At 43.4% G+C, this 144179-nt stretch overlaps 1 protein-coding gene across 1 annotated transcript; it reads left to right on the forward strand.

Moving 5' to 3' along the window:
• Positions 1-3793: 3793 nt before the first annotated feature.
• Positions 3794-108403, forward strand: LOC132826114 (broad substrate specificity ATP-binding cassette transporter ABCG2-like). The gene is made up of 14 exons (XM_060841764.1): positions 3794-3843; positions 12977-13091; positions 22512-22664; positions 35858-36015; positions 47818-47969; positions 61695-61811; positions 63415-63668; positions 63765-63847; positions 79575-79664; positions 81822-81946; positions 84429-84583; positions 88566-88655; positions 93812-93930; positions 107905-108403. The coding sequence occupies exons 1-14, from the start codon at positions 3794-3796 to the stop codon at positions 108050-108052; spliced, it is 1809 nt and encodes a 602-aa protein (XP_060697747.1). The 3' UTR covers positions 108053-108403.
• The last annotated feature ends 35776 nt before the right edge of the window (positions 108404-144179 follow it).

A 144179-nucleotide genomic window follows, 5' to 3' on the forward strand; every position in this document is an offset into this window, starting at 1 on the left:
CTGGAATTATAGACGGCCCTTTATCAAATTTGAAATGTTGCAGCTTCCACAGGCAAGGGGAGGACTGGACTTTCCAGACTTTAGGAGGTATCAATTGAGCTCTTTATTATCTTATGTAGCTAATTGGGTCTCTTGTGACCCACAATCAATTTGGTTAGACATTGAGACCACCCAAGCAAGGTGTCCCCTTATCAATCTTTTATTTATGGATAAGATGGGAGCTATTATGGACTGTTGCAAAAACCATATTGTATTAAGTATAATGCGACAAGATGAGGGTAACTTGCAAAAAAAAACCTCCCCTTACATTCCTATAGTGGGAGCATCAGGATTTCAGCCAAGGCTAACAGACGCTCAAATTTAAAACTTGGAAGTCCAGAGGTATCTCTTGCTTGGGGGACCTGTTCAATGGGGAGGTTATGATGTCTTTTGAGCAGTTGCACCAGAGGTTTGGACTGCCTAACAGGGAGCTTTTTATGGTATTTTCAAATACAAGATTATATACAGAAAAAAACCACATTGATAGGCAATCACTAGAAATCAGATAGGGAAAGAAGAGTGCTATGGCCGATGTGGCCGCCCTTGGTCAGTACTATTTATCACTAATCATATAATGAGGTATCGAAAGACATGGAACGATTATTTAAAACATGGAACCAAGAATTGGGGTTAGAAATCTCTTTAGAAATGTGGGAGGACATCTGGGAAAATGCCAGAAAGATCTCTATTTGTAATAGAACTCAGACTATTCAATTAAAGATACTTCACAGGGCTTATATAGCATCTGAACAACTTGCAAAATTTAAGGTAGGAGCATCCCCAATGTGTCCTAAATGCAAAATAGAAGTTGGCTCTCTCACGTATTGTCTATGGACATGCCATAAGATCCGCAGGTATTGGGATAGAGTAGCGAATGCCTTGACAGGGATCTTGGGTACAGAGATTAGATTTGACCAGTGTCTCTACTCTTGGGCTTTTCAGATTTTCCCTCCCTGGACATGCACGGGAGGAAACTATTTTCCATTCTCTCCTTTTGTGCAAGGAAAAATATTTTAGTGAATTGGGCAACTGAAAGCCCCCCAGGACTTTCGAACTGGCACAGATTAATCATGGAATATATCCCCCTTGGACTTACTCACAAATATGGTGCACCGAAAAACTGAATTATTCTATAAAATATGGCAGCCCTTTTGAACTACATCGACACAAATATTTCGGCCATATTGTCATATGTGGTAATGGTTCTGGCTGGTCAGCAGACCCCCAGGAGGAGGAATCCCGTATAACTACGGGTTTCATTATGACTTGGTGTAAATCTATTTTGAGCATATGCTTAGTTATTTAATTATTCTGTTGTTTATCGCTAGTAATGTATGATATCCTATTTTATGTTTTGGTTGTTTGTAGGATAGATCAGTAGTTAGTTGGGTTTTTCTCCTTTTTTCGGTTATTATTTATTTTCTTTTTTCTTATTTATTTAAATTTATATTAGTGTTTATACTTGTTTGTATTACTTTTGTAATTTTGTCAAAAAATCTTCTAAAATTTCCTTTTTTCAATAAAAATACCTATAAAAAAGGGATCTGAGGGGTAACTTTTTCACGCATAGGGTAATTTGTATGTGAAATGAACTGTCAGAGGAAGCAGTAGATTTAGGTACAGTTACAGCATTTAAAAGATATTTGGACAGGTACATGAATAGGAAAGGTTTGGAGGGATATGGGCCAAACGCAGGCAAGTGGGACTAGTTTAGTTTGGGAAACGTGGTCACCATGGTTGAATTGGATTAAAGGGTCTGTTTTTGTGCTGTCTGACTGACTCTATCTGAAGTTAAAAATAGTTCGTCAATCCACTCAATTTGTTGCCATTTTTATTTATCATTTTCTTTTCCTTTCTACATTTGAGGTGATAATGTTGGAGTTCTCAGTGAATTTAAGACAATTGAAGGTTTCCCGCTGCAGGAAATTATATCATCATAATTTGTACTCCTATTTGAGAGATTCACTGACAGTGATTGCTTTTAGTCAGAAATGCTTTGATTTGTGTTACACTGTATATTTTATCTAATATAGATGTCTATGTTGTGAAATAATGTATTGAGAAAGGCGTCCCCACCAGTAATTTTATTAAAGTTATTTTCTCTTTTCATAGTGGTGTTTTAAACCCTGGATTAAATGCTATCCTTGGCCCAACAGGCAGTGGAAAATCTTCGTAAGTTGAAATCTAAGATTTATATTAATATTGCAGCTACATTAATATTGTATATTTTTGTGTGTAATGTGTTAGACACAGCTCTTCAATATTTATATTGATGTTCTGTTGCACAAATGCTAAATGTTAATTATTGTTTCTAATAAATACTAACAATTCAAGTGAGTCACTAACTTAATTTGAGAATTTACACAAACATACAGTAGTTGGATGCTATTTTATGATCATTCCTCACCACTGACCACCTTTTGTATGAGTTGTCTGCACTATTGCTCACTGTGGGCTAGGTTTGCTGCCATCAATCTCTTTTTAGTGTAGGTATCTATACAGGGCCTGCTTAATCTGGTGTGGTAGAGGAAGATTATTTGCTAGTAAGATGAGAAAAAGCTCTTGTTTGAAGCAAGTTGAAGTTTACCATGTGTTGGAATTATGTACAAGTTACAGTTATATGATGCATATTGTTACAGAGACTAAGAGAGGTGTTGATTAGTAGGTCTAACACAAAATCACCCCAAGCTCTTTTTCTTCTTATTATATCTTACATTATGTATCTCATTATATTTACTATTATACCATCTTTCTTCCCACTCTCCAACCCCTCCAAATTTCATGACTTGTGTGAATGTGCATGATGTGAGGGAAAGTCTTACGAGGAAAGGCTGAGGGACTTGAGGCTGTTTTCGTTAGAGAGAAGATTGAGAGGTGACTTAATTGAGACATATAAGATTGGAAAGTGGATACTTTTTCCTCGGATGGCAATGGCTAGCATGAGGGGACTTTAAATTGAGGGGTGATAGATATAGGACAGATGTCAGAGATAATTCTTTACTCAGAGAGTATTAGAGGCATGGAATGCACTGCCTGCAACAGTAATAGACTTGCCATCTTTGAGGGCATTTAGATTGGCCAAGAGTGGAATAGTGTAGTTTAGATGGGCTTCAGATTAGTTCCAAAGGTCGACACAACCTCGAGGGCCAAAGGGCTGTAATGTTTTATGTTCTGCGTTCTATGTTCTAAGACTGCAAGAACCTTTAAACTTGAGGATATTATATGTCACAGAGAATCTCTTTCCTGTTGAAACAGACAACCACTCCATTGCCTCATCTGGAGGACCTTGACCTTTGCCAAGGACAACTATTGCAATGAAGCACATGATTTTGTCTTCTCAGTAATCTGGATCACTGAACCAGGCAATTTCTTATTGACCAAATCTCAGGATAATGATCATCCTTTCTCAGTAGTGGCTTCCCAGAATTGAATGCAAGACATGTTCAATCTGTGTCAGCAGATATTTAATCTTAGTCTGCCTGTAAATCTGTGTTAAAGTGTATAGACTCATTACTTTAACTTGATGATTAACTTAGATGTTTTCATTTGGCCTAAGTGGTGAAAATAGTATTGGTGAAAATGCCATGTTCACTTCCTTAGTTCTCCTATTTAAGGATTTCTTCTTGTTTGACACAATCTCCACCACCGTTATTGAGGATTCTTTCTGGGAAGATAAGGAAATGAAATTCTATGTTGAACTTATGCCTTATTAATCAGGTCAAGTCTGATATCAGAATTAAAGCTATCATGAAATATGTTGCTTCCCGAGTTACCTAAGTTTAAGATTCATCTGTTGAGCCTGAGGTATTTTGCTCATTGGCTTTCATTGCTTATGTTTGTTCACAGTTCTTGCTGACTGAACTCTCCTCAGTATTGATAGCACTGGAAAATATTTTTGTCAATGCAGTATGGTTACAGGTTTCCATCTTGATGACAATGTGGAAAGATGTACCAAAATAGCTATTCTCAATGGATTTTGGCTTTGATTTAGCTCCTGGGATGAGTCTAGGGAGTTTTATCTTCTGTTAGTTGTCCTTTGATTGTTAGACAACTGGCTGTTCCTTAACTGGATGTTAATTTATCCAATATTCCATGACCAGCTGTTCCTAGACCAGTTGTTTCTTGATTTTGACTAGTTTGACTCCTTTCACAATTTTGCTGAAGATTGAGATCAAAATACATGTTCAGATTCAAAAATCACAATTCTTGATTGTGAAGTGCACGTTAGTTATCTATTAACTGATGCTTGTCGAGTTGGATAGTTGCTTCAAGCATACTTTCAATTTTAAGTGCCATACCTCTTTAACCATGTAATTGCACTGTTGTCATCTCTAGACAATTTTCTCATCCATGGTTCATTACCTGATAATATAGAGATAAGTACTTCTGCATTAAGCTTCAAATCAGTGAGATGGTCATTGACATAAATATCCTCTTGCCAAATAGGTCTGAACCACCTATTTCCCCGAAGAACCCATTTGATTCTTCTTCTATTGTGGACTATTCCACCAAATTAACCACTGTGTGAGTAACTATTTGACAGCTTGCTTTCAGTGAGTACGTCCTGCTTTTGCATATTTTTCTGCAAGGACCTATAGGTAATGAATTCCTTCTTAATAATTGGGCATTGCCTGTGCTGTGAGGGTTTCTTGCTCCACAATGCTGGTAAGGACCTTTAATACATTGTGCCTGTCCTACTTACCGTATGATTTTATATGTTAGGAATTGAATGCATTCTGCTGATCTCCTGTGATAAGGTTCATTTTTTCACGAAAAATTGATGTGTGCTGCTTCTGGACTTCAGCTTAACTCACTATCTATTTCATTTTCTCTAGAATCAATCTTCTTTTGACTGTAATAAATCTGACAAAGGCTCATCAGCAATTCCAAGAACTATTCTTTCTGTAATGTACTTATGACTTTTTACACCATTTCTTCTCTAATCTGAGGAGCTAATTAATGAAATTATCTATGATTCCCCTAAGATGCAGAAATCTTTGATCTGTTCTGAGATTAAAGTAGTTGTTAAAGGCTTTCAGTATGTCTTGAAATGTATGTTGTTTTATACCTTGATACCTTCGCATTCTATAATGTCACCAGCTAAGATCTCAATTGGACGTGTTGCACCTGAACTGGAGGGACACCAATATTCTGGGCAGCAGGTTTGCTAGAGCTCTTTGGCAGGGTTTAAACGAGTTTGGCAGGGGGATAGAAACCAGAGATATGGGTCAGAGGACAGAACAGCTAGTTAACAAGAGATATAGCGTGCAAAGAGTCCCTGAAGAAGGGAGAGTTTCGAGGGCAAAGTTACAGTCAGTGTGATGGGGCGAAGTGTATTTTAATGCAAGAAGTGCCAGGAATAAGGGCGATGAACTTACATCATGGATCATTACTTGGAGCTACAATGTTGTGGCCATTATGGAGACTTGGATATCATAGGGGCAGGAATAGTTGTTGGATGTTTTGGGGTTTAGATGTTTCAAAAGGAATAAGGAAGGAGGTAAAAGAGGTAGGTGAGTGGCATTGCTGATCAGGGATAGTATCACAGCTGCAGAAAGGGAGGTCATTGAGGAGGGTTTGTATACTGAATCAGTATGGGTGGGAGTCAGAAACAGGAAAGGAACAGTCACTTCATTTGGAGTTTTCTACAGACACCTCAAATAACAACACAGACATGGAGGAGCAGATTGGGAGGCAGACTTTGGAAAAGTGCAAAAGTAACAGAGTTGTTGTCATGAGTGACTTCAACTTCCCTAATATTGATTAGAACCTCCTTAGTGCAAATTGTTTGGATGGAGCAGATTTTATCAGGTGTGTCCAGGAAGGATTCCTGATATAATATGGAGATAGGCCAACAAGAGGGGAGACCATATTGGATTTTTTACTTGGTAACAAACCAGATGTCAGATCTCTTGATGGGAGAGCATTTCAGTGATAGCGATTACACCTCCCTGACCTTTACTGTAGTCATGAGGAGCGATAGGAGCAGACGGTATGGGAAAGTATTTAATTGGGGGAAGCATTAATACAATGCTATTAGGCAGGAACTGTGGAGCATAAATTGAGAACATATGTTCTCAAGGAAATGCATGACGGAAATGTAGAGGTTGTTTAGGGAGCACTTGCTGCGAGTGCTGGATAGGTTTGTCTTGCTGAGGCAAAGAAGGGATGGTAAGGTGAAGGATCCTGGATGACAAGAGATGTGGAACATCTAGTCAAGGTGAAGTAGGAAGCTTACTTAAGGTTGAGGAAGCAAGGATTAGACAGGGCTTGAGAGGTGACAAGTGGGCGGCATGGTGTCACAGTGGTTAGCACTGCTGCCTCACAGCGCTAGAGACCCGGGTTCATTTCCCGACTCAGGCGACTGACTGTGTGGAATTTGCACATTCTCCCCGTGTCTGCGTGGGTTTCCTCCTGGTGTTCCGGTTTCCTCCCACAGTCCAAAGATGTGCAGGTTAGGTGAATTGGCCATGCGAAATTGCCTGTAGTGTTAGGTAAAGGGGTAAATGTAGGGGAATGGGTGGGTTGCGCTTCATCGGGTCGGTGTGGACTTGTTGGGCCAAAGGGCCTGTTTCCACACTGTAAGTAATCTAATCTAGCCAGGAAGGAACTGAAGAATGGACTTAGGAGGGGGCATGAAAAAGCCTTGGCAGGTAGGATTAAGGAAAATCCCAAGGCGTTCTACACTTGCATGAGGAACAAAAAGATGACCAGAGTGAGGGTAGGGCTGATCAGCCATAATGGAGGGAACTTGGATCTGCAGTTGGAGGAGGCAGGCAAGGTCCTTAATGAAAACTGCTTTAGTATTCACGAGTGAGAGGGACCTTGTCGTTTGTGAGGACAGTGTGAAACATGCTGAAGTGCTCGAACAGGTTGATGCTAGAAATTTTGAAAAATGTGAGGATGGTTAAGTCCCCGGGGCCAGATGGGATATACGCAAGGTTACTACAGGAAGTGAGAGAAGAGATTGCTGCGCCTTTGGCATGACCTTTGCATCCTCATTGTCCGCTAGAGTAGTACTAGATGATTGGAGGGTGGCAGATGTTATTCCCTTGTTCAAGAAAGAGAGTAGGGGTAACCCAGGGAATTACAGACCAGTCAGTCTCATGTTTGTGGTGGGCAAAGTATTGGAGAGGATTCTGAGACAGGATTTCTGATTATTTGATTAGATTCTCTACAGTGTGGAAACAGGCCATTTGGCCAACAAGTTCACAACAACCATTCGAAGAATAACCAACCCAGACCCATTTCCCTCTGACTAATGCACTAACACTATGGGCAATTTAGCGTGGCCAATTCACCTGATCTGCATATCTTTGGACTGTGGTAGGAAACCCATGCAGGCGCAGGGAAAATGTGTAAACTCCACACAGTTTCTTGAGGCTGAATGGGTCCCTGGCACTGTGAGGCAGCAGTGCTAACGACTGATCCACCATGCCGGAAAAGCATAGTTTGATTAGAGGTAGTTAGCATGGCTTTTTTAGGGATAGATCATGCCTCACAAGTCTTTCTGAATTCTTTGAGTGTATGACAAAACACATTGTTGAAGGTAGAGCAGTGGAAGTGGTGAATATAGATTTTAGCAAGGCGTTTTGGTAAGGTTCCCCATGGTAGGCTCACTCAGAAAGTAAGGAGACATGGGATACAGGGAAATTTTGCTGTCTGGAAGACAGAGGGTGACAGTTGATGGAAAGCATTCAGTATGGAGCTCAGTGACCAGTGGTGTTCCGCAGAGATCTGTTCTGGGACCTCTGTTCTGTATGATTTTTATAAATTACTTGAATGGGGGAGTGAAGGGTGGGTTAGTAAGTTTGCCGATGATACAAAAGTTGGTGGAGTTGTGGATAGTGTGAAGGGCTGTTCTAGTTTATAACGGGACATTGACAGGTTGCAGAGCTGGACTGAGAAGTGGCAGATGGAGTTCAATCTGGAAAAGTGTGAAGTGATTCATTTTGGAAGATCGAATTTGAATGCAGAATACAGGGTTAAAGACAGGATTCTTGACAGTGTGGAGGAACAGAGGGATCTTGGGGTCCATGTCCATGTCCTCAAAGTTGCCACCCAAGTTGACAGGGTTGTTAAAAAGGCGGATGGTGTGTTGGCTTTCATTAGCAACAGGAATGATTTTGAGACCTGTGAGTTTATGCTGCAGCTCTGTAAAACCCTGGTTACACCACACATGGAATATTGTGTTTAGTTCTGATCACCTCATTATAGGAAACATGTGGCAGCTTTAGAGAAGGTGTAGGGGAGATTTATCAGGATGCTGCCCAGACTGGAGGGCATGTTTTATGAAGAAAGGTTGAGGGAGCTAGTGCTTTTCTCATTGTAGTGAAGAAGAATGAGAGGTGACTTGATAGAAATGTGCAAGATGTTGAGAGACATAGGTAAATTGAATAGTCAGACTCTTTCCCAAGGCGGAAATGGCTATCACAAGGGGGCATATTTTAAGGTGGTTGGAGGAAGATTTAGGGGAGCTGTCAGAGGTAGGTTCTTTACACAGAAAGTGGTGTGTACGTGGAATGCACTGCCAAGTAGAATCAGATCCATTTGGAATATTTAAGCAACTCTTGGATAGGCTCATGGATGACAGTACAATGAAGGGTATTTAGGTTAGTTTGATCTTAGAGTAGGATAAAAGGTCAGCACAACATCAAGGGCAGAAGGGCCTGTACTATGCTGTACTGTTCTGTGTCTGCAGTACATGATCGAATTCTCTAATACATGCAGGAGGTTGGGTTCTGTAGAGCATGAACATCTGCTGGGTTTAAAAATTGTAGACTTATGTAACCATATTCAGCTTATGACATCGTTTCTAATTTAAAAACTGTTCTGCATCTTTGTTTTCACCAAGCTTTTCAACTGTGTTCTATTTGATTGATCTGTAAAATTAAGTCTTCCTAGCAATGTTATTTCAGATACTATGTCTTATTGATGTGGTAATCATTTATTTTCCTTGCTTCAAAGGCTTTTATTTTCACTAAGAGTAATGTTGCTGCTTTGTGTTGCTTCTTGTGGGTTTTCCTGCATTTTTGTATTAATATAGAGGATTTCTCATCATAGAATCACTGGACTGTGGAAACAGGCCATTTGGCCTATCAAGTCCCATTACCCTACCCTATTAATCTGCATTTCTCTGACAAATGCACCTAATCCACACATCCCTGAACACTATGGGAAATTTTGTTTGGTCAGTTTGCCTAACCTGCACATCTTTGGACTGATGGAGGAAACCGGAGCATGCGGAGGAAACCCACACAGACATGGGGAGAATGTGCAAACTCCACATAGTTGTCTGAAACTGGATCGAACCCTGATGCTGTAAGGCAGCAGTGCTAACCACTGAGCCACTGTGCCACACATTTCTAAGTTCTCATGCCTAAAATTTAAGTCTACCACTTTATGTTGCTAAAATTGAGGATTCCTGCTTTCTTTGGGTAAAATGGAGGACTCTCTCATTTTTGCGGTTTAACTGAATGAATCCCACTATTGTGGCTTAAGTAAACAATTCCTTCCCCTTAATGACTTGACTAAATGAACCCTAGATTCAGAATGGTCAACAGCTCAGAAGAAGGCCCTTTGGGTCCATTGCATCTGCACCAGTCAAACACAACTACCTAACTATTCTAATCCCATTTCTGGCACATTACCTTGTATGCCTTAGCGTCAAAAATGCACATCTAAATAATCCTTAAATGTTATGAAAGTTTCTGCCTCCTGCTGCCGACAGCTTTAATAACCACTTTAATCATCTATTTTTCTGACCATTTTTTTGTTGTCTGCACCTCTAATAATAATTTATGTTTCTTTCATGAATTTTTCAGGAGTGTTTCCCTATGTCTGTGATTTTAATAATGGTAAGACACTTTAGTTTTGGGAAAGAGTAGAGAAAGAGTTTTGGGGAAGGAGCTACAAATCCTCTCAAAACTGGCAAAGTGTAGAGAAGTTTGGACTGTTTTCCATGGGGAGGAGAAGGCCAAGAGGACATTTGGTAGAATTTTTCAAAGTGTTGAAGGGTTTGGATAGAGAGAAATGCTCCCACTTGTAGATGAATTGATAGCCAGCGGGCAGAATTTTAGAATGTTTTGCAAAAGAAGCAAATGCGAGGTGAAATGAAACCTTTTCATGCCAGCAGATAGTTAGGGTGTGGAATACATTGGCTGGAAGTATGGTGGAAGCAGATCCAATTCAGCCATTCAAAACAGATTGGATAATTATTTAAGTAGAAGCAATATACAGGGTTATGGGGAAATGACAGGAGATTGACACTAAGTTAAAATACTCAATTAGCAAGAGTAGAAATGATGGGCTAATAGCCTTCTTCTGCATCTGTGAATTCTCCCTTTGCTTGTTTTAAATGCCATGAGTCATCCCTTGACCTAATTTCCCTTGACTAGCCTTGCTTCAATCTTTTTAATTTTTCTGGGTTATATCCTGACTCTTTTGTACTACCTGACCTAGTGTAATCTCTTTGTAACAAAAGTGGCTTCCTCTGAGTAGCTTCAACCCTTGAAGGTTCTATACCCTTGAAGGACCTCTGAACCTTTCTTTTCTTTCAGCATCTCTTCCAAACTCTGCATGCTTGCTTCACCTTCTCAGCCTCTCTGGACCATCCTTAACTACTTGCCACTAATTCATAAGTACTCAGGATAGTATTCCTAGATATTCAATATATACTGAACATTTGTCATACAGCAGGGAATATATATCTTCGGTTTTCCTGGTCAGTTATTTTGAAGCAATAGGATCCACATCTCCACTGGACACTTAATTGCTTTGCAACATTTTTCAAATGCGATGACATAGGCTTCCGCATCCCTTTCATCGAAGTTCATGCTTAACTGCAAAAACCTCAAACTCAACACTTGGTTGAGAGCTAGATCCAGTCCGTCTCCAGAGGTACCTTTCCTAATGCCAGGAGCTCTGTCCCTATGCATTTCAATTTACTTTAACTTAAATCCCCTCTCTGCTTCTCTCTCTCTCCTCCCCCTCCACCCCCCACCTTTGAAATCCATTGCACCTTTTTGTTCTTTACCTTTCTTGAAATTCTAACTTCGTTGCTCCAGTTCAATTTTTCTAAGGTTGAATGGTATGTTTTGTAACCTCGCTCACACTCCGTTGAAGTTTGCTAGGACCATGTAACTCTTAACCTGATTGCAACCTTAGTTCATACATAGACAAAAGAGCTGAACTCCAGAGTTGAAATTAAATAACTGATGCAGCCTCCTGCCTGTCTATCTTGATATCAAAGCTGCATTTGACAAAGTGTGACATTAAGGAGCCTTAGCAAAACTAGAGCCAATGGGATTCGGGACAACCTCTCCACTGGTTGGAATTATGCCTATCACAAGTGAAGATGGTTTAGGTTAGTCGTCTCAACGACAGGGCACCATTGAAGGAGTTTCTCAGGGTAGTGTTCTCGGCTCAACCATCTTCAGCTGTTTCATCTTTCCTTCCATCTTAATGTCAGATGTTTGCTGATTATTGAATAATGTTTAACACCATTCACAACTTTTCAGATATTGAAGTTGTCCTTGTCCAAGTGCAGCTAGACCTCACAATATCCAGGTGAAAGGTGAGAAGTGGCAAGTAACATTTACAGTATACAAATGCCAGGCATTGACCATCACCAAAAGGAGAGAATTTAACCATCGCCTGTCGATGTCCAATGGTATTACCATCACTGAATCCCTCACTATCAATATCCCCACAGGTTACATTGACTTCGAAACTGACTTGGACTATCCACTTAAATACTGCAATTACAAGAGCAGTTCAGCGACGTGGAATCCCGAAGCAACTAACTCATCTTTTGTGAAATCAGGACAAAATAGCTTGGTTGATCAGTTCCATAAGCTTTCGTTTCGTTCACCATTGATGTACTGTGGTAGTAGTGTGTATCATCAACTGGATGCATTACTGAAATTCACTGAATAGTTTTCAGTTTCTACTTCAAACTTCATTCCCTAATTATTGATTCCATACCTTATCCACACAACTGTCTGACACTAAACTAGGCTGTTTGCAGTCTTGGCCTCATATTTGATCCCAAAGTGAAGTTCCAACCTCAGATTCATTCCATTATTCAGACTGCCATTTCCATTTCCATCTCCATTAAGTGACCTGACATGCCTCTGTCTCAGGTTATCCACACTTTTATTCTGTATGTTACAATGCACACCTTGCTGGTCTCTCACATTTTGCTTTCCCTAAATTCAAAGTTTCAAACACTCTGCTGCACATATTTTAATTACATAATGTTCCACTCACTAATTACGCAAGCATTCACTGACATAGGTTGACTCTTGAGCAGGCAGTATTTTGAATTGTGAAATCCTCATCCTTGTTTTCAAATCCTTGCAATCTCCTCATCATCCGCAACCTCACACATAATTGCTTATGTAAATCTGGTCTCTTGGGCATTTTAATTGCTCCATCACTGGTTGGCATGCTGACAGCTAAGTAAACACTGAAATTCCCACTACACGTCTCTGCCTCTCTACTCTTGCTTTCCTCCTTTAAGACATTCTTTAAAACTATCTTTTTGACTAAATTTTTGGTCATCTGACTTAATATCTCTTTAAGAGGCTTGGATTCATATTTTGTTTTCTACTAGTTCTGTGAAACACCTCAGGAACATTTTATAATTTTTGAATGCTATCTGAATATATGTTGTTGTTGTCACCATCACAGATACTTACATCCATTATTTAAATGAATCTCTAGAATTTGGAGCAATGTCATGGTGAGGAAAAAATGTTAACAGTTTAACTTTCTATGGATATTTTTATTGTTTTATGGGATGTAAGAGTTGTTGAGTCAGCCAGCTTTTATTGCAATCTCTGATAACTTTTGAGATGCTGGTGGTGATCTGTCTTCTTGATGTTGTCTGCAAGTAATGGGCATATGACCGATTTTTAAAAATCATTTACATCAGATTGTTAGATATTCTGGCTGCAAGAAAGGATCGCAGAGGGCTATCTGGGGAAGTCCTGATTGATGGAATTCCACAACCTTCCAATTTCAAATGCATCTCTGGTTATGTTGTTCAGGTAAGTGCATTTATGTTTCTTTAATATCAGCCTCAAAAATTACATTCTGCTCTGTCCTAGACATGGTTGGCACTGTGATGTTTGAACAAAGTTTTCTAGGGTCATATCACCGGACAAGTAATCAAAAGGTCCAAGCTAATGCTCTGAGAACATGGGTTCAAAGTAGCTATGCTGAAAGTATCAGATTGTCAAAATTAGAGGTTTACCAGGATGATATCATGTTTAAGGGACTTCAATTATAGGGAGAAATTGGAGCAGTCAGGATTGTTTCTTAGCATAGAGAAGATGACACCATGTGCTGGAAAATAGAATTAGAAGAGATGGTAATTTGATGACCATACAGACACAGTGGGCTGAAGGGCCTCTTTCTCTGCTGTAATACCTCCATGATTACATGGGTAGTGCATTAAATTTAAAAAGGGGGCAATGTTGGCGCTGCTCTATTGACCTCCTAACATTCAAGGAAAGATGGAACAATAGGTATTTGGGCAAGTTTCAGAGAAGGTGGAAAATAATTCTGTAATCATAGTAGGGGATTTAAACTTTCCCAATATTAACTAGGGTAGTTAAATGGGGTGGTGGGGGTGGGTGCATTGCTGGAGCTAATTTTATCAATGGGGTGTTTCTTGGTGATATTGACCATAATTTAGCAACATTTGAGATAATTATGGTTAAGAACAAAAGTGTACTGGAAAAAACCTTTGAACTGGTGGAAGGTCAGCAATAATATCTAACCAAAAATGGTCTGAAAGCAGCTACTTGCAGGAAAATTTACATCAGAGTAGCGTGAGTCCTTCAAAAGGAAACAGTGAGACTCTAGGCCTGTAAAGGTGAAGGGTGTGATCAACCCTCAGAGAAAACTGGGTATGAAGGACTGTATTAGATGAAGGGATAAAAAGAAACATTCGGGAGGTAGTGGAAGCTTAAAATGCCAGAAAGCCTCAAGGTGTATACAAATTGCAGGGGGGGAGGTCACTTTAAAATTAAATCTGGAAAGCATAGAAGGAGCATGAAACAAAGCACTGACATGTAAAACAAAATAAAATCCAAAGGTTTTAAGAATATGTATATTAGGGGCACGAGGATAACCAGGGAAAGTGTTATGTTCATTTGAGACCAAAGTGAAACTGCATGTGGAGGGGGTTTAAAAGAGTAGTTTGCATCTGTATTCACTATATAGAAAGAGTTTTACATTTACACACAAGAGATTGACTACCAGGTTATAGTCTAGGAATCCTGCAGAGAGTAACTCCTCCTGATTCCAAAGTATGTTCACATTCCAGAAGACACAAGTTAAGAGTCTGATGGATTATTCTTCACTTGCCTGGATGCTCTTGAGAAGGTGGCAAGTTGTAGAACCGTTGATGTAGGTAGATTCTCAATACTGTTAAGGATGGAGTTCCAGGATTTTGACTCGGCAACACTGAAGGAATGATGACGTTTCCAAGTCAGGATGGTGTGTGGTTTGGAGGGGACCTAGTAGTTGATGATGTTCCCGTGTATTTGCTGCCCTTATCCTTCCAACTGTTAATCGTCATATGTTTGGAAGATACTGTTTAAGGAGCCTTGGTGAATTTCTACAGTGCATGTGGTGGAATGTGTATACTGTTGCTACTGAACATCATTGGTGGGGGAAGTAAATGTCTGTGAATATCATGCCAAATAAGCAGGATGCTGTGACCTGGTGGACATGATATGTTGTTAGAGCTGCACTAATTGATGCAAGAGGGGAGCTTATCATCCCATTCCTAATTTGTGGACAGATTTTGGAAAGTCAGGAGATGACTTACTTGCTACAGCATTCCTAGCCTCTGACCTGGTCTTGTAGGCACTTAATTTATAATTAAAGGCTTTTGTCCGAAACGTCGATTTTGCTCTCTTCGGATGCTACCTGAACTGCTATGCTCTTCCAGCACCACTAATCCAAAAACAGTATTTATATGGCTAGTCCAATTCAGTTTCTAATCAAGAATAACCCAGAAGGCTTATATTGGGGGTGGGGAGCATTCGGTGACAATAATGCCATTGAAAGTTAAGGGAAAAAGTTAGATTTTCTCTTGTTCAAGATTAGGTAGTGTTGTAGAATAGAGGGGTCAGGTGTTCAGGTACATAATTCTTTGAAGTGTGCATCACATATAGACAGGGTGGTTAAAAAGGTGTTATCACGCTTGCCTTCATTTCTTAATCCTTTGAATATTGAAATTGGGAAGTAGTGTTGTACAGGACATTGGTGAGGCCTCTTCTGGAGTACTGTGTCCAATTCTGGATGGCTAGTTATATGAGGGATATTTTTAAGCTGGAGAGGGTTCAGAAGAGATTTACCAAAATGTTGCTGTGTATGGCAGGTTGAGTTATAAAGACAGGCTGGAACATTTTTCCCTGGAGCATAGGAGGTTGAGGGACAATTTCATTGAAGTTTATAAAATAAGGAGGGTTATAGATAGAATTAATGGTAGTTCTCTTTCCCTATGGGGGATTTCAAGTTTAGAGGGCACAATTTTAAGGTGTGAGGAGAGAGATGTAAAAGTTTTTTACACAGTGGGTGGTTCACATGTAGACTGAACTTCCTGAAGAAGTGATAGATTTGGGGACAATTACAACTTTTTAAAGACATTTGAATAAGTACTTGAGAGGAAAGATTTGGAGGGATATAGGCCAGGACCAGGCAGGTGCAACAACTTTAGTTTGGGATTATGTTGGACCAAGGAGTCTGTTTCTGTGCTGTATGACTCTATGACAAAGGTAGCCTCTATAGTCATTGCCTTATACTTGTGAGGCATGAATGTTACTAATCACTTTGTCAGCACCAACCTGGATAATGTCCATATCTTGCTTCAAAGGGGTGCAAGTTAGATGGATTTGCCATGCTAAATTGCCTAGAGTGTTCAGCAATGTGCAAGTTAGTTCCATTAGCCATGGGAAATACAGGGATAGGGTAGGGAGATAGGTGTAAGTGGGATGCTAGTCAAAGACTCAGTGTGGACTTGTTGGGCTGAGTAGCCTGTTTCCACACTGGTGATTCTATGGATTTTATGAATTTACCATAAACTGTTTCAGTATCTGAAGAGTTTGTCAGGTTTGTCTCCAACTGGTGGAGAGATTTCATCCAATTCTCATTGACTCTAGATTTGCAAGGGCTCCTTCATGTCACACTCGGTCAAATTGTCCTTGATGTCAAGGGCAGTCACTTTCACCTCAACTCTGAAATCAGCTCTTTTGTTCCATGTTGGGAGTAAAGCTGTAATGAGGTCAGGAGCGATCACCCCTGCCCGTCAGGAGCAGATTATTGCTTAATCGTTACTGCTTGATATTCGTACTGATGCCACTTTCCGTCTTATTACCTGTGATCAAGAGTTGACTAATGGAGTGATGATTGGCTGGATTGTATTCGTCCTGCTGTTTGTGTAGAGAACATGAGGGCAATTTTCCAAATTGTTGGGACAATGCCAGTGTTGTAGCTGTACTGGAACAGCTTGGCTATTGTTGTGGTAAGTTCTAGAGCATGTTTTTATTCCTATTTCCAGAACGTTGTCAGGTCCCAAAGTCTTTGCAGTATCTAATGCTTCCGGCCATTTCTTGATATCGCACAGTGAGATTTGAATTGGCTGAAAGCTGGCAACTTGTAACACTGGAAACTTTTGGAGGAGGCCAAGGTGAATCCCTAAGTATGGACTGTTGCTTGATGAGTCTGTGAGGCATCACTCCTCATTTTGGCAGTTGTTCCACATATTTGTAAGGAGGACTTTGCAGGGTTGTCATTGTCATTGAATTAGGAAGGGTCCCAGAGGACTGGAAAATTGCTAATATGTGACACTCTTGTTTAAAAGGGTAGTAAGGCAAAAGATGAAAAATCTCAGACTGCTTGTTGGTCACCATAGTCTTGCCAGACCATAGCAGCTGCTCTCTTACCAGTGGGCGGCACGGTGGCACAGTGGTTAGCACTGCTGCCTCACAGCGCCAGAGACCCGGGTTCAATTCCCAACTCAGGTGACTGACTGTGTGGAATTTGCACATTCTCCCCGTGTCTGCGTGGGTTTCCTCCGGGTGCCTCCCACAGTCCAAAGATGTGCAGGTCAGGTGAATTGGCCATGCTAAATTGCCCGTAGTGTTAGGTAAAGGGGTAAATGTAGGGGAATGGGTGGGTTGCGCTTTGGCGGGTCGGTGTGGACTTGTTGGGCCGAAGGGCCTGTTTCCACACTGTAAGTAATCTAATCTAATCTTAAGTGACTGGTTGTGATTTAACCTGAGGGTGACCAGACCTCAGACAAGGGAAGAGGTTGAGAAAGAGAGTCCTTCATGGTAACCTCAAGCTGGTGATGGGAATTGAACCCATGCTGTTGGTATGATAGTGCTCTGTACACCAATGATCCAGCCAACTGAGCTAAACTGATTCCCACAGACTGATTAGCCTAACCTCGGTTGTTAGAAGATCCTGGAATCCATTGTGAAGAATGAAATTTCTGAATACTTGCAAGTGCATGGTAAAATAGGGAAAAGTCAGCATGGTTTCATCAAGGGCAGGTGATGCCTGACAAACTTGCTAGAATTCTTTGAAGAAGTAATAAGCATTAATAAGGACAGCCAATGGATGTTATCAACAAGGTCATTGACAAGGTGCGGCACAGGAAGCTACTGAGTAAGATAAGGGCCAATGGCATTAGAGACAACGTGCTGGCATGGATAGAAGCCTGGCTGTCTGGGAGGAAGCAGAGAGTGGGGATAAAAGGGTCTTTCTCAGGATGGTAGCTGGTGGTAGCACACAAGTGGTATTCTGCAAGGCTCAGTGTTGGGACCACAACCTTTCACTTTATACATTTATGATCCAGGTGAAGGAACTGAGGGCATTCTGGCTAAGTGTGCAGACGATACAAAGATAGGTAGAGGGACAGGTAGCATTGAGGAGACGGAGAGGCTGGAGAAAGATTTGGACAGTTTAGGAGAGTGGGCAAAGAAATGGCAGATGGAGTACAACATGGGAAAGTGTGAGGTCAGAAAAATCCATGGAATTAATTGTCACAGAAAAATGTGGATGCCAGATAATTAACTATACTTAAGACTGAGATGTAGAGACTTTTGATTATCAATAGAATCAAGGGTTATGGGGAGAAAGTGGGAGGATGGGGTTGAGAAACTTACTAGCCATGATTAAATGGTGAGCAGATGCCATTGGCTGAATGACCTAATCAGGGCAGTGAAGAAGGTTTTTGGCATACTGGCCTTCATCAGGCAGGGCATTGAGTGTAGAAGTTGTGAAGTTATGTTGCAGTTGTATGTTGATGAGACCACATTTGGAGTATCGTGTTCAGTTTTGGTCATCTTGCTATAGGAAGGATGTTATTAAACTGGAAAGAGTGCCGAAGAAATTTACAAGCATGTTGCCAGGAATCAAGGGTCTGAATTATCGGTGAGGTTGGACAAGCTAAGACTTTTTCCTTAGAATGTAGTAGACTGAGGGGTGATCTTATGGAAGTGTATAAGATCATGAGAGCAATGAATAGGGTGAATGTATTCAATCTTTTTCCCAGGGTCGCAGAATTGAGGACAAGAAGGCATCAGTTAAGGTTAGAGGGGAAAGAATAAATAGGAACCTGAGGGGCAACATTTTTACACAGAGGATGGTATGCATGTGGAATGAGCTGCCAGTGGAAGTGGTTGAGGCGGGTACATTAACAACATTGAAAAGGCATTTGGACAAATACATGGATAGAAAAGGGTTAGAAGGATATGGGCCAAGTGGAGAGTAATGAGGTTAGTGAGGATGGACATTTTGGTGAGCATGGACCAGTTTGGGCTGAAGGGCCTGTCTCTGTGTTGTACAACTCTGTGGCTTATTTAGATATCACCATCTGATGGTGAAATTTGAAACCAGGTCCCCAGAACATTACCTAGGTCTCTGGATTATGAATGCAGTGACAATATCACAATCCTATGATGTGGAAATTGAATCCATGAGCATTAGATCAGACCTCAGGATTTCTAGCCTAATAACGTACTGGGACCTCAATCTATGTTTTAAACTTTATAAAGTGCTAAGGATGCATTGTGCTTTTCCTTTGTATGTGGATTATGCACAATTTTGAGTTAGTCGCTTGTGTAGATAGACAGTTGGCTGAGATTCACTGATAGGATGTTAGCAAACTGATTGTCTTAAGAATACTTGAGATGTACATTGTGGTATGTCTTGCAGGCTAGCTAAATAGTATATATAGTGATTGTAACAAGGTGAGCCACGTGGGCCTCCAAGAATACGAGTTCTTGATTAGGACTGTTACCCTGGTTCAATCAGGGAGCCCTGGTTGATAGATATAAGCAGGAGCGTCAGAGGTTCTATTCCCTCTGTGAGGTGATTCTGAGGAAGCTGGGCCAGTGTCAAGTGCTATGCATGTGTAAATAAAAGGTGATGTGGTGACAGGATACCGTTCTCTATGGAGTCATTTCAGTGGTGACGAGAGAAAAAAAAGACCAGATAGAGAAGGAAGGTTTGGGGGTCATCCTTGATGTGAGAAATGTCCACCCATACCTTAATGGATGTAAATTTGTAATAGTAAAGACCACAAACGCCTGCCAGGGCTACTCAAAGAGGATAAGACCGAGCCACCCACAGCTTCAGATCAGATTCGGCGGTGGGCTTTCATTCTGAATGTGTACAATTCCAAGTTGAAACACTGTCCAGAAGGCCAAGTAGCAAATGTGGATTCCTTGAGCCACATCCTGCTGGCAGATACACCACCTGTTGTTCCGCCACTGGAAGAATCGAGACTGTGTTGCTTGAAAAGCATAGCAGGTCAAGCAGCACCTGAGGAGCAGGACATTCGATGTTTTGGGCATAAGCCCTTCATCAGGAATGAGGCGGTCGATATCATGGCGACAGTTTGAAATGAAGAGGTCAAGGGTGGGTAACAGGCCAGCACAGGACGTCCAGGTGGATGGAGTGTGTTGGAGGCGGGAGAAGTACATGAATGTTAGTTTAACTTGCATTCTTTTATGTCCATGTGGCGGAGAAAAACTGTTAGCTGAGCGCACGAACCTTTCTGAGAATGTAGAAATGCAGAGGTCCATTGGGTCTGGGAAAGTGTGGCTCTGAGCTGGGGTAGGACTGACTGCAGATAGAGTAGATGTTGGCACATGGCTGATAGCGTGGAGCAGCGGATCTGGAAAGAGAGTCGTTGTTAAAGGTTTCTGATTTGTAGTTTGTACTGGGTATCCTGTTCAAGTCCAAACTGGGTTGGTCTGGAGTCCATGTGGGATCAGATGGTTCCGTAGGCAGGCACTGAGGAAGGAGTTGCTGCTGTGGTAGCGAGTCTGCTTGAGGATGTGGCTGAAGAGCGTCAGGGCAGAGGGGAGGACTTGGGGGGTACAGTGAGAGAGGGACTCACTGAGATCTTTGTAGAGAGAGGAAGAGAATTTCTTCAAGGTAGGAATCCTTGCAAGAGGCTTTGCAGTAAGGTTAAAATCAACTAGAAGAACGTGAGGACTGCAGATGCTGAGGATCAGAGTCGAGACTGCGTTGCTGGAAAAGCAGAGCAGGTCAGGCAGCATCTGAGGAGCAGGAGAATCGATGTTTTGGGCATAAGTCCTTCATCAGGAATGAGCACTGGAAGAGTTGGTTCTGGTTTTAAAATTTCTGAATATGCTCCCTGTCATTGCTGAATATATCAGAGACTCTGAACACAAAAAGATCTTGACCTGGCAAAACTAAAACAGATGGGAGAGATGGGGGAAACAAAAGGGCCATCACAACCAGAATTGAAGCCTTTTTCAGACCTGGTGAGACCAGATCATCATAGAGAATAACATTCCATTATGGGAAGCAAGAGTGATTGTCAAAGCTTGCTGCAAGATACTGGCAAAACTCCAGCAGAGGTCATCCAATGTTGTTAAAATGAAGATGTTGGCAAAATGTTATGACTGATGCCCAGGGTTGGATAGCCATGTTGGTGGGGCAGTGCCCAGAATACAAAGGACAAAAGTTACCACCAGCAGCACTCAGGTGGGCTCCCAGAAGTATTGATCACAGACAATGGGCCAACATTTACCAGAATGGAATTCAACTATTTCCTAAAGCCGAATGGCATTTAGCATATAAGGACAGCTCCATATCATCCATTGCCCAATAGTCATGTGAAAACAGCAGTCCAAACATTAAAGGCAGGCTTAAAGAAACAGCCTACAGCTTCACTCAATACCAAATGTCCTAGTTTCTATTTGATTATTGGACCATCCCTCATGCAGCTACAGGGGTAGGTCCAACAGAGTTGCTAATGGGGAGGAGACTCCGCATCAGTTTAAATCTGATCTTTCTGGATCTGTGTGGAGGGTGAAATGGCATCAGGAACGTCATTGCCGGACACAAGACATCTCTAAGCAAGAGAGACAGTTTACTTTGGGGGACAAAGTTTGGTGCCGAAAATGTGCTGCTGGAAAAGTGCAGCAGCTCAGGCAGCATCCAAGGAGTAGGAGAGTCGACGTTTCAGGCATGAGCCTTTCTTCAGGAATGAGGAAAGTGTCCAGCAGGCTAAGGTAAAAGGTAGGGAGGAGGGACTTGGGGGAGGGGTTTTGGAAATGCGATAGGTGGAAGGAGGTCAAGGTGAGGGTGATAGGTCGGAGTGGGGGTGGGGGCGGAGAGATCAGGAAGAAGATTGCAGATTAGGAAGGCGGTGCTGAGTTCGAGGGTTGGGACTGAGACAAGGTGGGGGGAGGGGAAATGAGGAAACTGGAGAAATCTAGGTTCATCCCTTGTGATTGGAGGGTTCCTAGGTGGAAGATGAGGCGCTCTTCCTGCAGCCGTCGTGTTGCTATGGTCTGGCAATGGAGGAGTCCAAGAACCTGCATGTTGTTGGTGGAGTGGGAGGGGGAGTTGAAGTGTTGAGCCACGGGGTGGTTGAGTTGGTTGGTCCGGGTGTCCCAGAGGTGTTCCCTGAAATGTTCCGCAAGTAGGCGGCCTGTCTCCCCATTCCTGAAGAAGGGCTCAAGCCCGAAACGTCGACTCTCCTGCTCCTTGGATGCTGCCTGACCTAGTGCGCTTTTCCAGCAACACATTTTCAGCTCTGATCTCCAGCATCTGCAGTCCTCACTTTCTCCTTGCCGAAAATGTGCAACTGTCGTCCCAATTTATTTCCACAGGATTTGCAAGGACTGGTTAAGAACTCTTTTCTCTTCCCTGTAATTGTCTTTACCATACTTAAGCTTATGTTCACAGCTGTTTAAGAATAATACCTATTGATGGAACTGTTTTGCAGATATAGTCCGCATTTTGATTCAGACACAAAAAAAATCAAAGTCAACACAAAGGCAACACAAGTCAATTGTCTTAAATACTTTAGAAACCCACAGTTAATCCACGAGTAGTATCAACAATTTATTTTATAGAGATGAATAACAGGTGTTAACTTAGTTAAATGTTAAACTGTTGCTTTACAGGATGATATTCTCATGGGAACATTGACTGTGAGAGAAAATTTGCTGTTTTCTGCAGCTTTGCGATTGCCTAGTTCATTTAGGTTCAAGGAGAAAGAAGAAAAGGTGGAGCAAATCATCTCTCAACTTGGACTAACCAAAGTGTCTGACTGCAAGGTATGTCAGAGGCAGTTGATCAATGAACATATTGTACTTTGAGAAGAGTTGAGGAGATCACAGAAAATAACTAAGAGAAAAAATGACTATGATTGAGTCAACTGTTGAAATTTCACTTGGCAAGGTTTCATTCCCTTAAATTTTCAACGTTATAAATTTATCTGTACTTATATTTTCATAAACAATGACCTGTTTGTGTATTTCTAACCTCCTAACCTCCCAGGTACCAGGAATTACAGCAAACTCAGCCTTATTGATTCTGCAAAGTCCTCTGAACTAACATCTGCGGGTTTGTGCTAAAATTGGTCAAGCTGCTCCACCCACTTGACATATTTCTATTTAGAAAATCGTACCTGACAGACAATGTCCAGGAAACATATCACATTGTTTGAATATGTCCTATCACACCAGCAGGATAGATGTTCCAGAGGTGGTGACAAAGTGGCATGCACTCAGGAGGGAGTTTTCTTAAGAGTCAGCAACATTGACTGAGGATCCCATGAAGTCTCATGGCATCAGGTTAAACATGGGTAGTGAAGCCTACTGCTGATTACCACCCACCCACATCACCCTAATTCCCACCATTTGGAGAAAGCACTGAGGGAAAAACCTACTTGACATAGCCATTGCCAATCTTGCTGCTGCAGATGCATTTGTCTATGACAATTTTGATAGATGTGATCACTACACAATACTTAGAGACAAAGTTCTACCTTCACTTTGAGAAGTCTCCATTATCTTGTGTGGCAGTGTCATCGTGCTAAATGAGAAATTTCAAACAGTTCTAGCAATTCAAAACTAGTCATCCACAAGACAATTCAAGTCTTCATCAGCAGCAAAGTTGTATTGAGCCATAATTTTTTTTGTGTATAAGAAGCATCATCAGAAGACAACTGACTTTTGAACAAAGTCCAAGCCTACACTTTTAGCTTTACTTCATTTAACCATACTCAGTAAAACTTGAAAATGATTGCTCACTAGTTACTCATATTTATATCACCAACTCATATACAATTAAATCTTAATTAATATTACCTGTTCCCTTGGTCCGTTAGATCTCAGGCATAGGTGGTAACAGATTTTCTTTTATCTCTTATAAATAGATTGGTATACAAGCAAAATACTTAAAAACACAAAAGAATGACAGTATTCCTATTTTCTTTTCTTTGCACAATAAAGTTTCAAGCATTATTTTCTCAGTATGGCCAACAGTTTCTTGGAGTTTAGAGGTCTACAACACAGAAAAAGCCCTTCCCGATGAAGGGCTTTTGCCTGAAATGTTTTTTTCTTGCTCCTCGATGCTGCTGACCTGCTGTGCTTTTCCAGCACCACACTCTTGACTCTAATCTCCAACATCCGTAGTCCTCACGTTCGCTTAGCACAGAGAAAAGCCCCATTAAGTCTCTACCTGTTAAAATCTAACACTTAGCTTGCTCCTTAATTTGTAAAACAATCAGGTAGCTGTTAGAACATAGAATAGTACAGCGATTTTGTGCTGACCTTTTATCCTACTGTAAGATCAAACTAACCTACGTACCATTCATTTTATGTGCCTATCCAAGAGTTGCTTAAATGTCCCTAATGTATCTGACTCTACAACTGCTGGCAGTGCTTTCCATGCGCCCACCACTCTCTGTGTGAAAAACCTACCAATGACATTCTAGTAAATCTCCTCTGCACCCTCCCTAAAGCTTCCACATCTTTCCTATAATGAGGTGACCAGAACTGAACACAATATTCCAAGTATAGTCCAACCATGGCTTTACAGAGCTGCAGTATAACCTCACAACTCTTAAACTCAACCCCGTGCTAATGAAAACCAGCGTGTGTATGCCTTCCGAACAACCCTATCATTTTTATTGGCAACAAGATCCCTCTGTTTCTCCACACTGCCAAGAATCCTGCCTTTAACCCTGTATTCTGCATTCAAATCACTTCACACTTTTCCAGGTTGAACTTCATCTGCCACTTCTCAGCACAATTCTGCATCCTGTCAATGTCCAATTGCAACCTACAACTATCCACAACTCCACCAACCTTAGTGTCATTGGCAAACTTACTAATTCACCCTTCCACTTCTTCATCCAAGTCATTTATAAAAATCACAAGAGCAGAGGCGCCAGAACAGATCCCTGTGGAACACCATTGGTCACCGAGCTCCAGGCTGAATATTTTCCATCAACTACCACCTTCTACCTTCTATGGACCAGCCATTCTGTATCCAGCTTGCCAAACGGGTGAGCAGCACAGTGGTGCAATGGTTAGCATTGCTGCCTCACAGCGCCAGAGACTTGGGTTCGATTCCAGTGTCGGGTGACTGTCTAAGTGGAGTTTGGATATTGTCAGCGTGGATCACCTCCAGATGCTCCAGTTTCCTCCAAAGATGTGCAGGTTAGGTGAATTGGCACTTCGCTCATATCCCTCTAAACCCTTCCTATTTGTATACCCATTCAGATGCATTTTAAATGTTGTAATTGTACCAGCCTCCACCACTTCCTCTGGCAGCTCATTCCACACACACACTCTGTGAAAATGTTGCCCATTAGGTCCCTTTTATATCTTTCCCCTTTCACTCTAAACCTGTGCCATCTAGTTCTGGACTCCCCCACCTCAGGGAAAAGAGTTTTGTCTATTTATCCTTTCCATGCTCCTCGTGATTTTATGAACTTCTATAAGGTCACTTCTCCACCTCCAACGCTCCAGGGACAATAGCCCCAACTTTATGCCACCTCTCCGCCCACCTCTGCAGCTTATCTATGTCCCTTTGTAACCTGCTACTGCCTGACTTTATTTGTACACTTAACAGCAGTCCCCATGTGCCCTGTTCAGCCTTCAATTGCCGATTCATGAGGTAAGTATTTTATATTCAAATTTACTCCCTGGCTGTCCCCGACTCACGTTCTCTAGACTCCCACCGTTTAAATGGAGACTACTCAGTCATGAGGTAAGTACTTTGTATTCAAACTTACATTCATTGCTGCCTCTGGCTCACGCTCTCTCGACTCTCATGCTGAAATGAAGGCTGCTGATAGATAAGGTTTGGATAAGAAGCTTTGCTAATAATAGCAGGATCCTAATTCGTTCTGATGTAAATTTTAAAATACATGCTCCATTTGTAACCTTTTCAGCATTTTGTTCACCCAAAATTTTGTTCATCTTCCACATTGGGATTTTTCATAGTTGTACTCAACTCTAATACTTCAGAACTGGCATCTAGCCTCAGATTAGTACCCAGTCAATTATGCTGTCCAAATAGACTTTACAATTTCTCCATTTCATTTTCGATGCCGCTGCCTCTTTTTGTGAGCTCCTACTTATTTCCCAAGTAAGATTGCTGATGCAAAGTGATACTTGATTGATTCTGCCTGATTTCCAATCCATTGTACTTAAAAGCCCCAGAAACCTGACTTCCAATTTTAAATTCTGTTTTAAGCTCATTCATGACAATGTTTTCAACTTTATTGTTCCCGCCCCCACAAAAAGTTGCGAATATGCATTAGAAAAAAAGCCTGTAAGATGTCCCTCGGGGTGCCAGTAAAACATGGCAGAATCTGTTCTTAACTGAAGATGATCCAATTTTAATAAATCTTTAATAGAGCTTACTGAGAAGCACTAAACTCTTGACACATTATTTAGGGCATATATATATGTATTTATTTAACTACTGGAGTGTTTCCACAGCATTTGGTTCTTCTTTTTGAAGATAAGAAACGCTTGGTTCTTAAGCTGATCTTCGTGCAGAAATATCAGTTGATCTATATTCCCTAGCATTTGTTTCTAACCCAGCCAAGAAATTTTTCAAAATTACTTTGCCAGCCATTGGTGAATGTATTTTTATGGCTTGGCTTTTCTTCAAAACCTTGTTGCTAGTTTTGCTTTAATCTCATAAATCCCATCAGGTGACACCTTTTTCTGTATATATTCACCTCTGTGATAGGGCTGATTGTATCCTATCTAGCACCTCTAGGTACACCCCAAATTTTCTCCATTTTATAGAGTCTTGTCTTTGACATGTTTTATTAATTTGTCCTCTAGTTTGTTCATGGTCATTAAGATTTCTCAATCATAAAGGCTTCTGCTTATGGTAGTATTTTTGGTTTGTACTTTTTTTTTGCCCTTATTAAACGTTGCTCTGTATCTTATCATCCATCACTTTCTGGATTGCTACTTTTTGACCTCCTACCCTGTTAAGAGGATACCTTTCAACAGTTCATGATCTCTTTCTCATGGCATGTTGCTATCAGGCCAACCATTTGTTCTTACACTGCACTTTCTTGCTTTCCATCTTTATATTTCATGTTCTCAATTCACGGGCCTAATTTTCTGCCCCTGATCCTATACGATCATCTAGGTTTTGTATTATCCACTGTTATGGAACACTGTACAATCTCCTGCTGTACTTACAATAGTTGCATTTCTCCAGTGACTAGCCACTTCTGATAAATATTTGACTTTAGTACCCACTTTTGTTAGTTGCCTTTTGGGACCAATGGGTTCATGTTGACCATCAGAACTGATCTGTTCACCAGCAAACAAACAGTGAATTGTGGCAGTTTGATCCACATAATTGCGTAATGTTTGGATTTGAAAGGTACCTGCCACCTCATTATTTTCTATATGTCTTTCAACACAGCATTTATTCAACAGTGTGTAAAATTGCCTAAATATGTTCTGTCTACAAAAAGCAGGAGAAATTCAACATGGCTTATTATTGCTATATCAGTCTACAGATTCAAGGACAGCTTCTTCCCTGCTATCAGACTTTTGAATGGACCTCTCAAATATAAATTCAGGTCTTGCGCTCTCTGTACCTGCTTTGCAGTTGTAACACAGTATTCTGCGCTGTATTCTGCTACTCTGATGCACTTTGTATGGTATAAGCCGCCTGAATAGCACACAGAACAGTTTTTACTCAATTTCAATATGTGACAACAATACTCAAACTCAAACTCAAGCATCAGCAAAGTAGTGGAAGGGGTCACAATCTTATCAAGTAGCACTCACTAACCAATAAGCTGCTCATTGATTTTCACATTTGTGTTCCACCAAGGCCACTTACTCCTGAGCTCAGTATGGCCATAATCCAAACGTCTACACATGAATTGAATTCCAAAGTGAGGCGAGACTCACTGTCTGTGATATTAAGGCAGCATTTGATGAAGTGTGACATCAAGGAGCTTTTGCAAAACTGAAGCCAGTGAGAATCATGGGAAAACTCTATGCTGGCTGTAATTAAACCTTGCAGAAAAGAAGATGATTGTCAATTTTGAACATCAATCATCTCAGTCCCAGGACATTACTACAGGTCTTCCTCACTGTAATTTCCTAGCTCCCAACATATTCAGCAAGAACAAAACCAGATATTGCTGATAAAGCTCAGCAGGTCTAGCAGCATGTATGAAGAGAAATCAGAGTTAACATTTTGGGTCCAGTGACCCTTCCTCAGAACTGATGGTAGCTAGGAAATGGGTGAAACTGAGGACTGCAGATGCTGGAGAGTCAGAGTCAAAAAAGATGGGACTAGAAAAGCGCAGCAGGTCAGGCAGCTTCTGAGAAGCAGAAGAGTTGACATTTTGGGCTTTGGCCCTCCATTTGGAATGTGGAGGGAGAAAAGGGACGAGAGATTAATGGGAGGGGTGTGGTCTGGGGGAAGGTAGGTGGGAAGGCAGGTGGAGGGTAATTGTGATAGGTCAATGGTGAAGGTGGAATGGATAGGTGAGAAGGAAGATGGACAGGTCTAGAGGGTGGTGCTGAGTTGGAGAGTTGGATCTAGAATGAGGGGGGCACGGAGATATGGAAACTCATGAAGTTGATGTTGATGCCTTGTGGTTGAAGGGTGCCAAGGCAGAAGATGAGGCACTTTTCCTCCAGTTGGGGGGTAGTTTTTATTTGTGGTGGAAAGGCCCAGGACTTGCATGTCCTTGGGGGAGTGGAGGGAGGAATTGAAGTGGTCAGCCACAGCGCACTGAGTGTTTGGTGCCTTTGGCATATAGATGTTCCTTGAAATGCTCCGCAAATTGGCACCCTGTCTCCCCGAGGTAGAGATCACATCAAGAGAAATGGATTTTTATGCAGAAAATAGGGTGGGAGGAGGGGATAAGGAGTGAATGATAGTTGGGGATAGAGCCCAAACAGGGAGAATAATAGTTGAACAAGCAAATGAATAGACAATGATCTGGCTAGGAGGGTGAATAGCTGTTAATAGACACTGTTAGTGGCTAACAATGGGTTGTGTGTAATACAGACTGTGTGATAACAAGGCCTGATGTGTGGGGTTGGGGGCTATGACATAGCAGAATTCAAATTCTTAAGGTATTGAACTCGATATTGAGTCCAGAAGGCTGCAGGGTCCCCAAGCGGAAAATGAGGTACTGTTCTTCCAGCTTATGCTGAGCTTCGCTGGAGCACTGCAGCAAGTCTGAGACACAGATATTGGCCTGGGAACAGGTTGGAGTATTAAAGTGGCAGACAAATGGAAGCTCAGGGTCACTTTTGCAGGCAGAATGTAGATGTTCTGCAAAGCAATCACACAGTCTACGTTTTGTTTCCCCAACATATAGGGGACCACATTGCAAGCTTTGCCAGTAATTTCTGTTTTTGTTTCTGACTTACAGCAGCCGCAGTTCTTTTGGCTTTTACCTTCAGCAAGACCTGGAAAATATTCAGACTTGGGCTGAAATGTGACAATCAGGAATGTATTGAAATACTCCCCACTACCTGAATGAGTGCAAATCCAACAATACTCAAGAAGATTCATACCACCAAGAACAAAACAACTCGATTGGAACCATATCCTCAAACATGCACTGCCTTCACCATCAACACTCAAAAGCAGCAGTGGGTACCATCTATAAAGTCCAGTGTAGAAATTCACCAAGGCTTCTTAGATAGCACTTTCCAATCCCATGACTACTACTTCCTAGAAGGTCAGGGGCATCAGATACATAGGAATGCCACTTGCAAGTTCTATCCAAGCTAATCACTTTTGTGACTTAGAAATATATTGCTGTTCCTTCAGCATCATCGGGTCCAAATCCTGGAATTCCTTCCTTAATGACATTATGAGTCTACCTACAGCACAATGGACTGCAGCAGTTCAAGAAGGCAGCTCACTACCACTTTCTCAAGGGCAACCAGGAATGGACAATAAATGCTGGTTTAGTCAGCAACAGCCTAATTTGTAAATTTAAAAATGAATTGCACATTACTGTTTTAAAATTCCAGCTCCCTCTGTATTTTAGAGTCCTTCAATTTCTCACCAAAAAGTTTTTTTTATATTCTTTCTTCCAAAATGTCAATTTTATATTTTCCCATATTAAGCTTCACATTTCATATCTTTGGCTACTCACCTAAACTACCTGTATCCCTTTGTTGCTTGCTTCTTTCTCACAGCTTACTTTACCTATATTTGTATTATCAGCAAACTTAACTATCATGCCTTCCATCTCTTCATCCAAGTCATTTTGATAAATTATGAAAGTTGAGGGCTCAGCACTGATTCCTATGGTACACGATTTGGCACATCTTGTGAAACAGATAATGATCTGTTTAAGTCTATAGGTGGGCCTCCAATTTATGGATGTCGGACATACAGTTGCTTGTACTTATGAATGTGGTCTCATACAGTGTGTAATTTTAAAGACCCAACATACAAATTTCTGTACTTAAGTTTGATGCTTTATATTGTCCTCTATTGTGTTCTGTCTTGCGTACAAATCAACTTGCAAACGGACTCTGTTCACAACATGGGAACTGCCTATATTGCAATTTTCTGTAGCTAGAGAGTGCTTTATCCATACCAATATGCTACTTCTACACAGTGAGTTTTCATTTGCTGCAACTTGATGTGGCATCTTATCAAATCCTTTTTGGAAATTCATGTACAGCACAAACACCAGTGTCCCTTTATCCACAACGCATTACTTCTCCAAGAACTTCAAAAAACTGGTTAAACATAACTAGCTTTTAACAAATCCCTGTTGACTCCAACTATACAGTTTGAGCTTCTCTAAATACCCTGTGATGATATATTTCATTGTAGCCTCTAACATCTTCACTGTGGCAAATGTCAGGCTAAATAGCCCGCAGTTTCCTGCTTTCTCTCTCCTTTTTTGAATACAGCATAGAACATAGAACATTACAGCACAGTATAGGCCCTTCGCCCCTCGATGTTGCGCTAACCCATGAAACCAATCTGAAGCCCATCTAACCTACACGATTCCATTTTCTCCGTATGTCTATCCAATTACCATTAAAGTTGGCAAGTCTACTACTGTTGCAGGCAGACTGTTCCACGCCCCTACTACTCTCTGAGTAAAGAAACTACCTCTGACATCTGTCCTATATCTATCACCCCTCAATTTAAAGCTATGTCCCCTCTTGGTAGAACACCATTCAATGAAAAAGGCTCTCACTATCCACCCTATCTAACCCTCTGATTATCTTATATGTCTCAATTAAGTTACCTCTCAACCTTCTTCTCTTTAACAAAAACAGCCTCAAGTCCCTCAGCCTTTCGTCGTCAGACCTTTCTTCCATACTAGGTAACATCCTAGTAAATCTTCTCTGAACCCTTTCCAAAGCTTCCACATCCTTCCTATAATGCAGTGACCAGAACTATACGCAATACTCCAAGTGCGACCGCACCAGATGTACAGCTGCAACAAGACCTCATGGCTCTGAAACTCAATCCCTCTACTAATAAATGCTATCAACCTAGGTGGCAATTTTCAGGGATCTATGTACATGGACACCGAAATCTCTCTGTTCATCTACACTACGAAGAGTCCTACCATTAGCCCAGTACTCTTCATTCCTGTTGCTCTTTCCAAAGTGAATCGCCTCACACTTTTCCGCATTAAACTCCATTTGCCACCTCCTAGCCCAGCTCTGCAGTTTATCTATGTCCCTCTGTAACTTACAACATCCTTCGGCACTATACAACTCTACCAACCTTAGTGTCATCCGCAAAGTTACTAACCCACCCTTCTACGCCTGTATTCCTGATGAAGGGCTTTTGCCCCAAACGTCAATTTTGCTGCTCCTCGGATGCTGCCTGAACTGCTGTGCTTTTCCAGCACCACTAATCCAGAATCTGGTTTCCAACATCTGCAGTCATTGTTTTACCTACACTCTCATCCAGGTCATTTGTAAAAATGACAAACAGCAGTGGCCCCAAAACAGATCGTTGCGGTAGCCCACCAGTAACAACTCTAGGATGAAAGTTTCCCATCAGCCACCACATTCCGTCTTCTTTCAGCTAGACAATGTCTGATCCAAACCACTCCATCCCATGCCTCTGTATTTTCTGCAAAAGCCTACCACGGGGCACCTTATCAAACGCTTTACTGAAATCATATACACCACATCAACCGCTTTACCCTCATCCACCTGTTTGGTCAGCTTCTCAAAAAACTCAATAACGTTTGTGAGGCATGACCTACCCATCATAAAACCATGTTGACTATCCCTAATCAAATTATTCCTTTCTAGAAGATCATAAATCCGATCTCTTATAACCTTACTCTAGTCATTCTTTTATTCCTGATATACCTATAGAAAGCCTTAGGGTTTTCCTTGATCCTATCTGCCAATGACTTTTCATATCCACTCCTGGCTCTTCTTAGCTCTCTCTTTAGGTCTTTCCAGGCTAACTTGTAACTCTGAAGCGCCCTAACTGAGCCTTCACGTCTCATCCTAATATAAGCCTTCTTCTTCCTCTTGACAAGACATTCAACGTCTTTAGTAAACCATGACTCCCTTACTCGACCACTTGCTCCCTGCCTGACAGGTACATACTTATCAAGGATCCACAGTAGCTGTTCCTAGAGTGAGCTCCACATTTCAGTTGTGGCCATCGTCTGCACTTTCCTTCCCCTTCCTATGCATCCTAAATCTTGCCTAATCACATCATAGTTGCCTTTCCCCCAGCAATAATTCTTGCTTGCGGTATATACCTATCCCTTTCCATCACTATATTCATTTATATTGTTATTACCAGTTATATTCATTATTTTACAATCTAACGGAACCTTTCCAGAATATTGGGAATTGTTATACCAGTGCATAACAATGGTATGACTAGCCACTTCTTTCAATGTGATTGGATTATGTCCATCAACACGTTGGGATTTGTCAGCCTGCAATTCCAACAAGTTGCCCAGTAACACTTGTAATTTTCTCATGTTTTCCCTTCTTCTATTTCATAATTTGCAGATAATTCTAGGATGTTACTTCTGTCCTCAACATAGAACATAGAACAGTGCAGCACAGGAAGAGGTCCTTCAGTCCATGATACCTGTGCCGACCATGATGATATTCTAAATTAATCTAATCTGCCTGCACTTGATCCATATCCTCCTATTCTCTGCTTTTGGAGGAGCTGTTGATGGACTAGGGAACCTGGTGTTGTGTGATTTTTAACTTTATTTTCTGTTTGTTTATGTGTCTTTCTAAATGCCTATTAAACTTTGTTGACATATCTGTATCTGTTACCTCCCTGGCAGTGTGTTCCAGTCACCTGCTACCGCTGTGTAAAAATCTTTCTTGCACATTTCTTTTAAAATTTCCCCTTCTCACCTTAAACCTATAGATCTAGTGTTTGACGTTTCTACCTGGGAAAAAGAATCTGCCTATCCATGCTTCTCATAATTTTATACCTCTATTAGGTTGCCTTTCGGGCTATGACCTTGTAGTGAAACATTCTGAGTTTGTCCAACCTCTCCTTATACCTAATACACTCCAATCCAGGCAACAGCCTGGTAAACCTCTTCTACACCCTCTCTAATGCATCCTCATCCTTCCTATTGTGTGGTAACCAGAAATGCACATTATACTCCAAATGTGATCTGACCATTGTCTTGTACAGTTACAGCATGACTTGCCAACTTTTATCCTCAACCCCTCAACTGATGAAGGCAAGCATGCCATAGGCCTTATTTAATCACCTTTGTGATAATACTGTCACTTTAACAAGGTTATTTTGCTCTTGGTTCTTCTCAAGAGAGGTGGTAAAGGCAGAAGTGGCAAAATGTCTGGGCAAGAGCCTAGTTTAACAATAACAGGGGAATGGTCAGTTCTCCGAGTTCAGGTTTTTTTTCTAGTAGATTAGATTCCCTACAGGGAACAGGCTCTTTGGCCCAATAATTGCACACCAATCCTCTGAAGAGTAACCCACCCAGAACCACTCCCCTACATTTACCCTGAACACCACGGGCAATTTAGCTTGACCAATCCACCTGACCTGCACATCTTTGAATTGTGGGAGGAAACCAGAGCACAGACACAGGGCAAATGTGCAAGCTCCACACAGACAGCAGACCGAGGCTGGAACCGAACCCAGGTCCCTGGTGCTGTGAGGCAACAGTGCTAACCACTGAGCCACCATGTCACCCATGAGTTTCTTTTAGTTGTAGCAGAGAAACTACCAGTTCCAGGCAGTCAGAAGCTGCTGCAGTGGAGAAAGGTTCTAAACTTCAACAGATGGTTCCTGAATGGCTTTCTCTCTGAAATCTCTCCTTCCTGCAAGAACCTGAGTTTGAATTTGCCTTAAGCCAAGGGGTGTGCTTATGGGATGTCGCTGGAATTGGAACAGCTCTTTATTAAGTTGCTACATCGAGTCAGTTGGGTTTTCAAATAATTAAGTTATTTTAAATTCTGTTTTCTTTTGTTCATGTTTCAACTGTTGAAATAAATTCTGTTTTGCTTAAAGCCAAGTAGTTTGACCAGCTGCATCACTCCACATTGCCTTTAAAATAAGAAAAAGTTAGCGTCTAGTTTATTTTCATATTTATATTCTCCAGTCCATCAATCTTTGGTCAACCAGATATTTAAAATTCCCCAAATCCTCAGGCATACATTTTGCAATATTGTAAGCATCTTTTAATCTAATGCTATCCTTAACTTAAGGCAAGTTATTTACTGTTTGGAGAATTGAGTATAAAAGTAGGGAAATGTTGCTATAGCTGCACAGCTGAGACCACATTTGGAGTACTACATACATTTTTGGTCTCCTAACTTATAAACGGATATAGTCACCTTAGATACCTTACAAGGTTGAGAGTATATGCATTGGAATTTAAAATAATAAGAGATGGCCTGACTGAAACATGTAAAATCCTGGAGGAATTTCACAAGGTGCTTCCAGAGACTATATTTTCACTTGGGGAATCTAGAACTGGGGTATGCAGTTTGAAAATGTTGATCTCCCATTTAAGATAGAGATGAGGATAAATTTTGACTCTCCAGAGAATAGTGGAGCCTAGTCTAGTGATTGTAACAAGATCAGCCAGGTGGAATTCATACAATATGAGTTCTTGATTGGGGCTGTTAATCTGGTTCACTTAGGGAGTCCTAGTTGACAGATAAGAACAGGAGTTTCAGACATCTTGTTCACTCTGAGTGCTGACTCTGAGGGAGCTGGATCAGTGTCAAGGACTGTCACTTGTAAATAAATGGTAACTTGGTGACAGAATATTGGCTTCTGTGGAGTTATTTCATCTGACCAATTGAATATGTTCAAGCTTGAGTTAGATAGGTTTTTGGTTAAGAAGATGAAGAGTTATGAGGAGCAAACAGGTCAGTGGATCTAAGATCCTGTTAGATCAGTCATAATTTTATCAAATGATGGAGCATGTTTGAGGGGCTGAATGGCCTACTCCTGCTCCTAGTTCTTGTGTTAACCTTTCAACTTAGCCACAGCTGGATTTCTTTTCATGTTGACTTTTTATTTCCACAAGGTAATTCATTGATCCTTACCATGAATTCGTTGACTTTGCATTTAAAAACTGAAGCAATTCAAATACGCGTGCATATCTTCACTAAATGGTAACGCTAAGAAAAATTTGTTTATCGCTTCTGTTCTTAAGCTGCCCATTACTGCAGGGAAAAAGGAAACTGCAGTATTCTTTGACACAATATCATTGTTAAAACATTTAAATTCAATGAACAAGACAATCCCACTAATCTAATAAATTTCTACTACTGTTGACATCTGTGTTACAATGAACATTTCAGAGCAGAATTTCACAATTGAAACACGTGATAGCAATTTGTTACTGAATCCAAAACTTAAAAATTGTAATTCCTTCTAAAACTACATACTGGGGTAAATAAATTAATAAAACGATGTGTAAGAATTAAAGAAGATGATGTTTGTACAATGGCAAAATGTTTAAACAGCCTATTTTTTCCAGGTTGGTACAGAATTGATCCGAGGTGTCTCTGGTGGGGAAAGAAAAAGAACACATATTGGTATGGAACTCATAACTGATCCTCCTGTTTTATTTCTGGATGAGCCCACAACAGGTTTGGATTCCAACACTGCAAAATCTGTGTTGACGCTATTGAAAAGGTATGAGTTTTATTATGACACTACAATGCTTTCATTCTAACAATGAATGAAAACTTTTAAACCACCTTAAAAACATTGTCCTAAGATTACAAGACCAGGTTCAAGGCTTACCTATTTTAGAGTGTCATAACATATCTGCTTCAGAGGAAATGTTGATTTAGATAGGAAATTGTAAGTTTACCTCATTACAGCTTTGGTTCAAACGTAGGGAAAGAGCTGAAATCCAGAGGTGACGTAGGAGTGACAGTCCTTGACATCAAGGCTGTTTTCAACTGAGTGCATCATTGAGGAGCCCGAGCAAAACTGGAATAAATGGGAATCAAAGGAAAAAGTCTCTGTTGGTTGGTGTCATATCTGGCAAATAGGAAGATGGTTGTGTTTGTTGATCAGTTACTCTGTTCTAAAGTTCCTCAGGGTAGTGTCCTAGGCCCAACCATCTTCTGATGTTTCATCAATGACCTTCCCCCCCATATAAGGTCAGAAGTGGGCATGTTTGTCAATGGTTACACGACGTCCAGTGCTATTCTTGACTCCTCAGAAACTGAAACAGTTCCTCAGAAACTGAAACAGCAATAGTTCATCTTTAGATTCCCAAATCCAGTGCACCATCTAAAAGGCACAAGTCAAGACTGTGATGGATGCAATCCAACAACACTTAAGAAGCTTGACATCATCCAGGATGAAATAACCCACTTGATTGGCATCACCTCCACAAACAACTACTTCTCACACCACTGAAGATACATAGCAGCAGTGTGTACTATCTAGAATATGCACTGCAAAAATTTGCCAAATATCCTTACACAGCACTTTCCATCTAAACGTCCAAGGGCAGATGATACATGGGAATAACGCCATCTGCAAGCTCTCTTCCAAGCAACTCGTCATTCCAACTTGGAAATATGTTGTCATTCATTGCCTGTTGCTGGGTCAAAATCCTGGCATTCCCTCCCTCACAGCATTGTGGATCTACCTCAGCACACGGACTGCAGCGCTTCAAGAAGGCAGCTCATCACCTTCTCACCTTCTCAAAGGCAAGTAGGGACAGGCAATAAATGTTGGCCAGCTAGCAAGCCCAGGTCCCATAAGAAAATTTAAAATAAAGTTATTTGCCAGTTATTTTATCTGTGTTTCTATCATTTGAAAGACCTCCCTGGGTTTATTAGAGATGAAATTTTAATCTTTACCATATGGTATTAAACCACATGGGCGGCACAGTGGCTCAGTGGTTAGCACTGCTACCTCAAAGGGCCAGGAATTCGTGTTCAATTCCTGCCTCAGGCAACTGTCTGTGTGGAGTTTGCGCATTCTCCCAGTGTCTGCGTGGGTTTCCTCTGGGTGCTCCAATTTCCTCCCACAATCCAATGATGTGCAGATCAGGTGAATTGGCCATGCTAAATTGCTCATAGTTTAAGGTACATTAGTCAGGAGAAATGTAGAGAAATATGGGAATGGATCTGGGTGGGATACTCTTCGGAGAGTCGGTGTGGACTTGCTGTGCCGAAGGGCCTGTTTCCACACTGTAGGGATTCTAAGTTGTAAAAAATGAGGTCTGCAGATGCTGGAGATCACAGCTGAAAATGTGTTGCTGGTTAAAGCACAGCAGGTTAGGCAGCATCCAAGGAACAGGAAATTCGACGTTTCGGGCATAAGCCCTTCATTCCTGATGAAGGGCTTATGCCCGAAATGTCGAATTTCCTGTTCCTTGGAAGCTGCCTAACGTGCTGTGCTTTAACCAGCAACACATTTTCAATTCTAAGTTGTAAACCATGCTGATTGCCAGGTACCATTTCAACCTAAAAATAGAACATAGAACATAGAACAATACAGCACAGAACAGGCCCTTCGGCCCACGATGTTGTGCCGAACATCTATCCTAGATTAAGCACCCATCCATGTACCTATCCAATTGCCGCTTAAAGGTCGCCAATGATTCTGACTCTACCACTCCCACGGGCAGCGCATTCCATGCCCCCACAACTCTCTGGGTAAAGAACCCACCCCTGACATCTCCCCTATACCTTCCACCCTTCACCTTAAATTTATGTCCCCTTGTAACACTCTGTTGTACCCAGGGGAAAAAGTTTCTGACTGTCTACTCTATCTATTCCTCTGATCATCTTATAAACCTCTATCAAGTCACCCCTCATCCTTCGCCGTTCCAACGAGAAAAGGCCGAGAACTCTCAACCTATCCTCGTACGACCTATTCTCCATTCCAGGCAACATCCTGGTAAATCTTCTCTGCACCCTCTCCAAAGCTTCCACATCTTTCCTAAAGTGAGGCGACCAGAACTGCACACAGTACTCCAAATGTGGCCTAACCAAAGTCCTGTACAACTGCAACATCACTTCACGACTCTTGAATTCAATCCCTCTGCTAATGAACGCTAATACACCATAGGCCTTCTTACAAGCTCTATCCACCTGAGTGGCAACTTTCAAAGATCTATGTACATAGACTCCAAGATCCCTCTGTTCCTCCACCTGACTAAGAACCCTACCGTTAACCCTGTATTCCGCATTCTTATTTGTTCTTCCAAAATGGACAACCTCACACTTGGCAGGGTTGAACTCCATCTGCCACTCCTCAGCCCAGCTCTGCATCATATCTAAGTCCCTTTGCAGCCGACAACAGCCCTCCTCACTGTCCACAACTCCACCAATCTTCGTATCATCTGCAAATTTACTGACCCACCCTTCGACTCCCTCATCCAAGTCATTAATAAAAATTACAAACAGCAGAGGACCCAGAACTGATCCCTGCGGAACTCCACTTGTAACTGGGCTCCAGGCTGAATATTTACCATCTACCACCACTCTCTGACTTCGACCGGTTAGCCAGTTTTCTATCCAATTGGCCAAATTTCCCTCTATCCCATGCCTCCTGACTTTCCGCATAAGCCTACCATGGGGAACCTTATCAAATGCCTTACTAAAATCCATGTACACCACATCCACTGCTCTACCCTCATCCACATGCTTGGTCACCTCCTCAAAGAATTCAATATGACTTGTAAGGCAAGACCTACCCTTCACAAATCCGTGCTGGCTGTCCCTAATCAAGCAGTGTCTTTCCAGATACTCATAAATCCTATCCCTCAGTACCCTTTCCATTACTTTGCCTACCACAGAAGTAAGACTAACTGGCCTGTAATTCCCGGGGTTATCCCTATTCCCTTTTTTGAACAGGGGCACAACATTCGCTACTCTCCAATCCCCTGGTACCACCCCCGTTGACAGTGAAGACGAAAAGATCATTGCCAACGGTACTGCAATTTCCTCTCTTGCTTCCCACATAATCCTAGGATATATCCCGTCAGGCCCGGGGGACTTGTCTATCCTCAAGTTGTTCAAAATGTCCAACACATCTTCCTTCCTAACAAGTATCAGTTCTAGCTTACCAGTCCATTTCACACTCTCCTCTTCAACAATACGGTCCCTCTCATTCGTAAATACTGAAGATAAGTACTCATTCAAGACCTCTCCTATCTCTTCCGACTCAATACACAATCTCCCACTACTGTCCTTGATCGGACCTACCCTCGTTCTCGTCATTCTCATGTTTCTCACATATGCATAAAATGCCTTGGGGTTATCCTTGATCCTATCCGCAAGGATTTTTCATGCCCTCTCTTAGCTCTCCTAATCCCTTTCTTCAGGTCCCTTCTGGCTATCCTGTATCCCTCCACTGCTCTGTCTGAACCCTGTTTCCTCAACCTTATGTAAGCCTCCTTCTTCCTGTTTACTAGACATTCAGCCTCCCTCGTCAACCAAGGCTCCCTCACACGACCATTTCTTTCCTGCCTGATAGGTACATACATATCAAGGACACGTCGTATCTGCTCCTTGAAAAAGTTCCACATTTCCACCACATCCTTCCCTGACAGCCTATGCTCCCAACTTATGCTCCTCAAATCCTGTCTTACAGCATCGTAATTTCCCTTCCCCCAATTGTAAAATCTACCCTGTTGTGCGCACCTATCTCTCTCCATAACCAAGGTGAAAGTCACAGAATTGTGGTCACCGTCACCAAAATGTTCACCCACTAACAAGCCCATCACTTGTCCCGGTTCATTACCGATTACCAAATCCAATATGGCCTCCCCTCTGGTTGGACAATCTACATACTGAGTTAGAAAAGCTTCCTGGACACACTGCACAAACACCGCCCCATCCAATCTACTTGATCTAAAGAGTTTCCAATCAATATTTGGGAAGTTGAAGTCGCCCATGACTACGACCCTGTGGCTTCTGCACCTTTCCAAAATCTGTTTCCCAATCTGTTTCTCCACATCTCTGCTGCTATTGGGGGGCCTATAGTAAACACCCAACAAGGTGACTGCACCTTTCCTATTTCTGACTTCAGACCATACTGAATGGCTGAGTTGACATCGCCTTATAGTGATCATCAACAAATTCGACGATCATGTTGAAAAATGTATATTAACTGTTACGACACGGGGTAAATCCCCCTGTTTAATTTAACCCAGCAACGCAGAAAAGATTTATCTCATATGGTAATCTGTGAAAATTCGATAGGCCAAGAACTAGTTAAAGTAAAAGTAAAAACTTTATTTCTTTAAGTATAATAGAGGATTATTAACTAACAATTATTCCTCTAACTCCTTCCTCTAACCTAGCTTTTACTTCCCCTTCTATAATACTAGTCCAATAAAACACCTAATGAAGATTTACAAAAGAAAACTTCTTATCTCAAAACCAGCCAGCTTTCAGTTCTCTGTTTTCCGGTTTTCTTTTCTTCTTGGAGATTCTGCCTCACATGGTCCTGATCGATAAAGGTACCTTTAAAAGAGCTATTTTTCTAGTCATCGCTACATGCTGGCTTGGCAGTTCTCTTCCCAACTGTTCAATTTTCCCTGGTCTTATACCACTAAAGCATTGGATTGTGTCATTGGCGTTTAAAATTGTCAATATACTAAATTCAAACTTGATTGGAATTTGGATTTTTGGGGGTATAATTTAAACTGATTGGCCTAACTCAAATCTGTGTTTGTCTCTAGACAACCAGCTACACTAAATGCCGCAACAAAAGGTTACATTATATCTTTTTTTCAGAACACTTAGTAGTGGCTTGGCTGTCTGGTAGTTCTGTTGCTTTTAACTGTCTTCAAGCTACAGAGCACCCACATCTTCATAACATAACAAACTCCATGTGAAAATCATCCCTCAATAGTTATATATTTTTAAAATGTCTCTAATAAATCAATGCTGTAGTTAGGCATCAGGAATACTAGCAACAGGTCAGAAGGGAGACATTTGGAAAGGTAGCCAAAGATTTGTGTAGACATGGACTTTGAAGCAATTGTTAAAGAAAGAGAAGGAAATAGTGAGGAAGGATGAAGTTTCAGAATGAGGCCAGGCTTTGAAGATGGGGTCATACTCAAATGTCAGGCAGACTGGACTGAGGGAAAGAGGGCTATAGAGCTAGAAGAAAGTACCCAAATAGGGTGGAGTGAGATCATAGAATATAATATTTTAATTTAAATTGTTGAGAAACCAGAAGTGGAAGTAGATCAGCTACTTAGTGTGGAAGAGGATACATAGAGTCATAGAGTCATACAGCATGGAAACAGACCTTTCGTCCCAACTTGTCCTTGCCGACCAGGTTTCCCAAACTAAACTAGTCCTACTTGCCTGCATATTGCCCATATCCATCTAAACCTTTCTGATTTAGCTACCCATCCTGGTTGATCTTCAGGTCCCTTTTAAATCTTGCCCCTCTCATCTTAAACTTGTGCCATGTAGTTTTGGACTCCACTAAATAGAATAAGACTTTTGCTATTCACCTTACGTATGCCCCTTATCATTTTATGAACCTCTATGAAGTCACCCCTCAGCTTCCGACACTCCAAAGAAAAAGGCTCCAGCCTATCCAGCCTCTTCTTACAATTCAAATCTTCCAGTCTTGGCCAAATCCTTGTAAATTTTTTCTGCAACCTTTCTAGTTTAACATCCTTCTTGTAGCAGGGCAACCAGAATTATACACTGTATACTAAAAGTGGCCTACACCATGCAGCAGAGGTTTGCACAGTAGAAGTTTATGAAGGAAAGGGGCTCATATGGAAAGCATTTGAGCAGTTCAGAGTCAAAGGCAAATGTAAAAGTTTTGGTGGCAGAGGGGAGGAAAGAATTGACAGCATAGTGAATTGACCTTTTGTCTCTGGTGCTGAGAGCTTTTGTTTCTCATGTGAACTCTTATACAAATATATCAGGTAAGGCATCAACTGGAATTTTCTTGGCAAAAATTTCAACAAGAAAGAAAGAACTTGCATTCATATCTTTTACATTTCAAGGTGCACTTAGAGTTTATAGAATCCCTACAGTGTGGAAACAGGCCCTTTGGCTCAAAAGGCCCAGACTCTCCAAAGGGAAACCCACCCAGACCAATTCTCCTATATTTATGCCTGACTAATGCATCTAGCCTCTACATCCTTGAATGCTATGGGCTTTTTAGTAGGGCCAATTCGCCTAACCTGCACTTCTTTGGATTGTGAGAGGAAACCGGAACACCTGGAGGAAACCCACGCAGACACGAGAAGAATGTACAAATTCCACACTGACAGTTGCAAGAGGCTGGAATCGAATCTGGTACTTGGCACTGTGAGGCAGCAGTGTTAACCACTGAGCCACTGTGCTGCCCCTTTGCTAGCTTGATGTGTCTGTTTAGAGAAATAGAATGCCTCTCCACTGCAAAATGATAATGTTGCATGTGATAACTGAATTAGAGTCATAGAGTCATAAAGATGTACAGCATGGAAACAGACCCTTCAGCTAACTCGTCCATGCTGACCAGATATCCCAACCCAATCTAGTCCCACTTGCCAGCACATGACCCATATTCCTCCAAACCCTTCCGATTCATATACCCATCCAAATGCCCCTTAAATGTTGCAATTGTACCAGCCTCCACCACTTCCTCTGGCAGCTCATTCCATACACATACCATCCTCTGTGTGAAAAACTTGCCCCGTAGGTCTCTTTTATATCTTTCCCCTCTCACCCTAAATCTATGCCCTCTAGTTCTGGACTCCCCACCCCCAGGGAAAAGACTTTGCCTATTTACCATGCCCCTCATAATTTTGTAAACCTCCATAAGGTCACCCCTCAGCCTCCGACGCTCCAGGGAAAACAGCCCCAGCCTGTTCAGCCTCTCCCAATAGCTCAAATCCTCCAACTCTGGCAGTATCCTTGTAAATCTTTTCTGAACCCTTTCAAGTTTCACAACATCTTTCCGATAGGAAGGAGACAGAATTATACGCAATATTTCAACAGTGGCCTAACCAATGTCCTGTACAGCCGCAACATGACCTCCCAACTCCTGTACTCAATACTCTGACCAATAAAGGAAAGCATACCAAACGCCTTCTTCACTATCCTATCTACCTGTGACTCCACTTTCAAGGAGCTATGAACCTGCACTCCAAGGTCTCTTTGTTCAGCAACACTCCCTAGGACCTTACCATTAAGTGTATAAGTCCTGCTAAGATTTGCTTTCCCAAAATGCAGCACCTCGCATTTATCTGAATTAAACTCCATCTGCCCCTTCTTGGCCCATTGGCCCAACTAGTCAAGATCCTGTTGTAATCTGATGTAACCCTGTTCGCTGCCACTAGACCTCCAAATTTGGTGTCATCTGCAAACCTATTAATTGTACCTCTTATGCTTGCATCCAAATCATTTATGTAAATGACAAAAAGTAGAGGACCCAGCACCAATCCTTGTGGCACTCCACTGGTCACAGGCCTCCAGTCTGAAAAACAACCCTCTACCACCACTCTCTGTTTTCTGCCTTTGAGCCAGTTCTGTATCCAAATGGCTAGTTCTCCCTGTATTCCGTGAGATCTAACCTTGCCAATCAATCTCCCACTTCCTCAAAAAACTCAGTCAAGTTTGTGAGACATGATTTCCCACACACAAAACCATGTTGACTATCCCTAATCAGTCCTTGCCTTTCCAAATACATGTACATCCTGTCCCTCAGGATTCCCTCCAACAACTTGCCCACCACCGATGTCAGGTTCCCTGGCTTGTCCTTACCACCCTTCTTAAACAGTGGCACCACATTAGCCAACCTTCAGTCTTCTGGCACCTCACTTGTGACTATCGATGATACAAATATCTCAGCAAAAGGCCCAGCAACCACTTCTCTAGCTTCCCACAGAGTTTGTGGGTACACCTGATCAGGTCCTGGGGATTTATCCACTTTTATGCGTTTCAAGACATCCAGCACTTCCTCCTCTGTAATCTAGACATTTTGCAAGATGTCACCACCTATTTCCCTACAGTCTATATCCTCCATATCCTTTTCCACAGTAAATACTGATGCAAAATACTCATTTAGTGTCTCTCCCACTTTCTTTTGGTTCCACACAAAGGCCGCCTTGCTGATCTTTGAGGGGCCCTATTCTCTCCCTAGTTACCCTTTTGTCCTTAAAGTATTTGTAAAAACTCTTTGGATTTTCCTTAATTCTATTTGCCAAAGCTATCTCATGTCCTCTTTTTGCCCTCCTGATTTCCCTCGTAAGTATACTCCTACTTCCTTTATACTCTTCTATGAATTAATTTGATCTACCCTGTCTATACCTTACAAAAGCTTCCTTCTTTTTCTTAACCAAACTCAATTTCTTTAGTCATCCAGCATTCCCTTTATCTACCAGCCTTTCTTTTCACCCTAACAGGAATTTACTTTATCTGGATGTAATTGTTTTGACTGTTCGATCATTGCTCTAAATAGTCTGTTAAAATTTCACAAGATTCAATAGTTCTGCCTTTGCCTTTTGAATGGTTTGCAGTATACCAGGCATGTTGAATATGCAGTGATACCCAGATAGGATTATCTGACGAGGAAAGGCCAGATAAGCTGGACCGATTTCCACTGAACTTTGGAAGAATGAGAAGTGATCAAGGCCCTTGATGGGTGAGCACTGAAAGAATATTTCAGCATGGTGGCTCAGTGGTTAGCACTGCTGCCTCACAGTGCCAGGGACCCAGGTTCAATTCCCACCTCGGGCAACTGTCTGTGTAGAATTTGCACATTCTCCCATGTCTGCGTGGGTCTGCTCCGGTTGCCTCCCACAGTCCAAAGATGTGCAGGTCAGGTGAATTGGCCATGGTAAATTGCTCGTAGTGTTAGGTGCATTAGGTAGGGGAATGGGTCTGGTTGGGTTGCTCTTTGGAGTGTCAGTGTGGACTTGTTGGGCCGAAGGGCCTGTTTCCACACTATAGGGAATCTAATCAAACCTTGTGGGAGAGAATGGAACTGGGGGCACAGCACAAAGGTAACACTTAACACAGCATAAAAGTAACATTTAACACTGAGATAATTGAATTTTTGTCTGTCAGAGAGTCTTTGGTACTCTTCTCCTCACAGAGCAGTGGAGGCAGTCATTGAATAATTTTGGGTCAGAGGTAGCTAAGGATATTGACAAAGGAATCAAAGTTTACCTATGATAAGTATTATGCAGGTATGTCAGCTCACTGTGTTGCTGCTCATAATTAAAATTATTACTATTATAGTTTGACTAAGGGCAACTACAGGGCCTGCTTTGTCTAGTACGGTAGAGAAAAACCACTTCCTTGTCCAACTAGAAAGGTCTCTTGTAATTAACAAGATATAGCTAATTGCCAGTTCATTTTGTCTTTGTAAAAAATGTTATATGTCATTAGAGCAAACTAAATAAAAGTTGTCATCTCAGAGATGCAAACATTAATGGAAATAACTTAAAAGGTTTGACTGCTGGACAAAAGCACCCATCATTTGTGGAAGTTCCAAGGATGCTGCAAGTCAAGAGGAACATCTAAGTCATGTAAATATGGAATCTAACTAAAGCAATAGAAATTGAATTGGTTGAGGAGGATTTGGGATGGAAATGGTGCCAGAACACAGCAGGAATTCCCTGCACATCCCATTGGATGCAATGTGTTGGTCACTCAGCTGGTGCAGTACCTTTACCAAATTGATGATTCAATAGATGAGAGGGCAGCTTAAGGTTGAGTTCCAACTGGGTATCATTCAATATTATCTTCCTGGCATGCTGTGCTCTGCACAATTGGAGCTGAGGATGAGGCGATGTGATAGATGCTGAGGGATTAGGAGAACGGGAGCAGATGTCCAAGAAGAATGATAAGGTAATTGAGCTGGAGGAAACTCTCCTTAACAGAACTCGGCTGCATTAGCACAAGGCAGACAGGATCGAATTAACATTTGGTTCCAGTAGATGCCAAATGGGTGAGAAGACCATCACAGACTGTCAAGGTCAAGATGCGAGCATCTGGTTTGCATTGTGAGTATGAACTGCAGCCTGTTTATTTTTGTTGGCTGTCATAAAAGTTCATGTTTGTTCTTACCTGAATAACTTGCTAGTAATTAGCAAGATGTTCTCTTACTGGGCAATGACAAGATGTGGGTTTCCAGTGGGTATTGGAGAAAGAGTAGAGGGGAGTCAGAGAAGGTCTTCAGATGCAATGTATCTAAGAACAGGTGAAGTTTGTAACCTAGTGGTTAAACAGTGACGGGGGTGAGAGACTGGGGTTGTATGTACAAGGGAGTGTCAGCCATGCTGCAGTGTGCCATGGGCAGTGTGGCTGCTATGCCATTATACTGCTGGTTAGGGGACAACACTGGCTTTGCCAACACTGATCCATATGCACAGCACCCTTTTAAAGATGGCGTGGGTGTCAATGATGCTAGTCTTTTGGTGGATGTCTGATAAGTAGTGGGAACATGTGTGGTGAGATTGGAATCGAATCGGATATGAGGGACACCATGAGGGTGGGTTAGGTAGTTAATGAGGCATGCTTGAAAAGATATGTTGAGAAATTCTGTTGGTCTCACAGAGAGAATCCCTCCAAAAAAATTGATGCAACTCACACTCAGCCAAGGGTGCACAACATTCAGCTCTCTGAAACAATCATGATCGAGCTTACATGCACTTAGATGTAATAATAATTTAAGACTAAAAGCTTGCATAACAATTTCATACAGCATGGCCATTTTGAATTGTTAGATGTTTTGGGTTGCACCAGCTGAAGGTTTTTTGTTAACCCTAATTGTACTTTTTGGGGAGTCTTTGGAATTGTTTAATATAATGAGAAGTTCTATTGCAGATGTAATTAAGTTTACTTAAAAGGGGCAATGCATTAATTTTCCTGCCTCACTGCTGGATGAACAGCAGCCATTGCAAATGGAGAATCTGAAAGTGGCAGGTGCAAAGGCCAGTTAATCACAACCATTTTTCCATGATCATGTGAAGACTTTTAGGGATGTTTTGGATAGCAACCAGAAAGCTCCACAGCTGGAAGTTAGCACAGGACTCTTAGTCAGTTCCCCCTTCCATTTCAAGCACCCTGCTCTGTCTCCTACCTTCAAGCCAATTTTGTATCCATATGGCTAGTTCTCCCTGTATTTCCTGTATTAAAGAGACACTTAATGACACTGGTGATAGGAGTTAGACCTTGTCTACTTGTGATGGAAGGTCCATGCTAGTTTAAAGTTTGTGAAGAGAGCTGGTTGGATTTGTTGTTTGTCTATTTGTTGAGCCGGTACGTTTGTTGGCAGACATTCCATCCCCTTTCTAGGTGACATCATCAGTGTTATGTTGCCTCCTGTGAAGCACTACTATAAAGTTCCACTTTGAATTTATGTGGTTCTATTTGGTGAGGCTATTTGGTATGCCCTGCTGAAGTCATAATGATCAATCAAGAGACCTTGTGGAGTTTCTTGTAAGATTTGAAGCATATTTTCAATACACTTCGTGATTTTTTATTTTTTTCATTCTAGCCTATCGAGATATGGTCGAACTATTATATTCTCTATCCACCAGCCTCAATACTTCATATTTAAACTTTTTGATAGCCTGACACTGCTGTTGAATGGAAGAATGGTATATCATGGTCCAGCCAGCACAGCATTACAGTTCTTTTCATCTATTGGTGAGAAACACTTTTTATCAGATGTTAAGTCTTTGGATTATCTGTCCAGAGGAGTGTGGACATTCATTCATTAGAAATGTTCAAAACTGAGATTGACAGATTGGTTCTCATTGGAATTGCAAACAGATATGGGGAAAGTGCAGGATAATTGTATTGAGGTAGAAGATCAAACATGATCTCATTGAACAGCACAACATGTTTGAGGAGCTGAATGGACTCCTCCTGCTCCTATCTCTTTTTGTATTCTTTTCTGTTTTTTCTGCTACAAAAATACTATAACACATCTCTGGGTTTTTTTTAACACTACCAAATCATTCGTGTTACAAATTAAAATAATAATTATCAAGCATCACCCTTGAGGGGCCTGCTTCTATTTCCTATATTCTTAATTGTTTGTTCACTGGATAATATGTTTACAGAGATGTAGAATTATAGAGATGTACAGCACGGAAACAGACCCTTCAGTCCAACTCATCCATGCTGACCAGATATCCTAAATTAATAGAGTCCCATTTTACCCATATCCCTCTGAACACTTCCTCTAAACCCTTACCCATCTATGTGCCTTTTAAATGTTATAATTGTACTTGCTTCCACCACTTTGGGGGCAGTTCATTTCATACTTTCCACCCTCTGTGTGAAAAAATTGCCCCTTAGCTCCCTTTTAAATCTTTTCCCTCTCACTTTAAACCTATGCTCCCTAGTTTTGGACCTTGAGGAAAATGCCTTGACTATTCACCTATCCATGCCCCTCATAATTTATAAACTTCTACAAGGTCACCCCTCAGGCTCCAACACTCCAGGGAAAACAGCCCCAGCCTTTTCAGCCCTCCCTATAGCTCAAACTCTCTAACCCCGGCAACTTCCTTTTCTGAATCCTTTCATGTTTAACAACATCTTTCCTATAGCAGGGAGGCCGGAATTGAATACAGTACTCCAAAGGTGGCCTAACCAATCTCCTGTACAGCTCCAACATGACCTCCCAATTGCGATGCTCAATGCACTGACCAATAAAAGTAAGCATACCAAACATCCACTAAACTTGCGATTCCATTTTCAAGGAACAATAATCCTGCACTCCAAGGTGTCTTTGTTCAGCAACATTTCCCATGCCCTTACCATTAAATGTATATGTCTTCCTCTGATTTGCCCTACCAAAATGTTGTTATTTATCTAGATTAAACTTCATCTGCCACTTCGCACCCCATTGGCCCATGTGATCAAGGTCCCATTCCACTCTCAGGCAATCTTCTTCGCTGACCGTCTTCAAGCTTACTAACCACACATATGTCCACATTCAAATCATTTATATAAATGACAAAAAACAGTGGATCCAGCACTGATCCATGCGGCACACCACTGTCAGAGGCCTTCAGTCCAAGAAACAATCCTCCACCACCCCACTCTGTCTTCTACCTTCAAGCCAATTTTGTATCTGTATGGCTAGTTCTTCCTGTATTCCATATGATTTACTTTTGTTATTGTACGTCAAAGGATATAAAGAGACACTTAATGACACTGGTGATAGGAGTTAGACCTTGTCTACTTGTGATGGAAGGTCCATGCGAGTTTAAAGTTTTGTGAAGAGAGCTGGTTGGATTTGTTGTTTGTCTGTTTGTTGAGTTGGTACATTTGTTGGCAGACATTTCATCCCCTTTCTAGGTGATGTCATCAGTGTTATGTTGCTTTCTGTGAAGCACTACTGTAAAGTTCCGCTTTGAATTTATGTAGTTCTATTTGGTGAGGCTATATTTGTTGTACTGCATGCAGTTCTGGTCACCTGACTATGGAAAGGATATTAAATGAGAAAAAGTGCAGAAAAGACTGAGAAAGATGAAATGTGGACCTGAATATTTGAGTTTTAAGGAGAGCTTGGATAGTCTGGGACTTTTTTCCCTGGAGCATAGGAGACTGAGAGGTGACCTTATAGAGGTCGATAAAATCATGAAGGCATAAATAAGGGAGATAGCCAATAACTTGTCCCCAGGGCTGAGCAGTCTAAAACCACAGGGCCTCAGTTTAAGATGAGATAGGAGAGATATAAAAGGATCCAGAGGGTGTTTATTCACAAGTGGATGGTGAGTACCTAGAATGGCAGCCAAAGGTATCAGCGGAAGTGAATACAATTTCTCATTTAAGAAACATTTAGACTGGTACATGGGTGGGTTGGTATGGAAGAATATGGATCAAATGAAGGCAAATGTGACTAGTTTAATTGTGAAAATTGTGGAGCATGGGCAAGTTGGATCGAAGGGCCTGTTTCCATTCTGGAGACCTCTATGATTCTGTGAATATTGGCTAAATATTGATCACACCATCAAGAAATAGGAAAGGAACTGTCACTTTATTAGGAGTTTTCTACAGACCCCCAAATAGCAACAGAGACATGGAGGAGCAGATATTAGAAACTTGCAGAAGTAACAGAGTTGTTGTCATGGGTGACCTTAACTTTCCTAATATTGATTGGAACCTCCTTAATTCAAACAGTTTGAATGGAGCAGTTTTTGTCAGGTGTGTCCAGGAAAGATTCCTGACTCAGTATATAGATAGGCCGACTCGAGGGGAGGCCTTATTGGATTTGGTGCTTGCCAACGAACCATGCCAGATATCAGATCTCTTGGTGAGAGAGCATGTTGGTGATAGTGATAAAACCTCCGTGACCTTTTATTATAGTCATGGAGAGGGATAGGAGCAGATGGTATGGGAAAGTATTTAATTGGGGGAGGTGCAATTATAATGCTATTAGGCAGGAACTGGGGCACCCAAATTGAGAACAGATGTTCTCAGGGAGAAGCACTAAAGAACTGTGCATTTAGGTTGTTTGGGGAGCGGTTGCTGATAGTGCTGGACAGGTTTGTCCCATTGAGGCAAGGAAGGGATGGTAGGTAACAGGGGATGTGAAGCATCTCGTGAAGAGAAAGAAGGAAGCTTATTTAAGGTTGAGGAGGCAAAGATCAGACAGGGCTTAGAGGATTACAAGGTTGTCGGGAAGGAACTGTAGAAGATTTAGGAGAGCTAGAAGGCGGCATGAGAATGCTTCAACCGGTAGGATTAAGGAAATCTGGAAGGCATTCTATACTTAACATGAGGAACATGAGGTGGCCAGAGTGAGGATAGGGTTTATCAGGCATATTGGACAGAACTTGTGCCTGGAGTTGAAGGAGGTAGGAGAGGTCATAGAGTCATAGAGATGTACAGCATGGAAACAGACCATTCGGTCCAACCCGTCCATGCCGACCAGATATCCCAACCCAATCCAGTCCCACTTGCCAGCACACGGCCCCATATCCCTCCAAACCCTTCCAATTCATATACCCATCCAAATGCCTCTTAAATGTTGCAATTGTACCAGCCTCCACCTCTTCCTCAGGCAGCTCATACACGAAACAACCCACTGTGTGAAAAACTTGCCCCATAGGTCTCTTTTATATCTTTCCCCTCTCACCCTAAATCTATGTCCTCTAGTTCTGGACTCCCCAACCCCAGGGAAAAGACTTTGCCTATTTACCATGCCTCTCATAATTTTGTAAATCTCTATAAGGTCACCCCTCAGCCTCCGATGCTCCAGGGAAAACAGCCCCAGCCTGTTCAGCCTCTCCCAATAGCTCAAATCCTCCAACTCTGGCAATATCCTTGTAAATCTTTTCTGAACCCTTTCAAGTTTCACAACATCTTTCCGATAGGAAGGAGACCAGAATTGCACACAATATTTCAACAGTGGCCTAACCAATGTCCTGTACATCCGCAACATGACCTACCTACTCCTGTACTCAATACTCTGACCAATAAAGGAAAGCATACCAAACGCCTTTTTCACTATCCTATCTACCTGCGACTCCACTTTCAAGGAGCTATGAACCTGCACTCCAAGGTCTCTTTGTTTAGCAACACTCTCTAGGACCTTACCATTAAGTGTACAAGTCCTGTTAAGATTTGCTTTCCCAAAATGCAGCACCTTGCATTTATCTGAATTAAACTCCATCTGCCCCTTCTTGGCCAATTGGCCCAACTGGTCAAGGTCCTGTTGTAATCTGAGGTAACCCCTGTCCAATAGAGCTCCAATTTTGGTGTCATCTGCAAACTTACTAACTGTACCTCTTATGCTTGCATCCAAATCATTTATGTAAATGACAAAAAGTAGACGACCCAGCACCGATCCTTGTGGCACTCCACTAGTTACAGGCCTCCAGTCTGAAAAACAACCCTCCACCACCACCCTCTGTCTTCTATCTTTGAGCCAGTTCTGCATCCAAATGGCTAGTTCTCCCTGTATTCTATGAGATCTAACCTTGCTAATCAGTCTCCCATGGGAACCTTGTCGAACGCCTTACTGAAGTCCATATAGATAACATCTACTGCTCTGCCCTCATCAATCTTCTTTGTTACTTCTTCAAAAAATTCAATCAAGTTTGTGAGGCATGTTTTCCCATGCACAAAACCATGTTGACTATCCCGAATCAGTCCTTGCCTTTCCAAATACATGTACATCCTGTCCCTCAGGATTCCCTCCAACAACTTGCCCACCATTGACGTCAGACTCACTGGTTCCCTGGTTTGTCTTTACTGCCCTTCTTAAACAGTAGCACCACGTTTCCCAACCTCCAGCTTCTGGCACCTCACCTGTGACTATCGATGATGCAAATATCTCAGCAAGAGGCCCAGCAACCACTTCTCTAGCTTCCCACAGAGTTCTCGGGTACATCTGATCAGGTCCTGGGGATTTATCCACCTTTACCCATTTCAAGACATCCAGCACTTCCTCCTCTGTGATCTGGACATTTTGTAAGATGTCACCATCTATTTCCCTACAGTCTATATCTTCCATATCCTTTTCCACAGTAAACACTGATACAAAATACTCATTCAGTATCTCCCCCATTTTCTGCGACTCCACACAAAAGCCGCCTTGCTGATCTTTGAGGGACCCTATTCTCTCCCTAGTTGGCCTTTGTCCTTAATGTATTTGTGAAATCCCTTTGGATTCTTCTTAATTCTATTTGCCAAAGCTATCTATTGTCCCCTTTTTGCCCTCCTGTTTTCCCTCTTAAGTATACTCCTACTTCCTTTATACTCTTCTAAGGATTCACTCGATCTATCCTGTCTATCCTTTACATATGTTTTCTTCTTAATGAGTACTTCAGTATTCACTAGTGGGAGGGACCTTGACATTTCTAAGAACAACGTGGAACAGACAGATATGCTCGAACAGGTTGATGTTAAGAAGGACGAAATGCTCAAAGTTTTGAAAATCATGAGGATAGATAAATACCCTGGGCCAGATGGGATATACCTAACGTTACTATAGGAAACGAGGTAAGAGATTGCTGCGCCTTTGGTGATGATCTTTGCATCCTCACTCTCTACTGGAGTAGTGCCAAATGATTGGAGGACAGCAAATGTTATTTCCCTGTTCAAGAAAGGGAATAGGGATACTCCTGGGAATTATAGACCTGTGAGTTGCACATCAACGCTGAGTAAAGTATTGGAGAGAATTCTGAGAGACAGGATTTATGATTACTTGAAAAACTATAGTTTGATTAGAGGTAGTTCGCATGTATTTGTGAGTGACAGATCATGCCTTGCATACCTTACTGAACTTTTTTGAGGAGGTGACAAAACACATTGATGAAGGTATAGCAGGGGATGTGGTGTACATTGATTTTAGCAAGGTCTTTGATAAGGCTCCCCATGGTAAGCTCATTCAGAAAATAAGGAGGCTTGGGGTACAGGGTAATTTGGCTGTCTGGATACAGAATTGGCTGGCCCATAGAAGACGGAAAGTGTTGGTAGATGTGTTGGTATTCAGCCTGGAGTTTGGTGATCAGTAGTGTTTTTGCAGGGATTGGTTCTGGAACCTCTGCTCTTTGTGGTTTTTATAAATGACTTGGACGAACAAGTGGAAGGGTGGGTTAGTAAGTTTGCCGATGACACTAAGGTTGGTGGAGTTGTGGATTGTGTGGAGGGCTGTTGTAGGTTGCAACTGGACATTGACAGGATGCAGAACTGAGTTGAAAAATTGGCAGATGGAATACAACCTGGAAAAGTGTGAAGTGATTCACTTTGGAAGGTTGGATTTGAATGCAGAATACAGGGTTGAAGGCAGGATTCTTGGCAGTGCGGAGGAACAGAGGAATCTTGGGCTCCATGTGCATAGATCTCTCAAAGTTTCCGCCCAAGTTGATAGGGTTGTCAAGAAGGCATATAGTGTGTTGGCTTTCAGTAGCAAGGAGGATTGAGTTTAAGAGTCATGAGGTTATGCTGCGGCTCTGTAGAGCCCTGGTTAGACTACATTTGGAAGATTGTGTTCAGTTTAGGTCGCGTCATTATAGCTGAAAATGTGTTGCCGGAAAAGCGCAGCAGGCCAGGCAGCATCCAAGGAACAGGAGATTCGACGTTTCGGGCATAAGCCCTTCTCAGGAATCCTGGATGCTACCTGACCTGCTGCGCTTTTCCAGCAACACATTTTCAGCTCTGATCTCTAGCATCTGCAGACCTCACTTTCTCCGTTGCGTCATTATAAGAAGGATGTGGAAGCTTTGAAGAGGTTGCAGCAGAGATTTACCAGGACGCTTCCTGGACTGGAGGGCATGTTTTATGAAGAAAGGTTTAGGGAGCTGGGGTTTTTTTCATTGGAGTGAAGAAGGATGAGTGGTGCCTTGATAGAGGTGTACAAGATGATGAGAGGCATAGATAAAGTGGATGGCCAAAGACTTTTTCCCAGTGCGGAAATGATTATCATGATGGGGAGTAATTTTAAGGTAATTGGAGGAATGTTTAGGGGAGATGTCAAAGGTAGGTTCTTTACACAGAGTGTGGTGAGAACAAAGAACAAAGAAAATTTACAGCACAGGAACAGGCCCTTCGGCCCAACAAGCCTGTGCCAATCCAAATGTATTGTCTAAACCTGTTGGTCAATTGCTAAGCATATGTACTCCTCTACTCCCCACCTACTCATGCATTTATCCAGACGCATCTTAAATGAATCTAACGTGCTTGCCTCAACCAGCTCTGCTGGCAAAGTGTTCCAAACGCTCACTACCCTCTGTGTGATGTACTTGCCGCATGTATCCCCCCTTAAACTTTCCACCTCTCACCTTGAAAGCGTAGCCCCTCATTATTGAATCCTTCACCCTGGGAAAAAGCTTGTCTTTATCCACCCAGTCTATATCTTCATGATTTTATAAACCTCAATCAGGTCCCCCCTCAATCTCCTTTTCTCTAATGAAAATAAACCTAACCTACTCAACCTTCTATACCAGGCAACATCCTCGTAAACCTTCTCTGCACCCTCTCCAAAGCGTCCACATCCTTTTGGTAATGTGGCGACCAGAACTGTACTCAATATTCTAAATGCGGCCGAACCAATGTATTGTACAATGTTAACATGACTTGCCAGCTCTTTTACTCAATATCCCGTCCAATGAAGGCAAGTATACTATATGCCTTCTTGACCACTCTATCCACCTGTGCAGCAACCTTCAGGGTACAATGGGCCTGCACTCCCAGATCTCTCTGTCCATCAACTTTTCCCAATACTCTTCCGTTCATTGTATAATTCGCTCTAGAATTAGTCTTGACTGAATGTATCATCTCACATTTGTGTGGATTGCAAACTTGCTGATCATACCAACAGTGCCCTCTTCCAGATCATTTATGTATATTACAAACAACAGTGACCCCAATACTGACCCCTGTGGAACACCACTGGTCACCTTTCTCCATTTTGAGAAACTTCCTTCAACTACTACTCTCTGTCTCCTGTGTTGCTCAACCAGTTCTTTATCCACCTCGCTAGAACACCCTGCATACCATATGACTGCACTTTTCCATTAGTCTACCATGGGCAATCTTGTCAACCGCTTTACTAAAGTCCATGTATATGACATCAACAGCCCTAACTTCATCTATCAACTTGGTCACTTCCTCAAAGAACTCTATTTCAGCCCCTTAGAGATCAACAAGGTTGTCTACGTGGAGATTGGAGAGATACTAAATGAATATTTTGTGTCAGTTTTTACTGTGGGGAAAGTTATGGAATCTAGGAAACTCAAGGAAATAAATACTGATTTCTTGAAAATGGTCCATATTATGGAAGAGTCAGTGCTGGAGGTCTTAAAAACACACAAGTGGATAAATCTCCGAGACCTGATCAAGTGATAATCCCAGAACATGGTGGGAAATTAGGGAAGAAATTGTGAGGCCCTTAGGAGTGATATTTGTATAAGTGACAGCCAAATGTGTCCTTACTAATGTCTTGTACAACTGCAACAAGACATCCCAACTCCTATGCTCAATGTTCTGACCAATGAAAGTAAGCATGCCGAAAGCCTTCTTCACCGCTCTGACTACCTGTGACTCCACTTTCAAGGAGCTATGAACTGTAACCTAGATATCTTTCTTTTATAACACACCATGTCTATCCAATGACCATTTAAATGCCCTTAAAGTTGGCAATTCTACTACTGTTGCAGGCATTGCATTCCATGTCCCTGCTGCACTCTGAGTAAAGAAACTACCTCTGACATCAGTCCTATATCCAATCTTACATCCAATTTAAAGCTATGTTTCCTTGTGCTAGCCATCGCCATCCGAGAAAAAAGGCTCTAATCTATCTCAATTAAGTCACCTGTCAACCTCCTTCTCTCTAATGAAAACAGCCTCAACAAAAGTAAGGCTCACAGATCTATAATTTCCAGAGTTGTCTCTACTCCCCTTCTTGACAAGGGAACAATATTTGCTATCCTCCAATCTTCTGGCACTCTTCCTGTCGACAATGATGACATAAAGATCAAAGTCGAATGCTCGACAGTCTCCTCCCTGGCTTCCCAGAGAATCCTAGGATAAATCCCATCCGGCCTAGGGGACTTATCTGTTTTCATACTTTCCAGAATTGCTGACACCTCCTAATGCACCTCAATCCCATCTAGTCTAGTAGCCGGTATCCCAATATTCTCCTCAACCACATTGTTTTTTTCTAGAGTGAATACTGATGAAAAATATTCATTTAGCACTTCTCCATTTCCTCTGATTCCATGCACAACTTCCCACTACTATGCTTGATTGACCCTAATTTTACTCTCATCATTCTTTTATTCCTGATGTACCTATAGAAGGCCTTAGGGTTTTCCTTGATCCTATCCACCAGTGACTTCTCATGTCCTGGCTCTTCTTAGCTCTCTCTTTAGGTCTATCCTGGTTAACTTGTAACTCAAATGTCCTAACTGAGCCATCACAGCTCATCCTAACATAAACCTTCTTCTTCTTTTTGGCAAGAGATTCAATTTCCTTAGTAAACCATTGCTCCTGCGCTCGACAACTTCCTCCTTGCCTGGCAGGTACGTACTTATCAAGGACCCAGGGTCGCCTGTCCTTGAATAAGCTCTACATTTCAACTGTGCCCATCCCTTGCAGTTTCCTTCCCCATTCTATGCATCCTAAGTCTTGCCTAACTGCATCGTAATTGCCTTCCCCCCAGCTATAACCTTTGCCCTGTGGTATATACCTATCCATTTCCATTGCTACAATAAACATAACTGAGTTGTGGTGCATACCTACCTCCAAACCTGGCCTGGTTCATTACCCAGTACCAAATCCAATGTGGCCTTGCCCCTTGTTGGCCTGTCTACATAAATGCTCCTGCACACATTCGACAAAAACTGACTCATCTAAAATACTTGAACTATAGTATTCCCAGTCAATATTTGGAAAGTTAAAGCCCCCAGTTCCCCATAACAACTACCCTATCACTCTCGCTCCTATCGAAGATCATCTTTGCTATCCTATCATCTACATCTCTGGAACTATTTGGAGGCCTATAGAAAATTTCAAACAGGGTAACCTTTCCTCTCCTGTTTCTAATCTCAGCCGTACTATCTCAGGAGATAAGTCCTCAAATGTCCTTTCTGCAACTGTAATACTGTCCTTGACTAACAGTGCCACACCACCCCCTCTTTTACCATTTTCTCTGTTCTTATTGAACCATCTAAATCCTGGAACCTGCAATAACCATTCCTGTCCCTGCTGTACCCATGTCTTTGAAATGGCCACGACATCAAAATCTCAGGTACCAACCCATGCTACAAGTCCACCCACCTTATGCTGGATGGTCCTGCCATTGAAGTAGACACACTTCAAACCAACTTCTTGCTTCTTGAAATCTTAGTTCTGACCTCACTACTCACAATCTTCTGGACACTGGAGCTACAATTTTTGTTCCCATTCCCCTGCTGAATTAGTTTAAACCCACCCGAAGAACATTAGCAAATCCGCCCCCCCCCAGGATATTGGAACCCCTCAGGTGAAGACCATCCTGTTTGTAGAGGTTCCACCTACCCCAGAAACAGCCCCAATTTACCAGGAGTCCAAAACCCTCCTGCATCATCCCTGTAGCCATGTGTTCAAATCCTCTCTCTCCTTATTCCTCACCTCGTTAGCATGTGGCATGGGCTACAAACCGAAGACAACAACTCTGTTTGTTCTAGCTCTAAATTAAACTCCATCTTCCATTCGTCAGCCCACTTGCCCAGTTGATCAAGATCTCACTGTATTCCCAGATAGCCCTTTTCACTATACCACCAATCTTCATGTCATCTGCAAACTTACTAACCATACCTCTTAAATTCTCATCCAAATCATTTTTATAAGTGACAAATAACAGTCAACCCAGCACCAATCCCTGTGGCACACTGCTGGTCACAGGCCTCCAGTCTGAAAAACAAACCTCTACCACTACCTTGTACTTTCAAGCAATTTTGCGTCCATTTGGCCAGCTCTCCCTGAATCCCATGAGATTTAACCTTATTCAAGAACCTACATATGGTACCTTGTCAAAGACCTTGCTAAAGTCCATGTACACAATGCCGTTCAATGATTTCCCACACACAAAGCCATACTAAGTATCCAAATGAGTTAGTGAATTTTGAGATTTGTAGCTCAGATTGAGGTTCTGAATGTAGGCTTGCTTGCTGAGTTGGGAGGTTCATTTCCAGATGTTTCATCACCCTATGAGGTAACATCTTCAATGGCCCTCAGGCAAAGCAGTGTACATGATTCCTCCTTTCTATTTATATGTTTGGGTTTCATTGGGTTGGTGATGTCATTTCCTGTGGTGATGTCATTTCCTGTTCTTTTTCTCAGGGGGGTGGTAGATGGGGTCTAACTCGATGTGCTTTTGATAAAGTTCCGGTTGGAATGCCATGTTTTTAGGAATTCTCGTTCATGACTCTGTTTGGCTTGTCCCAAGATGGATGTGTTGCCCCAGTTGACCGGGATAGGAAAGATTCAGAAAAGAATTTCTAGAACATTGTTGGGACTGGAGTGTTTGAATTATAAAGAGAGGCTGGATAGGCTGGGACTTTTTTCACTGGAGCGTAGGAAGTTGATGAGTGGCCTTATAGAGGTTTATAAGATCATGAGGAGCATAAATAAGGTGGATAGCAAAGGTCTTTTCCCTCAGTTGGGGAAAGCTCAAATCTAGAGAGAGTATTTTTAAGCTGAGAAGAGAAAGATTTAAAAGGGACCTGAGGGACAATGTTTCTGTACTCAGGGTGCTTTGTATGTTGAATGAACTGCCAGAGGAAGTGGTAGATGCAGTTACAGTTACAATATTTTAAATACGTGTTTAGACAGCTACATGAACAGAAGAGTTTGAGAGGGATAGGGACCAAATGCAGGCAAGTGGACTAGTTTTGATTGGGGAAACTTGGTTGGCATGGAGGGATTGAACTGACCGTTCTGTTTCCATGCTGTATGACTCTATGATTCTAAAGCTGTACATAATACTCTAGCTGTGCCCTAACCAACATTTTTAATGGTTCCAGCTTAACCTCCTTGCTCCTAAACTCTATGCCTTGACTAATAAAGGCAAGTATACCATATGCCATCTGAACCATTTCATCCAACTGTCCTGATACCTTAAGAGACCGATGTATATACTCAACCAAGATGCCTCTGATCCTTGATGCATCCAATATCTGATGAATGGTAGGACCATGGGATGCAGCGAGGATCACAGGCGTCTTGGTGAGCATGTACATTGGTGTCTTGAGGTATTAGGACAGGTGAATGAAATGGCATACGGTATAATTTTGTATCATCTGTGAACCTACTTCCTACAATCAAGTTTAAATCACTTAGAGTATAGAGATGAATCATCCTTTGGTCCAATTTGTCCATGCCAACCAGATATCCTAAATTAATCTAGTTCTAGTTGCCAGCATTTGGTCCTTTGCCCTTTAAATCTTTTCTATCATACACCCATCCAGATGCCTTTAAAATGTTCTAATTGTACCAGTCTCCACCATAACCTCTGGCAGTTCATTCCATACATGCACCACTCTCTGCATGAAAATGTTGCCCCTGAGATCCCTTTTAAATCTTTTCCCTCTCACCTTAATCCAATGCCCTCTCATTTTGGACTCCCCTACCCAGGGACAAAGACCTTGACTATTTACCCTATCCATGCTCTTCATGATTTTATAAACTTCTATAAGATCATCTTTTATCCTCCGACATTCTAGGGAAAACAGACTCAATCTATTTAGCCTCTCCAGCAACTTCAAATCCTCCAATCATGGCAACATCTTGTAAATCTTTTCTGAACCCTTTTAAGTTTAACAACTTCTTTCCTATAGCAGGCAGATGAGAATTGAATGCAGTATTCCAATGCAGTAAACCCCAAACAGCAAGAGCACTAACACTGATTCATAGGGGACCCGCAGTTGGAAAAACACTCCTCAACTGTCACCCTCTGCTTCCTGCTACTCAGCCAATTGTGGATCCAATTTGTTAAATTTCCTTGGATCCACAATTGGCTTTGCTATTGGTCTCCCATTCAGCCTTGCTGAAATCCCAGTGGTCTACATCAAAAGCATTGTACCCATCTACCTGCCAAACATCTTCGAAAAATTTAAGTTGGTAAGCCATGACCACCCTTTAGCAAAACCATGCTAAACTTCTTGATTAATCCCTTCTACTTCAAATGCAAATTAACTTTGTCCTGCAGAATTGCTTCCAATAGTTTCCTCATATTGAAACCCTGTTATCCCATTGACCTTCTGACGAACACTGACAAGGCAGCAGCTGTAGAGAAAGGCTTTGCCAACTTAGCTTTCAAGAACTGAGAAGCTTAATAACAAACTTTACAGCATGGTTTCAGAGCTTCAGGTTCTCCTGTAAGGAAATTAGACCCCTGATATAACAGCCATAAATGCATGTCTATGTAACCTGATGAACAGCATTCTCTTCAATGAAATCTGCAATTATTTTGGATACTCAACCCCAGCTACTATCCCAAATCCAAGTCAGGAGTGGGAAAGACTTCCTCCTTCACTGGATTATCAAGAATCCATGAACTGATAACTACACTGTCAGTTTCATACTTGTAGAAGAGCACTATCTTAATGTGCTCAATTTGACTGATGCAGTATTAGATCTTTCAGGATGAGTATATATTTGTCTAAACCCACAAAATGTTTGCTGCTGCTGGTCCATATAAAGTGACTAACAGAGGTTTAGAAACAGACACCTTTTCAAAACTAAACCAGTGATTGCAGATAGAGAGGAAGGCAATTAGGGGTTTGAGTTTGTCTCTCCTCCTTTGTCTGTAACAGTAGGAAAGGCCTGTAAAGGGGAATATAAATTAATTGATTTCATTAAAATTCCCAGGTACTTGATTTTGCAAGGTATTCCAGTTTATAAGCATTGATGTTGTGTCTTTTGTTTTAGGCTATGAGTGCGAAACCTTCAACAATCCAGCGGATTTCTTTTTAGATGTTATGAATGGAGACTTTAATAGTAAAGAAAATCATCAGCTGGCAGCAGGTTTGGACAATGAAAGTTCAGGTATTTATGATGATATTTCAGATATTTGAGTTCATTATTCCTCTTAAAACTAATGATTTTTGATTTACAGAGAAATGAAGCATATTGTGGGTAACATTTTGAACATACAACTGAAGAAAGAAAATGACAAGTTTCGTTATGTGTGTCCTAATGCAGGAGTTCAAATTACTGGACTGTTAGGATGGGAGTTTGGCCAGATGATTAGATTAGATTAGATTCCTTACAGTGTGGAAACAGGCCCTTCGGCCCAACAAGTCTACACCAACCCCTCCAAAGAGTAACCTATCCCCCTCTGACTAATGCACCTAACACTATGAACAATTTAGCATGGCCTATTCACCTGACTTGCACATCTTTAGATTGTGGGAGGAAACCGGAGCATCCGGAGAAAATTGTTAAATACTATGCACTCTTGTACTGAACTCTATTTAAGTTCAGGAAGAAGATTGCAGAAGATCTGCAATCTTCTTCCTGACCTCTCCGCCCCCACTCCACTCTGGCCTATCACCCTCACCTTGACCTCCTTCCACCTATCGCATCTCCAACGCCCCTCCCCCAAGTCCCTCCTCCCTACCTTTTATCTTAGCCTTCTGGACACACTTTCCTCATTCCTGAAGAAGGACTTATGCCCGAAACGTCAAATCTCCTGTTCCTTGGATGCTGCCTGACCTGCTGCGCTTTTCCAGCAATACATTTTTCAGCTCTGATCTCCAGCATCTGCAGTCTTCACTTTCTCCTCTATTCAAGTTCCCAAAGTACATGTCCTGATTCAGAGCTGCCATGAACACAAACTTGTAAACTGTATTCTTTGGATCTCTTTTGAATAACTAATACCGCAACAACTGGCAGAATAACTGATACCACCAAATAACTTCAGTTTTTCTAAGTAAACTGGAACCCCAAAATTTTCTTTAAGTATTATTTTAGACAGGTATGGCCAAATGAATGACAAGGAAGAAAAGTTCAGGGGCACATGGAGTGGGCAGCAGATAAAAAAAGAATTGGTTGTTGGACCAGTTCTTCAAGTTTTATGGGCGGCATGGTTAGCACTGCTGCCTTACAGCATCAGAGACTCCAGTTCAATTCCGGCTTCAGGTGACTGACTGCGTGGAGTTTGCACATTCTCCATGTGTCTTCCTCCGGGTGCTCTGGTTTCCTCCCACAGTCCAAAAATGTGCAGGTTAGGTGAATTGGCCATGCTAAATTGCCCGTAGTGTTAGGTGTAGGAGAATGGGTCTGGGTGGGTTGCGCTTTGGCGGATTGTTGTGGACTTGTTGGGCTTGTTTCCACACTGTAAGTAATCTAAACTTAAGGATTTGTGAGTATCTTTACTTATTACTAGGTCACATTTCCCTTACCATTAAAAGAGAGAACCTGAGGATGCTCTTTAATATTAAAAGTACTATGTAATTGAAAATTTTCATGATTAATTATTATTACCACAACAAAATACTGAAAGTGTCAAATTCTTAAACTAAACAGTCAAACTCCGCAGGTCAGGCAGCACTTTTGCAGAGAAATGTGGTTAATGTTTCAGGTCTATGACCTTTCAAGGTGAAATGCTGGTATTTTTATCGATTTGTTTATTTTTTTTCAGTTGCAGGAAAATCAACGTCAGACATGAAACAGGAAAAAACTTTTGCAGAGAAGCTGGCTGAATCCTATATGAAATCAAGCCAGTATCAAGAGACAGTGGAAATACTTATGCAGATAGAAGGAAACAGAGGTGATAAAGAAATAAAAGAAATGCAAATGCAGTCAATTACATATACAACAAGCTTCTTACATCAACTTTTCTGGGTTAGTAATCGGATATTTAAGAATTTTATTCGAAACCCACAGTCATCTATTGCCGAGGTGAGAGGAATCTTATTTAAGCACTAGTTTAAATATGTGTGAATTTTGTGCATGTCTGCTGAAGTGACTTAACATTATTCTACAATCTCAATGCAGGTTTTTCTTAATAGTCTTCTGGGATTCTTTCTTGGTGCAATCTATTTTGGAGTAAAACTTGATTCAAGTGGAATTCAAAACAGGTACATAGATAATTCATGTGGAAAAGGGTTTGTTAACTTCTTGCAGTTTACCAATTTGTTTGGCTCCTGAAAGTGGTCAGGACATCAAAAAAAATCAAGGGCTATGATCCTGGAATTTCTGAGCTAATGAGAGGGACTAGTAGATGACTGTGCAACTGACATGTGGCCTGCCATTTGCAGGGGGCAGGGGGTATCTGCTCAGGTCACATTGGATCTCCCAGGTCACTGGATCTTTGTAATGGATCTCTCAGCATAATTTTGACACTTCCTTCAACTGTGAACTTAGATGACTAACAGTTTAAGGAGCAGGACCTTGCAAGATCAAATGGAAAATCTAAGAATTTGCAGGAACTCAATATAACCTTCTACCTATTACTTTGTAATGAATTCAGCCAGGTTTGTATGGTCTGATAGCAGGAATTTAGTAGAATCTACCAATTCATCCAATCACTGTATCCATTGATTGTATATTATAAATAATTAATCTACGTAGATTTCTTCCTGCCTTTGACTATTATATGTTGCTATCGCTATCTTTATAATGGAAATCAACTTTATAAGCATTTCATGTCTTTTTGCGAATGTAAGCTTTACAGTAGCATCACAGGTATGGTTATTTTAGCAGTTCCCATTATAAAATAATTTATAGTGGGTATATAAAAAGATTATCTATGGTGTAACCCTAAATACCAGGATGTTGCCAGGTATGGAGGGAAGGTCTTAAGAAGAAAAGAAGAAGGACTTGAGACTGGTTTCGTTAGAGAGAAGGAGTTTGAGAGGTGACTTAATTAAGACATATAAGATGATCAGAAGATTAGATAGGGTTGACAGTGAGAGTGTTTTTCCTAGCATGATGATGGTTAACATAAGGGGACATATCTTTAAATTAAGGGGTGATAGATATAGGATAGATGTCAGAGGTAGGTTCTTTACTCAGAAAGTAGTAAGGACGTGGAATGTTCTGCCTGCAACAGTAGTAGACTTGCCAACTTTAAGGCCATTTAAATGGTCATTGGATAAACATATGGATGAAAGTGGAATAGTGTAGGTTAGATGGACTTCAGATTGGTTTCACAGATCGGCGAAATATCGAAGGCTGAAGAGTCTGTACTGCGCTGTAATATTCTGTGTTCTAATCCCACTTAAAAACTAGAGGAGTGCAGATATCATGAAGAAATATGAGCTGGAGGGAGACGTGAGTTTGTATGGAGGGTTCTGAAAATTAGATATTTAGGTCCATTAGAGTTGTTGTCAAAGTAGGAGTCAATGCAGTTGAGCAAACACAAATGGAGCAATCTAGAATGAGAAATCATAGTTTTAGGATAAGGGATAGCAGATTTAAAACAGAGGTGACAATAAATTATTTCTCTGAAATTTGCAGAATTCACTACCTCAGAATGCAATGGATTCTTAGATATTGAGTAAAGTTAAGGAGGAGAAAGAGGAGTTGAGACCAAGATCACATCAGCTATTGTTGTACCAAATGGCAGAACAGACTCAAGGAGCTGAAATGCCTACTCCAACCCCTATTTACTATGTTCTAAAGCTGATAAGTGAAAAGTCCTTCATGCAATAATCTAATCTAATCTAAAAAAGTTAGGGTGCGGGCAGCAACGCTTTGAATGAATTCAAATGTATACAATGTGGAAAGTGGAAAGCAGGATGTTTGTCACATTTCATTTTGAAAGCCACAATTATATTTGCCTTCACCACCCTTTCTATAAGTGTATTCTAGATCATAACCACACACATAGTCTGGGGGTTAAAATAGATAGATAGATAGAGAGAGAGAGACAGGGGATGGGAGACAGAAGAAGACTGAGAGGTGGGGTTGAGAAAGAAAAAAAGACTAGGTGTGGTGGGGAAGAAAGAATTGGGGTGGAGAGTGGTTGGTGAAGGGATAAGGGGAGCCAGGATTGGTTTGGAGGAAGTCAGGAGGAGAGTAGTAGTCTCATAGAGGATTGAGGAAAGGGGTTTGAGGAGACAGATGGCAAGATGACAAGGCTGAAGGTGGAGTAAGAACCATCTTGAGCAACCTAGGCTTTCTCTCAACTTCCTCAAGCATCTGAAGCTCTTACTGCTTGACGCAGTCACCTGGTTCTGGTGCTGCTGCGGTCTGCTCCAACTAATTAAGGATGTGAGTGACTAAGTCAGTGGCTGAGTGGCAGCAAGCCTGTAATCCTTTGGTCAAGATTGCCAGCCACCACTAAATGATAGCCAGTATATTTTGTTTAATATTTCAGGCCCAGACTTACTCAAGAATAAGTTATTCCCTCTCGTGCAGGTAAAAAAACAGGCTAAAGACCAATTAATACAATAGACAATATAAATGCTATCAATTGTTTTTTCCTTCCAAGAAGGTTATTTCTCAAGTTGGCTTTGACTCTTTGCTTTTAATCTACATCATCTGTCTCTTAACCCTTCTTCCAGAGAAGAGTGTCTTTCTATCTACTCTAAGTCCGTAGGATTTTGAATATCTGTATCATGTCTGCACTCAATTCCAGCTTCTCTACTTCAACACATTGTTAAAGTCTCTCAACCGTGGAAACATTCTTTTGAATCTTTTCTGTATTTGATGTAAAGTCTTCCTAAAATGTAATGTTCAAAATTGAATGCTGTACTCTACTTGTCACCAAACCAGTGATTTTTAAAGGTTCTTTAATTCCTGACTTTGCACTCTGTGCCTTTCTTTGTAAAGCTCAGGATCAAGCATGTCTTTTTAACCACATACAGTGATTTGTGCAAGTATAACCCAGCTCTCTCAGTTCCTACAAATGAAGTTCATCATAGATAAATGTGCTACTGTACATTTTGGTACAAAGCAAACAGCTGTCAGGTGTTGCACAGTGTCTGGAGCATACACAGTGAAAGTACGCATGAACAAAGATGCTTTTCTTTCTTATCTGCAGGCGGTGAGGATACAGGACCACAGAGGGAGTGCGTGAGTTGCTGGAGGGATGGGGAGGGTTTATGAACACATATCAAAGTTCTCAAACATCGATGAACAACGAACAAGTCCCAGATTCATGTCTCTGGAACCTTTACCTGGGTTGCAAGATGGTGGTGGTGGAGTAGACAGTGTTCAGGCTTGTACTCTTTGTCCCCTTTTTTCTTTTCCTTTTTCCACTTTTTTTTCTCATATTTACCAGACAAAGAGAGCTGATCGGTGTGAAGATGGCTTTGATGGGCTCCGGAGCAGTGGCAGCATCTTCAGCGGCAGTGTGGCTACAGAGTCAGTCAGTTGGCCTATGACGTCTGCGACAGAACTCTCGCTTCTGCGTGGAGTGGGCCCCTGGCAGCAGCATGGTGTGGGCTGGGAAGGCCAGAGCAGTACTCTGGTGGCAGCATGACATAGTCTTGGAAACCCGCAGTGGAGAAAGAAAAGTTGCTCTCTCTTTAAGTTATCTTTTTTAAAAAATTTATTCTAAGTTAATATGAGTGGCGCTTACATAAACAATTTTCATTGTATTTTATATTGAATACAAGTGACAATAATTGATTCAATTCAGTTCAGAATGTGCAAGTCTAGGTAGGATATTGGAGCAAAGGGATCTTTGAGTACAAATACAGTTCACTAAAAGTCACGCCATAAGTTAACAAAGTCATTAAAAACAAAGCAAAAGGATAAAATTGAATAGCGAGGAAGTTCTGCTAAACCTGCATCGAACCACTGTTAGAACATATTGTGTGGGTCATCAGTTTTTAAAAGATTATTAGACTGGATCTCTTTTCCCTTCAAAAAAGAAGTGGTAACCTGATAGAGGAACTTTAACGAGTTTTGAGAAGATTTGTGACTCAGATTGAGGTTCTGGGCGTAAGTGTGCTCGCTGAGCTGGAAGGTTCATTTTCAGACGTTTTGTCATCATACCAGGTAACATTATCAGTGAGCCTCCGGTGAAGCACTGGTGGTATGGCCTGCTTTTTATATATGTATTTATGTTTTCTTGGGTTGGTGATGTCATTTCCTTTGGTGATGTCATTTCTTGTGGACAAAACCTACAGACAAACCAATGGAACACCCTTGGGATCTCCAATATCAGGGTTCTTAGCAGAGGCAGTAATGCAGAGACTCGAACAAATAGCTCTGCCAAACATCCAACCAAACTTTGTGTCTGCTACGTGGATGACACCTTTGTCATCACTAAGAAAAACTTAGAGGAAACCTTCAAGACCATCATTTTATGCCAGTAAGTTCCCTTATTGGCATAAAATTCATTAAAGAGGAGGAAAACAACAACAAACAGCCATTCCTAGATGTCGCAGTAGAGCAAACTGCCATGGGGAACTTCAAACCAGTGTCTACAGGAAAACAACACACCGACCAAATACTGAACTACAGAAGCAACCATCCCAAAACCCACAAACAGCGCTGCATTAGAACATTATTTCCACAAGCCACCACACACTGCAGCACAGAGGCACTATGAAGAACAGAGGAAAATCATCTATACAGTGTATTCAAAAAGAATGGGTACCCAATTAACACAGTCCACTGATTTCTCAGCATCAAACCCAAACAAGCAGACAAAACACGTCCAGAAACCATAGCCACTCTCCCCAACATCAAAGACATCTCCGAAATGACTGCCAGACTACTCAGACCTCTTGGCATCACGGTAACCCACAAACCCACCAACACACTAAAACAGCAGCTAATTAACTTGAAAGATCCTATACATACAGCAAGCAAAACTAATGTCATTTACAAAATACCTTGCTAGAAATGTAACAAACGCTACATTGGACAAACAGGCAGAAAACTAGCCACCAGGATACATGAACATCAACTAGCCACAAAAAGACATGACCCACTCTCACTAGTATGTTTACATACAGATGAGGAAGGACACCACTTTGACTGAGACAACACATCCATCCTAGGACAAGCCAAACAGAGGACATGCATGAGAATTCCTAGAAGCATAGCACTCCAACTGGAACTCTATCAACAAACACATTGATTGGATCACATTTACCACCCCCCTGAGAAAAAGAACAGGAAATGACATCACCACAAGAAATGACATCGCCAACCCAAGGAAACCTGAACACATAAATAAAAGATAGGCCAAGCCACCAGTGCTTCACCGGAGGCTTACTGATGATGTTACTTAGTATGGTGATGAAACATCTAAAAACGAACTTTCTAGCTTATTTCCTCATAGAGGAGTCTACTAATATAAGATAGTCACTGAGGAATCTCATAGAAATTTCAGAAGAAATTTCTTTACACAGGTGGTGAAAATGTGGTACTCAGTACCACAGTAGTGGTTTAAGCACATAGTGTAAATGTAGTTCAAGGAAAGCTAGACAAGCAAATGAGAGAGAAGGGAAAAGGTGGTTATATTGGTTCATTTAGATGTTAAAAAAATTGAGTGACAGAGTGGTTAGACAGGACACTAGGATAACTCCCTGCTCTTCTTTGAAATAGTGCTTTAGGATATTTTACATTAATCTGAACAGTTTTATGTTTCAATCAATGGTGCAATGCCCCCTAAATATTGTACTGCAATGCCAGCTTTGATTTTGGGGCCCATGTTCTACAGGGGAACTGTAATGTTGTTGTAGAGATTGAGGCTTTTGTCATATAGAGGAGGCGGCAAGGATAGATCTTTACAGGACTTCAGAAATACTTTTAATTAGACCACAAGAGAAGGATCCAAGAAAGGGCAGTGAGAACAAGCAGAACAATGGAAAAAGATTTTGGGAAAGAATACTGATTTTGACTATAAAAAGGTTGCACTGAAGTATTAGTAGGGAAAAAGGGGTAGTACCTAATTGCTGCAAGTGTCACTGGTGACTCTACTATTTTATTGCTGTGGTAGTGGCATAGGCTTGATTGAAGATATTCAAAAGGGAATTGCTGTAAAGGTGGCATCAAGTTGGGAAGCTCAAATATTTTGGTTAGCAAAAGCAACTGATAATGATTGTTGTCCTTCCAGATCAAAAAACTTAATGTACAGACTCATCAACAGTGAACACAGATAGTTATATAGCCCCAGTCTGTGTGCACTGTATCAGAGACAGAAGGGGCATTGGAACTCATATGTCAACATGGTTAAATGCTGCTCTATGACAGTGTTCATGGACTGCAAGGAGTCATTGGCATGATTCTTTTTAAAAATGACAAAAACTCTGGGTCAGAGCTCTCCAGCTGATATTTCCAGCTCATTGGTCTTGTGGTCACACCACTTTGAAATTCCTTTAAACTTGTCTTTGTTGTTTATCATACAGTAACTATGTCAGAATGTAATGATCCTCCCTTCTAATTGCTTGCCCTAGCCAGTGCAATAATTCTTTCAGGAGCATCTCCTCAATATGTGTTGTTTGAACTTAGTCTAAGATCTTGAGTATTGTAATCTGTCAACAGATCCTGAGGATAAAGTGAAGACCATACATGTGAAGTTGTTCCAACTTCTTTAAGTTGTAATAGAGTACAAGGCTCAGAAGCATAGAGAAGTAATTGCACAAACATTATACAACTTGATCTTGGTAGTCAGTTTAATGTGATAGTTTAGTACTCTGATTTGAGACCTTTCAAGCAACTGGCTCAGTTTGCTAATCTTAGTTTATAATCCTTTATCAAGCAAACTATTGTTGGAGATAATGATTCCTCAGTGTACAAAGCTATCAACATTTTGCACCTTTGTATCATTGTAAATGTCTTATTGAACAGCACTGAAATTTGATAAGGGCTGATAAGACTGATGATCAATACAAATAGTTTTGGAGCCTGTGAAAATCTGTCAATGACAATCTGAAAATCTCTTGCTGAATGAGCCACTGGGGTACAGTTATCAGCAAAATTGACTTCCTGGATGTGTTCCAAAGGCATTTTGGTCTTTGCACAAAAACACCACAGGTCAAAGAGTGAGCTATCAAGATGATATTGGAAATGCACTCTCTTTTCGAGATTCTTAACAGCATGGTGAAGGTCACTGGTGAAGAACAAGATAAAAGGATTGATGACCATAGACCTGCTTCATTCCATTCAAGTTCTGAAAGGAGGCTAATGATATTCTACTTAAAAGGACTTGGCTTGTCATTCCAACATGGAACAGCTGTATGAATATGACTAATTCTTTTTTGCAACTATGTTGGTTCAGGATTGCCAGAGGATTACCTGATTGAGTGTGTCAAAGGCCTTTGTGTGGTCAGTGAAAAAGTGCCACGTTCTGTTTGAGGCATTTTTCCTGAATTTGTTTGATAAACATCATGTCAATAATGTTGAGACCTGGGCAAAAATTACACTCAGCCTCAGATAGATTTGTTTCTGCCAGAATGATAAGTCTGTTTAGGATAAAGTGAGCAAAAACTTTCCAGCTTTGGACAGAATTGAGATTCCTCTGCTTGCCACAGTGCACTTTGCTGCCTTTTTTTTGTACAGAGCAATAATCATAGCATTGCAACAAGCCATTTATGTATTCTTCATTCCAAATGCATAAGACGACATCATAGGAGACCCCTATTGCGTCATGGTTTGCCATTTTAAAACTTTCTGCTGGAATTTAATCACTTCCTAAAGCCTTGTCTGAGTTAATCTGTTTAATTACTTGCTTGATCTCAAGAAAGAAGGAGGCAAATCAGCCTCATTAAGGAAAAGTCACTGAGGAATCTGATCTAGGGCTGTGGAGTTGGCAGTAAGCGTTCCAAGTACTGCTTTATTGGAGCATTATCTCTGGGGCTGAAAAATATTTTTTTCTGGTATCAGTTTGCAAAATATGTCTGCCATAAAATTCAATGGATTCAATGAAAGTGGCACTTCACCACATATCTATAAGTTTATCATGTGGGAAGTGACAGTGGGCAGCTTACAGTAGAACCTGAATGGCATTAAACAACTGGAATGATTCACATAGGTATGGCCCTGACATATGATTGAAGGCATTGAAATGATGAAAGCATAACATTTAGTAAAGTTGCCTCACAGATGCACAGGCAACACATTTCTTATTCACTTCTAAAGCAATAAATGTTCGCAAACATGAACAGCCTTGGTCTGGTGCTATTCATAGGGCCAGTCAGCAAGCTGCAGCTGCATGCCTTCGAGTTATTTGTGCTCTAGCAAAGTTGGTGGAAGCAGTGTGGATAAACTGAAGGAGTTGAAGATTGCTGCTGAATAAAAAAGGCGAAGACAATTACGAAGGGTCATGCCCAGTTCAGATATGCCATACTGTATTATGTATGTTCACTCTACACATGCTTTAAAAATGGAGGTCACAAATCATGTGATTATTGTCATGGCAAAACACAAGAAATCATTCATAGATGGTGAAAGAAGTAATGACCGCGGCCACTTATTTTTTATTCAAAGAATGTAAGAATGAAGAATAAATAATAAGAGCAATCCACAGTGTGTCACTTGGTCCATCCACAATAGTAAGACAAGTGGAAGCTTTGTCATATTTCAGTAAATGAAACAGGGCCTGAAGATCTGTGAATGCTTCTCATTGCAGTTCTATGAGTCCATTGTTATGACTAACATAGTCTAGCTGCTTGTTTTTGTTTGCATGGTTTTCAAGGACATAACAATTAAAAAAGACCTTTTCACCTTTGCGCTTCTTAAAAAGAAGAACAAGGGTGACGATCTGCAACTTGTCCAAAAGGTACTTGCTTGAGAAAAATATTCCAGTCAAGAAGTTGGTTTCTGTCATAAGTGATGGTGTATCTGCTATGCATATTGCCAATGCAGGCTTTGTTACATTTTGCAGGAATGATCCTAGTTTCTCTTGTGAGTTGCAATTGTACTGGCAAGCTTTGGCAAGTAGATGGGCTCTTTTCATGTTATGAAATTTGTTATTAAGAATGTAAATTCAATTTGAGCTAGAGTCCTTTAGCACTGCTTGTTTCAATCCTTACTCACTGAATTCAATGCTGCCTATGGAGAACTACTCTTCCATACTCTTGTGAGGTGAATAAGTTCAGGGAAGGTCCTGCAAAGATTTTTAGATTTGATGCCTGAAATCGTCACTTCCTTTAAATCAAAAATCAAGTCAGCAGCGAGTGGACTTCAGGTTCCTTACAGACATGCTAAAACTGAATGAGCTGAACTGCAAATTGTAGAGAATTCACTGAGACGTAGCACATATGATCAATGTTGAGAATGCTTTGAAATTGAAATTAAGTCTATGGTCTTCTCAGTTAAAAAATAAAATGCTGAAACATTTCCTGAGTTTGGAGAAAATGTTATAAAAACAAATCAAAGAAGAAATCTACCCTGAAAACCTCAATGCACATCCAAGTAAATTAGCAGAAGAATGTAACGAATATTTCAGGAATTAGATGTGATAGAACAAATCATTATGTTTGTTTCAAATCCATTCTTCCCAAGTAGATATTGGTAGGTTAGTTACCAAATTCCACCAGCTGTTTGACTTAAGAAGCAGTGGACTTGATATTGCCTCCTTCTTTCTTGATAATGATTATTCTACAAAATTATATTGAGATGAAAATCAGAGGAAGGAGCAGTGATCTTTGATGACGTAAACAGAGAAAAATAAGTAATTTCAAAGCAAAAGCTTACTTTGGCTTCATATTCCTCTATGGGATATCATTCTCCCAACTAAAGCTAATCAAGTTAAAGTATTGCACCCACCACACAGACAACCATTTGATTGATTGTAGAAAACAGCTGTCTCAAACAATAATCCAGATTTCAAGGCACTGGCAGATAATATGCAGTCACACGTCACACTGAGACTTGGTGAGTTGAAGACAAAATGAATAATTACATATAGAATTGTATTTTAAAAATAAGCAATTTATTCTGTATTTTCTCTGGATTAGATTTTGGATTGCACTTAAATTCAAAAAGTGATCTTGTGATTCAAGTTTGGAGACCACTGATCAAGTCATTTATATAAATTATAAATGTTTATACTCAAGTTCCCACCACCAATTCTTGTGGCACACTACTCATTACATGTTGCTACTGTGAAAAAGAACCACCTATGCCTTCATTCTGCTTCCTGTTAGCCAACCAACCTTCTATCCATGATTTGGAGATGCCGGTGTTGGACTGGGGTGTACAAAGTTAAAAATCACACAACACCAGGTTATAGTCCAACAGGTTTAATTGGAAGCTTTTGGAGCGACGGCTCCTTCATCAGGTGATTATGGAGGCCTCGATCGTAATACAGAATTTATAGCAAAAATTTGCAGTGTGATGTAACTGAAATTATACATTGAAAAATTGATTGTCTGTTAAGCCTTTCATCTGTTAGGATACAGTGATAGTTTCACTTCTTTCATGTGTAAATCACAAAACCCTTCTTTTTAAAGTTGCATTCTCGGGTTAGCTGCTAACAATGGTGATAGCTAGACAATATGTTGAAGGTGTTACCCCCTGTGTTCTCTGTCTAATCTAATAAGTGAGATAACAGAGTTTTACATAAATTCCTGCACTTTTTGAGCTCAGAGTTCTACATGAATATATGCAGTTTTTGAGCAAAGTGCAGTGTAACTCTGCAATACAAATTCACCACACAAAATAAATGTGTGCATGTGGGTCTTTATCTGTCTGCGTGTGTCTGTCTGGGGCGGGGGTTGTGAGTGTGTGTGTGTGTGTGTGTGTGTGTGTGTGTGTAGTGGGTGCAGAGTGTCTTAAGTCTGCGAGGGGGTGCACGTGTGAGCATGGGAGTGTGTGTGTCTATAAGGGTGTGTGTGGGTGTCTCTGTGTGCGTGTCTGTGTGTACCTGTGTCCATGTGTATGTGAGAGTGTGCGTGTGTAGGAATATCTGTGTGTGTGTGTGTAGTGCAATGGTGATCACCTGTAATGTGACATGAACCCAAGGTCCCGGTTGAGGCCCTCCCTATGGGTACCGAACTTAGCTATCAGCATCTGCTCGGCCACTTTCCTCTGCTGCCTGTCCCAAAGTCCACCATGAGCTTCTATTTTTCACAATCATCTTTGATGTGGCACCTTATCAAATGCCTTCTGGAAATCTTAGTACTAAACATTCACTTGTTCCTGTTTATTCACAGCTCATATTATGCTCTCATAGAACTCCCACAGCTTGGTCAATGATTACATAAAATCATATTAATTCTGCCTGATGACTTTGAACTTATCTAACTGCCCTGTCATATCTTGGAGTCATCAAGTTGTACAGCACAGAAACAGACCTTTCAGTCCAACTCATCCATGCTGACCAGATATCCTCAATTAGTCTAGTCCCATTTGCCAGCATTTGACCCATATCCCCCTAAGCTCTTCTTATTCATGTATCCATCCTGATGCCTTTTAAATGTTGTAACCATCTCCTCTGTGACCATCTCCTCTGGTCACTCATTATACATGCAACGCCCTCTGCATGAAAAAGTTGCCCCTTAGGTCCTTTTCAAATCTTTCACCTCTTACCTTAAACCTAAACCCTAGGTATCCCCGACCCTTGGAAAAAGACCTTGGCTATTCACCCTAACATGACCCATTTGATTTTATAAACCTCTATAATATCACCCCTCAGCCTCCAACGTTCCAGGAGAAACAGCCCCAGCCTATTCAGCTTCTCCCTATAGCTCAAACTCTTCAACCCTTCAAAAACATCCTTGTAAATCTTTGCACCCTTTCAAGTTTCACAACATCTTTTTAAGCAGAGAGACTAGAATTGAATGCAGTATTCCAAACGTGGCCTAGCCAATGTCCTGTACAGCCGCAACTGACCAATAAAGACAAGCATAAAGATCAATAAAGACAAATGCTGTTTTCACTACCCTATCTACCTGTGACTCCACCCTCAGAAAACTATGAACCTGCACCTAAGGTGTCTTTGTTTGGCAACAAGGTTGCCATTAAGAGTATAAGTCCTGCCCCCAAAAATGCAACACCTCACATTTATCTGAAATAAACTCCACATGCCCATTGGCCCATCTCATCAAGTAGGTAAAAACAATGACTGATGATGCTGGAAACCAGATTCTAGAATTGAATTGCTGTGCTTTTCCAGCACCACTAATCCACCATCTGATCAAGTTCCTGTCGCACTCTGAGATAACCTTCTTCACTGTCTACTCCACACCAATTTTGGTGTCATCTGAAAACTTACTAACCATTCCTCCTACATTCACATCCAAATTATTTATATAAGTAACCAAAAGTAGTGGACCCAGCACCTATCCTTGTGGTACACTGCTAGTCATAAGCCTCCACTCCAAAAAAAAGCCCTCCATCATCACTCTCTGTCTCATATCTTCAAGCCAATTTTGTATCCAAATGGCTAGCTCTTTCTGGATTCTATGTGATCTAACTTACTAACCAGTCAACCATGTAGAACCAATTTTTTAAATAATGGTTTCTAACATTTTTCCTGTGAAAGATATTAAGCTAACTGAGCTGTAATTTTCAACTTTTCTTTTGGAATATAAGAAATATATTCATTATCTTCAAATCTAATGGAACAGTTTCCAAATGAAGAGAATTTGGAAAATGAAAAGCAATGCATCAACTATCTCAGTGGTCCTTTAAGATCCGTGGACGAAGACCATTTGGAGCCAGGGAATTTTCAGCCTGTGGCACCAGCAATTTACACAGTAACACTTCTCTGGTGATTATGATTTTCCTGAGTTCCTCCTTCCCTTCTATTTCTTGACTTCCTGGTGTTTCTGGGATGTTGCATGCATGCTTTATAGTGAAGAACAATACAAAATACCTGTTCAATTTCTCTCCATTTTCTTATTTTCCATTATTAATGTTCCAGTCTGACTTTCTATAGAACCAAATGCTTATTTTGTTAATTTTTAATTTACAGAAATTTACAGAAATTGTCACTATTCGTTTTTACATTTCTGGCGAATTTTCTCTCAGGCTCTATCTTTACTTACATACATTTTGTTTATATGATTTTTAATGTTTTTATTTAACCACAGATGACAGGTCTGTCATTTCAAATTTCTCTTATTTACTGGAATGTGTCTGTACTGTATATTCTGAAATATCCTCGTAAATGTTTTTCACTCCATCTCTATTAAACTATCCTTTAACCTCATTTGCCAATTCACTTTAGCCAGCTCTGCTGTCATGCCTTCATAATTTATCTTTTTATGAGCCCTGAATCTATTAATCTCGCCCCAAAACTGAATGTAAAATTTAATCTGAATGTAACAATTGCTGCTACGGAAGGGAAACTGGAGTCCTTCCTCAGGACATTTCATTTTACTAAGGTTATGATGATGGAATTCTATCATCCCCTTAACTGAGACCTGAAGCCTTCAAAAAGGCGTAGTCAGTCTTTCAAATGCCAAAGAAGATTGCCATTGCCTTTTCTTTCTTTGCAACTTTTCAAGTGCCAGCTTAGTACTGTGTCACCACTCACCAGCCACAGAAGAGCCCACAAGATGATAGAGGACTTCATTCTCTTCTCTGAGGAAGGAAGAGCAGGATGAAAAGACATCTAAATTTCCCAGGATTGTTGGTCTGCTGATGTTACAGGGCATAATCAACCAGACACAAATGGCAGTGTGGATCTCCTGGTCAGCGGAATATGATAACACAACCACAAGAGTTGCCACACAATAAAAATATAGTTGATTGACATTCAGTTTTAGTGAATGCTTGTCTACTTGGAATAATGCATGATGCTTTTGCCAGGCTGAACCACCCAAAAGGCCAGACTTTTGGTTTGCACATAGCTCATGGCCCCTTTCCACTATCCACAACCCACAATCTGAGGGTGTTCATGAGAATCATGCATTTAAATGTATATGGGGCAAACCCATCCATCAGCTAAAACAAATTTCATTGCTTAGATTGATTGGTGTGATTGAATTGGTATGTACAATACACACTTGATAAGTGTTTGTGATAATGTGTAGTGCCCTTGGTACTATGAAGGTATTATAAAGGTTCAGACACCACCACCTGAGAGGCAGAGGTCATCTGAGAAGGTGGAAGAGAAAGAGAGGAAACCGCATACAATGGCACGGTGGGGGGTGTGAGGTACAATGGTTAGAGGTAAGGGAAGGAGAGAGTGGAGAGCAAATCAGCAAGTCTCCAATTTAGCTGAAATTCTCATTTAATGGCATCATTCAAGTTATAAGGTAAGAATTGGTAGAGAAAATGGATAAGTATAAAGGTCGGTGTGGAGAATCAAGTCCTCGAGTGGAGGCCAGTGAGGGGAAACAGTCCTGGAGCAGAGGCCAGTGCGGTGAATTGAGTTGCAGAGAAAACTCACCTTGGAGCAGCTGAGAGCTGGTGTAGAGCGAACTGGAGGCTTGGGGAAGTGGAGCAGGGATGGTTGTTAGAATGGGATCTGGCGCGGATGGTCAGACTACATGTGGAAGCACTTATGCTGAGCTACTGCACTGTAATTTGTTTGTCTACTGTCTATCCTTTTAACTATGTAATATTTCTAACTTACACTATGAATAACTAAAATAATGCAATTACTTTTCTTTTTCATCCCTTTTATTTATATCAAAGATTTGTACCTAGGTACTTTGTATCTAAGATAGTGCAAGCAGAGGCGACGTTGTAAACTTTTCACTGTACTACTGTACTTGAGAACATGTGACAATAAAGGATATTCTATTCTATTCTATTTGATTCTTGCAAAGGAGAGCACAGAATGTGAATCAATATCAATGGGTGATACTTGTCACAGCTGAATAATTAGAGATATACCAAGGCATTGTGAGATGTGAGTGTTGAAGCTGTGTATGGGCAAAGCATAGAAGTATGGGTGAATCACAAATGTTTGGGTCTGGTAATTGTTCAATTAGGTGATGGGAGTTTTGTGGAGCAGGCACTATGAGCAATGGGCGTACATGGGTATTAGATATGGAGTATTATGCTGCCACATTCTTGGCTTTGATAGCCTTATCAGATGCTCCCATTTAATTCTTAGAGTTACTTCCCCATTGGAAACGTGCCATCCTTTCTTCAACCTCTTAATAGAATGTGTCCAGGGCAGTGCCATTAAGTCAAAAAACCTCTCCCTTACTATGGGATGGATTCTTTGTCATTGGTCAAAATAATTATCTGGTAGCCGGTAGGCATCACTACAACTTCCCTTTATCAGAATGCCAGAGTGGCTTATTTTCTTCATTCTGCTTCTGGGCTCCCTGGAAGTTGAAAGGGGCACCTGCACTGAACTGAACACAATAAGTGCAACCTTCTATTACACAGTATTGGAAATGAGCAAGTTAGAGCAATTTTTCTGTCTTACCAACCCAGTTTCCAATAAGGCGAGGCAGCAGTCCCAACCCCCAGATTCAGCACTGCCCTCTTGACCTGCAATCTTCTTCCCGACCTCTCCACCCCCACCCCCTCTCCGGCCTATCACCTTCACCCTCTCCTCCTTCCACCTATTGTATTCCCAGCGCCCACCCCCCCACCTTTTATCTCAGCCCGTTTGGCACACCAGCCTCATTCCTGAAGAAGGGCTTATGCCCGAAACATCAATTCTCCTACTCCTCGGATGCTGCCTGACCTGCTGCGCTTTTCCAGCACCACACTTTTCAACTCTGGTCTCCAGCATCTGCAGTCCTTACTTTCCTCCAGTTTCCAATAAGTTCAGCATGCTGATCCACAATCCCCTGCATCTTTTTTTTGTGCATAATGTCCAGCTAAGTGAGGAATATTTCGAAATGTTTACCACAATAAAGTCAGATAGTGCAATATTAGGAAAGTGGAGCAGACTAATATGTAGTACCGACCAAAAAGCATACATTTGTGATGTTTATTGCACACTTTAAATGAACTTTGTTAATTGTTGTATTTCTTACATTGTAGAGTCGGTTCTTTCCATTTCCTTGCTTCCTACGAATGCTTTAGTAGTGTGTCTGCTGTGGCATTGTTCATCCAAGCCAGGAAAATCTTCATGTAAGCATACAGTTGTTGTAACTATAAACTATAAATGGTTGTTTATGAATTTTTTAGCTGTTCTGATTATTGACATAACACAGCATATCTACAGAATCATTTTTTTTATAATTGACTTTGGAAAACACTCAATGTTGCTTAGTACTATTTCAACCAAAATTAGCCATTGTCATTCTGTGATTCTCAAGCCTTTGCAGGATGGGTCTAACCATCTTAAATACTATTGAGCTACAATTCACATTGAAACGTTTTGGCTGGGCTCCACCATCTCAAGTCTTTTGGAATGCTGGTGCTGGTAGCTTGGGAAAATTCAACTACTTTAGGCTACTTTGCCTACATAAAAATACAGAGGAAGTGTCTGGAGTTTAGCAGAAACCTACTAACTGTGAAGCTCTAAAGAAATATTGATGGTATGATAAGTCACAAATATAGATATTTTAGGGATATAACTGATATTTTTTGAAATTTGCAAAAAGTTTAAGGTCACGTAAACTGGGACCAGCATCACTATTCTTCTAATCTTCAGGCTGCAGAAGACATGTTTTTCTGATCGTTTCAGGAGAAATCACTGATTTCTGAGGAACAAATGTTCATTCTGCTGTTTACTTTGATTACAAATATCCTCTTATCAGGAAGGGACAAGATGGGAATTTTAGTATGGAGACGTGTGGAGGAGTACACTCAGGTGTGATCGAGAGTTATACTTGGCAAAAATGTAATCATATCTAAATATTGGCTCCAATATGCCTAATTTTAGGGCCTGAATTTGCAGCCTTATAAATATTGGATCTAGTACTGTTTCTGTTAAAGAAAAGGCCATTCCCAGTTCTAATATTGTTCACCGGGGAGCAGGGAAACGATTTGCCTTCCAGATGAAATTAAGTGAGAGAATCAGAGGTGTCATTTTAGACATTTTTAATCAATTCATTCAGATGTGCTGACACACCTCTGGAGCAAGTGGGACTTGAGTTCAGACCTCCTGGCTGACACTGCCATTGTACCTCGAGAGCCCTCACCATTTTCCTTCCAATTGAAGCTAATTAAATTCTGTTTAAAAAACTCCTTTAACACATTGCATCAGCTGAATATAGAAATGTTTGGAATTGATGTATAGATTTCTCATACCTTCAGAAGCAAAGTAACTGAAAAGGGATAGTGAAGAGTGGAAAGCAAATCATAGCAGTCCAGGGCCTCACCCTGGCTAGTCAAAGGTTACTGTGAAAGTCCATAGTGTAGGGGGTAAGATTGGCTAGCTAACATAAACAGAGATTAGACATAAACGAACTATTTTCTGGTTGACAAGGTGTAATGGGTGATGTACCACAGGGATCACTTCTGGGCCTCAACATTTTAAAATTTAGTCTTGGATGAAAGGGCCAAATGCATGGTTACCAAATTTACTGATGTTGAAAAGAAAGGTAACAAAGTATGTCGTACATAAGACATAATGAATATTTTCATTTATGTGAGGAGAATGAAATACAAACATGGTGAAGTTCAGTTATACCCGACACCAGTGAGACAAAACCTGGAAAACTGTACGTAGTATTAGTGTCCTTCTTTAAGGATGTAAATACATTAAAGCCAGTTCAGCGAAGTTTTACTAGACTAACACGTGGCGTGCGGTGAGGGGTAGTGGGGAGCCAATGGCCCAGTGGTATTATTGCAGCTCTGTTAATCCAGAGACACAGGTAATGTTCTGATGACTCAGGTTCAAATCCCACCATAGCAGATAGTATAATTTGAATTCAATAAACTCTGGAAGTAAGAGTCTAGTGATGCTCATGAATCCATTGTCGATTGGTGAAAAAACCCATCTGGTTCACTAATGTCCTTTAGGGAAGGAAACTGCCACCCTTACCTGGTCTGGCCTACATGTGACAGCAATGTGGTTGACTCTTAACTACCCTCTGGGCAAGTAGGGATGGGCAATAAACGCTGGTCTAGCCAGATACACCCTCATCTTGGGAATGAATAAAAACAAGTATAAATTGTGCAAAGCAGACTTTAAGTAGACGACTAAATATATGTTGTTAACAATGTAAAACTTTAAGTCACATGGTTAATCCAATATGGTAGAAAAGACAACAAAAATTTTAACAATCTCTTTAAAAATTGTTATTTTTATTTTATTAATGCAATTATTTTCTTTCTTAGACATGAATATATCAGTGGATATTACAGGATTTCAGCATACTTCTTAGCAACAATAATAGGGGATTTATTACCCATACGAACTCTGCCTGCCATTGTATTTTCATGCATAACCTATTGGATGGTTGGTAAATATATATCATTCACATGGTTTTAAAGTCATTTTTAGAATGCATGTATAATTGACACTTATGATGCTTTTCCAAATCTGGATGCATAGATGTTCGGAGATCTTGCACACCTAATAAACTGTAATACTTGACATAAGTAAAGGTACGATAAAATCACCATAATCCCAGAAGACCATGGAGCTGCTCTCTCATTAGAGAGAGAGAGAGAGTTGCTGGTGAATTTAACCTGAAGGTCACCACACCTTAGGTAAGGGTGAGTCACAGTAACCATAGCCAGTAAAGGAATAAACTCATACTATTATTGTCACTATGAATTGTAAATCAGCCATTCAGCCAACTGAGCTAACCAACACCTGAATCCAATGTTAATTCTACACAGATAAGAAAATGACTTTGTCTACAGAATATATCCACTTTGAAACTTTACAAGATTATTTAAATATTGTTTCATTCCTAACTATCATTATGATTATTTTGATAATTGCTTGTGTATCTGTATTCCCTTAGATTTGTTATATCATCCATCTCAAAAATAGTTACAAACTGACCTGTTTCCAGTCCCATTGGAAGGGTTTTCCTTAAACCTCATAGTGACTATTAACATTCAGTCTCTGGTCTGAATATATAGATTCAATTCTTCAAGGTTGCAGGTGGGGATGTTGGAAGACTGCACTGACATGCCAGGGATCTAGAAGCCCTACTAACCTTATGTTTGCAGTCAGGAGCACACATGTGGTAACTGTGCCTGGCTGTAAGTGGCTTTGTAATGCCTCAACAATTCCATTTAGAATTAGATAGATAAATAAATCTCCAGTTCTATCAGTGGAATCCAGAAAGTGTATCACGATATTAGTGATTACAATGAGATTGGTTAGATAGCCTTTATGTGATCTAAGAGATTAAAATCTGATTGAAGATTTGTAGCTCGGGTATCCGTTGTTGTGGTTCTGCTCGCCGGGCTGGAAGTTTTTGCTGCAAACGTTTCGTTCCCTGGCTAGGGAACATCATCAGTGCTGTTGGAGCCTCGTGTGAAGCGCTGCTTTGATGTTTCTTCCGGTATTTATATTGGTTTGTTCTTGCCGCTTCCGGGTGTCAGTTTCAGCTGCAGTGATTTGTATGTGGGGTCCAGGTCGATGTGTCTGTTGATGGATGTTCTTGCCGTTTCCGGGTGTCAGTTTCAGCTGTAGTGGTTTGTATGTGGTGTCCAGGTCAATGTGTCTGTTGATGGAGTTTGGGGATGAATGCCATGACCTGGACACCATATACAAACCACTACAGCTGAAACTGACACCCGGAAACGGCAAGAACATCCATCAACAGACACATCGACCTGGACCCCACATACAAATCACTGCAGCTGAAACTGACACCCGGAAGCGGCAAGAACAAACCAATATAAATACCGGAAGAAACATCAAAGCAGCGCTTCACACGAGGCTCCAACAGCACTGATGATGTTCCCTAGCCAGGGAATGAAACGTTTGCAGCAAAAACTTCCAGCTCGGCGAGCAGAACCACAACGATCTAAGAGATGGTAAACTGGGTTGTAAATTCACTGAATAGTGGAAGAATCTAGGGCCAGAATAACTCAAGGATGTTCCATGGAGCATTCTTTCTTGGTCCTTGAGAAGTTCAAAGAGAAGCTTTTCAAACTTACCTTGGTCCTATTGTCACTCATCTATTAAAACATATACAAGTTTTGACACAGCAAGGAATCGGGGCATATGAAGTTGCCAACCATCCTTTGAATGTGTCTTTTAAATGGTTCCCAAATTTAAATCATGGTTTCCCCATTGTTTCAAATCTGTGCTGATGTGGAATGCAATCAACTGAGAGCAACCCAACTCCATAAAAATGTGGAAGGTCTGAAATATCCACTACTGCAACTTCGAGACCAGCAATTTTGGGACAATTGGATGCAGGATTGGAACTCAGCACCTTTCCCTCACCAATGAAAATTTCCAGTGCACAATCTTGAAATTAGTTGCAAGCTGCTACTTTCAAAGCCCACAGATGCAATGAACACGAAGTTGGGTCAGGAAAATCCAGCCTATAGTCTGTTTCTGTGGTGCTGGAACTCTGTAAGTCTGTCTAGATGGACTTTAGAATAAATTAACAAACTCTTGTTTGAATAGTTCCAGGGAATTATCAATTATGCAATAATTAAAGTCTCTTAGCCTTTAATTTTATATTTATCTAGTGTACTCATCTCTAATACACCTTGATTCAGTAGGCCTTGGCTCTTCACTTTGGCTTCTCAAAGAGTCACACTTACGGTGCAGAATATACAAAATAAAAACAAGCCAGATATAAAGGCAAATGGAATAGTGGTAGTTTCCTTTTCTATGAGCCAGTAGGCCCAAATTGAGGTCCTATCTGCCCCAGCTTAATAACATCGCCAAGAATGTTGTTTAGAAAATATCTATCAGGTTGCTTGTGCACTTAGCGAAATAATCATGAATTGTTTTTCTTTTTGCAGGTTATCAGAGGAATCTTGCCAATTTTTTATTCTTTATGCTAATTCTGTTACTGACATCATATGCAGCTACATCCTTGGCTATGGCTGTTAGTGCTGGATTAGATACAATGACTACTGCAGGTGTGGTAATCAATGGTATTTTCGTTTTTGCAATGGTAAGTTAGATATTCTATGGCGTGAGGGCATTGCTCATTTGCATACTGCCTCTTTCAATATCGTTTCTTAGTCACTGTCATCACACCATTTTACCTGCTACCATTGTTATAGAGTAGTATAGATGAATCTTAATCTTGAATAATGCAGCTTGTGGTAGAATCACGAAAAGTCTAGCAAGGCTCATTTCCACACTGGGGACATCTTGTTGCAACTTTTATGTTTTTGACAAATGGTGTGGCAAGTTTCTCACTCGACAACAATGATTTGCTGATAAAGGGGGAATATTGCTCATTAAATGCCTTATTAGTGAGCCACCTTGTCTCATTTTAGTTTTCTGTCCTACTAAATGAGTCAACCAAGATAGACATTGAGAAATTTGACATTGAGACCAGAGAGGGGCACCTGCTCCAAAGGATCTCTATGTTGCTTACAACCAAACTAGTCGCAGGGTATGATCCACAGAAACCACCTGCTCGTCCAAGGACATTGGCATCTGACATTTGTCAACCCCTTATGGCGATCACTTCTGGTATACTGTCATGGCCCTCTGGAAACAAGGATGTGCATTGCAAAGTGCACAGGTAGCTAGCACTGAAATGCTGCAGCAGGGACACTTTATAAGCACAGACAGATACCCAGCCCACAGCTTGGACTAGACTTCATTTCAGAGCTGTTGTCTTGATTTCATACATCTTGCTCACATTGCACCTATTTGCATGTTTGCACAATTATGCTTCTGCGTGCCAATGCATGCAGTCACAACCAGGGAGTTTGTCTTGCTGACCAGTGGTCCTCAGTCAAGGGGATGCACATCTTGCTGTAAGGCAGTGGGCTACATCAATCTCACAACTACATCATTTGCCAGTAGCTTATGCACAAACTCATGACATGTGCAACAGGCATCTCTGAAAGTTTCAGGGGAGTAATCCTCACTAAAATCATGATGCAGCTGTCAATTAGAACGTTTTAGTACATTCAGTCATGGGTAGCCTCCCATAGCAATCCAGGGAATTGACCATGGTCGGGCATCTCCTTGGAGAAATCACAGTGAGTGGCTTCCTAGCTCTGCAGTATAGGGGGGTTAGATAACAGTTAATCCTGGGACTCCATAATACCAATCCAGGTAGTAGTTGTAACATTGGCAGAGGACTTTTTAACCATCAGTCAGGGGTCTGAGTACTTCTCAGACAAGTCTGGTTAGGTTACTTTAGGGATGGGCCATAGTCCGTCAACTCCATCTGCAGCAACTAAGGGAAAAGGGGTGGTTAGGCATGGACAACTGCTAGCATGGAAAGGAGGCTTGCCAAGTTAATCTTTGGGACTGGGACTTGCAATTGTAAATGACAATTGTGAAGGGAGAATACAGTATCTGTAGGTTGGGGTACAGCAAAATGTGAACTGGAAAGGGGTCATACAAGATGGAGGGTTCATCCACAGTCATGAGCATCCTGGCTTCAAGATTGTGGGAGAGGTACGGTTACTTCATATGCATACACATTAAGTTGGAGGAGGAAAGCCATGGCCAAGAAGTGCCTTCCATTGTGCTGGAGATTGAAAGTTGTAATGGGGAAGAAAATGACGCAACCACACTTGGAATGGGTGAGGTAAGTGACTTAATCTTTGAGGGAGGATGATGCAGGACCCATGGACGTTAGAACTTTTAAAGGGAAAGAACATTGTACACAGGCCCAGTGCTGTACAGGACACATAACAGCAGAATCCCTATTATCTGGTCATCCAAATACATTGCCCTACTGTTTGTGTTGAACATTCCTGCCCCAGACATTGCTGACCAACTTATTCACGCCAATACATTAGGACAGTGGGGCTGCAAAAGAATAGGTATGTGCAAGGAGGGCGTTGTACAAGGTATTAGCAGCACCCTTAGCTCTATATAGGCCTTGTTTCTTTTATTTCCAGACTCTCCATGCAACAGACTCTCAGCACATATCTCCATCCTTTGTGGCCATGAAGTACATCTCATCCTATAACAATGATAATAATAGCTACACAGAGAGCTGAACAACCAAGCATAAGGAGAAGTCAATCTCAATTATTAAAAAAGTGCAAAATAACATTTAGCAAATTGTCTTCCTTGCCACTATATCTTACTGTATTCCAGTTTCCCCAATGGGGTGGGGAGCTGGGTGTTTCACCATGGAGGTGGTGTATGTGCTAGAAGCATTTCCAACACACAAGAAAGAGAAGGTATTGCGGCCAGTGTGTGGATGCAATGTGCAATGTATGAGTGACAGTAAAGTTAAGGTGAGTGTTGCAATGGAATGAAGATTGCACTGATTCAGTTGATAGAGTTAAAAATCAGACAACACCAGGTTACAGTCCAACAGGTTTTTTGGAAGCACTAGCTTTTGGAGCACTGCTCCTTCATCAGCTGAAAGGACACAGATATCTTGGCATTCCTGCAAGAGAGGTCCTGGTCTTCTGCTAGAAAGGCTAAGATTCTCTCCTGGGGATGAGGAAAGAAATCAAATATCTGGCACTCGTCCATCTGTACAGGTTCTCTGTGCCCTGTTATAAGCTGAATTCTCCTAGGATTAAAGAAAGAAAGGAACTGAGTGGAATTACAGTAAATACTCCTGATGCAGGTTTGTGAAAGGTGGTGAGGTGTTTTGAGATAGTGAGGAAGCAGTGCAGAGGCTCTGTAGGCTAAGTAGTGTGGGAGGTTGGAGAGTTGGTTAGAGTGTGAGTGAGTGAGGGACGATATTGCAGGCAATAATGTGGGTGGCAATGCATGAGACTTGGTGGGATGTGGGTGAAGTAGGAGAAATGGAGTGAGTGTGAGGAGGCAAAGAGCCTGACATTACCCTGGCAGAGCTGAACAGTTACTTGACCTTCTTATAGTACTTCTAGCCCTTCCTCCGGACTGTGGAGACCACACTGATCTGGGTGGTGACGTCAGGTCAAGTTCTGATGACATGGCCTTCTCTGCTGGTCCTTCAGGAAGAGGGTGGCCCTTCTCTGCTTCATTCCATCCATTAGGTTAGGATTAGGGATTTTAAGAAGAAAAACATTTGAATGCAAGAAAGAACCAAAGTCTACCCAATTGGCTACTGAACTAAAGATTGACCATCTCCCTGGGACAACACTGTCTTCATTGCTAAAAATACAAAAAGACTGTGAGAATTAACTCATCCCACCCTTGTGGTCTTGTATCTGAGCAGAAGAATGTATTTTTCTCTGACTATATTTTGCTACCTATGCGATTTTGTTGTACTTTGTGTTTTTGTTTGTCTTATTCATGAATGAATGTAAATGTATTGGGTGTTTTAAAGTGGTTTAGTATAGTAAGTTAGCAATCCATTTTTGCTATTTGTTAAATGCTATATTTTTCACAGTTGATAACATTATTATTCTGTTAATGATAAAAATTGGTGTGAAATTTTCTCTATTCTGAATAGCAGTCAGTCAGGTAAATTGATTGCCTTCATGTTTTAATTAGGTAGTTGCTATTTGCATGGGTTGTGGAGATGTGCAGCCCAATTATTCGCGTATTCTTCCCAATTTCATTGCGACAATTGGCAAGGGCATGCCTAACTGTTCTTGAATCACTGTAGACTAAATATGTTTGACCCAGTGACGGATTTGTTTCCTTTTCCCTGCCCCTTTCTCTTTCTTTTTTCACTTTCCTTTTTTTTTATTTTCTTCCTCTTTCCTTTTTCTATTCCTTCCCTTTCTTGTCAGCTTGTTGTCTTATTTAGCAGTGGTTGCTGCCCATGTGTGTGCTGTCCTTGGTTACCTACTGGTAACAGTTCAAGGGAAAGTGTTATTAAAGAAACCTTGTCTGCTGCAAGCATGCTTTTTGCAGATTGAAAATACTGTAGCCAGAGTACATCAGAAACGGAAGGAGAATACGTCTAAGATGGTGAAAAATGTGATGCAATAATTACTTTAATATGAGTAATTAACAAATAACATAAAGCACTACACATTTATAATTACATGAATACTTTTTATCCTCAGACCTTTTCTGGCCTTCTTGTGAACTTGCCAAGTATTTCAAAGGGGCTGAACTGGTTGCAATATTTCAGTATTCCTAGGTACAGCTTTGCGGTAAGTTATTGCTTATCTTCATGTTACATTAACAAGAGCAGAACAGTTTGTGTTTGGTTTCCACAAATGTCAAACCCCAAAGCCTACATTTTGAAGTTAAAACTGTTTGTGACAAGGAGGTATTAAGATAGACATGAGTGGCTTTTATACATCTGTTAAAAATCACACAACACCAAGTTATAGTCTAACAGGTTTATTTAGTTAAAAATCACACAACACCAGGTTATAGTCCAACAGGTTTAATTGGAAGCACACTAGCTTTTGGAGCGACGCTCCTTCATTAGGTGATAATGGAGGGCTCGATCGTAACACAGAATTTATAGCAAAAATTTGCAGTATGATGTAACTGAAATTATACATTGAAAAATTGATGTATAATTTCAGTTACATCATACTGCAAATTTTTGCTATAAATTCTGTGTTACGATCGAGCCCTCCACAATCACCTGATGAAGGAGCGTCGCTCCAAAAGCTAGTGTGCTTCCAATTAAACCTGTTGGACTATAACCTGGTGTTGTGTGATTTTTAACTTTGTACACCCCAGTCCATCAGGTTTATTTAGAAGCACTAACTTTTGAAGCATTATTCCTTCATCAGGAACATAAACATGTAGGCATAATTTAGTGTTGAGCTTCATTGAATTGGTCCTTGAGTTGGAAAATTGGCCCTGTTGTATTAAAGACTTTTCACTGTCTCATGCTGCTGTTCATCAAGACTCTGTAGTGGTAATTTAGTTCATTAAATGACTCATTGGAAATGCAATTTTTCACAGTTAATTTCACTCCAACTCTATGCATTGTGTATCTTAAATAGGCAACAAATAAAGCAACAGCAATATATGCACTTGTATATCACTATTAGTGCTTCACAAGAGCATTACCATAATTGGATATCGAGCCAAAGGAGTAGAAATTAAATTAACTTGGTAAAAATAGTGTAATTGTGGTGACACCTTCAAGGGAGTAGAGAGGTTGAGAGGTTTATTGAGGGAATTAAGCACTTGAAGCCTGAGGGCATAGATACCAATGGTGGGTGGTGGAAGTTGAGAATGCACAACAGGCTAAAGTTGGAAGAATTTTCAGACAATTTTAATGCTAGACAAAGTTACAGAAGAAGGGCTATGCCATTGTTAGAATTCAGCAGATGGACGAGAAGTTTAAAACAGAGCCATTGTTAGTCTTGGAGGCCAAACCTAGATCAATGAGCACAGAGATGATGAGTGCATGGGAATTGCTGTGAATGTGCACATAAATACCAGAGTTCTGGATGAGCCTACATTTATAAATAGCGGAAGTTGACTGAGAGACCATTAGAAGTGAGTGCATAGGATTTGATACACTTTGAGATCTTTTATATGTTTGCCCACATAATGTATAACACAGAGGGCTGTGTTTTTGTCTTGTTTACAGCATTAATTAGGAGAAAGAAACTATAAACCGACCGACTCCCACAGCTACCTAGACTACACTTCCTCCCACCTTGCCCCCTGTAAAAACGCCATTCCATATTCCCAACTCCTTCGTCTCCGCCACATCTGCTCCCAGGAGGACCAGTTCCAATACTGAACAACCCAGATGGCCTCTTTCTTCAAAGACCTCAATTTCCCCCCAGACGTGGTCGACGATGCTCTCCACCGTATCTCCTCCACTTCCCGCTCCTCCGCCCTTGAGCCCCGCCCCTCCAATCGCCACCAGGACAGAACCCCACTGGTCCTCACCTACCACCCCACCAACCTCCATATACATCGTATCATCCGTCGTCATTTCCGCCACCTCCAAACGGACCCCACCACCAAGGATATATTTCCTTCCCCTCCCCTATCAGCGTTCCAAAGAGTCCACTCCCTCGGTGACTTCCTCGTGAAGTCCACACCCCCCACCAACCCAACCTCCATTTCCGGCACCTTCCCCTGCAACCGCAAGAAATGCAAAACATGCGCCCACACCTCCCCCCTTACTTCCCTCCAAGGCCCCAAGGGATCCTTCCATATCCGCCACAAATTCACCTGCATCTCCACACACATCATTTACTGCATCCGCTGCACCCGATGTGGCCTCCTTATACTGGGGAGACAGGCTGCCTATTTGCGGAACGTTTCAGAGAACATCTCTGGGACACCCGGACCAACCAACCCAACTACCCCGTGGCTGAACACTTCAACTCCCCTTCCCACTCCACCAAGGACATGCAGGTTCCTGGACTCCTCCATTGCCAGGCCATAGCAACACGATGGCCGGAGGAAGAGCACCTCGTCTTCCACCTAGGAACCCTCCAACCACAAGGGATGAACTCAGATTTCTCCAGTTTCCTCATTTCCCCACCCCCCACCTTGTCTCAGTCCCAGCCCTCGAACTCAGCACCACCTTCCTAACCTGCAATCTTCTTCCTGACCTCTCTGCGCCCACCCCCACTCCGGCCTATCACCCTCACCTTATCACCTTCAGCTTGACCTCTTTCCACCTATCGCATTTCCAATGCCCCTCCCCCAAGTCCCTCCTCCCTACCTTTTATCTTAGCCTGCTTGGTACACTTTCCTCATTCCTGAAGAAGGGCTCATGCTCAAGTTGTCGATTCTCCTGCTTCTTGGATGCTGCCTGACCTGCTGCGCTTTTCCAGCAACACATTTTCAGCTACAGCATTAATCAATTAATTACATGGCTACAACGTCACAGGTCTACATACTTTGCCTGGGTTTTGTGCTTGATGATTTCCATTTACATTATGCACACATTTGTACCTGATCAACTGAGCAGATAGCATAGCTATTTGAAAATCTTCAATCATTTTACATTTAATTATCATGGATTTTACTGTATGGACAGTGCTTTCTGCAAGACCATTCAACTGAGAATATTGAGGAGGGGAACACCCAAAACATTGAACGCCCATTTCTTGGAAGGGTGAGGTATAACAAACATAATAACGACCGTGGTCAATGTGGAAATAACTGTGGCATCTTTGATTTGTCTCATAAGAGAGAATTTAGTGAAATAGTCAGTCACCAGAATGTAACTGTGTCTGTGGATGTGGAAAATATCAGGAGCATGGAGATAGTGAGGACTGCAGATGTTGGAAAGTCAGAGTCGATAAAATGTGGAGCTGAGAAAAGCACAGCAGGTCAAGCAGCATCAAAACAGCAGAAGAGTTGACATTTCGGACAGGACCCTTCCTGAGGACTGGGGAGGGGGATGGGGGTTGAGAAATAAATAGCAGGAGGGGAATGGGCTGGAGGAAGGTTGGTGGGATGGTGATAGGTGGATGCAGGTAGGAGGTGACTGAGATTGGTCAGTGGGAGGATGGAGTGGACAGGTGGGAAGGAAGGTGGACAGATTAGGTCAGGTCAAGGGGGTGGCACAGAGAGGGAGAGCTGGACCTGGGCTGAGGTGGGGCAGTGGGGAGCAGGGAGATTCAGAAGCTGGTGAATTCTATGTTGAGGCCAATTCTATGTTAAGCTCCCAAGGAGAAAGATGAGGTGTTCTTCCTCCAGTTGGCCTGTGGTCTTACTTTGACAGTGAAGGAGACCCAAGATGGACATGCTGCTGGGGAAGTGGAAGGGTGAGTTGAAATGCCTGGCTACCAGGAGGTGGGGCTGATTGGAGTGTGCAGATCATAGATGTTCCCAACTGGTCCCCAAATTTGTGCTAGGTTTCTCCGATGTAGAGGAAACCATATCGGGAGCAATGGATGCAGGAAATATCAATCTTACATCATACCTCAATCCTCTGTATCACTCACCCCTTACCACAGCTCATGCTTTACCACTCACACTATTACTTGCAAAATCTTACTTCAGTTGCTCTCACCCACCCAACCCCCCCCCCCAACACCATGAAGTCAGCCTCCCCAAGTCCCAAGGCTGGTATCTGAGGCTGCCCTTGATGTGCTGTGCCAAAACCCCCTGACAGACCTCCTGACTCCGTGATGGCCTGTCACCCCTGTGTTGACTGAGGACAACTGACAACTATGACAGGCAAACATGGCATCTCTGGCTGAGGGGGAAAACCACAAAAAGACGAGACAAAGTAGTGCAAGACAGGTGTAGACTCTGAGTGGGTGCTATGACAGTGAGTGAAGAGCGAGGAGTTGCAGCCTTGCCCAGTCCATAAGCTGGCTATGTGTCCCTGAGTACATAGTGTCATTGCTGTAGCATTACAATATAGTTGCTAATGGAGCATTGGAGTCTAGAAGAATCATGTAAGTAAGTTGGAGTTGTGCCCTGAGCATTCTTAGAGGCTGACACACAGCAGTTGCCAGTTAATGTTTTCGGTTCCATGGTGTTTGCCCTAAGATGTTGGTGCCTGATGTCCAACATAATGTTTCTGTGGAGTAAACAAAGGAACTGAATTCAGCAGATACTTGCTCTGGTTTCCATCTTGACTTGATACAATGTATAACTTGGTTGGCACATTAAGTAAGATAGAAAGCTGATATTAATGAGGTGAGTTGGCTTTCAACAAGGCATTTAACAAACAATAATCCCCCTTAATTGGCAATTCATCACTGCCTAGTGAGAAACTCACTATGCTACTGGTCAAAAGCATAAAAGATGGAGCAATGGACTCTTGTGCTGCAGTAGTAATGTCCCTCCTTCTGAGCCAGGAGACCCAGGATTAAGTCCTACCTCCTCCAGAGATGTGTAATGACATCTATGAACAGGTTGATGAGGAAATATCTAAAAGATGGTGCAAAACACTCCAAAGTCAAATTTGATTCTGCCACAAATATCACTATAGCCCACACTGTTCAGACTAATAAGATTCCACCCATAATCTGGATTCTGTGCTTACTGATGTTACTCTATATGCTCATCTAACTGAATGTACTGCACTGACTCCATTCAACAAATAGAATAATTGAGTGTAAGGAGGCTACCTTTTTAACCAACTATTGCATGCCGTGATGTCATGTAGCTTTCCTGCTCTCAGTGGTCTGGAATCAATTTCACAATACACCATGGTTTGAAGTTCAGTTCAGCATCGTATAGGACGCTGTGTACCATTTTTGCTCTTCCCCTGTGGCTAAGCAATCCAGCAACACATTGCTAATGAAAGGGTCAAGAAATACAATTGTGAGGTCGATTGGCTATCTTCAGCATTCACATGGAACCAGACATACTTTTTGACGATAAATTTAAGCAATTCTTGATTTGTTTTAAGGCACTGCAGGTGAATGAATTCAGAAACCTGTACTTCTGTAATCACGAACAAAGGAATGACACAATACTATCACAGGCAGTAGCCAATTGCTCTGGGAACCTGTCACCAAGTAAAGGAATGTAAGTGTCCATTTGTTATGTATGCACAAGAGAAAGTTTAAATTTATTATCTTTATTAGAAATGTCTGATTGACCTCAACAAAATAGTTGAAAGGATTGCTTCCATCTTCTCTGAGCTTTTGACATTTACATTGCTAGATCATTTTGATCTCATGGCACTTTGTAGAGAAGTTAGGTTGTATTGGGAAGATTACAAATATGCAGTTTCTTCCGGTCTTCCCGAACCGATATCATTGCTTTATGATTCCTCTTCAGACATTGTTTAATCCAAATATTTTAAAAGAATTGCCTAACACACCTGTATTAAAAACATTCTGTGCACAAATCCTGTCATCCTTTTACATTACAAACATTTGCCATAGTAACTCTAACCTGGCATTGTTGAAGTTATTACTCTATAAATGGTGGAAAGGTATAGTTACAACATGAGCAATTTCCATTAAAAGTGTTGAAATAGAAATTATTAATGTAAATATAAAAATCCAGACAGGATGTATGATTTAAAATGAGAACTGAGTTACATTATTTTGTCCTAGACCAGTTATTCTCACTGCTTGAGCCCATTTCAGTTGAAAATTAAACAATGACCAGGTTTGTATCTTGTGTAATAAGTAAAACAAAAAACTATGGATGCTGGAAACCTGAATAAAAACAGAAATTACTGGAGAAACTCAGCAGGTCTGGCAGTATCTGTGGAGAGAAAGCAGAGTTAATGTTTTGGATGCAGTGATCCTTCATGTCTCAAATTCTGTACGTCCAATGAAAATGGGTTTGCAGGTGGTTAAAGCCCACAGAACTGCCACTGTGTTTCCATCATTAGCTATCTTCGTCATGCAACTTTCTAACTCAACTAAGTTATTGCTTGAAATAGGCAGGAATATCCTAAAATGTAAATCTAGGTTCTGTGGTGTACTTCAAATTCCAACATCATTTTAATAGTAGCTAACAGTTGAATTTACCAGTTGCAATCTACCAGGAAAACCCATCAGTTGAATTTACCATGTGGTCATAGAAAATAGTTAATGGAGAGATGGGCAGTAGTCTCTCAAAGCCACTAAAATAGTATTTAAAGGGATAGTGACACACAAATAAATGGATCTGTTTGCTATTTGTATTCCCAAGAATGTTTACAGCTTCCAGGCTTTTTTTTCTGATACAATGTATCTTACTTGTCCTCAGTAAACTATACTAGTTTATCATATATGCTAATTTATTCAAAACAAACAGCAGCTGGAGGGAGGGGCAAGACAGTAACAACAGTCCTTCCTAACAATAACATGATCAAATGCCCACAAACAAAAATTAATGGACTGGATTTCACCTTATTTTTGTATTCAAATTTAATGGTCATATTCAAAAGCACTATGAATTACTTTGAATGAAGCAAAGTCAGATCTTATTTTATTCCAAGGCTGTTTACTAATAATACATGGTGAATGCTTAGCTGCAATTATGATGACTGTGAGCTCACATGTAAGTTCTTTTTATTTGTTCATTGGTTCATTTGTTTATTGCTGAATCTTAATGCTTTGGAGAAGGCACTGTTGGACTGCCGTCTTGAAATGCTGTGGTTTTAGTTTATAGAAACAACCACAATTGCATTAGGAAGGGCGTTCAGGATTTTGAACCAGAGGCAGTGAAGGATTAATCATATTATTCCTAGTTAGGGTGATATGTGGCTTGCACAGGAACATGCATATGATAGTGTTCCCATGCATCTGTCCTTGTTTTTCTAAGTAGCAGAGGTTGCAGATTTAGAAAATGCTGTTGGAGAAGCTTTGGTGAGTTACCCCAGTGCACTTTATAAATGGTTCACACTACTACCACTGTGCATTTGTGGTAAAGGGATTGAATGTTAAATGTAGTAGATGGACAGCTTTATTCCAGATTATGTCAACCCTCTTGAGTGCTGTTGGAGCTGTAATCTTCCAGGCAAGTGGACAGCATTCCTTCATAGACCTGATCTGTGCAGTGTAATTGTGGACAGGCACTGGGGAAACGAGAGATGAATTACTCATGGTAGGAATTGTCGCCTCTGACTTGCTCTGGTAACGACAATATTTATATGGCTTGTTGAGTTTGGTTTCTAGTCAATGGTAACCCCCACAGTGTTGATAGTGGAGGATTCAGTGATGGCTATGTCATTGAATGTCAAGAGGCAATGGTATGATTTTCTCTTTTTGGAGATGACAGTTGCCTGGCATTAGGTGACATGAATGCTACTTGCAATTTATCAGTCCAAACTTGTTCTCTAGGTCTTGCAGAATATGAACACAGCCTGCTTCAGAATCTGAGGAATCGTGAATGGTGCTGAATATCATAACTCCATTAGATTCAAGATTGTAGCAATTATAACTCTAATGGATTCAATATTGTTTGGAAAAGGATAATGGTTAGCCTAAAGTTAATGATCTAAAATGGAAAGGCCAGCTTTACTAAGGTCAGATATGATTTGGCCAGAGTGGACTGGGAGCACATAATCTCAGGTAAATCTATCTGAGAATAGTGGGATGCATTCTAGAACGAATTATGGAGAATACAGAGGAGGCATATTCCAATTAAAAAAAAGGGTGGGTCTATCAAATCCTGTGAACCCTGAATATTAAGGGATATACAGTATTGGACTAAGACAAAAAGGAAGGGATATGACAAATAGAAAGGGCTCAAAACAACAGAAGCCCAAGAGGAATGTGCAAAAGAGAACAGAAAAGGGAGATTTGGAGATCTAAAAGGGGATTATGAAAGGATACTGGCAGATAAAAATAAAGGCAAATTCTATAAATATATTAAGGTTAAAAGGATAATGAGGGAATGAGTCGGACCCCAAAAGGTACATAGAATCAGATGATATAGGTCGGATTCGAAATGCATACTTTGCATCGTTGTTCAACAGTGAGAGGTGTGTTATGGCTATAGAAATCAGGGAGAAAGTTTGTGATACAATTTAAAAATAGACTGAGGTGAGGTTTTGAGCAGTCTGGCAGACTTAAAAGTAGATGAAATGTGTCCCAGTTTGTTGAGTGAGGCAAGGGTGGAAATAGCAGGGACACTTGCAAAGAGTTTTTATTCCTCTCTGGCCACAGGAGAGGTGCTGGAGGAGTGGAGGACAGCCCATAAGATACCGTTATTCAAGAAAGGAGTACGGAATAATCGGGAAACTACATGTTACTCAGTCTAATCTCAATGGTGGGGAAACTAATGGAAGTAATTCTGAGAGACAGAATTAGTCTTCATTTGGAGAGGCAGGGATTATTCAAGAATAGTCAATGTGATTTTGTTAAGGGGAGGTCATGTTGACTGACTTGATTAAATTTTTTGAAGAGGTGACCAGATGTGTAGATGATGGAATTGCTTTTGATGGAATATACTTGGACTTCAGCAAGATTTTTGATAAGTCGAGTCTGGTAGATTCCATGGAATTCAAAGAAATTTCGCAAATTAGATCCACAATTGGCTGAGTGGCAGGCAGCAGACAGTGATGGTTATGGGGTGTTATTCTGAATGGTAAACTGTCCAGTGATGTCTCATAGGGGTTAGTGTTGGAGCTTGCTGTTTGTGGTTTACACAAATGATCTAGACTTTAATGTAGGAGAATTGATCAATAAGTTTGCAGACAATATAAAAGTTTGTGGGGCAGTAAATAGTGAGGTGGATGATCTTAGTTTACTAAAGGATATATGGGCTAATCAGTGGCAAATGGAATTCAATCCAGATAATTGCATTTGGGGAAGGCAAACAAGGCATACAAATACATAGTGAATGGTAGGACCCTGGGAAACACTGAAGATGACAGGGACCTTAATGTACATATATACTTCAGGTATCAGGATAAGTGCAAAAGTGGTTAAGAGGGCATGTGATGTACTTGCCTTTATTAGATAAGGCACAGAGTTTTGGAGCTAGGAGATTATGCTGCAACTGTCTATGACATTGGTGAGGCTACAGCTAGGTAATTGTGTGCAGTTCTGGAATTCCCATTAAAGGAGGGATGTGATAGCACTGGAGAGGATGCAAAGGAGACTTAGCAGAGCGCTGCCTGGGCTGGAGAGTTTAGTAATGAAGAGAGACTGGATAGACTGGAGTTGTTTTCCTTAGAGCAGAGAAGATTGAGATGTACAAAGTTATGAGGGTTATATATAGGATAGACAGGAAGAAACTTTTCCCCTTGATGGATGGATCATTGATCAGAGGCCATAGATTTAAGATAAGGAACAGAATATTTAGAAGAGATATGAGGGAAAATGTTTTGACCAAGAGGATGGTGAGAATCTGGAAACAACTGCCTGTAAAGGTGGTAGTAGCAGTAACTATCATCACATTTAAGAAATATTTAGGTATACACTTACGATTTAAGGTATACAAGGACTTGGGCTAAGTGGTGGAAAATAGGATGAGAACAGTCAGGTGTTTGTTTTTCACAGGCGTGGATGCAACGAGCCAAGGAGTCTTTTTTGTGCTGTTGATCTCTTGTTTTAATTAGCGAACATCTCCACTTCTGATCTTAAGAAGGACAATATGTCATTGATGAAGCAGCTAAAAATGGGTCCAGAACACTACCCTGAAGAACTCCTGCAGAGATACCCTAGGGCTGAAAAGATTAATCTCCAACTGCTACAACTATCTTACTTTGTGATAGGTATGATCCCAAGCAGTGGACAGTTTTTGCCTCAGATTCCCATTGACTTCAGTTTTTCTTGATGTCATTCTTGGTCAAACGCTGCTTGATATCAATGTACATGCCTCATCTCCACTCTGGAGTTTAGTTCCTTTGTCTGTCTTTGAACTAAGGCTCTAATGAGTTCAGGAGGTGAGTGGCTGAGACCATCTCAAACTGAGCTTCATTAAGCAGCTTATTCCTTTGAAAGTGTTGCTTGGTAGCATTGTCAGAGACCCCTTTCCTGATAATCGAGAGTAGACCATTAGGACAGTAATTAACCTGGTTTGTATTATCCTGCACAGGGCATAGCCAAGGAATTTTTCGCATTGTTGGATAGATGTCAATGTTGTAGCTGTACTTAAACAGCTTGGCTATGAGCGTGTCTAGTTCTGGAGTACTAATGGTGGGATGTATCAGAGCCCATTGCCTTTGAAGTATCCTATGCTTTCAGCTGTTTCTTGATGTTACGTGGAGTGATCAGATTGGCATCTAAGATTAACTCAGTTAGCTGGACGGCTGATTTAGATTTTTTTTAGCTTTTGTTGTCATGTGTACTTAAGTACAGAAGTATAGTGAAAAGTGTATAATATGGTACCATCTTAGGTACCAAGTACCTAGGTACAAAAAAAACCTTAGGTACAAAGGAGTAAGAGAAATGAGAGTTAAAAAGTTAAGCATAACTTCATATAATACATTAAAAACAGTAATAAGGTAATAGTTAACATTAACGTCTTTCATAGTATAAACTAGAAAAATGAAGAATTAAGTAAAAGCTCAATCGTCTTTGATGAGTCTTCCACTTATCTCACTCCCGGGAAGCCTCAGCTGCATGTTTTCAATGCTCCTACCACAGATACGGTCACTGCTGCTCAAACTGCCACTTTTTTGATTTCCCCGGTGCCTTGGGAACATGCCAAGCAGGATCCACTTACACGCCAAGCCAAGACACTGCCATGAGTCACCAACAGACTGGCCGACATACCATCAAGAGACCAAGCCGGGATCCACCACAAGCCACTGAGAGACCAAGCTGGTTAGCAATGCAAAGTGACACCAACAGCGTGGTTTCAATTCCTCACACCAGCTTAGGCTACCATAAAAGACTCTCTTTCTCAACCTCTCCCTTCGTCTGAGGTGTGGTGACCACCACAATTGTCTCTCCAATAAGAGAGCAGCCCTCTAATCTTCTGGGACTTTACCTTTATCTTTGCCTTATGAGTCACTGCCTGCCATTTGGAAAAAGACCTGTTTATTTATGTCTTTGTTTCTTGTCTGCCAACAGTTTTCTATCTATCTAAATACACTCGTCCCAATCCCATTTGATTTGATTTTATTCTCTAATGTCTTCTGTGAGACTTTGTTGAAAGTATTCAAATGTTCAAATAAACCATATCCACTGGCTGTCCTCATCAACCCTGAATTACATTCTTGAAGAATTCCAATAGATTTTTCAAGCATGATTTCCCATTAATAAATCCATGCTAATTCTGTATGACCCCTCCCTCCCAAGTACTCAGCTGTTAAGTTTTTTCAGAATGGACTCCAGCATTTTCCCCAATGACCAAATCAGGCTGATAGGTCTAATTTCCAGGTTTCCCTCTTTAAAAAGAGCTACATTCCAATCTGTAGGAATTGCTCCAGTATCTCTTGAATCTTGGAATCTTTACACAAATGCCTCCAAATGCTTTTTGTTCCACATTGTTAAAGTTAGGATCCTTCCTCACTATTGTGTAACTTCCTCTTTTACCAACAATGCAAGTCCACTGCCTTTTCCTTTTTATCTGACTTTCCTTGGTGATGGGAAACTAGCCTCTGAAGTTAATTCAATGCCCACCTCATTAACTACCTGGGTTTTCTGTGTGTCTGAAGTTTAAAGTGACTTAGGTACTTCAGTGTTCATAGTGATTTCTTTCAAAATAGTTTTTGAGGCCTGGGAGTACAATGAATGGGCTTTTGTGCATGGATTGTTTTATTGTTTTTTTTATTGCTTGGTTCATTCTATTTTATCTTTATTTCTTTTGTTCATAAACTTCTGTTTATTATTAAAACAATGTATGCAGTATTGCATGCTCATGTTTCAGTGAGAGACCACTTATTAAAATCAGTAAGATACCAGAATTTCAATAGATACAGGGAACAAAGCTCCATTCAGTAGCCATCATGAAAGGAGGCACTGGGGAAGCTAAAGGCCTCAAGATGATAAATAATTCGGACCAGATGGACTACATCCTAAAGTTCTGAAGAGGGTAGCTGAGGAGATTGTGGAGGTATTGATGGTGATCTTTCAAAAATCACTGGAATCAGAGAAGGATCCAGAGGACTGGAAATAGCTAATGGAGCACCCCTGTTTAAGCAGGAGGGAGGCAGAATATAGGAAATTGTAAGCCTATTATTGGTAAGATTATAGAATCCATTATTAAAGATAAGATTACAGAGTACTTGCAAGTACATGGTAAAATAGGGCTGAGTCAGCATGTTTTCATCAAGGGGAGGTCATGCCTGACAAATCTGGTAGAATTCTTTGAGAAGATAATGAGCAAGTTACACAAAGGAGAGCCAGTGGACATGATCTATTCAGATTTCCAAATAGACACAGGAGACCATTGAAGAAAATAAAATTAGACAACAGGAGGCTGGAAAAATACAGCAAACCAGGCAGCATCAGGAGGTGGAGAATTTGACTTTTTGGGTTGCCATCCTTAATCAGTCCTAGTGAAGGGTCTTGACCCTAAACATTGACTTCTCCAACTCCTGATGCTACCTGGCTTGCTGTGTTCTTCCAGCCTCCTACTTGTCTACTTTGGATTCCAGCATCTGCAGTTTTTTTTCTCTCTAAATAAAATAGAGTATTTGGTACCATGGCTAGGTAATAGAATGGATAGAGGATTGACTATCTGCTAAATAAGGTAACACTGTTAGGTACCATGGCTAAGAACCGGTATGGGTAGAGCACTGGCTAACTGGCAGGATGCAGAAAGTGGGGATAAAGGGATCTTTGTCAGGATGGCAGCTGGTGACTAGTGGAGTTCTGCAAGAGTCAGTGTTGGGACTATAACTATTCACATTATACGTTAATGTGAATGAAGGAACTTAGGGCATTGTTGCTAAGTTTGTAGAAACAGGTAGTATTGAAGAGAAGTGTGCAGAAGGACTTGGACAGGCAAGAAGAGTGGGCAAAGAAATGGCAGATGGAATACTACGTGGAAAAGTGTGAGGTTATGCACGTTGTAGGAAAAGCGCAGCAGTTCAGGCAGCATCCAAGGAGCAGGAGAATCGACGTTTCGGGCATAATCCCTTCTTCAGGAATCTGGCTTTCAGGCTTATGCCCAAAACGTCGATTCTCTTGTTCCTTGGATGCTGCCTGACCTGCTGCGCTTTTCCAGCAACACATTTTTCAGCTCTGATCCCCAGCATCTGTAGTCCTCACTTTCTCCACGTTGTAGGAAAATACTGGTATAGATTATTTTAAATGAGGAACAACTTTGGAATTCTGAAGCACCAAAGAGACTAGTGAGTCCTAGTTCAGGATTCTCTTTATGTTAACATACAGATTGAGTTGGCAGTTGGGAAGGTAAATGTACTATTAATATTCATTTCAAGAGGGCGAGAATACAAGAGTGGCGATGTACTGCTGAGCCTATATACTGCTGTGTTCAGACCACATTTGGAATATTCTGAACAATTTTGACTCCATATCCAAGGATGGATGTTCTGGTGTAGCACGGGATCAAAAATAATGATTCAAATGAATGATCCTGGGGATGAAGGGCTTGTCATATGAGAAGCAGTTGTGGATCCTGGGTCTGTACACAATGGTGTTTTGAAGAATGAGGGGATATCACATTGAAACTTACAGAATATTGAGAGACCTGGATAGAGTGGAGGTGGAGAGGATGTTTCCATTAGTAGGAGAGACCAGAACCTGAGAACTCAGCCTCAGAGTGAAGAGATGACCTTTTAGAACTGGAATGAGGGGGAATTTCTTAAGCAGAGGGTGGTTAATCTGTGGAACTCAATTCTACAGAAGATTGTGGAGGCCAAGTCATTTATTGTATTTTAAATAGAGGTAAATACTTTCTTGACTAATAAGGGGATCAAAGATTATGGGGATAAGGCTGGAGAATAAGGTTGAGAAACATATCTGAAATGATCAAATGGTGGAGCAGTCTTGATGGCTACAGGGATGGTGCAGGTGGGAGGGTTTTGGATTCCTGATAAATTGGGGCTTTTTCTGGGGTAGATGGGACCTCTACAAACTGGATGGTCTTCGCCTAAACCAGACAGGTAGCAATATCCTGGGGGAGAAACTTGCTAATACTTTTTGGGTGGGTTTAAACTAATTCAGCAGGGTGATGAGAACTGAAATTGTAGTTTGAATATACAGGAGGTTGAGAGTAGTGAGGTCAGAACTAAGGTTTCAAGATTGTGAGAAGGCACCAGCAAGCAAGAAGCTGGTTTGAAGTGTGCCTACTTCAACACCAGGACATCCAGAATATGGTGGGTGAACTTGCAGCATGGGTTGGTACCTGGGATTTCAATGTTCTGGCCATTTCAGAAACATGGGTAGAGCAGGGATAGGAATAGTTATTGCAGGTTCTGGAAGTTAGATGTTTCAGTAAAAACAGAGAAAATGGTAAAAGAGGGGCTGGTGTGGCATTGCGAGTCAGGGACAGTATTACGGTTGTAGAAAGGACTTTTGAGGACTCGTCAACTGAGGTAGTATGGGCTGAGATTAGAAAAGGAAAAGAAGAAGTTACCCAGTTGGGAGTTTTCTATAGGCCTCAAAATAGTTCCAGATATGTAGAGGAAAGGATAACAAAAATGATCCTCAATGGAAGCGAGATTGACAGGTTAGTTGTTATGGGAGACTGGGGTCTTTAACTTTCCAAATATTGACTGGGAATACGATAATTCAAATACGTTAGATGGATCAGTTCTTGTCCAATTTGTGCAAGAGGGTTTCCTGACACAGTATGTAGACAGACCAACAAGGGGCGAGGCCACATGGGATTTGGTACTGGTAATGAACCCAACCCAGTATTAGATTTGGAGATAGGTGAGCACTTTGATGATAGTGATCACAATTCAATTATATTTTTTTTAATGATGGAAAGGGATAGGTATATATTGAGGGCAAGAGTTATAGCTGGGGGAAAGGCAATTACGATGCAATTAGGCGAGATTTAGGATGCATAGGATGGGGAAGGAATCTGCAGGGGATGGGCACAATTGAAATGTGGAACTTATTCAAGGACCAGCTACTGCATGTTCTTGCTAAGTGTGTACCTGTCATGTAGGGAGGAAGTTGTCGAGCATTGGACCTGTGGTTTACTAAGGAAGTTGAATCTCTTGTCAAGAGGAAGAGGAAGGCTTATGTTAGGATAAGATGTGATAACTCAAGGCATTTGAGAGTTACAAGTTAGCTGGGAAAGATCTAAACAGAGAGCTAAGAACAGCTAGGAGGGGTCATGAGATTCAGACCAATCAAGGATAGTAGTGGGAAGTTGTGCGTGAGGTCAGAAGAGATGGTCAGTATTCAGACTTGAAAAAGACAATCTGGTCAAGGAGAATACTGAGATACAGGCTACTAGACCAAATGGGATTGAAGTTCACAAGGAGGAGATGATAGCAAATCTGGAAAATGTAAAAATAGATACATTCACTGGGCTGGATGGGATTTATCCTAGGATTCTCTGGGAAGCCAGGGAGGAGATGACTGAGCCTTTGGCTTTGATCTTTATGTCATCGTTGTCTACAGGAATAGTGCCAGAAGACTGGAGGATAGCAAATGTTATTTCCTTGTTCAAGAAGGGGAGTAGATACAACCCTTAAAATTATAGACCAGTGAGCTTTATTTCAGTTGTGGGTAAATTGTTGGAAAAGGTTATAAAAGAAAGGATTTATAATCATCTAGAAAGGAGTAACTTGATTAGGGATAGTCAACACAGTTTTATGAAGGGTAGGTTGTGCCTCACAAACCTTATTGAGTTCTTTGAGAAGGTGACCAAACAGATGGATGAGGGTAAAGTGGTTGATGTGGTGTATGTGGATTTCAGTTAGGCATTTGATCAGGTTCTCCATGGTAGACTACTGCACAAAATACAGAGGCATGGGATTGAGGGTGACTTAGTGGTTTTGATCAGAAATTGGCTAGCTGAAAGAAGACAAAAGGTGGTGGTTGATGAAAAATATTCATCCTGGAGTTCAGTTACTAGTGGTGTACGCAAGAATCTGTTTTGAGTCCACTGTTGTTTATCATTTTTATAAATGACCTGGATGAGGGCATAGAAGGATGGGTTAGTAAATTTGTGGACAACACTAAGGTTGGTAGAGTTGTGGATAGTGCTGAAGGATGGTGTAGGTTACAGAGGGATATGGATACACTGCAGAGTTGGGCTGAGAGGTGGCAAATAGAGTTTAATGCAGAAAAGTGTGAGATGATTCACTTTGGAAGGAGTAACAGGAATGGAGATTACTGGACTAATGGTGAAATTCTTGGTAATGTAGATGAGCAGAAAGATCTCGGTATCCAGGTATATAGATCCTTGAAAGTTGCCATTCAGGTTGATAGGATCATTAAGAAGGCATACGGTGTGTTAGCTTTGATTGGTAGAGGGACTGAGTTTCAGAACCATGAGGTCATGCTGCAGCTGTACAAAACTCTGATGCGGTCGCAATTGGAGGATTGCGTACAGTTCTGGTCACTGCACAATAGGAAGGATGTGGAAGCTTTGGAAAGGGTTCAGGGGAGATTTACTAGGATGTTGCCTGGTATGGAGGGAAGGTCTTACGAGGAAAGTCTGAAGGACTTGAGACTGTTTTCGTTAGAGAGAAAAAGATTGAGAGGTGACTTAATTGAGATATATAAGGTAATCATAGGGTTAGATAAGTTGGACGTGCTAGCCATCGCTATCTTTTTCCTCAGATGGTGATAGCTAGCATGAGGAGACATAGCTTTAAATTGAGGGGTGATAGATATAGGACAGATGTCAGAGGTTTCTTTACTCAGAGAGTAGTAGGGGCGTCGAATGTACTACCTATAACAGCAGTAGACTCACCAACTTTAAGGGCATTTAAATGGTCATTGGATAGGCATACAGATGACAATGAATAGTGTAGGTTACATGGGCTTCAGATTGGTTTCACAGGTCGGCACAACATCGAGGGCTGAAAGGCCTGTACTGTGCTATAATGTTCTATGTTCTATGAATGGTATAAAACAAATTAAAATATGATCTGTTACCAGGTTTCTATCTAGCATTTGATTGATTTGTTAATAGACCCAGCTGAGATCATAACACTTTCTTTTAAAATTGCTATTTCAACAACTTCATAAGAATGTTAATCAACCAAAGTAACAGAAGCTACTAGCTCTTGACACCTCCTTATCTTGTCTAAGTAAGGAGTGACAAAATAAATCCCAGCAAATATAAATATATAAATATAAACATGTATAAATACCAGAATAGGTTAGGATATCTGGTCAGCATAGATGATTTGGACCGAAGGGTCTGTTTCTATGCTGTACATCTCAATGACTCTATGTACCCACCCTAGAAAGAAGTTTCCTTCACTTTGCTTGAGATAGTCAAAACATTTCCCAACTTTGTGTACCTACCTCAGGCCCAAAAAGCTGGCTGAGTTATTTATCTGTCATTGCAATTGAGCTACATTCAGTATTGAGTATAGGAGTTGGGAGGCACCCTGTCTCTATTCCTGGTGAAGGGCTTTTGTCTGAAACGTCGATTTTCCTGCTCCTTGGATGCTGCCTGACCTGCTGTGCTTTTCCAGCACCACTCTAATTAGATTACTTAGAGTGTGGAAACAGGCCCTTCGGCCCAACAAGTCTACACCAACCTGCCGAAGCGCAACCCACCCAGACCCATTCCCCTACATTTACCCCTTCACCTAACACTACGGGCAATTTAGCATGGCCAATTCACCTAATCTAGACTCTGGTTTCCAGCATCTGCAGTCCTTGTTTTTACCTCGTTGATTTTAACCCTACTGCAAATCTCTTGCAAGGATGCCTGCCTTGAAGAAGTTTTCCTGCTCTCTCTACAAGAATCTCAGTGAGTCTCTCTCTCACTGTAACCCCCAGGTCATTCTCTATGCTACTTTCTGCGCCCCCCCCCCCACCTCTCTCATTTATCTCTTCACTCTGCAGGCACTCTGCCTCTATTCCTGATGAAGGGCTTTTGCCCGAAACGTCGATTTTCCTGCTGCCTGACCTGCTATGCTTTTCCAGCACCACTCTAATCTATAGGAGTTGAGAGGTCATGTTGCGGTTGAACATGACATTGGAAAGACCACTTTTGGAATATTGTGTGCAATTCTGGTCTCCTTCCTTTCAGAAGGATGTTGTGAAACTTGAAAGGGTTCAGAAAAGATTTACAAGGATGTTGCCAGGGTTGGAGGATTTGAGCTATAGGGAGAGGCTGAATAGGTTAGGGCTGTTTTCTCTGGAGCATTGGAGGCTGAGGGGTGATCTTATAGAGATATATATAATCATGAGGGTATGAATAGGATAAATAGGTATTTTCCTTGGGGTGAGGGAGTCCAGGACTAGAGGGCATAGGTTTAGGGTGAGAGAGGAGAGATGAAAAGGGACCTAAGGGGCAAAATTTTCACACAGAGGATGGTGCGTGTGTGGAATGAGCTGCCAGAGGAACTGGTGAAGGCTGGTAAAATTACAACACTTAAAAGGCATCTGTCATTGTAAGGGTTTATCGGGATATGGGCCAAGTGCTGAAAACTGGGACTAGATTAGATTAAGATATCTGGTCAGATGGATGAGTTGGACCAAAGGGTCTGTTTCTGTGCTGTACATCTCTATGACTCTAAGTAAAGATTGTAAATCTACCAATAACACAATGTTTTCCCTCTATGTTTCACTAATGTGACTTTGTTACCAGATCCACTGAGTTTCACCAACAATTTCTGTTTTGTTGTATTATTCATGCTTGACTGACAACTTCTGCACATGTGTATATTTTGGGATATCCTCAGAGTCCCAAGGTGCATCAGTGACTGAAGTCAAGTTATTTGCTGCTGCCATACCAGACGATTTGACTATTGCGCTGGTTTGTTTCAAAGGCTTGATTTTCCAAAGTTGTCTTCTCAATGGAAAGCCTTACCCAATGGGAACATGGCTAGAGAATGATTTATGTTTGAGTTGTGGCTATCTCACTCATGGATTGATTTTCTAATAATTAGATTTCAGCATTGCCAAATTTATATCTTACATGTGTTCATGATATAAGATATGATTTGTACTTTTCCAATGCATCTAAAATTGAATTTTGTTTTTCTTTTAGATGTTATGGTGAAGAGTACTTGTGTGGGCAAGGAAGTGGATTTGATTTGTGGGCCATATGGAAGAATGTTATTGCACTTGCTTGCATAACAATAATTTTTCTGATTGTAGCATATGTCAATCTTAGGTGTATGAGGAAATTCACATAACCCTCTTAAAATTAAATTCATATTTTATAATCTAGTTAAATATAAACTATTTCTCCATTGTTACAATGGATAATCATAACTGAGATAAGGTGTCAGGCTTGGCAAACTAGCAACCCTCTAATTTGTGGGACAAAAAAACTCATTCCTAAAATTTCAGCACATAATGTAAATTGAGAGCATTATGCGGTACTTGAGGGAGTGTATCACTGTCAGAAGTATTATCTTTTGATATAATACTCAATTTGATGCCTTAACATTTCTTCAAGTTGATGTGAAAAATCCCATAGCACTATTTAAAAAGAATAGGGCATCTGGTTGAGCCAACATTTATCTTTCAGCTGGTATAATCGTTTCTTTCATAGCTATTTGTGGAACTGTGCACTGTTTGACTATGTTACATCAGTGATAACACCTGAACAGTACTTCATTGACTTTTCAGCACTGTGATATCATGAAAGGTGCTGTATAAGCAAGAACACTTCCTTATATTTATCCTTTTTAAAGTGAAGAAAATTACTCAAGATTCTGGTCTTTTGAATTTTTATAACAGTGATAAGTTATGCGTAAGTTTGTATTAAAAATATTAAGTTTGGAAAAAGGCACGTTCTGCAACTAAGAATGAATGCTGTACTTTTGCATAAGCACTTTAATGGATGTCTTTGTTTATTAATTAAAACTGATTAAGCTAAACAGTTTTGTGAATATTTTAGTGCACTAGATAAAATTTCTGAGTTATACTTTTACCTAACAATTCAAAACTGGCATTCTGTGAGATGCAGTGGGCCACTGACAGCAGCATTATTATATTCAACCAGAATCTATAACCTCGTCACCTGGCATACTCCCTGTCCATTGTTCCTGTCAAGCCGAAGGTCAACCCTGCTGCAATAGAGAAAGTGGAAACAGCAGCATGCACATTTTAAATTGAAACTGTCAACCTGGTGGAGCGACAACACAGAAATAATAAGGCATAGTCAAGTCAGAGAAGAACAGTTTTGAAGATGGGTCATAGACTCATGGAGTAACACAGCATGGAAACAGGCCCTTTGCCCAAACTGGTCAATGCTGATCATGGTGCCCATTCAGCTAGTTCCAATTGCTCGCATTTGGTCCATATCCTTGTGTGTGCCAATCAAATTTTTTTTATAAATGTTGCTATTGTACCTGCATCAACCATTTTCTCTGCAGCCCATTCCATATGCGCACCACTCTCTGTGTGAAGAAGTTACCCCTCAGGTCCTTCTTAATTCTTTCTCCTCTCATCTTCTCCTCTCGTTTTCAATTTCCCATTCCTGCATTCTTGCATTCATCCTATCTATGCCGTTCATGATTTATACACCTCAATATGGTCACTGGACTTGAAAGATTGACTCTACTTTCTCTACACTGATGCTGCCAGTTTCTCCAGCAATTTCTGTTTTTGTTCTTGACACGGATGTTGTAGTTGTAGTTGTTGGAGATTAATCATCTCCACCGTTACTGCATGAGTTCCTCAGGCCTCAAACTAGTATCGGGCCTATTATCCTTAACTAAACCATCTTCAACTGCTTCAACAAAACCTTCATTCATGATTGGGTAAGAAGTGGGAATATTTACGGATGATTGCAAAATGTTTAGCACTATTAATATTAGATAATGAATCATGTCCACATGCAGAAATAACTGAACAGTTTTCAGGCTTTACTTGATTAATGGAATGTAGCATTTATACTACACAAGTGCCAGGCAATGACTATTTCCAACACCACCTTCAAAATTCAGTACTTCCACCTTTAACACACAGTGTCAGCATTATGTGCCATTTCTAAGATGTATTACAGCAACTCAACCAGAGGTCTTCAAGAGCACCTTCCATGCCCCCAATTTCTGCAATCTAGAAGAATAGGGCAGCAGAAGCACGGAAACACCACCAACTGCAAATTCTTCTACAAGCCACACACCACACTGACTTGGAATCTCACCACCATTTCTTCACTGTTGCTGGGTTAAAAGCCTGGAACTCACTTCCTAACAGCTCTGTGGATGAACATATACAACATGTATTACAGTTCAAGAGGCAGTCCAATATTACCTTCTCATGAGCAGTTGGGAATGAGCATTAAATGCTGGACTTGACAGAAATGCCTACATCCCATGAAAAGAACAAAGTTTCAGGAATGGCCTTGCCCATGTGGAGCACAAATTTAAAAAAAATGTGTATTGCTAACCCTATTTTCCTGAATAAGTGTCTTGACTAGAATCCATGTTTATAAAATTGGTTTAATTGTCTTGTGACTTTGAGAACATCACTCAAGCACAAATGAGAAAGGCAGAGCAGTAAGTTTTACATTTCAGTTGGGCATTTCATAGCTCAACAATACCATGTGACAGGATTGAAAGGACTAAGTTACACAGAAGAGAAGGCTGCAGAAGTACATTAAGAGCAAGACAGCAACCAGAAAGAGTAGGGCCCCTTAAAGGTCAAAGAGGTCACCTTTGTCATAGAGTCATATAACACAGAAACAGACCCTTCGGTCCAACCAATCCCAAACATAATCCCAAACTAAACTAGTCCACCTGCCTGCTCCTGGACCATATCTCTCCAAATCTTTCCTATTCATGTATCTATCCAAATGTATTTTAAATGTTGTAATAGTACCCACATCCATCACTTTCTCAGGAAGATCATTCCACATGCAAACCACCCTCTGTGTAAAATGTTTACCCCTTATGGCTTTTTTAAAACGCCCTCCTCTCCCTTAATAATGTGCCTATTAGTCTTAAAATCCCCTATCCTAAGGAAAAGGCAACTATCAATAATTCTATTTATAGCTCTCATTATTTTATAAATGTCTATCAGATGACCTCTCAACCTCCTGTGCTCCAGTGAAAGAAGTCCCAGCCTATCCAGCCTTTCTTTATAACTCAAAGCTTCCATACCTGGTAACATCTTGGTAAATCTTTTCTGAACCCTCTCCAGCTTGGTAATATCCTTCCTATAACTGGGTGACCAGAAGGTTGAACGTCAGGAGATATTAAATGAATATTTCACATCAGTTTTTAATGTTTAGAAAGAATGAGTCCAGAGAACTCAATGAAATAAATATTAATGTTTTGAAAACAGTTCACATTACAGAAGAGCAAGTGTTGGAGTCTTGAGCGAATATAAAGGTGGATAAATCTCTGGGACCTGATCTAGTGTATCCCAGGATTTATGGGAAGTTAGGAAGGAAATTGTGGGTCCCCTTGCATCTATAACTACGGGTGAGGTGCAGGCCGGATGACTGGTTAATGTTGTGTCTTTGTTTAAGAAGGGATGTAAGGAGAGGTCTGGGAACCTGTGGGTCTGACTTCGTGGTGGGTAAATTGTTGGAAGTGATTCTGAAAGATAGGACTTATATGCATCTGGAGAGGCAATGAGTCATTAGGGATAGTCAGCATGATTTTGTGTAAGGAAAATTGTGTCTCACAAACTTGATTGAGTTTAGATTACTTACAGTGTGGAAACAGGCCCTTCGGCCCAACAAGTCCACACCGACCCGCCGAAGCACAACCTACCCATGCCCCTACATTTACCTGTTGCCTAACACTACGGGCAATTTAGCATGGCCAATTCACCTGACCCGCACATCTTTGGACTGTGGGAGGAAACCAGAGCACCTGGAGGAAACCCACGCGGACACGGGGAGAACGTGCAAACTCCACACAGTCAGTCGCCTGAGGCGGGAATTGAACCCAGGTCTCTGGTGCTGTGAGGCAGCAGTGCTAACCACTGTGCCACTGTGCCGCCCACAAAGTTATTTGAGGAAGTAACTAAGAAAATTGAGGACGCAGTGGTAGACATTGTTTACTTGGGACTTTACTAAAGCATTTGACAAGGTTCTGCATGGTGGAGTCATTAGTAGAGTTAGATCACATGAGATTCAGAGCGAACTTATCAATTGGATACAAAATTGGCTTTATGGATGGAGACAGGGAATGATGGTGAAGGGTTGATTTTTGGACTTGAGGCCTGTGACCAGCAGAGGTCCATAGAGATTGATGCTTGATCCATTTTTATTTACCATTTAAAAGTTTATAAAAAAGTGAGAGATATAGATATAGTTGACGTGGTCATCTTTTCCCTGTGATGGGGAATTTCAAGACTAGAAAGCATATTTTTAAGGTGAGAGGAGAGAGATTTGAAAAAGATTAGGCAATTTTTTTTTACACAGAGGGTGGTTCGAGTGTGCAATGAACTTCCTGAAGAAGTGGTGGATGCAGGTACAATTACAACGTTTAAAAGACATTTGAATGGATACATGAATAGCAAAGGTTTGGAGGGACATAGGCCAGGAGCAGGCAGGTGGGATTAGTTTAGTTTGAGATTACGTTTGGCATGGACTTGTTGGGCCAAAGGGTCTGTATCTGTGCTATATGACTCTGACTCTAAATAGTTTTGATGAGAATACAGAAGGCATGGTTAGTTAGTTTGTGGGTGACAGTAAGAGTTGATTGTACATAGGGCAGTGAAGGTTATTTAAGATTACAAAGAGATCTTGATCAATTGGGTCAATGGGCTGAATAGTGGCAGATGGAGTCTAATTTGGATAAATATGAGGTATTGCATTTTGGTAAAACCAATAAAGACAAGACTTATAGAATTAAAAGTAGGGCCCTGGGTAGTGTTGTAGGACACAGACCTGTTCAGGTACATAATTCTTTGAAGTTTGCATCACATATAGAGAGGGTGGTTCAGAAGGCATTTAGCATGCTTGCCTTCATTGCTCAGACCTTTGAATATAGGAGTTGGGACATTATGTTGAGATTGTACAGAGTGTTGGTGTCACCTCTTCTGGAGTACTGTGGCTTATTCTGGTCGCCCAATTTTCGGAAGGACAATATTAATCTGGAGAGGGTTCAGAAAAGATTTACCAGGATGTTGCTGCGAATGGATGATTTGAGTTATGGAAGAGGCTGGATAGGCTGGGACTTTTTTTCATGAGTATATAGGAAGTTAAGAGGTAATCTTATAGAGGTTTATAATATTATGAGGCATATAAATAAGATGAATGGCAGATGGTGGGGCAGTTCAAGACAAGGGGGCATATTTTTAAGATAAGAGAAGCAAGATTTAAAAAGGACATGAAGCAGTGTTTTTACTCAGAGAATGGTTCATGTGTGCAATGAACTTCCTGAATAAGTGGCGCATGCGGGTTCAGTAACAACATTTAAAAGACGTTTAGATAAATACATGACTAAGAAATGTTTGGAGGCATATGGGCCAAGTGCAGACAGGTGGGATTAATTTAGTTTGGATTATTGGTTGGCATCAACTAGTTGGACCAGAGGGTCAGTTTCTGTGCTGCCTGACTCTGTGACTCTAATTGTCTTGTTAACCCTCGCAACAATCACTAAAAATTTCTCTGACTGTAGTCATGCATTTCTTCATATTGTTCTGGATTCTTGTTAGCTATATCAAAGCAGTCTTGTTTCTGTCTCATTGGATCTGAGTTGACATTGGTAGCAGAGGATGATCACCTAAAGATGAAGATTGGAAACATATGAGTGTTTTTTAGGATAATAATTTTAATTTGAGTTTTGTTTGGGAAGAATGAGTGTAACCTAGCCTAAAGTGTCAGGATAGTATAATTTCTAATGGATGTCCTGTCAAGCTGCAATGTATGATGATGAAAAAGTGAAGTGAGAAATCATAATACAGCTTTGACACTGTCATTTCTATCTGGAAGTAAGATCAGATGTGAAGTATTCTCAGAGTGAGAGGCTCAGAATTAAATACCGAGGAAGATTTGGATAATCTATCAACATTTATGGACTGAATTTACTAAAAAAAAGTTAAGGAATTTGTGTTTGCTACCACACTGTAAGTAATCTAATCACGATTACAAGGCTGGCAACCTCCTCCACTGATGGCAGAAGTTGTTTTAATATCACCACCATTTTGAAAGCCTGTGCCACTGCCATCACCTCAAGTCCTGCGCAGGAGGGCCCACCAGCAAAGTTGCTATGCTCTGACATTATCTCTCGCTGCTAGGCCCACATTCACTGCTGTTGCAAGCTCTCTGAGGGCTCGCTCTCCCTGAGGAACCATGTCCTGCCACAACTGCCACAGATGTTCGAGAGGCCAGGCCCACTCTTGTATACTGAAGGTGCCAAAAAGGATTCATAGAAGAAAGAGAAAGAAAAAAAGAGAGCAAAACAAAAGAATTTAAGTAAAAGTAAAAAGGAAAAAAAGAGAAACTAGATAGAAGCAGATGAGCCCTGGGCCAGGAGCTCGAATGCAGTATTGTCACTTTGCCATCATGTTGGAGTGAGAGCTTCTTCTGTGTCCAGGCTCACACTTTGATCTGTCACTGGAAGTAACCTGCTGTTTCCTCACTTCCTTGAGCTCTGATCTCTACATTGCATTCTATTTATGATCAGCCATGATCATATTGAATGGTGGTGCAGGCTCGAAGGGCAGAATGGCCTACTCCTGCACCTATTGTCTATTGTCTATTTCAAACAAATCTCTTCCACTCACTGAGTAACTGCTCCTCAATTACAGAGGAGACTGTCAGACTGGAACAGATAGAAAGATTTAAGTAGAAAGCTGAGAATTTAATTAGGGGCACAAGAATCCAATGCAGGTCAGTCAAAATGATCTTAATTGATAAATAGGGAAATGGTGACATGATGGGGTAGTATCACTTTATAATAATCCAGAGGCACAGGCTAATGTCATCCCAAACTAATAGCTGGTGGAATTTAAATTCATTTAACTACTGGAATTGAAGGGTAGTCTCAACAATGATGACCATGACAACTATACTATCAAAAACTCCAACCTTCTTTCATTACATTTGCGAGGGAAGAAAATTTGCCATCCTTACCTGGTCTAACATACACATAATTCCAGACTCAACAATGTAAAATGCCCATAAAATAGCTGGAGCAAGCTGCTTTATCAGTAAATGTTTACTGCCAACTGAAATACCTGTACTGTCGAAAAAGGCTTAAATAAAACTGGATAGGGATAAAACAAGACAATTACTTTTGGAAAGTCAGCGGACTTTTTATCCTATTCAGACTCTTCATTGTCCTCTGAAATGGCCAAGTGAAACCACTCAATTCAAAGTCAAGTAGGGAAGGGAACCAATGTTCACATCCCATGACTGAATAAACAACGCTGAAATATGCTGAACAGATTTTGTATGAGCTGAACTTTAATCAAAGGTGAAGGTGTGTAACTCAATTTCCTTTTTGTAATGACAATGTAAATACATTGACAACAGATGAATGGGCACCACACAATAATCAACAGACAGGAGGGTTCCCTCCCAGTTGGGGAACACTTCAGTGGTCCAGGACATTCAGCCTTGGACCTTCAGGTGACCATCCTCCAAAATGGACTTCGGGACAGACAGCAGAGGAAAGTGGCCGAGCAGAGGCGGATAGCTAAGTTCGGTACCCATAGGGAGGGCCTCAACCGGGACCTTGGGTTCATGTCACATTACAGGTGATCACCATTGCACTACACACACACAGATATTCCTACACACACACACTCTCACATACACACAGACACAGGTACACACAGACACCCACACACACCCTTATAGACACACACACACTTTCTCACACTCACAACCTCCACCCCAGACAGACAAAGACCCACATGCACACATATTTTGTGTGGGGTGAATTTGTATTGCAGAGTTACATTGCACTTTGCTCAAAAACTGCATATATTCATGTAGAACTCTGAGCTCAAAAACTGCAGGAATTTGTGTAAAACACTGTTATCTCATTTATTAGATTAGAATCAATCTGAACGTCAGGTCATAGACAGAGAACACAGGGGGGTAACACCTTCAATATATTGTGTAGCTATCACCATTGTTAGCAGCTAACCCAAGAATGCAACTTTAAAAAGAAGGGTTTTGTGATTTACACATGAAAGCAGTGAAACTATCACTGTATTCTAACAGATGAAAGGCTTAACAGACAATCAATTTTTCAATGTATAATTTCAGTTACATCACACTGTAAATTTTTGCTATAAATTCTGTGTTACAATCAAGCCCTCCACTATCACCTGATGAAAGCTAGTACGCTTCCAATTAAACCTGTTGGACTATAACCTGGTGTTGTGTGATTTTTAACTTAATACATTTTATGTATTACTGTTTAAATGGAACAGTAATGCACTATACTCATGACATAGTATGCCAGTAGAATACAGGCAGAATGTGCGACTGTTTATAATGCTACAGTCAATTCTTTTTATTGAGAAAAGTGTTGAAACTTCAAAGGGTTTACAGAAAAGATTTACAAGGATGTTTCCAGGGTTGGAGGATTTGAGCTATAGGGAGAGGCTGAACAGGCTGGGGCTGTTTTCCCTGGAGCATCAGAGGCTGAGGGGTGACCTTATTGAGGTTTACAAAATCATGAGGGGTATGGATAGGGTAAATAGGCAAAGTCTTTTCCCTGGGATGGGGGAGTCCAGAACTAGAGGGCATAGATTTAGAGTGAGAGGGGAAAGATATAAAAGAGACCTAAGGGGCAACTTTTTCACACAGAGGATGGTACGGGTGTGGAATAAGATGCCAGAGGAAGTGGTAGAGGCTGGTACAATTGCAACATTTAAGAGGCATTTGGATGGGTATATAAATAGGAAGGGTTTGGAGGGATATGGGCTGGGTGCTGGCAGGTGGAACTAGATTGGTTGGGATATTTGGTTGGCATGCACAGGTTGGACCAAAGGGTCTTTTTCCATGCTGTACATGTCTATGACTTAAAGGAACAATAAGTGAATTGTACGTACATAGCATATTTTACAACCTTGAGACATCCAAGAGCTTTTCAACCAATGAGGCATTTTAGAAGTGTAGTCATTGTTGTAACATAGAAAATGCATCCACTTTGCACAAAGCATTAATGACCAGCTTATGTACTTTTTGACATTAGCTGAGGAATAAACAGCAAGGCAGACATTTCATTTTTCTTTGAAATAGTGTCATGGAACTTTTTATACCTGCCTAAAGAGGACAGATGAAGACACAGATTAAAATCTCATCCAAAAGATGCCGTCGCTAACAATGCAGCGCTCTCTCAATATTGCACCAACCGCCAGCCTAAAATCGATCAAACGTCTAGAGCGGGACTTGAACCAACAGCACCAGAGGAAAAGTACTATCAGACCTAAATTGGCTTTCCATTTTCAAGGAGAGTATGGAAAGTTACAAAACAGGTATCCTAGTGAGTTGGTCTGTGGCTAGGATACCTATCACCAAGAATGATATCAAATTCATCTAGTACTGCCATATAAAAATGACCAAAATTCACAAAGTTGTTCAAATTGATACATTTATACCAGGGGAAAGAGAGAGCACATCAATAACAACTAATTAAAAGTAGTAACATAAATTAACAAAGCACTTCTAAAGGAGCACAATTTATGTTAAACTTGGATCTAATCTTGTACAGGGCAGCACAGTGGCTCAGTGGTTAGCACTGTTGCCTCACCAAGCCAGAGACCCAGGCTTGATTCCAGCCTTGGGTGGAGTTTGCACATTCTCCCCCTGTCTGCATGGGTCTCCTACAGGTGCTCCGGTTTCCTCTCACAGTCTAAACATGTGCAGGTCAGGAGAGTTGGCCATTCCAAATTGCCCATAGTGTTAGGTACATTAGTCAGAGGGAAATGTGGCTGGGTGGTTTACACTTCGGAGGGTCAGTGTGGACTTGTTGGGCCAAAGGGCCTTTCCACACTGTAGGGAATCTAATCTAAATCTAGGTCCTTCGGCCCACAATGTTGTGCTGAGCATTTATCTTAATCTAAGGTCAGTCTAATCTACACACCCCTTAATTTACTGCCATCCGTGTGTTTGTCCAGCAGTCGCTTAAATGTTCCTAATGTATCTGACTCCAGTACCACTTCTGGCAGTGCACTCCACGCATTCACCGCTCTGTGTAAAGAACCTACCCCTCACATCTCCCCTATACCTTTCTCCAATCACCTTAAAATTATGACCCATCATGACAGCCATTTCTACCCTGGGGAAAAGTCTCTGCTATCTGCTCTATTTATGTCTCTCATTACCTTGTCCCCCTCTATCAAGTCACTTCTTTCTTGCCTGTCTCCTGTGTGAAATGCCCTAGCTCCCTCAACCTTTCTTTATGAGACAACCCTCCAATCCAGGCAGCATCCTGGTAAATCTCCTCTGCATCCTCTCTAAGCATCTACATTGCGACCAGAACTGAACACAATATTCTAATATATAGCAGTTATTTTTTTCCCCAAGTTACATAAAAACTGGACCCACAATATTGTCAGTTCACGTTAACAGCTATCAACTCGCCAAGATTTCCTTATTTTCCAGGGTCACTGTTGTGAAATTGTCAGAAGGATGAATGAATAACACACCGCAAATACATCACATGGAAGGCTCTGGAACATGTACACCTGAATTTAAACCAGACGGGGTGTTTTTTTTCAGACAGAATGAGGCGGGTTGGACAGCTGCGTAGAGAGCATCTCTCCGTTCCCACGCCAAATTCAAACCGGCAGGCGGTTAGAGAATGGCCGCGTGCTGCCACACGAGCTGGCCGTGTAAGGCTCACTGCAGGCCACACACACCAACAAGAAAACTGCAAGACCAAAGCAGAGCCAAGCAGGATAAAGGAAATGAGTTAGGGTTTATTTTCTGCAGCTATGAACATCCTATGCCAAATCACCGTACCTCAGGTAATCACTGTGTAGAATGTGCAATCCTCCTGTGGAAGCACAAAATGCAGAATATAGAGATTGCTGTCAAAAGGAACTTCGATTCTTAGACAGCAGAAGATTCTGGACAACTTTGCTAAATGGGATTGGAACAGTTTGGTGATTGTTTTTGATTGTCGTAGATTTGATGGAGTGAAGGTTCTTCTTCTGTTTTGTAGGCCAATGTGACTCTCATACATTTAATGCTATCAGTCGGGCATCAATTATGACCCCTCTGCAAAAGAAACTGTCACCACAGGGTTTTGCTAACTTGCATTAGCTGTCAAATCCTGAATATGGCACAGATGAAGAGGCTTCAAATTCAGATTCTGGTAATTAAATTGTAACCTTTTGCTTGATCACTGCCTAAGTCAATATTTATTGTCCATTCCTAATTGCCCTTGAAGAGTAATCTTAAATCTTGCTTTTCAGCCTGGAAGCTTGTGACCAGCAGTGTGCCTCAAAAATCGGTGCTGGGTTCACTGCTTTTTGTCGTTTATATAAATGACTTGGATATAGAAGGTAAGGTAAATGTCAGAAGTCAAATGAGACCAGGTTATAGTTCAACCGGTTTATTTGAAATCACAAGCTTTCAAAGGACTATAACCTGGTGTCATCTGACTTCTGACCTTGTCCACCTGAGTACCTCCATATCAGAAAGATGCATAGTACATTTGCAGTTGACAACAAAATTGGTGGGCCACGGACTGAGGAGTGGCAGGTGCTGCATTTTTAAAAAAAAATTAGGGCTTATACACTTAATAGTATGGCACCTTGGAGTGCAGGTTCATAGTTCCTTAAAGTGGAGTCCCAGTTAGACCGGACAGTGAAGAAGCCGTTGGTATGCTTGCCTTTATTGGTCAGTGCATTGAGTATAGGTTTTGGGAGATCATGTTGCGGCTGTATAGGACATTGGTTAGGCCACGTTTGGAATACTTTGTGCACTTCTGGTCTCCCTGCTATAGGAAGGACGTTGTGAAACTTGAAAGGGTTCAGAAGAGATTTACAAGGATGTTGCCAGGATTGGAGCATTTGAGCTACAGGGAGAGGCTGACTAGATTGGGGCTATTTTCCTTTTTTTCTTAGAGAGGTTTATAAAATCAGAGGGGCATAGATAGGGTGAAGAGCCAAGGCCTTTTCCGTGGGGTGGGAGAGTCTAAAACTAGAGGGCATAGGTCTGAGGCAAGAGGGGAAAGATTCAAAAGGGACCTAAGGGGCAACGTTTTCACACAGAGGGTGAGGCCAGTGGAAATGGTGGAACTAGTGAATGGATACATGACAAGGAAAGGTTCTGAGGGATATAGGCCAAATGCTGACAAATCTGACTAGAGTAGGTTAGGATATCTGGTTGGCAGGGATGAGTTGGATTAAAGGGTCTGTTTCCATGCTACATAAATCTATGACTCTTATTCTATGGCTTTGCAGTCCTTGGGGTGGAGTGACATCCATAGTTTTGGTGGGAAAGGAGTTCATGGATTTTGACCAGATTTTGATGGAATGGCAGTGTTTCAAATCAAGATAGTGTGTCTTTTGGAGGGGAATATGCAAGTGCTGATGTTTTTATGCTTCTGCTGCTCTTATCCTTCTGGGGGTTGCAAGTTTGGAAGATTCAATGTAAAGAGTCTAGATAAATAGTTGCAGTGTATCATTTAGATGATACATATTGGTGCCACTACACATCAGGGATAAAGGGTGTCCATGTTGAAGGTGTTAGACAGGGTGCCATCAAGCATACTGTTTTGTCTTGGGTGCTGTCAAGCTTCATGAATGCTGCTGTACTCCTCCATGCAAATGGGGAGTATTCCATCACACTGCTAATTTTCACATTGTAGATATGCAGTGGGAAGCTAGGAGGTGAGTTATTCATTATACCGTTCCTAGGCTTTGATCTGCTTTTGTAAGCACCATTCTTGTATTGATTGTTTCAATTCAGCTTCTGTTGAATAGTAACCCCAGGATGTTCAGAGTGGGGGATTCAGCAATGGTAATGCCATTGAACATCAAGAAATAGTGGTTGGACTCTCTGTTTTGGAGATGGTCATTACCTGGCACTTGTGTGCAGACTGAATGTTCTCTAGGTCTTGATTGCTTCGGAAATGTATTACTTTAGAACATGAGGCATGCTGATTGATGCTGAACATTCCCATCTTTGACCTTATGATGGAGAAAATGTCATTGATAAAGCAGCTGGAAGGATCTGCAGATTGATACTCAACCTGTGTAGTTGTTTTATGAACACACCTTCATTGGCTATCATGTCCTAGGGTAAGACTTGAACCTGGAACTTCTGGCTTTGAATATCCCAGGATCTTTCCATTGAAAAAGACATGGCAGTAACATCATGGGAAACTATAATCTTCAAACCTATGTCAGCATAACCTATATCACATTCATTTTCATTTTTACTTGACATAACATACAAGCAAACAAGATTAAATATCACTCTCCAAATGCTTCTGATACATGACAATATTAGGCAGTAAGAGTGGGAGAAATTCTTGGTGAGCCAGATAATGGAAGGGACATTATAGTCTGTGCCATCACTAATCATACCTCCAGTTTCTGGGCAGCAGAAATAACGATCAACATTTCAGTAATAGAATAACAGATGTCATAGTGCGGTTGCACACAAGCTACAACACCTCCTCTACTGTGATATAGAATGTCCCCAAGATATGACAACTAACTTCCCCAAATTCCTGTGTCTTCATGTCTTTCTCCATGGTAATTTTTTGTGGTTCTGTATATACATGTTCACATTGGTCCTTGAGGGGTGGTAGTCTCTCTCTAGTTATTCTTTGTTCTCTAATATACTTAAAGAACTTCTTTGGATTCATTTTAATCTTCTCAGCCAAGGCTATCTCATGCCCCCTTTTCACCCTCCTGATTTCCTTCTTGGGAATCACTTGTTCCCAGCGGACTGCATGTGAACCATACTTCCTTTTTTTCTTTCAAAGCCTCAATATCTCTTGACATCCAGGGTTCCCTATTCCTGTCAACCTTGTCTTTCAGGCTCCCATGAACATAAAGACCTTGAACTCTAGTTACCTCACTTTTAAAGGCCTCCCACTTGCCCAAGGTTGCTTTGCCTGCAAACAAATTACTCCAGTCCAACCCTGCAAGCTCCTGTCTAATTCCATCAAAGTTCACCTTGCCCCAATTTAGAACTTGAACCTGTGGACCAGTTTTGTGCCTCTCCATAACTATTTTAAAATTAATAGAACTATGGTCATTAGTCCTAAAGTGCTCCCCCACTGTCACCTCCGTTAGCTGTCCTGCTCTAGTTGCCAAGAGTAGGTTGTGTTTTGACCCTTCTCCTTGACCCTCTGTACACTGCTTGAGGAAACTTTCCCGAACACACTTAACAAATTCTACCCCATCTAAACCCTTAACACTCTGGCAGTCCCAGTCTATGTCAGGAAAATTAAAATCCCTGACTATGACAACCCTGTTGCTCCTGCAAGTCTTCTCAATTTCCCTGCATATTTGTTTCTCTAATTCCCGCTGACTATTTGGGGACCTATAGTACAACCCCAATACTGTCACCATCCCTTTGGTATTTCTTACTCCACCCACAAAGCCTCACTGGTGTTCCTTCAGTTATTTCGTCTCTGATTATTGCTGTGATACTCGCCTTAGTCAAAAATGCGACTCCCCCTTCCCTCTTTCCAGTGCCTCTGTCCAGCTTAAGGCACCTGTACCCTGATACATTAAGCTGCAGTCCTGTCCCTCCTTAGCCATGATTCTGTAATGGCTATAATATTCCACTCTCACATACCTATCAATACCTTGATGTTCATCAGCCTTATCTGTCAGTCCTTTTTCATTAAATAGATGCAATTTAATCCAACAGGCAATCCTTGATCCCTATCATGTTCAAGCCTGACCTGTCTCTTTACTATTTCTAATTACTGTATCTCCTTCAAGCCTCACAATTTCCTCTCTGCTCTTGAGGATTCCAATCCCCTGCCAAGCTAGTTTAAACCCTCATGTATAGCATTAGCAAACCTGGCTGCCAAGATATTGGTCCCAATCCAGTTCAAATGTAACTCGTCCCTCTTGAACAGGCCACTTCTGCCCCAGAAAATATACCAATGATCGAAAAATCTGAATCCCTGCCCCCTGCACCAATTCTTTAGCCATGCATTCATCCGTCATATCCTCCTGTTCTTATCATCAGTAGCACGTGGCACTGAAAGTAATCTGGCAAATACCACTGACGAGGTCCTGGTTTGTAACTTTCTCCTCACTATCTATAATCACTTTGCAGGACCTCATCCCTATTTCTACCAAAGTCATTTGTGCCAATGTGCACAATAACTTCTGGCTGCTCACCCTCTCACTTGAAAACATTCTGCAGCCACTCCAAGACATTCTACACCTTGGTATCGGGGAGGCAACACACCACCTGGATACCTGTTTGCGGCCACAGTATCTGTTGTCTTGTCCCCCTAACTATCGGGTTTCCTGTCACTAAGGTCCTGTTTACCTTTACGCTTTCCCACTATGCTCCAGAGCCAGTCATAGTGCCATCGACCAGGCTACTGCTGCTTTCCCCTAAGCATTCATCCCTCGCAACAGTATACTTGTTTTCGTAGGGAATGGCCACAGGGGATTCCTGCACTCTCTGCCTACTCCCTCTTCCTTTCCTAGTGGTCACCCAGCTACTCTCTGGCTGCACCTTAAGTGTGATCACCTCAATAAAACTCTTATCTATGAAGCGCTTAACATCTCGGGTGATCCTGAGTGCATCCAGCTCCAGCTCCCTAACATAGTCTCCCAGGAGCTGCAGCTGGGTGCACTTCCCACAGGTATAGTCATCAGGGACGATGGAAGTCTTTCTGAGCTCCCACATCCTGCAGGAGGAACATGCGACTGCTCTAGCTGCCATCTCAACTGCTGCAAGACTAAAGGGGAAAGTTAAAAGGACTTTTACCTGAGCTTACCTGTACTTGTTGCTGGGTTGGGTGTTTGTGCCAATGTGACTGAACCTTGAGCACCCACTACAGGAGAGGCAGACAACATAGTGCTGGATGACTGAGGGGTTGCTGGTAGACATTCGCAAAAGTATAGTATACCAGTCTGATTAGTTCCATTTGAAAGAACTCCAACCGGAAAACGTTGGGATTGCAGAACTCTCAGGCAAATTTCCAGCCTGAGACATCCTGATGGGCATTGCTTCTACAGGTTCTACAAATAGCACTGTAAGATTGGTGAGGCAGCCAAGGGAAAGCTCTGCCCCTTTTTTTCACTTGATCTCTGGAACCATTTTCATGTCCTGAGTTTTTCAAAGGCAAATTGTTACTTGGAGGAATTTTCTTTACAGAACAGGTAGTTAGGAACAAATTGTTAGTAAATATGGTTTGACATATAGTTGCATTGTCATATTTAATAAACCTCCTCAGTTAAATGAAGGAAATTTTGTTGGTCCATTTAATTGATTGAACACAAAGAAGAAGAAGGACAATGGGAGACAGCCTTAGACTGATAAAGTAAGGATTGGCCAAACACCCTTCAGGCACTCTGACTGTATTCCTGAAGGGCTTTTGCCTGAAACGTTGATTTTACTGTTCTTTGGATGCTGCCTGAACTGCTGTGCTTTTCCAGCGCCACTAATCCAGAATCTGGTTTCCAGCATCAGCAGTCATTGTTTTTATCAAACACAGATTATCCATTTTCAAAATCAGCAGGCTGTGTAGTGGAGAAAGGCATTTGGAAAGCAATTGAAAACTGAGACCAAGACCCAACATCACATAATTGCTGAGATTAGGTTATATTTGAAATTAATTTGTTTCAGGGCACCTTTTAAATTAAAAGGAAGGCAGATACAGCAAAAAAATCAATCAGCAGGAAAGGAATTAATTTGCTCTGTATTATCAGCACAAATGCTGAATCAAAATTAAATTTACCAGCATATTGAAGATATGAGGTTTATTAATTAGTGATGATACTAATAATGTCACAGTACATCCGTTAAGGAATGAGATCAACACAGACACTTAAAAAGTGGCCATTTGACAGCTCTGTGCCTCAGTATCCCAAATTGAGCCTGAGATTTTATCTGACCCCATTCATTTTTACTTTTTGTTTCAAATATTTATCCATATTTCCTCTAAAATGAACAGTTTTCCTTTCCTCAACTGAAATAACTCCTTAGAGGCTGATATCCCATCATCAAATCATCCTTTATATTCACATGGAGAGTTCTTGACACAGCTCTCTGAATGAGCAGAACCTCTGATACGGCAGGTCAGGCAGCATCCGAGGAGCAGGAAAATCAACGTTTTGGTCAAAAGCCTTGGATGCTTCTCGGATGCTGCCTGACCTGCTGTGCTTTTCCAGCACCACTCTGATCTAACCACTGGTTTCCAGCATCTGAAGTCCTCTCTCTTTTGCCTAGAACTTCTGACACTCCTATCCTTTTTTTTAAATATTTTACACAATTAATGTAAGGTATTAATGTACAATTAATGTATTTGTACATTAAGGTATGTACAAATAAAGTGACAAAATACCAGTTTCAGGAGTTCATTTTATGGCCTTACACATTTCTGTATGAAATATTGTATTAGTGGAACAAGATTTGTATGATGTCTATGTAATAGGGCACTGCAGTTTTACCACCAGAAAACCAAATGCCTTAGTAATGGCTATTACCAAATGACATATTTTGTCTTTCATCTTTACAAATTCTTCCAAGAGGTTCAGAAAATGATAATTGTGTGAGACACTCCTATTCTTTTATTTTTCCTTTCTTTTTTTTAAACACCCAAGCGGTCCAGTGACAAGCAGTGCCCTTCACCTCAAAGGGCAATGCTGTGTGATCAAACAGTGAAGGGGAGGGAGCACTCCTCTTTTTTTTGTAAATTAACCCCCACACTACCACCTAACTGCGGTAGCGTTTATTTTTTCCCCAGCACCCATGGTGTGTGCGTGCAAGTGTGAGACACAGTGAGTGAGACAAAGCGCACGAATCTTTATTCACTTTCCACCACCAGGAAGATAGGAAAACACCCGGGTGGCCAGTGACAAGCAGTGCCCTTCACATTAAAGGGCAATGCTGTGTGATCAAAACAGTGAAGGGGAGGGCAGGGACTAAATCAAAATAGAGTTGGAGGGGGAAATGATGCACTCCACTCCCTGCAGCATCCACTTCTCCCTGAACAACTGCAGGGTGTTGGTGGATACCGCGTGCTCCCTCTCCAAGGACACCCGGGCTCGAACATAACCACGGAAGACAGGCAGGCAGTCGGGCCTAACGACCCCCTCCATGGCCCGCTGCCTGGACCTGTTTATGGCCAGTTTGGCCAGGCCCAGGAGCAGACCCACGAGGAGATCTTCAGACCTACCCTCCCTCTTCCGCACCGGGTGCCCGAAGATCCGGAGCGTGGGACTGAAGTGCAACCAAAAGCAGAGGAGAAGGTTTTTGAGGAAATCAAAGAGGGTGTGCAAACGCCCACACCCAATATACACATGGTCCACGGACTCCACAGCATCACAAAACAAGCAATTGGGCTGGGAGTCCGTGAACCACCGCAATCTGCGGTTGCAGGGGACTGCTGCATGCAGCACCCTCCACTCCAGATCCCCGAGAGAAAGGGGGAGGACTCCTGCGTAGAGGGCCCTCCACTGGGGATCCCCACCGCCTGGTGGCAAATGAGCACGCCAGGGCGTGTCCGGGCGGTGGATGAGGGAGAAGAGGTGGACGGTGTGCAGCAGCAGTCGATACAAGGCCCACCTTTTCACCTCCTGAAAAGAAACAAAATTAAAATTTCGGAGGCGGCTCAGGTTGTGGGGCACAGGCTCCCGCGGGAAGTACGGGACCTTGGGGCCAATGTGAAATTCCGTCCGGGCTGGGGTGAGTGCGGACGGGATCCCACCGCACACCTGAGCGTCCTCCAACTGGTGCACTACGTCGGGTCTGAGCACCGCCGTTTTAAGGCGTCGGATGCCGGTGGCCACGTACCGGACGTCTACCGCTGCCCTGCTCGCTATGTCTTGCGGCAACGTCCAGCCCAGGCCCCCGGCACCCAGCACGTCCCCGACCCTGGTCGCCCTCGCCGCCACGGCCCTCCCCTCCGACAGCCACTCGAACTCACGAGCACGGAGGTGTGGATTCCTGAGCAACGGCTCCCTGACGACAGCCGCTACTCCTGCCGGAGGGTAGGCGCGACGCGATTCGACCATGTTCCAGACAGTGATCAGGTCCTGGTAAAAGACCGGCAGCATTTTGAGGGCGACCTCCAAATCGTCACGGTCGACGAACAGGAGCTGCGTGTCGTAGTTGAGGTTACGCACCTGGCGGAAAAAATACGTCGCCAGGGCGCACCACCGAGGAGGAGGCTCGACGTAAAGGTATCGCTGCAAGGTCTGAAGGCGGAAGGTCGCGACCTGGGTGCGGACGCACACCAGCGACTGACCGCCCTCCTCAATAGGGAGACTCAGCACCTGCGCAGCAACCCAGTGCATCTTTTTGTCCCAGAAGAAGTCGACCAACGTTCTCTGGATGTCAGCGACAAAGCCAGGAGGAGGGACCAAAGTGACTAGCCGGTACCACAGCATGGCGGCCACCAGCTGGTTTATGACCAGCACTTGGCTCCTGTAAGATAGCACTCGGAGCAGTCCTGTCCAGTGGCCTAGGCGAGCTGAGACTTTGGCCTCCAGCTCCTGCCAGTTGGCCAGCCAGGATTCCTCGGTCGGGCTGAGGTAGACCCCCAGGTAGAGGAGATGGGTGGAACCCCCGAAACTCCTCCGGCAGAGAGTCCACCCGCCACGGACCCACCAGTAGCCCGGAACATTTGGCCCAGTTGATCCTGGCGGAAGACGCTGCCGAGTACACGAGTAAAAAATGAGGTCTGCAGATGCTGGAGATCACAGCTGCAAATGTGTTGCTGGTCAAAGCACAGCAGGCCAGGCAGCATCTCAGGAATAGGGAATTCGACGTTTCGAGCATAAGCCCTTCATCAGGAATGAGAGAGAGAGTAGCCAAGCAGGCTAAGATAAAAGGTAGGGAGGAGGGACTTGGGGGAGGGGCGATGGAGGTGGGATAGGTGGAAGGAGGTCAAGGTGAGGGTGATAGGCCGGAGTGGGGTGGGGGCGGAGAGGTCAGGAAGGAGATTGCAGGTTAGGAGGGCGGTGCTGAGTTGAGGGAACCAACTGAGACAAGGTGGGGGGAGGGGAAATGAGGAAACTGGAGAAATCTGAATTCATACCTTGTGGTTGGAGGGTTCCCAGGCGGAAGATGAGGCGCTCCTCCTCCAGCCGTCGTGTTGTTATGTTCTGCCGGTGGAGGAGTCCAAGGACCTGCATGTCCTCGGTGGAGTGGGAGGGAGAGTTAAAGTGTTGGGCCCGTGGTGGTTGGGTTGGTTGGTCCGGGCGGCCCAGAGATGTTCTCTCAAGCGTTCCGCAAGTAAGCGGCCTGTCTCCCCAATATAGAGGAGGCCACATCGGGTGCAGCGGATGCAATAGATGATGTGTGTGGAGGTACAGGTGAACTTGTGGCGGATATGGAAGGATCCCTTGGGGCCTTGGAGGAAGAGAGTGTGAAGGTGTGGGCGCAAGTTTTACATTTCCTGCGGTCGCAGGGGAAAGTTCCGGGGGTGGAGGTTGGGTTGGTGGGGGGTGTGGATCTGACGAGGGAGTCACCAAGGGAGTGGTCCTTGCGGAACGCTGATAGGGGAGGGGAGGGAAATATATCCTTGGTGGTGGGGTCCGTTTGGAGGTGACGGAAATGACGGCGGATGATACGTTGTATGCGGAGGTTGGTGGGGTGGTAGGTGAGATGTCCTCCTTCTTCAAGGAAAAAACTCTATCTCGGGCGACCGACTCAACACAGACATCTACTATAAACCGACTGACTCCCACAGCTACCTGGACTACACCTCCTCCCACCCTGCCCCCTGCAAAAACTCCATCCCATATTCCCAATTCCTTCGTCTCCGCCGCATCTGCTCCCAGGAGGACCAGTTCCAACACCGCACAGCCCAGATGGCCTCCTTCTTCAAGGATCGCAGATTCCCCCCAGACGTGATCGACGATGCCCTCCACCGCATCTCCTCCACTTCCCGCTCCTCCGCCCTTGAGCCCCGCTCCTCCAACCGCCACCAAGACAGAACCCCACTGGTTCTCACCTACCACCCCACCAACCTCCGCATACAACGTATCATCCGCAGTCATTTCCGCCACCTCCAAACGGACCCCACCACCAAGGATATATTTCCCTCCCCTCCCCTATCAGCATTCCGCAAGGATCACTCCCTTCGTGACTCCCTCGTCAGATCCACACCCCCCACCAACCCAACCTCCACCCCCGGAACTTTCCCCTGCGACCGCAGGAAATGTAAAACTTGCGCCCACACCTCCACACTCACTTCCCTCCAAGGCCCCAAGGGATCCTTCCATATCCGCCACAAGTTCACCTGTACCTCTACACACATCATCTATTGCATCCGCTGCACCCGATGTGGCCTCCTCTATATTGGGGAGACAGGCCGCTTACTTGCGGAACGCTTCAGAGAACACCTCTGGGCCGCCCGGACCAACCAACCCAACCACCCCGTGGCTCAACACTAACTCCCCCTCCCACTCCACCGAGGACATGCAGGTCCTTGGACTCCTCCACCGGCAGAACATAACAACACGACGGCTGGAGGAGGAGCACCTCATCTTCCGCCTGGGAACCCTCCAACCACAAGGTATGAATTCAGATTTCTCCAGTTTCCTCATTTCCCCTCCCCCCCACCTTGTCTCAGTCGGTTCCCTCAACTCAGCACCGCCCTCCTAACCTGCAATCTCCTTCCTGACCTCTCCGCCCCCACCCCACTCCGGCCTATCACCCTCACCTTGACCTCCTTCCACCTATCCCACCTCCATCGCCCCTCCCCCAAGTCCCTCCTCCCTACCTTTTATCTTAGCCTGCTTGGCTCTCTCTCTCTTATTCCTGATGAAGGGCTTATGCCCGAAACGTTGAATTCCCTATTCCTGAGATGCTGCCTGGCCTGCTGTGCTTTGACCAGCAACACATTTTCAGCTGCCGAGTACACGGCCTGGCACTCGCGCATCCTCCCCAGGTCAGCCGGGTCGGTGAAAGTGAGGAGCACGTCGTCGGCGTAGGCCGAAAGGACAACCCCCGTGCCTGCGCCGTGTAGAACCAGCCCCGACAACTTCCTCCGCAAGAGGCGCAGGAAAGGCTCCACGCACAGGGAATACAGCTGGCCGGACAGGGGGCAGCCTTGACGCACTCCTCTCCCGAAGCGAAGGGGCGCCATCAGGGACCCGTTAACTTTAACCAGACACTCTGCGACGGCGTACAAAAGTCGGATCCGGGCGACGAACTGCCTCCTGAACCCGAATGCCCGCAGAGTCCCGAGCAGGTACTCGTGATCGACCCTGTCGAACGCCTTCTCCTGGTCGAGAGACAGGAAGGCACTCGGCAGACCAGCCCGTCGACAGAAATGGATCAGGTCCCGGACCAGGTGGACGTTGTCGTGTATCCTCCGGCCCGGGTCCGTATAGGACTGGTCCGGGTGAATCATGTGGGCCAGCATGGAAGCCAGGCGAGAAGACAACACCCTGGCGAAGATTTTGTAGTCCGTGCTGAGCAGGGAGACCGGGCGCCAGTTCTTAAAAGAACGAAGGTCCCCCTTCTTTGGCAGCAGGACGATGACCGCCCTGCGCCAAGAAAGGGGCAGCTGTCTGGCATTTAGACACTCCCCCAGGACCTGTGCGTAGCCGTTCCCCAGGACGTCCCAGAACGCCCTGAAGAACCCCACAGTCAGCCCGTCCAGCCCCAGGGATTTGCCCCTCGAGAGCCGGTCGAGGGCGCCGGTCAGCTCCTCAAAGGTGACGGGAGCGTCGAGCCTTCCGGCGTCCTCTGGGCTGAGCTGCGGCAGGTCCTCCCACAAAACTCTGCGAGCATCCTCGCTGGACGGATCCAGAGAGAACAGAGCCGTGTACTAGTATCGGATGTGGGCCCTGATACCCGCCGGATCCGAGACGAGGGACCCGTCGTTGGCCAGCAGCACAAGGAGCTGCTGACGGGTGCCACGCCTTTTTTCCAGCGAGTAGAAGAAGGGGGAACCGCGGTCCAGGTCCTGGAGGAGCTGGAGCCGCGACCTCACGTACGCGCCCCGAGCCCCGACGAGCTGCAGCTCCCGGAGCGCAGCCTTCTTCTCTTCGTACACCCCGCGCAGGGCCGGGTCCGCGTCGGGCTGACCGAGGCGTGACTCCAGGTCGAGCATCTCCCTCTCCATCTCCCCGATCCTGGATTTCTGCCTCTTTGTCAACCCCCTCGCGTACTCCTGACAGAAGACGCGGATGTGAGCCTTGCCCATGTCCCACCATAGCCTCAGGGAGGGGAAGCTTCCCCGCTTCCTTCTCCAGCCGGCCCAGAAACGACGAAACGAGTCCTGGAACCGCTCGTCCTCCAGCAGCAGGTTGTTAAAGTGCTAATACACGGAGCCCAGCCTGGTGCCGAACGGAAGGAGTTCCGCCCACACCAGGTGATGGCCTGTGCACGACACCTGCCGCGTGGAGGCCTTCGGAAAACAGGAGGCGTACGCCCGCGAAACGTACAGGCGGTCAATTCTGAACGGTCCGACCCCAGGCCTCACGAAGGTGAAGGCGATGGAGTCAGGATGGAGATTCCGCCAGACGTCCACCAGGTCGAAGGACTTGACCAAGTCCCATAAACCTCCTCCCCGACGCCGAACTTGTGCGGGCACCGCCGTGGTCCCTGTCCTCGAGGACGCAGTTAAAATCTCTCCCGAGGACGACGCACTGGTTCTTGTCGATGGAATCAAGGTGAGCGGACACTTCTTCGAAGAAGCTCGCTTGCCTCGGCCCGGCCAGGGGAGCGTAGACGTTCACCAAGTGAAGCACCGCGCCCCCCAGCTGAACCGTCAGGTGAAGCAAACGGCCTGGCATTGGCTCCCTGACCCCCAAGATCTCCGGCTGAAAATGCTGGGCCAACAAGATAGCCAACCCGCCAGATCTGTGGGTGAGGTGACTCATGTAGACCCCCCCCTCACCACTCCAGGAGCCAGGTAGCTTCGTCTCCCGGGATAGTGTGGGTTTCTTGCAGGAAGCACACCGCATACCGCCTGTCCCGAAGGACCGAGAGGGTCTGGAATCTGCGCTGTGACTCCCTGCTGCCGTTGATGTTGAGGTTGGCTATAGTTGTCTCCATGTCGGAAGTATAGTGCAGCCACCACCAGTAAACAGTTAACAAAAACTATATACATATTTACTTGGAGGACGAGAGAGAGGCACAGAAGTCCCTCGCCCTCACCAGGAGTGCTCCCAGGAAGTTCCTGACTCACTTTCGCTCGTTCACATCTAGCCCAGGCGCCTGGCGCGCAGCGTGGGCCGACCAGTAGACTCTTTCAAACGAGCTCCAGCGGTCGAGCACCAGTTGGGCTCTATCCTGGTGACTCCCAGTTTCCTCGACAAATTCCCAGAGTTCCTCGAGGGGGATGAGGGGGAGATCGGTGGGGGGGCACCTGGGACTCAAAAATGTCACTGGAGACGGACTCCGCGTCGTCCCCGGTGTCCGCCACCGATCCAGAAGCGTCCTCCGGGAGGTCGCCCTCGGTCACCGACCCCTCCCCCACCGAGAGGATGGGGGCTGGACCGGCACTGCCAACAGGCCTCAAACCTCCAGTGCCCCCACCCCCAGGGTCACTAGCGGTACCTTCCTCGGCGCACCCCTTTCCGGAAAGCCCAGAGTTCGGGTCATCGGGCGGCAGAGGCTCGGGGCCCCGCTCCTCTCCCGACACCTGGACGCCTGGCTCTTCAGGGAAAAGGTCCTCCCCCAGGGCCAAGGCCCCCAGAAAACAGTCTGGGAGGGAGGAGCGAGGATAACACCTTCCTCCCCTCCACCGCTCGACGACCCAGCAGTGAATAAAAGACTGTCATCCGCACCATGGCCCGTGTTGTTATTAAAATCCTCCCCAGGGGCTAGAGGAGTTATGGCAGTGGAAGACCTGGCTGTCACCCCTGGGGGTTTGGGCAGGTTGGGCCACATGCAGGACAGTGGGGAGGCACCGTCAGCTCATCCCCTGAAGAGAGGCAGCGCCACCAGTGCACTGATAGGATATCTTCTCCCTCCAAGGACCGGCACCTCTTCCCCAGAAGAGCCAGGGGGGAATTTATGGGTCTTCCCCTCTCCGCCCGCCTTGGTGGTCATGGGGCCCGAGGTCCCCCCCCCCCAGCCTTTCCTGGAATACGATTGGCTGGGGGAAGGCAGGGGGCGTGGCCAGGGTGGGGAGGGTCAGCCATGTCACTTCCTGCCCTGCCCCTGGTTTATCATGTGATGGCGGGCAGGGCAGGAGCCCAGTTCCCTCTCCAGGGCCTAGAGAAGCAGTCGCTGAAGGAGGTAGGGCAGCAGTGGTTCCCCCCAGGTTAGTGCCAGGGGGTGGCTGGGTGGGGTGGGTCTTGGGTTCCAGGGCAGATGATGAGGCCCCAGGGGTTTCTGTAACAGGGTGGGGGATGGGACTGAGGTCAGTGGGGCCAGGATCAGGTACTGGTTCGGGGGTCAGGGTTCCCACGCCAGGGCGACGCTGGCACGGCCGCAGGGGCATTGTCGTGCCGGGGCAGGGTGGGTCGTGGGCTACATGAAGGGGATGGGGATGGGGATAGGGTGATATCCCCGTGGGCGGGCATGACGCGTTGCGTCTTCCTGGGTGCCTTCTGTCTGGTCGGACGCTCACCCCCCTCCCTGCCAGAGGCTGAGGCATTGGGAGCCTCCGGCTTAGCCCCCAGTGCCAGGGCTTGTGGTGTTGACTTTGGGGGAGGGGGAGTGGGTGCAACGGCGCCACCCGCAGCCGTTGGTGTGGGCTGGGCAGCCTTCTGGGTGGGGCCGTTCCTCCTAATATGCCCCACCTCACGGCACAGGTGGCACTGCACGCCATCCAGAAGGCGCGGTAGGCTGCGCCCTCATGGAGGATAGTGAACGAGCCCTCGGTGACCTCCTCCCGGGCCAGGCAAATAAACACCTGGCGTCGGAAGGAGTACACGTGGCGGAGGGCGGGGTCCGTAAGACCGAGCAGGAGCGGTTGAACACCTGACCGGATCTCCCCCAATGTGTTGAGGTAGGGAAGAAGGAGCTCACTGGCAATGAAGGGCGGGACGTTGGAGATCACGACTCTCTGGGCCGTGACCTCCAAAGGGTCGACTGGCAAATGTGTCCCGCCCACAGTGAGCCCCCTCTCCACGGCCAGGTGGACCGCCTGCTCGGTCTTCAGGAAGAACACGGCCTTCCCGTACATGCGAGCCGCAGTGACGATGGCCAGTGGGCCGACCACACCAGCCATGACCTTACTGAAGGCCTCGACTGTCACGTTGGGATGGGGATAGGCCTTTACCCCTAGCGTTTGGTCAGGTGCCTGAAGGGGGTTGCGGTTGCGGCCGGGGTTGGGACAGCCGAGCCTAAGGCAGCGGCTACCCCGGCATAGGTGCGGCTGGGCCCCGCAACCTTTGGGCTCGCCATACTCTGCTGCTCGAGGTGGGCCTTTGGCAGCAGCAGTGGTGGAAGTCCTGGGGATGTGCCCAAGGCCAGTCACCCGAGGAGAGTCCCAGGCAGCGACGGTGGAAACCGGCCTCCGGCAACTGCAGCGGCAGAGGCAGGCCTCGGGCGAGTCCCAGGTAGGCCCTTGGTTACCGGTGGGGGCGGGCCTGTTGGGGAGGGTCCCCAAGACAAGTCCCAGGCAGCCCCAAAATTGAGTCCAGGGCAGCAACGGTGGAGGTGGGCCTCAGGTCGCAGCAGTGATGGAGGTTGTGGAGAGTGACCTCAGGCGAGTCCCAGGCTGCGGTGGTGGAGGCAGGCCTCAGGCGACTGCAGCAGTTGAGGCAGGCTCTGGCAAGTCCCAGGCAGGCCCTCGGTCTCAGCAGTGGAGGCACACCTGTTGGGGAGGGACTCCCAGGCAAGTCCCAGGCTGCGGCGGTGGAAGTGGGCCGCAGGTCGCAGCAGTGGTGGAGGTTGTGGGAAGGGGCCTCAGGCGAGTCCCAGGTAGGGCTGGTGGAGGCAGGCCCGGGCGGGGTCCCAGAGACCAGCAGTGGGAGTGGGCCCCAGGTCAGCTCAAACACTGACTTGACCTGGGCGAGGCCCAGGCTGCAGCTCCAAAACTAGGCCCAGGACTCCAAGCTCTCACCTCCTTCCACAGCCTCCTCCTTCTTCTTGCACAGCTACACACTAACACTGAACCAGCCCAAGTGATAGGGAAAACACCCAAGTGGTCCAGTGACAAGCAGTGCCCTTCACCTCAAAGTGCAATGCTGTGTGATCAAACAGACACTCCTATTTATTTTTTTTATTAACCACCACACTACCGCCTAACTGCGGTAGTGCTTATTTTTTTCACGAGCACCCATGGTGTGTGTGTGCAGGTGTGAGACGCAGTGAGAGACAGAGTGTACAAATCTTTATTCAATTTCCACCACCAGAAAAATAGGAAAACACCCGAGTGGCCTGTGACAAGCACTGCCCTTCACATCGAAGGGCAATGCTGTGTGATCAAAACAGCGAAGGGAAGGGCAGGAACAAAATCAAAATAGAGTTGGAGGGGGAAATGATGCACTCCACTCCCTGCACAACTCCAGGGTGTTGGTGGACACCACATGCTCCTTCTCCAAGGACACACGGGCTCTAACGTAACCACGGAAGAGAGACAGGCAGTCGGCCCTCATGACCCCCTCCACAGCCTGCTGCCTGGACCTGTTTATGGCCAGTTTGGCCAGGCCCAGGAGCAGACCCACAAGGATGTCTTCAGACCTGCCCTCCCTCCTCTGTACCCGGTGCCCGAAGATCCGGAGCGTGGGACTGAAGTGCAACCAAAAGCAGAGGAGGACGTTTTTGAGGAAATCAAAGAGGGAGTGCAAACGCCCACACCCAATAACACATGGTCCACGGACTCCACAGAACAAGCAGTTGGGCTGGGAGTCCGTGAACCACCGCAATCTGCGGTTGCAGGGGACTGCTGCGTGCAGCACCCTCCACTCCAGATCCCCGAGAGAAAGGGGGAGGACTCCTGCGTAGAGGGCCCTCCACTGGGGATCCCCATCGCCCGGTGGCAAATGGGCACGCCAGGGCGTGTCCGGGCGGTGGATAAGGGAGAAGAGGTGGACGATGTGCAGCAGCAGTCGATACAAGGCCCACCTTTTCACCTCCTGAAAAGAAACAAAATTAAAATTTCGGAGGCGGCTCAGGTTGTGGGGCACAGGCTCCCGCGGGAAGTACGGGACCTTGGGGCCAATGTGAAATTCCGTCTGGGCTGGGGACTCCTGGTTATCTTTCTTTTTTTTTCCTATTTTTTTTAAAAACCCCCACACTACCGACTAACTGCGGTAGTGCTTATTTTTCCCCAGCACCCGTGGTGTGTGTGTGTGCAGGTGTGGGACACAGTGAGAGACACAAGGTGTAAGAATCTTTATTCAATTTCCACCATCAGGAAGATAGGAAACACCTGAGTGGCCTGTGCCAAGCAGTGCCCTTCACATCAAAGAGGCAATGCTGTGTGATAAAACAGTGAAGGGGAGGGCAGGAACGAAATCAAAATAGAGTTGGAGGGGGAAATGATGCACTCCACTCCCTGCGGCACCCACCTCTCCTTGAACAACTCCAGGGTGTTGGTGGAGACCGCGTGCTCCTTCTCCAAGGACACCCGGGCCCTAGCATAACCGCGGAAGAGGGGCAGGCAGTTGGCCCTAACGACCCCCTCCATGGCCCGCTGCCTGGACCTGTTTATGGCCAGTTTGGCCAGGGCCAGGAGCAGACCCACAAGGAGGTCTTCAGACCTGCCCTCCCTCCTCCGCACCGGATGCCCGAAGATCAGGAGCGTGGGACTGAAGTGCAACCAAAAGCAGAGGAGAAGGTTTTTCAGAAAATCAGAGGGAGTGCAAACTCCCACACCCAATATACACATGGTCCACGGACTCCACAGCACCACAGAACAAGCAGTTGGGCTGGGAGTCCGTGAACCACTGCAATCTGCGGTTGCAGGGGACTGCTGCGTGCAGCACCCTCCATCCCAGATCCCCGAGAGAAAGGGGGAGAACTCCTGCGTAGAGGGCCCTCCACTGGGGATCCCCATCGCCCGGTGGCAAATGGGCACGCCAAGGCGTGTCCGGAGGGTGGATGAGGGAGAAGAGGTGGATGGTGTGCAGCAGCAGTCTATACAGAGCCCACCTTTTAACGTCCTTAAAATGGGACAAAATTAAAATTTCGGAGGCGGCTCAGGTTGTGGGGCACAGGCTCCCGCGGGAAGTACGAGACCCTGGGGCCAATGTGAAATTCCGTCCGGGCTGGGGTGAGCACGGACGGGATCCCACCGCACACCTGAGCGTCCTCCAACTGGTGCACTACGTCGGGTCCGAGCACCGCCGTTTTAAGGCGTCGGATGGTGGTGGCCACGTACCGGACGTCTACCGCTGCCCTGCTCGCTATGTCTTGCGGCAACGTCCAGCCCAGGCCCCCGGCACTCAACACGTCCCCGACCCTGGTCGCCCTCGCCGCCATGGCCCTCCCCTCCGACAGCCACTTGAACCCGCGAGCACAGAGGTGCGGATTCATGAGCAACGGCTCCCTGACGACAGCCGCTACTCCTGCCGGAGGGTAGGCGCGACGCGATTCGACCATGTTCCAGACAGTGATCAGGTCCTGGTAAAAGACAGGCAGCACGTTGAGGGCGACCTCCAAACCGTCACGGTCGACGAACAGGAGCTGCATGTTGTAGTTGAGGTTACGTACCTGGCGGAAAAAATACGTCGCCAGGGCGCACCACCTAGGAGGAGGCTCGACGTAATGGTATCGCTGCAAGGTCTGAAGGCGGAAGGTTGCGACCTGGTTGCGGACGCACACCAGCGACTGACCGCCCTCCTCAATAGGGAGACTCAGCACCTGCGCAGCGACCCAGTGCATCTTTTTGTCCCAGAAGAAGTCGACCAACGTTCTCTGGATGTCAGCGACAAAGCCAGGAGGAGGGACCAAAGTGACCAGCCGGTACCACAGCATGGCGGTTTATGACCAGCACTCGGCTCCTGTAAGATAGCACTCGGAGCAGTCCTGTCCAGCGGCCTAGGCGAGCCGAGACTTTGGCCTCCAGCTCCTGCCAGTTGGCCAGCCAGGATTCCTCAGCCGGGCTGAGGTAGACCCCCAGGTAGAGGAGATGGGTGGTTCTCCAGCTGAACCCCCGAAACTCCTCCGGCAGGGAGTCCACCCGCCACGGACCCACCAGTAGCCCGGAACATTGGGCCCAGTTGATCCTGGCAGATGACGCTGCCGGGTACACGGCCTGGCACTCACGCATCCTCACCAGGTCAGCCGGGTCGGTGAAAGTGAGGAGCACGTCGTCGGTGTAGGCCGAGAGGACCACCCCCGTGCCCGCGCCGCGCAGAACCAGCCCCGACAACCTCCTCCGCAAGAGGCGCAGGAAAGGCACCACGCACAGGGAATACAGCTGGCCGGACAGGGGGCAGCCTTGACGCACTCCTCTCCCGAAGCGAAGGGGCGCCGTCAGGGACCCGTTAACTTTAACCAGACACTCTGCGGCGGCGTACAAAAGTCGGATCCGGGCGACGAACTGCGTCCCGAACCCGAATGCCCGCAGAGTCCCGAGCAGGTACTCGTGATCGACCCTGTCGAATGCCTTCTCCTGATCGAGAGACAGGAAGGCACTCGGCAGACCAGCCCGTCGACAGAAATGGATCAGGTCCCGGACCAGATGGACGTTGTCGTGTATCCTCCGGCCCGGGACCCTGTAGGACTGGTCCGGATGAATCATGTGGGCCAGCACGGAAGCCAGGCGAGAAGACAACACCCTGGCGAAGATTTTGTAGTCCGTGCTGAGGAAGGAGACCGGACGCCAGTTCTTCAAAGAACGAAGGTCCCCCTTCTTTGGCAGCAGGACGATGACCGCCCTGCGCCAAGAAAGGGGCAGCTCTCCGGCATTTAGACACTCCCCCAGGACCTGTGCGTAGTCGCTCCCCAGGACGTCCCAGAACGCCCTGAAGAACTCCACAGTCAGCCCGTCCAGCCCCAGGGATTTGCCCCTCGAGAGCCGGTCGAGGGCGCCGGTCAGCTCCTCTAAGGTGACGGGAGCGTCGAGCCTTCCGGCGTCCTCCGGGCTGAGCTGCGGCAGGTCCTCCCACAGGACTCTGCGAGCATCCTCGCTGGACGGATCCGGAGAGAACAGGGCCATGTAATAGGATCAGACGTGGGCCCTGATACCCTCCGGATCCGAGACAAGGGACCCGTCGTCGGCCAGCAGCACAAGGAGCTGCTGACGGGTGCCACGCCTTTTTTTCCAGCGAGTAGAAGAAGGGGGAACCGCGGTCCAGGTCCTGGAGGAGCTGGAGCCGCGATCTCTCGTACGCGCCCCGAGCCCCGACGAGCTGCAGCTCCCGGAACGCGGCCGCCTTCTCTTCGTACACCCCGCGCAGGGCCGGGTCCGTGTCGGGCTGACCGAGGCGTGACTCCAGGTCGAGCATCTCCCTCTCCAACTCCCCGATCCTGGATTTCCGTCTCTTTGTCGACCCCCTTGCGTACTCCTGACAGAAGACGCGGACGTGAGCCTTGCTCACGTCCCACCATAGCCTCATGGAGGGGAAGCTTCCCCGCTTCCTTCTCCAGCCGGCCTGGTAAAGCAGTAGATGTTGTGTATATGGATTTTAGTAAGGCGTTCGATAAGGTTCCCCATGGTAGGCTAATGCTAAAACTTCGGAGGTATGGCATTGAGGATACATTAGAGGTTTGGATTAGGAATTGGCTGGCTGGAAGGAGACAGAGGGTAGTAGTTGATGGATTATGTTCATCTTGGAGCGCAGTTACTAGCGGTGTACCACAAGGATCTGTTTTGGGACCATTGCTTTTTGTTATCTTTATAAATGATCTAGAGGAAGGACTTGAAAGCTGGGTAAGCAAGTTTGCGGATGACACAAAAGTCGGTGGAGTTGTGGATAGTGAGGAAGGAAGTGGTAGGTTACAGCGGGACATAGATAAGTTGCAGAGCTGGGCGGAAATGTGGCAAATGGAATTCAATGTAGCTAAGTGCGAAGTCGTTCACTTTGGTAGGAATAACAAGATGATGGATTACTGGGCTAATGGTAGGCTACTTGGTAGTGTGGATGAGCAGAGGGATCTTGGTGTCCATGTACACAGATCTCTGAAAGTTGCCACCCAGGTAAATAGTGCTGTGAAGAAGGCATATGGTGTACTGGGCTTTATTGGCAGAGGAATTGAGTTCCGGAGTCCTGAGGTCATGTTGCAGTTGTATAAGACTCTGGTGCGGCCTCATCTGGAGTATTGTGTGCAGTTTTGGTCGCCATACTATAGGAAGGATGTGGAAGCTTTAGAACGAGTGCAGAGGAGGTTTACCAGGATGTTGCCTGGAATGGTAGGAAAATCTTATGAGGAAAGGCTGAGGCACTTGGGGCTGTTCTCATTGGAGAAGAGAAGGTTTAGGGGAGATCTGATAGAAGTGTATAAGATGATTAGGGGTTTAGATAGGGTAGATACTAAGAACCTTTTACCGCTAATGGAGTCAGGTGTTTCTAGGGGACATAGCTTTAAATTAAGGGGTGGTAGGTATAGGACAGATGTTAGGGGTAGATTCTTCACACAGCGGGTTGTGAGTTCATGGAATGCCCTGCCCGTATCAGTGGTGAACTCTCCTTCTTTATGGTCATTTAAGCGGGCATTGGATAGGCATTTGGAAGTTATTGGGCTAGTATAGGTTAGGTAGGATTCGGTCGGCGCAACATCGAGGGCCGAAGGGCCTGTACTGCGCTGTATCCTTCTATGTTCTAAACGACGAAACAAGTCCCGGAACCGCTCGTCCTCCAGCAGCAGGTTGTTAAAGTGCCAGTACGCGGAGCCCAGCCTGGCACAGAACGGAAGGAGTTCCACCCACACCAGGTGATGGTCCGTGCACGACACCTGCCGCGTGGAGGCCTTCGGAAAACAGGAGGCGTACGCCCGCGAAACGTACAGGCGGTCGATTCTGGACGCTCCGACCCCAGGCCTCACGAAGGTGAAGGCGATGGAGTCAGGATGGAGATTCCGCCAGACGTCCACCAGGTCCAAGGACTTGACCAAGTCCCCCAACCTCCTCCCCGACGCCGAACTTGTGCGGGCACCACCGTGGTCCCCGTCGAGGACGCAGTTAAAATCTCCCCCGAGGACGACGCACTGGTTCTCGTCGATGGAATCAAGGTGAGCGGACACTTCTTCGAAGAAGCTCGCTTGCCTCGGCCCGGCCAGGGGAGCGTAGACGTTCACCAAGTGAAGCACCGCGCCCCCCAGCCGAACTGTCAGGTGCAGCAAACGGCCTGGCATTGGCTCCCTGACCCCCAAGATCTCCGGCTGAAAATGCGGGGCCAACAAGATAGCCACCAGATCTGTGGGTGAGGTGACTCATGTAGACCCCCCCTCACCACTCCAGGAGCCAGGTGGCTTCATCTCCCGGGGTAGTGTGGGTTTCTTGCAGGAAGCACACCGCATACCTCCTGTCCCGAAGGACCGAGGGGGTCTGGAATCTGCGCTGTGACTCCCTGCTGCCGTTGATGTTGAGGCTGGCTATAGTTATCTCCATGTCGGAAGTATAGTGCAACCACCACCAGTAAACAGTTAACAAAAACTATATACATATTTACTTGGAGGACGAGAGAGGGGCACAGAAGTCCCTCGCCCTCACCAGGAGTGCTCCCAGGAAGTTCCTGACTCACTTTCGCTTGTCCACGTCTAGCCCGGGCGCCTGGCGCGCAGCATGGGCCAACCAGTAGACTCTTTCAAACGAGCTCCAGCGGTCGAGCACCAGTTGGGCTCTATCCCGGCGACTCCGCGTTTCCTCGACAAATTCCCGGAGTTCCTTGAGGGGGATGAGGGGGAGATCGTTGGGGGGGCACCTGGGACTCAAATGTCACTGGAGACGGACTCCGCGTTGTTCCTGGTGTCCTCCACCGATCCAGAACCCTCCTTCGGAAGGTCGCCCTTGGTCACCGACCCCTCCCCCACCGAGAGGATGGGGGCTGGTCCAGCACCGCCAACTGGCCTCAAACCTCCAGTGACCCCACCCCCAGGGTCACTAGCGGTACCTTCCTCGGCGCACCCCTTTCCGGAACGCCCCGAGTTCGGGTCGCCGGGCGGCAGAGGCTCGGGGTCCCGCTCCTCTCCTGACACCGGGACGCCTGGCTCTTCGCGGAAAAGGTCCTCCCCCAGGGCCAAGGCCCCCGGAAAACAGTCTGGGAGGGAGGAGCGAGGATAACACCTTCCTCCCCTCCACCGCTCGACGACCCAGCAGTGAATAAAAGACTGTCATCTGCACCATGGCCCGTGTTGTTATTAAAATCCTCCCCAGGGGCCAGAGGAGTTATGGCAGTGGAAGGCCCAGCTGTCACCCCTGGGGGTTTGGGCAGGTCGGGCCATGGTGCAGGACAGTGGGGAGGCACCGTCGGCTCATCCCCTGGAGAGAGGCAGCGCCACCGGTGCACTGATGGGATATCTTCTCCCTCCAAGGACCGGCACCTCTTCCCTAGAGAGACAGGGGGGATATTATGGGTCTTCCCCGCCCCGCCCGCCTTGGTGGTCATGGGGCCCAAGGTTCTCCTCCCCCCCCTTCCCATAATACGATTGGCTGGGGGAAGGCAGGGGGCGTGGCCAGGGTCAGCCATGTCACTTCCTGCCCCGCCCCTGGTTTATCAGGTGATGGTGGGCGGGGCAGGGGCCTAGTTCCCTCTCCAGGGCCTAGAGAAGCAGTCGCTGAAGGAGGTAGGGCAGCGGTGGTTCCCCCCAGGTTAGTGCCAGGGGGTGGCTGGGTTCCAGGGCAGATGATGAGGCCCCAGGGGTTTCTGTAACGGGATGGGGGGTGGGACTGGGGTCAGTGGGGCCAGGATCAGGTACGGGTTTGGGGGTTCGGGGGGTCAGGGTTCCTGCGCCGGGGCGACGCTGGCACGGCCACAGGGGCATTGTCGTGCCGGGGCGGGGTGGATCGTGGGCTACGTGGAGGGGATGGGGATAGGGTGGTTTCCCCGTGGGCGGGCATGACGCGTTGCGTCTTCCTGGGCGCCTTCCGTCCGGTCGGACGCTCACCCCCCCTCCCTGCCAGAGGCTGAGGCATTGGGAGCCTCCAGCGCCGGGGCTTGTGGTGTTGACCCTGGGGGAGGGGGAGTGGGTGCGACAGCGCCACCCGCAGCCGTTAGCTAGGGCTGGCTAATTGGATCAGATTAACAGTCCCCATCAGAGTATTCAAATTCTATGAGGTCCACCCGGCTAACCTTGTTACTATCACTACAGTGTTGAGAGTCTGTTGCTGGAAATCGCCACAGTATACATTTTAACCTCTAAGTACAAATAAATGTGTTATTGACATCAGGGAATAAAAGGTTAAGGCAAAAAGGGGAATTCTCTTAAAATTAGAGTTCACCCATCCATTTTTCCTAGGTTGAAAATCCTACTGTAGGAATTAGGAAAAATTGAGGTTCAGTAAACTATAGAAGAGATTAATGACAAACGTAATAGAGATATAAAAAGGACATCATCATTGTCCACCGTGAGTTTCTCATTCGCAAATGACTTAAACAAAAATGTAGCAATTAACTTGAACAGATGGAATAGGAAAAAAACATCGCTTGCACATAGTCAGTATAGCAATTAGATTTGGTCAATCTGCAATCAAATATAGTATAGTGAAAAGATTAAAGGTGGACAAGATAATGGAGAAATGGATAGCGACTGGATTGGATGTACTGCCTAAACTCCTAACTGACAGTGGTCGTGGGGAGGGGTTGAATTTGTCAATGATGAATTTACAATATGTTAAAATTTGAATGCTGTGAAAATGTTCATGTAAGTGGAAATTCCTTTGAGTGATGTAATGTGTGAAAAAAATCAACAGTAAAGGATGAGCTGCATAATAAAATCTAGACCAAATGAATCCTATGATGAATTCCTCTATTTGCAACCATTTTTGTAATGAGCAAGCCAGCAATCTATGACTGGTCGCTTTTATGGAATTGACAGTTTCAAGAGTTACGAGGTAGCAACATTAAATTCTGCACATGGGTAATGGGTGGTCAAGGCATTTCGGGGATCACTTGAGGAGTTGAAAAGTTACAGGCAGAGTGTCAGAGAAAGGAAGAAGTAGATTTCATGATGGGAGTGTTGGAGTTAGCTGTACTGCTGAGAAGGCAACTGAACTATGAAGATTTCACATAGGAAACTCGTGAGGACTCAAGATAGTTGGATTGCCCTATGCTGATAGAACTCAGGAAAAGAGTGTTCTAGGAATTAGTAGGCAGGTAAGTTTTGGAAATAAATCTTGGGAAGCTGACAAGTTGGAGAGATCACTGACTGTGTTTGGAGAAGCCAAGAGGTTTAAAAGAAGCCTTCAAGCATTAACGCTTAAGTGCATTTGA

This window comes from Hemiscyllium ocellatum, chromosome 22 (genome assembly GCF_020745735.1).
Source record: "Hemiscyllium ocellatum isolate sHemOce1 chromosome 22, sHemOce1.pat.X.cur, whole genome shotgun sequence".
Classification (NCBI taxonomy): Eukaryota; Metazoa; Chordata; class Chondrichthyes; order Orectolobiformes; family Hemiscylliidae; genus Hemiscyllium; species Hemiscyllium ocellatum.

Bases quoted from the DNA above. Each gene is read 5' to 3' on its own strand.
- LOC132826114 (XM_060841764.1), top strand. From the start codon at position 3,794: ATGTTGCTTCCCGAGTTACCTAAGTTTAAGATTCATCTGTTGAGCCTG. The intron at 47,970-61,694 runs GTGAGAAACACT...CTTTTGTTTTAG, and splicing joins ACAGTTCTTTTCATCTATTG to GCTATGAGTGCGAAACCTTC. The intron at 63,848-79,574 runs GTACATAGATAA...CTTACATTGTAG, and splicing joins TCAAGTGGAATTCAAAACAG to AGTCGGTTCTTTCCATTTCC.